Genomic DNA, 144,179 nt, shown 5'->3' with positions numbered 1-144,179 from the left:
GTGCTTTGCAATCTGCGATGCAGCAGAGCAGCAAACTGTTGCAGCTTGCAGTGTTTCTATCACAGAAATAGACTGCGGTCAAGCTCGCCGAACGCCACTCGCATCTCCGTGGTCAGAGCAGACGTTGTAACGTCGCTCGCCAAACAATGTGTGATTATTTAAATGAAATGAGCTGGTTTGACCATGGACATGCAAGAAATATGCACTGGTCCAGAACACAGGACCTTCTTCCTGTATTTACGTTCTTGCTCCCGCCCCGGACACATCCGACCATTTCTATAGGGACAGGGAAAAAGTCTACTTGTTTTGATTGTCTTCCGTCCAAGGACCATGTTCCTTCTAACTGTCCCTAAAGTCCATACTGATCTGGGAAAATGGGCGTTAGGATTCTTTCTCAAGGGAACATGTAAGTCTGTACCACACATGATAGCAAGCCATACTTGTTGAGATATTTCAGTCTGGACCAAAGTGGTGGACTGACCAACCAACAGACATTATCATTTAGAACCATGCCACCATGCCACTAGAGTGGCTGAAAACCAACCTGGAGTGTCTCTTTAAGGGCTCCGGCACACTGCCTTCTTTTGGCTCCCATGTTAACAGGTTAGAGCTTGCACACTGCATGCGTGACACGCATACACGCACGCATGCTAGAAATTGGACCGACTCCTATTTTTCAAGCATGTTGGAAGCGTTTCCAGGCAAAATAGAACACACAAAATATGTTTATATGTCATTTTGACACAAATACATTTAAAAAATGACATGACATTTGAAAGTCCCTAGGTTTTGACATAAATGCAGCTATAAATGTAATTTAAAATAATAATAAATAATTATCGATTTTCAAATATTGCACCTGTCAATACAGAGCGAAATATTCTGGAGCCTATTTTGCCGTCAATACTGCCGACGTTGTCTTTGCTGTAATCAAATCAGTATATAAACAAATGTACAAACCCAAAAATCTTGACAAAATACGCTATTATTTCATTTTATCAATGGGAAACGTACATGTGTACAGACGAGGCTAGCAGCAGCAGCAACAGCGTCGCGTCAGACATGTTTCTGGTGTGCAGACATAAAAAAAACGCCACGCGGCCGCCACGCAACTGACGCAACAGAAATGCCACACTCACGGCACGCTCACGTCACGCAGGCAGTGTGCAGGAGGCCTAAGGGTCAACATTAACCTCCAGAACAGCCTGACTGCTCCTTGTCATAGATTCTGAACTGTAATGAAGGGGATCAACACCATTCCAAAAGATATCCATCATTTTGTGTTTTGATGATGGTGATGGAGAAAGCTGATATAAATTGTGCTCTGAAATCTTAGAAGGCCATAGCATATGATTTACATCACTTTCATAGACTCATCAATTCATTCAGTGACTCCCCATGCCCTGCATTCAAGCATCCACATTCGTTATGTTTCTCACCTCGTTTTTTTCCCTTACATTCAATTTAATTGTCATTGCAGAGTGCAAGTGCAGGTACTGAGACATTTTGCACCATATTTAGACCAGTGAAAGGCTAAAATTCCTCCGCAATATTGTGAGGACCAAATAGCTCTACTACTTCAAGTTTTAGGACAGTTTAGCCATATTTAGACTCATGCATTTCCATTGCATTGAATTTGCATCAAGCTTGCAACACTTGAAATCCCACTGTCATCTTTCCTGCCTTTCTCGTAAACATACTGTTCTTTAAAAATAATAGTTTTGCTTTTAAAATACCTTTTTAAAATGCCCTCTCATCTCCCAAATTTCCCTTTGGTGGGAACACATACAGTGCACACACTCGTACATTCATTGTGGAGTGGTGATTGAAAGTTCTTTGTCCGAATGCTCACAGCTCTCTCAATGCTCTCAAATTTACCTTTTTTACAGGTCAAACACACACACACACACACACACACACACACACACACACACACACACACACACACACACACACGTTGTGACTGCTGAGAAGTTTGGCTGGTGTTTGGGGGATTTAATGGGAGGACGCTGGCATTTCAATAAAACACAGGGATGCTTTATGGCTCACCCTGAGCTCAGCTCGGTCACTTAGGAGCCTCGTCCACACTGGTTATTAATTCTCTCTCTCCCAGAATGTGTGTGTGTGCATGCCTTCTTGTCAACTCCCCTCCTCTCCTTAGCCATTTCGGTTTCTCTGGTACTCTTTTCTCCTCTTCCGCCTTCCTCTGTCTGAGATGAAGACATACGAGGACACTCCCCGGAGGTTGCAGTGTGGTCGCGGCAGCACAATAAAGAATCTGGAGGTCAAATGTACACAGAAATCCTTCACCCCTCTCCACAGCACTGTACACACACACACACACACACACACACACAAACACACACACAGGTCAAACGTACAACGCTAGAGTTGGTTACATAAACCAGATGGCCGTGGCTGGCATGAAGCAGCTCCGACATCTAAGAGCTCTGTGTGTCTTGTCTTTTGGGTGTGTGTGTGTGTGTGTGTGTGTGTGTGTTGTACCCTCTCTCCTAGCAAAAACCACCAGGGACCTTGTTTGTTGTCTGCACCCCACAAGGGAATCCCACCACACACACACACACACACGATGACACACAGACACACACGTTAGAGGATTCTGTTATAAACAATGTCTGTGTCTCAGTGCGTGATGGTGTGTGGGTTGAACTTTTCCACTTTTTATGTGTGTGTGTGTGTGTGTGTGTGTGTGTGTGTGTGTGTGTGTGTGTGTGTGTGTGTGTGTGTGTGTGTGTGTGTGTGTGTGTGTGTGTGTGTGTGTGTGTGAGTGTTGATGGGACCTGGTGGGCTAGCAGATCCAAACCTAGAACCTGACACTGACTGGCACCATATCAGCTGCCTTGTGTTCTTTTGTTTTGCATATTCTGATTTCTGTATGATGGTATTTATCTTATAGATAACCTATAGATGTATGGGCTCAACGGCTCACATAAGTGTCAATACGATTTTGAGCTTGTGAAATGATGTTAAGAAACACAAACTTTATAATGACGTAAAAAGCCTGTGAAAGAAAAATGGATATATAATATATTAAGAATGTCTAAACTAAATGTCTGCACTAATTATGTCAGTTGTCAGATTACACAAAGACTTTTGAGGACACAAGAGTGCAGATTGAGAGCAGAAAACTGTGAAACTCAAAGACTGAAAGTTTCCACATTGTGTTATACTTGCACACACATTGAGATGAATATGAATATGAATCAGAATCAGAAATACTTTAATAATCCCAGGGGGAAATTATTTTCGTTACCACTCCAGGTATACAAACAACAAATAAAAACAACATATATTATCAATACTTTAAAGTAGAGTACAGTACAGTAATAATATATAATGAATGTGAATCCTGCTTTCAATTGTAACAGTGGGCCAAAATCTATACCTGTAAGCTACATGTGTGCATTTCTAACTTCGCACTCCATCGCTGTATGAGATAACTTTTTTTTTCTATAAGCATAACAACGACAGCATTGCAGGTGGTATAGGTATTTTTTGTATTATATAATTTTTACCCGTCATTGTTACCTGTCCTAAAAATATGTTTCAACAATGCATTTTGCAGGAGAATTTTTTATATTAAAATCGTGAACTGTCCCCAAGCTTTTATTTTTTGGGCCATATTGCACAGCCCTAATTTGAGCTTGTTTGCATAACAGAAAAGTAATCACACACATGCAAAGATCATCTGTGTCTGCAAGCTGTCAATTGGCAAAATAAAAATAAAAAATTCATTGGCTGCCTCTGTATTATAAACATAAACTCCAATTGTGCCTAATTGCTTTCCGAGATGATTAAAATACAAACATCGTGAAAAGTCCATCTGGCAGACTTTCAAACAAAGATTTCAAAAAGTATGACCATCTAAACACATTATCACTCCCAGCCCTTCAAAAAGCAAAGCTTGGTCAGGTGCCCTTTGGCATTTTTTATTGACGCAAAAAGTCTCCATTAGCGTCATATTTAGACACGCTTGGCTTGGTCGGGACTCCAGGAGTCACTATTTGACGCTCTCTGGAGTCGCATCCAGTGCATACCTGCCAACATTTGGTTTGCAAAATCCGGCAGATTTGTGGCGGCGCAACTGGGAGACACACCTTGCCTAGGTACGATGCATGTAAATTGTTGCGCCCAACACTTTTGAAATTTACAGCTATGTTTCGATTTCTTTGCGGGAACACCGCCTTCACCTGCCATTTTTATCTGCTCACTTTCGGGTCTGAACTTTCCGCGAAGCTTGCGCAGAGATCAACTGTGCAACTGGGTTATAGGTTGCCAGGTTGAGGTGACAAACAGGTTGAAAATTGTATAGGCCTATGGTGTGTGGATTGTGTGAATAGGATGCATTTCACACAAGATCTGGCAACTGGTCAACATTAAGCAAACATATTGGTTTGATTATTTATAAAGGAGTTTGGGCCATGCAAATTACGGGAGTTTCCCGGGAGAAATAACAAACCGGGAGGGGTCTGGGAGATAGGGCTAAAAAACGGGAGAAAACGCAGGGAAAAACAGAAGAAGAAGAGTGGAACCAAGTGTTTAATGGTCTAATATTTTCAGCTGGACTTAGGCCGTTATATTGTCGAGTAGTTTCTTTATAATAAAACATAATATTTTATAAACTACATGTGTTGTGCGCAAGAATCTTCATTTGAAAAGTAACTAGTAACTAAAGCTGTAACAGATTAATGTAGTGGAGTAAAAAGTACAATATTTCTCTCTGAAATGTAGCGGAGTAGAAGTAGAAAGTGGCATGAAAAGAAAAGACTCAAGTAAAGTAAAAGTACCTCAAATTTGTACTTAAGTACAGTACTTGAGTAAATGTACTTAGTTGCATTCCACCACTGCTCGCATCTCGCCCATTGGCGTCAATTTTAGATGCGCTTGGTCGGGACTAGTGGCGTCACTTTTTGAAGCTCTGGATTGGGATGCACGTTTAAGTGACATAGGGTGCAAGAAAGGGACACTTAGGTTTAGGAAAAGATCGTTGGTGGGGTTATAAAATGTACGTCTCAATGACACAAGGGACAAGAACGGGACATGAACCCCGGTCTCCTGGGTGAAAGTCCTGTGTCGTTTCACCCATTCACCACCCCAACCAACCTCCTTATGCGGATTTTAGGTCTTTTCATACTTTTCATACTGGCTCTTAATACTACGTCATCTTACAGCGCCGCGGTCAAGCTGCTGCTCTGCCCGGTGCGTTCCATACACACGCTAAAGGGGGACTTTTTAGTCGTTATTTGATGCTGAGAGACACTGACCAAGAGCCAGTATTTTACAAGTTGGGAGAGAGAACATGTTGAACATTTAAACCAGGTCAAAAACACCAAAGCTCTTCAAAATAAGGTCTGCAGCGATTCCTAGAGTCGTCCGACTACTTTTTGAGTTAAGGTAATAACATCTTATCATGTCCAAAAGTCAAAAATATGACGTAGAATAATTTAACGCGTATAGAAGACTCTGTGTGTGTGTGAGTGTGTGTGTGTGTGTGTGTCTTTCACAGTTTAAAGAGCCATGCAGAGAATGTGCTGGTCCCAGTAGAGCTGGTTTTTACAACAGGGAGGACTTCCAAACCTAATATCCACAACACAGAGCCTCCTGCTGTAAAGGTGAGCCTTCATATGAAAATATACACTCTTCAATCATTTCTTTCATGAACATGATACAGCCCAGCCATAAGTTAAGGCAGCTGTATATCATATATACATGCGTCACAGCAGTGTAAATCTAGTGCAGGTTTATTTGGACACTATATTTGGACATTAAACTGAGGTCTGCTAACATGTTATATGGTGGGACAGAGAAGGGTGTCTGTAATGTCACTTTGTTTGGGAGGTCAAGTTAAACCTACTATATACAGCATTTACTGTGCTGTATCTGATCATCATATATAGAGACAAAGCACATTTAAGTCCCGCCCCCACCGAAAGGAGAAAAAAGCTCTCCGCTCTCTATTAACTTTGTATTGCATTGAGGTGGCTCTTCTTAAAGTCCATCTGCCAGCAAACAATAGAAAAATGCCTTAAAGGGATACGCCACCGTTTGTTGAAATAGGGCTTATCACGGTCTCCCCTAGCTGTAGATAGGTGGGCCAACGCATTTTTTGTGCATGCATTGTTTTAGTCCGGTGCAACACCGGCAGCGCCACCGCTAGTTAGCTTAGCGTAGTGAATGGAATCCTATGTTGCCGGTTAGCATGTTGTGAGTAAAAGTGAGCCAACAAAAGACAAAAAAACAACCTAATTACTTGCACTGAGACAAAAAATGCGTTGGCCCACCTATCTACAGCCAGGGTAGACCGTGATAAGCCCTATTTCAACAAACGGTGGCGTATTCCTTTAAAGCTACTGTGTGGTGATACGCACTACCAACAATGTAAAGAACCCTGAACTCAAGTTTTTATACGCTGCCAAACCGAAAAACTGAGCTGTTATGGAGACAAAAGTGGATAAAGACGTGAGGAATCAGGAGGGAGAATGGGCAGACTGTGGGATCCTGACTGACACTAAGCTAACGTTATGCCCAACGTTACAGTACGTGTAGCAAAATGTCACAAAGTCAAATATCCAAATGTCAGTTTTAGGCAAACTATATTTCTTTAAGTTAAAGAATGAACCTAGGGGTTAATAACACGTGTCCGAGTTCGACCATTCTCTGGGATATGTTTTCATGCTTAATCGAATGTGACCAGTTTCATCGCAAACCGCAAATTAGCTTATAACGCTTCGTCGTTCGACTGGTCGTGTCTGTTTTCCCAAGACGGCGCTGTCTTTCTAAACTATCTTTTTAATAAACTGTCTGTACACTTAGAAAGTTCTCAATGCTTCGGTTTACATGTAGGGATCTTCATTATGCTACAGTGGAAGTGTGGTGCTATTTTGAGCATTGTTAGTGGTATAGAAATAGCGATTTATTTTTACTTTAGCCGTGCCGCCTACGACTAGCGTTAAAAATTGCAATAAAATTGGTCACATTCGATTAGCATGAAAACATATCCCAGAGAACGGTCAAACTCGGACACGTGTTATTAACCCCTAGGTTCATTTTGCACCAGATTTGTCCTTTAAGCTAAAGCATTTTGACAGTATGCAACTTATGTTATACATAGTGGAATGTGGATAAATCAATTCAATTCATTTTTTTCTTTCTTTCCTTTTCTAATAACCTAATCAGAAAGCTATAATAATAATACATTCATTTTTTTATAGCGCTTTTCTAGACACTCAACGACGCTTTACAGTTATGGTTACAAACAGACAAAAGGTACATGACAGACAAGACAAGGTTACATGACGGAAAACGCATAGGTGCATGGACAGCACAGGCAAAGCAGGAGAGGTGGGCAATGAAAAGGATGGAAAAAACTGGGAAAGTCTGTTAACAAGAAAAAGCAAGTTTGAAGAAACAAGTTTTGAGGGCCTGTTTGAAGGATGGTAGGGTGCTTGACTGTTTGATGTGCGGTATTATGTTTGCAAGTGTCTTAGTTTGCTAATAAATAGCTAACATGAGCTTACTACTAAGTTGTCCTCTGTGGTAGACACAGCGTGCTAAAAAAATCCCTTGAGATGCTTACATCTGATGGTTTTAGCTAGCGACAGGCACTTTGTTAGCATTTCAGCTGTTAGTTGCATATTGTGGCAGCGATTGTCCGGTGGGCATGACTTTCAGACTATGACGCAATGTGCTCTGTCTCTATACTAAACAGTTACATCTCTGCCTTACTGGCACGGTGGTGACCACTGTGGTATGTGTATGTGTATGTGTGTGTGTGTGTGTGTGTGTGTGTTTGTGTGTGTGTGTGTGTGTACTAAAGACCCTGATGGGTGACAGCACTGTTCAGCATCGCAACTTAGCCGCTGGGTATGTGTGTGTGCAACCATGAATGTCAAAGATCTTTTACCCAACCCCCCTCCCCACCTCTACCCACCATCAGTACACCCACACACACACACACCCACACACAAACACACACGTATAAACACCAGCAAAGAAAAATGTCAGGGTGTCACGCTGACTGACAGCATCAAGGACGTCATCTCTTTTGACAGGTCAAAACACACACACACACACACACACATTTCTAACCATATAAAACAAGCATTAAATTAAGTATAGTTCATTTTTAATGTTGATGAAAATGGTCTGAGGTGTACACAAAAGTACAGTACAAGTACTAGTTGTAGCAGTGGTAGTGGCAATACTACTACATGTGGTAGTACCATTGTGTATACTACATTTAAATCAATCTTGTTGTCATATTAGAATTTGATTACATGTCTGTGATTAAATGGCCTGTACATTACACATTGATTTAATGCTTGTTATATGATTACATTTGATTCATATTATATTAGTAGAGCACTTGCAGATAAGAAATGGATAAGATTTCTGTGATTGAATCACTCAGAGCTTACACTTACATTACTTTTCTGTTTATTTTATATAGATTTTACATTATCATTATTAAGTTCACTGTTCAGAAAATCATTATTGGTCCAAAAATGAATACATTTCTTTACTAGTTTCCGTGTGACACTAAACCACAAATTGCCTCTTATGTATGAGAGAATTTAGCTCACTTTGGGCAAAAGTGCAGTAGTGGTATAGTCCGTCAATTGCAAAGTTGATGTTTGGATGCCATGCTCCTGCTGTCCACATGTCGAAGATGGGTTGGCCAGTGACTTGGATGGCAGCTCCATGAGTGTGTGTGTGTGTGGTATAACTGCAGTCCATTTGCCATTGAAAATGTATGGACCCTGCTCACTGTAGGTAAAAGCTTCAAAGGAGAGGTAATGCCATTGAACCAACACAGGGAAATAATCCATCAAAGACAAACACCATTATGTAAGGACAGTGGTGGAAGATGTTTTTACATCCTTTTTCTTAAGTGAAATTACCTCAATGTGAAAATAGTCCATTACAAGTGAAGGTGCTGCATTAAAAATAGTACTAGTATTCTAAATAAGCTCATCATGTGTTTTTTATGTCAAAATTATATTCAGAAAAGTATCTAGTAGGTATAGCTGTCTAATTAAAGTAAAATATCATAAAATGCATTAGTTACTCTCCAACACTGCATGGAGGAATCAGTAAATTAAAGTATTAATAGGAAACAAAATAAAAGGTTCTACGTGTTGAGTCTTAACATCAATAAACCATGGTAACAAGCAGATTGGTAAACTTCACAGTGCTTTTTTTTTTTATTGTGTGCGACCAAATCTAAAAATGTATGAAATCATGTCAGTAATTCTGCTGTTAAGCCTTACGGAGAAAAACAAAGCTGTTTCTTTTTACAGTGCAAATGCAGCTAAAAATGTCAGATAATGGAGGAGCGAAGGTCTGAAAATACCGTCTTAACACCGGGAGAGGAAGAGGGAGGGAACAATATGGCATCAACTCCAAGTAACACCACAACTAACAATACCACTGGCAGCGGTTAGAGGCTGCCAATAGTCTTGACCATTATCTCATTTGTGTATGGGAACCATTCCAAGCAATCACGATTCCTTAAAAAAATTAAATAACCAGAGTGCATCTTGCAGCTCAAGCTTTATAACAGGATTCCTTCAATAGAATTATTTATTGAAATAGCTTTTCATTAACTAATATGTTTCTTTCAGTCCGGTTTCACTTTCTGTCATGGCACTAATTAAGTAAAAACATCCGTACCAAACCAAACTTCTGTCCTCCAAATTCCACACTGCCACAGGACGGAGATGAGGCGCTTTTCATAATTGGAAGGATGGCTCTTAACAAGCATCTGGGTTCATTTTTCTTTTCCTCCACACGTTCACCTCGCCGTCTCCTCATCCCCGCCACTTGGGGGACGCTAATGTGTTAAATGCGAACAACAAAGACAGGATGTCTTGCTATTTTCTGCTTCCCCACTGTTTCCCACAGTGCTGAATTAGACGAAAGCAGCAGAAATTAGAGCGCCGAGGCCAGTTGTGATATTTGTTTTTTCACACTGCGGCATCAGGTAGACGTTAAAATAAAATAAAAAAAAGGAATAATCAAAAACAGCTCCCTCATTGGATTTGGGACTCATTTTGATTCGCTGATGGTGGCCAGCTAATCATTTGATCCTAGTAGAATAAGTGAAGTGTTTGTGTGTTTGTGTGCGATTCTGCCAGGAAAGTTAACAACCGCTGTAAATAGGCCAGGGCTTGGTGTCTTGATTTGTGCACAGTCGCTGCTATGTGAGTGAGTGTGTGTGTGTGTGTGTGTGTGTGTGTGTGTGTGTGTGTCCTCGCTGGCTGTTTCCCTATAAAAGCAATTTGCCCCATGCTTGGGCTAGGCAATGAGCAGATGCTACCATTGTAAATGATGATGCGAGGGGCCATAATAAAGAGTTGATAAACACAGAATTACTGCTGGGCCGTGGGCACGCAGAGGGGGGAGAGGATGCAGGAGAGGATGGAGGAGAGAGAGAGAAAGTGGGAGGAAAGGAGGGGTGAGGAGAGTAGGATAGGAAGAAAGAGAGAGAGACACACACACACACACACACACGCATAATGAGACAGCTAGAAAATGTAAACAGAGGTAGGCTCGTATAGTGGTGATATACAGTAGGTAGAGACTATCCTCCCCCTAAAAAAAACACTCCCACAGGTCGGTTGTTCAAGCAGCAATTACGACTCGTATGTAGTTCGTTTCGAGTGGCTCTCTAGTCTGGCTGGATCAAAGAAGGAAGTAATGTGACAACGTATAAGAGCGCCATGTTGATGGGTCAAACAAATGGCTGACTTTTACCCAGGAGAGCAGGGGCACGTTCCGAAACGGCGTGCGCCGTTTTGCTAGCCTGGATGCCAGCCGAACTTAGCCCCGTCCACAACATTTGAGGTCGGGAAGTTCTGTCTGGACTCGATCAGTTGTGGAGCAACTATGCTCGAGCCAGAGCTGTTCGGACCAATCAAATTGTCAGGGCGGGCTTTATACGATGATGGACAGATGATCAACAGTAACTGAAAATGCCGCCTCTGCCTTTGCTCTGTCGAAGCCTGCCTTTGACTCGCAGCTTCTGTGACGTCTGTCTCCGTTGCTCTGATTGGTTGTAGGTCTATCCAATTGAGTGCAGAGGCATTTTCTTTCCTGGTTCGGTTGAAACCCCCCCAATAATCCCAGCCCAATGGAGCAACACCAGACTCAGATTCTGACTAGAATCTGAGTACAACGACGTCAGGCTACCGTTTTGCTACAGTTCCGTGTTGAACGTGTTTCCTCAGAGCGTGGTGGAACAGTGTGAAGCGGCTTTGAGATGTGTTATCTCGTTTCGTGGGTGGGTCTCTCGTTTAATGGATGTTTTACAAGGTGATACCAAATGCTGTTTACACTTCATGAATATATTATTGCACGCTATATGGAGTTATTGCACATATCCTCATATACAGTATGAGAAATATGAATCCAGTTCCTGAAGCAGAAACAGTCAGATTTTCATTCTGCATCACCACTGTAAACTGAAAAAAAGAGCACATTTCGTTTGGGTCTGATAGTAATTAATTATTACATTATTGTTTATTGTGTAGCCTATGCTCGAAATGCAGTCAGACATACTTTTTTCACCACGGCGAAGCATACATTTTATGGGAAAAACATAGCATTTTTGGCTTTCAAAATGGTCAAATACCACATGGTTTTACATATTAGTACAAACTATTGGCTAACGGCAGATTGAATTCAAATGCTTTAGTATTGATATGCGTTATTGGTCTTAGAAATCCATATCTACTTCTTATCATCCCTGTACTTATTGTTTCTTGGCCGGGGGAGTGTTTTGATGCCACTGTACACCAAATGCCTTGTAAATGCTATGACCCCTGACTCATAAAGGAACTATGAGTGTGTGTGTGTGTGTGTGTGTGTGTGTGTGTGTGTGTGTGTGTGTGTGTGTGTGTGTGTGTGTGTGTGTGTGTGTGTGTATGAGTGTGCGATGTGGGCCCTTTGAAGAGCGTGTTAGCCATGTAGTGTATTTTTCTTCTTTGCCCCCCTCCAAACATCTCCCATTCCACCCCATGTTTGATGTTTCTTGGACATTTTTGTTCGACAAAAAAAAACAGCACACACACACACACACACTTTTGTGGACACACACATGCATTCTTGAAAACCTCCTTAGAGAGGAGAGAGGGGAAGATAGAGGGAAGGCGAGGGGAGGAAGAGAGAATGAAAGATGAGGACTGAGCGCCAATGCAAGGAAGATTAGGAGGGAGGGGGGGGAGAGAGAGAGAGAGAGAGAGAGAGAGAGAGAGAGAGAGAGAGGGAGAATGGCCTCCCTTCAGCAGCAACAGTGCTGGTGTCTCTTTCATGTCCTCCATGCTTGGATCTGAGGCTCTGTCTCCCAGCTGGGCCTGGTGTGCATGTGTGCAGCTAAGTGCTGGCTAATTTCCCCTCGGATCTCCCAGCCGTAGCCTCTGATTTCCCCCCAACCACCCCACCCCACCAACACCAACACCACAGACACCACTGCCCCCCCTCCCCGGTCTGTGTGAAGTGGGGATTGGCAGAGGATAGTTTGGGGGGCAGTGATGGCCAGCCAGGAAACAGATTCAATACAATGGTAACCTTCTATACAATACAGTATTCTGCTACCAGAAAGCATAAAATGAGAACACGCTCAACCACCAGCCTCCCTCTGGACCTTCTACAGTAAGAAATAAGAGCACTTGCTAACATTTGATATTTCTGGAAATTAGCCGATGCTTATGCTAGGTCTTTGTTGCCCAAGTTTCATTTATCATTGTGACAGGGAATTCAAATGTGAATGCTAAATATGTCAACTAAAATGAATAAAAATCCCACAAAGAAGGAGCTTGGGGCGCCTGGTTAGCTCACCTGGTGGAGCGTGTGCGCCCCATGTACAGAGGAGCGGTCCTTGACGCAGCGGCCGCGAGTATGAGTCCGACCTGCATACTTTTGCTGCATGTCATTCCCCCCGCTCCCTCCCCTCTCAAGACTTCTCAGCTTTCCTAACAAATAAAGGCCTAAAAAATGTCCAAAATAATTACATGAAAAAGGAGGAGCTAAATTTGACATTTCCCTTGCGTCTATCTAAGAATGTACACGCGGATATGTCATTGCATTGTTTGAACAGCAGATGGCGACAAAGTGCAGTTGCATTTTTTGGGGAGTTTTCGTGCCATTTTGGGGGGGGGTTTCAATTAACGCATGAAGCTTTGTTGTGGTGCTCAGTTCAAAGATTTCTCAATCCAGTCAGCTTCCTCTGTCAGTGCACATAAGAAGAGAGGCACAGTAATTGCTTTTTTGGTTTGTGACCCTAAATATCTCTGCATTATAAATAAACAAACTTCCAACCATAGCAACTCTCATCCAGAAGAACTTTTATGGAGTGCAAAAGTAGTGTGTATGCCACTTTGGGGGTTCAGGAGGTAGAGCGGGTCGCCCATTAACTCTCCTGTTGTCCTCGGGTCAAATTTGACCCATTTTCAGAAATTTGGGTTTCTCTCAACCAAATTGTCAAGAAAATAACGTGGATGGTTCCGTTAAACGCTCTTCACATGTAAAATAAATGCTCAGTTCATTACTTTCATTGAATTTGGGTGTTTGATTCAATTTTATAGCCTTTGAAGAAGAAAACTGATAAAAGAACGTTAAAAAAAGTGACAAAAAAGTCGGAAAAAAACAACAAAAATGTCAAAAAGCAGAGAAAACTATCCACAAAAACATAAAAAGTGATAAAGAACATCGGGAAAAGTGACAAAAACTTCGAAAAAAGTTACAACAACAAAGTGTCTTACGGTTTTAATTTTAAATTTGGACCCAGAAAAACAAAAAGTTGCATGGTCAACGAGAAGACAACACAAGGGTTAATTAATTGCAGAGTTGGTGGTCTGATCCCCACCATCCATGATTGTGAGCGTGTGCGTATAGGGTGAACGAGAAGCAAAACTGTAAACCGTCTGCTAAAGGAGAATATAAATGCAGACCATTTGCAATTTCATATTTCAGGATGCTACCTTCTGAAGACATGCTTGCTACGGAGCTGGGAAATACTGGCATGTATAGCACAGGGCCCCTTTGGGAATCCTGGCATTCTATTGGCGTTTGACTTTCAAAATGGGCCCTATGGCATGGGTGAATTAAAAACCTACTGATTGCAGGTCCCGCCAAGGAAACACTGCGAGCATATGGAAAATGTCCTTCCAAAAGCATATAAACCAGGGATTCACAGTTTTGACCCATTTTTTCAGAAACAAGAACATATTTTCTCTGTCTAGGGAGACAACAAACACATTTCATGTTACAATTATTGTAATTATTGACATTATAACTTCAGCAATTTGACTTTTGGACATATTTCATGAGTGCTGTGGCACAGTGTTATGACTGACTGCGTTCGGGTTACATCCTATCATGCAAACTGTCACATGAATTTGAATATTGAGACATTTTTAATAGGGAGCTTTGCATTACTTTCGGTTTGTCATGATGTATTCAAATACTATTTTCACAGTAATAGTAATAATATTACTAATAATGTAAGACTAACATCATTTTATACCTCTCAGGAGTGTGAAGGACTGGGAAGTGGAAGTTAACGCACACTCCATTCCGTTCCAGTCCGTCATGTTATTGGAGTGAAAGAAATATGAACATTCTGTTTCTATCATTCTCTTTGTGGTCAGACTTTGAATTTGATGTTTTAACAAGGTGGATATTATGCTTTACTAAATGGAAGCCACAATAAAGTTCATAATCAAAGTTTTTTTGTTTGTTTTACTTTTAATTTGAATAATTAGGTGCATGTTATATCAGAAACTTACGTTGGACACTTAAGTCCAGAAAATATCAGATACCTTAAGACTTTTAATTAAGTAATATTCTAAAAGGTGACTAACTTAGATTTACTCTCAAATATTGCTGTGTGTGTGTGTGTGTGTGTGTGTGTGTGTGTGTGTGTGTGTGTGTGTTTGTTTATTGCATGGTTGTGTTGTTCATATGTCCAATATGTATATTCTCGTATGCACGGCTAGGAGTGTAATTCATATAGATGGCCATATTTTCTTCTCCATTGGCATGTGCACATTAGTACACTCTCATGTAAATGTTACAGATTGCTTTATTCATTCTCCGCACATCAAACAGAAATAGCACTCAGTCCCTTTTGTGTGAAGATGACAAGGAGAGGAAGGAAAGACAAAGAGACAACAAACGAACGCTGCTCCTAGCCATGGCCGAGTTTTTGAAAGGAGCCTGAAAAAGGAGAACACGTTCCAATGGAAATGACAAAATGGCCGCCTTTCATCAACGCTTATTTCATCCTGGAAAAAGAAGTGATGAGACGTATGTCTAAATCTGCGCTCGCAGCGAGCCTTTTGATATGGCAGGAAATGTCCTGGGGTTGGATGATAGACAATGTGAACGCTGCGCTGTGAAATTATAATTTTGACTCTTCGGCTTGTTTGTTTTATTTTTATCTCTGTATTTTTTTAGTCAGAATACCATTTAAGGACATTTTTTTCACCCAAACAGGATAATGTGTGAAAAAAAAAAAGAAAGATGTTTTGCTCGACTGAAGTCACAATAGAGCATTTATGGGAAATATGGGAAGCAGGTTGAATGGTGAAATTAAACACAAAAATCTAATTGGCTGCAGTTACAGTAAGCAACTACTGACTACAAAGCCACAACATAAACAGGCAATTACTGCGTTATGCAAAACGGCTTCAACAACTTCTGAATGTGGAAACTAAAAATAGTTAGACAACAGATTTAGACAACATTAGAGAACAGATTTATACAACACACCAAGTGGTGGAAGTAGCTCAGCCCATAGGAGGTGGGTTGGGAACCAGAAGGTTGCTGGTACGGACCGAAGTACGAAGTGAGTAACTCTTGAGTAAGGCACCGAACCCCCCCCCCCAACTGCTTGGGCCGCCTATCCAGCAGTTTCAGCGCACCTCACGCTGACATCTCTCCATATGTGCATGTATAGGACCTGACCTCATGTGTGTATTTCTGTGTGTAGTTTGTTCTAACAACAGAGTAAACAAATTGTAATCCCCAGGGCGGGGGGGTCAATAAAACATGTATGAAATAGTATATAAAAAAAGTAAGACATTTGTCTTATATATAGGTTAGTACTATTCTTGCTGGCAGAATTTAGCACCATGATCAACTTATTTCCAGGATTTTGTATCATCATAGTCCCTATAAATGTAGAAATGCAGGAAATGGGATTCAAAAAATCTCAAACCAAAGTTACACGCTTACTTGTATGTAAAGTAAGTAACTGTATGGTGCATTAAAGGTGCAATATAAAACTAACTTTCTGTCATATTTGCTGAAACTGACCCTATGTTCCAGTAGAACTACATGAAGAAGGTAATTAAAAATCAGATGCACCAATCAGGGCCAGGGGGGTTGTCTAACTATGTGTCAATCACTGCTCATGCACACGCATTCATTCTCCCTTGTGGGGGGAGGGGCTTAGGACACAGTTTTGTGCTTTAGCGGAAAGGGGGGAGGGACTGAGAAGTTGTCGAAGTTCAAATTTTTTGGCAAAGTCCTGGATCTGCGCAATCCTACCTACGGCACCATTAAGGTCCTAGTCTTAGATACTAAACAGATATTTGTGTAGCAGGATTGTGTTTGTTCTATTTCTTATCCTGGTAATTAGTGGTGTAACAATATTATAGCACTAAAAACATGTGCAGCCCTACCATAAAGATGCTTACTTACTATGATTACTTTCTCAAAAATGTTCCATACAGCAGCTATAAGCAGTTGGTAAGCTTTGTGTGCGTTAATCATAGTGTTGATGATGTACTGCTTGCTTTAATGAAATATTGGATGCTAGTCTACCTGTCATGTTTGGTTTTATGCACACATGCACACAGTAATCAATTGCGCAACCAAAATAACTTGTCAGTCATAGTATTGCATCAGAGTATCTGGTTATTGCTCCCAAATGTGATAACAATGTAGTGAACACAGTGTACTGTACTACAGTATGTGTATGTGTCTTTGTTTGTGGCCGTACGTTGAGCTGTGCTTTTTGTTTTTAGGGGAAGAAGGATAAAGACCCTTAGTCCAATGGTCCACCGGTCCAATGATAGAATCACACACACACACACATACACACACACACACACACACACACACACACGCACAGGGTCCATTAGCAGGCTGGCCAGCTGTCAGTGAATTTGTGTTTTGTCTGCCTCTTCAGTTGCATCCAATCACCAAGCCTCGTTTAATGCAATTAAGAAAGACGTCAATACTTTGCTGTGATTGGTCGAGAAGAACAGCAAGAGAGGACAGAGAATGCATTCTACCTATAGAGACAGTAATTAGCACATACTGGTCATTAGTACACACACACACACACACGCACACCCACACAACCAAGGATGGGAAAGCAGCCATCTGAGCTTGTGTTTGCCTTTCAGTTAAGCTGATGTCCTGCAAATAAGTGGGGCATTCACACACATACATTTTAAATGTAGTCCCAGAAGTCACCCTGTGCAGCACTGGGTTTGTGTGTACGTGTGTGTTTGTGTGTGTGTGTGTTGTAGATTTATTAAAATTACTTCTAAACATGGCCCATCTCTTTGAGGGTCCCATGAAGAGGTCCTGCAGCGAGCCTTTAGATGAAAAATCAGAGCAGACCCTTCTCATGCCAAACACACACACACGCACACACGTGCCTTAAACCACCCCCTGCCACCCTAGCCATTTGTCATTCATTACGATCAAATTGCAGTTTTCTGCCAGGACAAATTGCTAAGCTATTCCATTCAAAGCTTGAAGAAGGCCTGAGACCTGAGAGAGGTTTATTTGGGGTATTTAAAAGCCCAAGCAGGGCTAGCTAATGTGGCTAACAGGCTCTGAATTATGTAGTGTGGGGTATGTGTTGAGGAAACAAAGCAGGGGATTTTTCTTTTGCATGCTTTATAATTTCCCCCATGATCAAATGATGTTGTGATGATTGTAAGGGCTCTTCCAACAGCTTGATAGTTTATAAAAGGCCAAGGTCCAAGGTACTTGTGAAATCCAGGAAGTCCATTGGAGTAACAGATAGATGCATGATTAGACTTTTTCAGATTCCCAAATACTTACAAAACAGTTTGTAATAAATAATACTCACAGACAGGAATTTACAACTCTGAAAAGTTAGTTTTTTCCCAGTTTTTTCCATCTTTTGTCTCAATGATCTTGAGTTAAACAGTAGAAATACATCATTCACGTTACACAAGAGAATTCTGCCAGGAATGTGAACTTGCATGTATCTGACTGGCCAATGGTGCTCTATTTGGTTGATGGTCCAGTTTTGAGTTTTGGGTCCTCTGGCTTTATACGTTAAAGCTATAGTGCGTAACTTTTTTTATATTAATGAACGTCTGTTACATTCAAGCTAGACCTGCTTTGCCCGACCTTCCTCATATATTTTTTGTTGACAACATGAAATAACATGTATTGCTGACAGAAAATGAAAAACCTTTTTTACAGTATATGTATTACACGTCTATCCATTGTCTATGTGTGCGTGTGTGTGTGTGTGTGTGTGTGTGTGTGTGTGTGTGCGTTGCAGGTGGGTGAGGGGGTGGTAATTAACAATGACATCTCCTGAGCCAGGTCTCGTCAGTGCTCTCTCTCTCTCTCTTTTCCTCACACATGCTATATTTATCTCTCCGCTCCATCCTCCTATCATAGTTATTATCACCTCATCTCTCTCTTTATTTACCTCACCCACTCATGCCACTATCTTGCGCCATCTCTTAATTTTCTGTTTTTTTTCCACTTAAATATGATTAGAAATAATAGATCAACAGACACTGCGCTACATGTTTCCATGCACAATAGCTTGCGCATAGAAATAGTTATTGTCTTGTTTAACTCCTCAGAGAGGGGGAGACCAAATGAGATTGATGGTTTAATCAGGTTGTCGAAAGCTTTTTAATTGGAAAATTATGTTATAGCACTAATGTGACAGTCAAAGGGTATACATATTTGATTGTATATGGTATATGTCTAAGTGTGCCAGGTTAATTAGCATTTTCCTCAGATTTTACAGTGATGGGAAGATTGCATCATTCCCATGTCACGCACAATCCCATGACAGGAGGAATAGTGCAAACGGTGAGTTCAGTGAGTGGCAGCTAACCACGGTTTTCATTGAATTAATCTGAGCATCAAAGCTTTAGTGCGTAACGTTTTGATTTTAATGAACGTCCGTTACATTCAAGCCATTACCAAATGAGTTGCTACAAAGCTAATTAAAGGTCCCATGGCATGAAAATTTCACTTTATGAGGAGTATCCTGCTCCGCCTTTGATAAAATGAAAGCTCAGATGGGCCAATCAGGAATCTTCCCTTCATGTCGTCATAAGGGTAAAGGTTACCTCCCCTTTCTCTGCTTTGCCCGCCACCCACAGCTGCCCAGAGAATTTGGCTCGCTCATGAGGAAATAGAGCTACAACCGTGGCCGCAAGCTGGTCTAAGCCACACCCCCACCCTCCACCTTGCCCCCCCTCTCTCCTCCTCAATAGCATTTAAAGCTACAGACACAGAAATGGCACATACTAAGGAAAGCTCATTGTGGGACTAGCTCGTAGTGCCTGTAATTCTGCACCAAGGCTGAATTTCGGGAAAGAGACTTCAGATGCAATATTAGGACCACTAAGGCCTATATGAAAGCATCCAAAAAGCAGCATGTCATAGGACCTTTAAGACCGTCAGCTCCACACAACTCTCTCTGTATTTCTCAGTATATGACTACGTTCAGAAGATTGTCCGGCGACTTTCGCGTGCAGAAACTTGAGTGAAGATAATTTCCTCTTCTGAAGAGTCCATCATGTTTTCATAATCCTCATCCTTGGCTACTAGCAACTGCAGGGAGGACGGGTGGGCGATAGTGTTGTTGTCATTACTTAGAATCCCTCATGGGGGCGGCAGAAACTACGCACTATAGCTTTAATTCGATGTAATTGGAAATATGTGCACCAGGGGCCATTCTAGGATCATTGCTTTAGGGGTGCCTGGCATCTTTTTAATGTAATTTTTTAAAACGTTATTCTACTGTGCTACCTGTGCATTTTAAAATCAATTTGAACCATCGTGGTAGGGGAAACACTGAATTATGTAACTAGAAAGACACCAACAATTCTGAGAAAACTTTAATGCAAGACGATTGTCATTGGTTTAAAGAAATTCCAATAACTCAGAGCACGTTTTTCTTCTATCCTAGAATGCTGTGTGGACTAGCCAGACCCTCCTTTGCAGCGCTGCGGAGGAAGGTCTGGCAATGGGAGACTATTGCTGACCTGACCTAATACGCCAGATGGTTTGTTACAAAGAACAATCTGAGAAGCCGTCAATGGAAAGTGTTTGGAAAAGGACAGGCACAGGATTTTTTGGGTTGCATGACTTTGCCTATGTTGACCGTGCATGCGGACCGTTAGCCGAGTGTATGTGCCGGCTACACCAGCTGCACACATGCCGTAGGATTGTGTGAGTCACACGCAAGACGGAGAGCTTTTGCTTTTTGGATTGTTGTTGTTTCTTCAGTTTTTTGGAGCCGGCACAGAGCTGTGAAAATGTACTGTCAGCTGTTATCAGAGGACGCAGGTGAGGGAATCAGAAATACAAACAGAAACTCTCAAAACCAAACTGCCAATACACTCATTCAGTCATCAGTCATTTCCTGTATATCGGTAGTTTAATTTAAAAGTAATAATGACACTGTGTAACACACCTCACGTAAAAAATATAAATAGAAGACTGTCTACTATGTTTACGCTTGTAGAAGGAAGCTGGAACGTCCGCCCCCCCCTCAAAACAATGGTAGGGGAAACACTGCAGGTGATTGGATGAAGCATGTGTCTATGCCACTGTTGTTTTGAACTAACAATCACAGCCAGACTTTAAAATGACCTATGAATCCAATCCCAAGCACTGCTCAAATAAATGATGAGGATGATGATGATGAACTACTACTACTCCTTCTACTGATAAGTGGAGCATACACACTGTAGAACTGGACTTTAAACAGTGATAATGGTAAAGCAACTCATGAAATTAAAGTTACTGTGTATTATTGACTCATGTACAAGGTAAACTGACAGATGGTGATGTCTTTGTTTTTAATCCATTTTGGCTTTCATATGAATGCATGATGGCATGGTAATAACAGCATTTCAATGGCTGATGCCTGTGTGTGTGTGTGTGTGTGTGTGTGTGTGTGTGTTGTGCGTGTGTGTTTGACCTTTAGTTCTGCTCAGTGGCCAGCAGAAGGCAGGGTTGTAGCATCCTTTGTAACTAGCACCCTCCCATTCACACACACACACACACACACACACACACACACACACACACACACACACACACACACACTGTCACACACACAGCCCTCCAATGCACAAGGCCCTAAGTGTATGTGGGTAAGAGGAAGGAAAGGGGGGGTACACGTGTGTGTGTGTGTGTGTGTGTGTGTGTGTGTGTGTGTGTGTGTGTGTGTGTGTGTGTGTGTGTGTGTGTGTGGGGGTGTGATGGGGAACATGATAACCTTGTCTTTGTGCAGGTCTAGGGGGTTGAGCAGAGTGGAGCATGAAGTTTCAGCCCTGCCAAATCCTGCTTTTTAACTGGCCTCAGAACACACACAAACACACACGCACATACACACACACACACACACACACACAATATGGCCCCAGACACTGAGAAGCATGCAGCCAGGTCCAAATTTGTGTATGGGCATTGGGCCAATATGTGTGTGTGTGTGTGTGTGTGTGTGTGTGTGTGTGTGTCTCCATGGAAAGCCAAGAAGGATAGGTACAGAGGTTACAGAGGTAAACAAAGATGAAGAAAAACTTTGAAAGAGGACGAGTACACGAGGTTGTTCAAAGGGTCAGTTTTTAAATTCCTTCAAAGATCGTAAAGGCATAACGGTCAATCAAGGCTAAGCTAAAACGAAGACAGAGAGAGCAAGAGGTAAAAGCAGGAGACAAAAGACAGTTGGAGTGTGTGTGAGACAGAGGCAAGAGTGATGAGGAAGGAGAGGGAAAAAAATAGGAGTCCGTAAAAGAGAAAAGTAAGTGAAAGAAACAAGTGGAGAGGAGGGGAATCTGCGATGTGTGAGCCAAAGAAAGAGAGTGTGGAAAGACAGAGAGAGTGTGTGTGACATAAAGAGGGAGGAGAGGAGACAAAAAGTAAACAGCGAGAAAGAGAGAGCAAGATCATGCAAGAAAAAGAGGGACGAATGTGAGAGGGTGTCAAAAGAGAGAAGTGAAGATGAGAGAGGTAAAGTGAGAGGCAAAAGTCAGAGGAAGAATATGTGTGTGTGTGTGAGATTGTGTGTTTAAGTGAAAATGAGAGAGCGTGGGCAATGCGAGTACAGTAAAGCTTCCCCCCCCAGCGCCCACCTGTCTAGCTGTAATGGGAGACAAATGTTGAAAGGCCTGGAAGTTCCATTCCTGGCTTCCAGCAGTCAGGAGAGTCCGAGCGAGAGATCCTGGACAAATAACTCGTGCTCTCCCCCGATTACATTTCCACTTCCTGCTCACTCCCACAGGCCTCAGGTCAGCTCATACTCAGGACTTCTTCTTGCATTGTCTGTGCAGATGAGTTTGCCTTTTTCCATTTACTATAAATTGAGGATGGGTGTGCAGTCGCAGAGCAGAAAAATACACTGCACTTGTACTTTGTCATGATGTTTTTGGGTCCCTTGTTGGTCCAACTTTTTTAGTCACATCCTGACACCTAATGAAATATTTGATTAACAAAATGTGTAATGTAAATGGACTGTTTTTATATAGTGCTTTTCTAGTCTTAACAACTACTCAAAGCGCTTTAACATAGTAAAGGAACCATTCACACACTGTGGCCGAGGCTGCCGTACAAGGTGCCACCTGCTCATCAGATAAACATTCACACACATTTACACTCCGATGCGCAGCATCAGGGGCAACTCAGGGTTCAGTGTCTTGCCCAAGGACACTTCGACATGGGACTGCAGGGCCAGGGATCGAACCGCCGACCTTCCGATTGGCAGACGACCTTCTACCACTGAGCCACAGCCGCCCCTGTGTGTATGTGCTCGTTGCAAAAAAGCTGTGTCAGTCATTGAGGAAGTGGTTAAAAGTTCTCCGGGTGACCTCTGAGGCACAGAAAGTTAAGCTTAAGTCATAAAAATAGTTTAGGCTTTTATGACATAGAGGTGCATTGTTTAAAGGTTGCGAGAACGGAAGAGGTAAGTTGCACCACACGGAAGCCCCGGCCTTGGCTTGTGTGTGTAAGATAACAGTTTCTGCCTAAGAAACAAGAAGACACCCGTGAGGATAGGATAAAAGCTTGAGGGAGAGAACAGATCGGAGCTCATAATTCGGAGGACAACTTGGTGGACCGGGCTCTGACTTAAAGTCTGTTGATAGGGAAACTTAGACTCTGTTTTTGTGAACCCACAATTGTGTTGTAACTTTTATGCTGGACTCAGTAAACTTTGCTTAACTGAGCTCTTCGTATGAGATTGATCTGTGTGTTCTGGTAAACTTAAGTCCAATGAAAGAAGGCAAGGGAATTAATAAATTGGAGTCAGATTTGACAGGCCTTAGGGCCTCATTTGGTCAAATTCTTTACAACAAACACGACGAAAACTTTAGTAATTTCCAAGGGGCAATTCATTTTTACAGTCTATCCCATCCATGACATAAAAAAGAACAAGTGTAACGACAACAATCAGCATCCACATCAACATCAACATGCCAGTGACAACAAGAGCATAGCTCAACGGTTTGTGTTCAGTAGCCCAATGGCTGAAGGAATGAAAGAATTCACATTAGTTTTCTGTGCATGAACACAACAGCGCCGACCTGACAGCATATCTAAAAATTCACTAAAAAGTGCATGGTCGGGTTGAGTTAATATTTTATCAGCTTTCTGAACCACTCGTTCCTTCCACAGAGAGCTGAGGTCTTTCTGCTGGACTCCGTGTGATCTTGGAGCAGACCTTAACAATGATAGACGGACAGTTTTTGTCCTTAAAGGTGCAGTAAGGCGGGTGTCCATACGTTGCGTTGTTTTTTACGGATGGGGTAGCGATAGCGATCTAGCATTGCATGCTAGTGGGCTTGCCACCAGTTTCTCTTTACTGACCATTGACGAGCACAGAGAACAGTCTCCACCCTCCTACAACCGCGATGGCAAGTGGGTCTGTCTGCTCCCGGATTTCAAAACCGACCATAAAGGCGGCTCGTTCGGAATACGATCTCGTATTTTACATTTTAAGCTAGAAATACTACCAGAATGCATTGCACGGCTGCTTCCATAGAGATGAATGGGAAGCGGGGAAATGACGCTGACAATAGACACACACCATAAGTGATTCTGCACAAAGATTGGTGATATTTGACCTCAACTGCCGAACAAATACAACAGAAGCTCCGCCCCCCAGATTCATAGACAGATCACTACTGGACTGCCAGCCGGCACATTCAAACGCTGCCCCCCTCCCCCCCCCCAAGTTTATTGGATTAACATCACTTACTGTACCTTTAACAGACAAACCATTAAACCAGCACACAGATGAAAAAAGTTAAATGACTATACAGCAGCTAACATGACTCACCGAAACTTGCGTAACTTCTTGGAGTCATAACTCATAACTCAAGTCTGAACACATGATAGACATATTTTTTTTTTTTATATTTGGTGTGACTTACACCTCTCTAATGTCAATCGCGGATAATTGTCCCAAAAGCCACTCAGCAAATCATAGAAAACACACAGCATTAGACTTTGAAAGCCCATGAATAAGAAGAAGCAGTAAGCAAATATCAATGGTTGTGCACAGTTTACAAAGGTCTGCAGAGTCAATTCAATGTGAATGCCGTAATTTCGTGAGATACCATACGAATTGTTGAGCATCAGTTACGTACGATACCATACAAACCCATTAATGAGAATGCGTTGCAAAGTTACATCCACCCCTTACACTCCCATTATAATCAATGAAACTGGCTACACCAGACACGAGAGCAGCGCGTAGTGGTGCATATGCTCAACGAAGATCTGCTCTACAAGCGTAAAAAAAGGACAGGGCTGACCCCGTTAAAACATACATTCCGCGAACGGTCCGCATACGTTACGCGTTCACGGTAGCCAAAGCATTAGAAATAAACCGTAAAATAACAGACTAAGTTCTGGCAGCTCATTACCTGGACTTTGTCGTGTAACTAAAAGCAGAAATTTTGTGTATAGCTACAGTTACAATACAGAACACGTTTACTGTACTCTCAGACAAAGTTGCTGATTTAGTAAATTTCTAAAACGAAGTCTTCAACCCTTGACGCTTTTTTTTTACACACTGACACTATGACGCTTTGTTTTGGTGCTATTGACTCTCACTAATTTGGTTAATAATTTAAGATAGTAAATAAACAGTATTGTATTGTGGACCATCTCAACAAACAACCAAAACCCACCATGTACAGTATGTGACAGATTACCCAGAGGGAAATTACAACATTTATATAGGCTTCAGTCCTTTCTTGCATTGACTTCCAGACTCATACTTCAAAAAATATTCCACCTATCATAGTGATGATAGCAACCCAGTTGTATCTAGTTTGAAGATAATGCTACTTGACTCAAGGTAATTCTTATATTTTTTTGCTGGGAGTTCTGTACCTCACCTTGTCTTGAACCGGGACACATCTGATCTGCTTTAAACTTTGTGAGACTGTCCTCAAATTATTTTTTATTACTAGTGCTGTTTCTGTTTCCCTGTAACCCCCCCCCCTCACCCCCCTGCTCTAAACCCACTGTCATTTGATCACGACATGCAAAAGAGACTGTCCCGCTGCAAACAATGAGACGGTCTTATGAGCAATTGAGTATTCAAAGCAGAAAAAAAACTGTCATAAAACTAGATATATTTATTTGATATGGAAATGTTTATACATATGCATTGCAGCTCATTAATTATTCATATTGTCTTGTTTCCCCCCCCCCCAACCCCCGCTCGTCTGTGATATACATTATGTATTCTCTTCTTCCGACAGATGCGTCTTTGAAACGGGAAGAAGAAAGAGGTAAAAAGAAAAAAAAAGGACGGATCAGTGGTGTCTCTCACTTTGACTACAAAAGAGTGAAAGAGGGAAAAACTTAATTATGTGGGCGAGTGACAGAAAATGTGAAGCACGACGACAGAGAGAGACACACAGAATGGGGACCTTTTTTTGCCCACCTCTGTTTCATGTCTGGTGTCGCTGAAAAACAAAGAAGGCATCTCTGTGGACCGCACTATCCATAACACACACACAAACACACACACACACACACACGCACACACGCACACTGACCCCAAATCTCATAAACAATGCTACCGTCCATCAGCTGTCATTTTTATTCAGTCTCTTACTCGCTCCATAATCACCAGCAGACAGTGTACTACCACCATGCTGCGACAGTGCCATAAGCATAGAAACAGGAAGTGAATGCCCTCATCATTCTCTCAATATTTTGATGTGGAAACCTGTGTTAAGAAAAATGAACTCTGTCTTGTAAGATGGTGTCACATGTAATGTGTATATATATATATATATATATATATATATGATATGAGACTAGATATTGTATTAGATTTTGAATATCGTAATATGGCATAAGTTGTCATTTTCTGAACTTACCAGACTGTTGTAACTGTTCTATTATTTGCCTTTACCCACTTAGTCATTATATCCACATTACTGATGATTATTTATCAAAAATTTCATTGTGTAAATATTTTGTGAAAGCACCAATAGTCAACACTAGAATATCGTTGTGTTATCGATATCGAGGTATTTGGTCAAAAATATCGTGATATTTGATTTTCTCCATATTGCCCAGCCCTAATATATATATATATTGTTTAAAGGGTAACCTTTAACCTATTTTCCTATGTTTTTGTGTCTAAGTGACTGATGGGAACAACAATCTTTGACATTGGTCCAGTATTAAGCAAGATCGCTGTTTACATCGTAAAACACACTTCATTCAAAGTCGACAGAAAAAAAAATAAAACTATGACAAGCTGTTTTCTTTCCACATTTCCGACCATCACAACTTTAGTTTTGGCTGAAATAAACACATAGTTTACAGATTTATATGAGAATGCTAAAAGTATTGTTTTTTTAAATGGAGTCTGGTGGATTTAGCACTAGCGACCTCAGAGCTGTTTCTGGTTAAACAGAAAGTTCTTAAAGAGGTTTTAAAAAGGTCTTATCTTTGTAGTGGTAATTTCCATAATGTTTTCAGACAATAATCTGAGCCTTTCAGTGGCAAAATAAAGCACGTTTAGTGGACCAAATTAACGATGCACATTTGCCCCATAGGGTTACATTGCAGCCCGGTCTGTGGCTGCTGGTTACAGCGTTCACGCTTAATACTGGACCAATTTCAAAGATTGCTTTTCCTATCAGTCACTTACCCACAAAAACATAGGGAAATAGGGTGCAGGTTGAAAAAACGGGAGTTACCCTTTAATGACCATTCCCAAATTGTTTCCCATACATTTACAGCTGATAAATGTCTGAAACATGTCCAGAAGTTTAATGACTTAATGTTTTTTACAATTCTATTAGGGGTCTGAACTGACAAAATGTATACTTTTAATGACCAACCAATACATTAACACTAATATGACTGATGACGTTGAGGATAGTGGACACATAGACACAAGAAGGAGGCCTATATACTGCTTCTACTTTGCGTAGTAAAACAGCGACAAACTTTATATCAGTTGTGTTCGGTGGAATGTAAGTACAGGACTTACAGTTTGGTGGTACTTGTACTTTACTTGAGTGTTTGTATTTCATGCAACTTTACATATATTCTTTACTACAATTCATAAAAAAAATATATATTTTTACTTCACTACATATATCTGAAAACTATAGTTACTAAATGTACTTGTATTAAAACATATTATTATCTTATCAAATACAACACACTGCTATAAATGTAACTACCCAACGGTGTAAACTAATTCAAACTGGCTTTACCTCAACTAACTACAACACTGCTGAGCAGAAGAACATATAACACCCAAATGACACGTTTTTCTGCTTAATGTACTTTTGCTCTTGATACTCAAAGTACATTTTGCTAGTTATACTTATGTAGCCTACTGTACTTGTAATGGAGCATTTTTAGATTGTGGCATTTCTACTTTTACTTAAAAAGAATCTGAATGCATCTTTCACACTTTGCTTTACCCTAAAAGGGTCTAATGTGTTTTCATTATCACAAAAAATAATGAAAATAGGGACCAATACTCCCATTAAAGGTGACCTATTATGCTCTCGTTTCTACTAGAATATGTTTACATGCTTACCTTTTTGAAAAACACTTCTCTCATACTGCCCATGGCTGCTGCACCTGTCTGAGACGCTTTGTTGGAGCACGGTCTCACTAAGCCCCCATATTTTTTTTTTCAAAGATGAAGGAAAGAGAGGAAAGGGAGGGGGGACTACATGTAGCAAAGCCACTGCGGTAAGGACCAGGTGACCTACCAGGGTGCCCCCCTGCTTTGATTGGTCAGTGTTCACTGGTAAAGGCTTATAAACTAAACACCACACAACCAGGCGTGTTCCAGCAGGAATTTGATCTGAAATTGGGGAGAAATTCACAACATCAGCGACCAAAATCATAGCTTGCGTTAGCATACAGCTAACGTTACGGTTACATTTAGCAGTGGACTGACTGTAACAGAGTTTAGCAGCACTGTGTACTAGAGGGCCGCATTGGGATTGGGTCCCACCGGGTCCCACGGGACCCAACGCAAATCTCGCGGGAGCAGGCGGTTGATCGGGATGTAGCCTAGCGACAGGATGGAGTCAATAAATGAATTTCCCTATTCTTTAACAGCGGTGCGTAAAACTGAGACAGACGGTGAAGGAAAGCAGCTGAGAGCCTCGGCTATCCTTATTGGTTCTATAAAACGCAACAAGATCACATCAACATGGTGTTTACAGCTGACACACACACACACACACAATACAAGACACACAAAACTTCTCTAGCAGCAGGCATGCACAGCTTTAAATTAAATATATTTTGGTCTGATGCAGATTATGCCATTTTTCATGTGGTTTATCATATTGTATTTTTTGCAAAGCAGTCTATTTTTATGTGCCGTGTGATGGTGCAAAGTTTTTGATACAACAAAGTTACTATTATTAATAGCCCATAAAATGACGTGTTTTCTCATTTTTGACGGGAGAACACACAAAATCAATGAATCTCTATTATTGTGTGGGTATAAATTGTCAGAGTTCTGCGTGTGCGGGCGGGAGTGGACATACACATTGCGGGAGCGGGCGGGAGTGTAACACACACGTTGCGGGTGCGGGAGGTCATGGTCAGAAATTCGGCGGGAGCGGGATGAAGAAAACAGTCCCGCGCAGGGCTCTACTGTGTACCGTGAAAAATCACTAATAAAGGCTTCTAAACCAAAAACTACACAACCCAACGCATTCTCACTCCCATCTCGTAAAATAACAACGCTTGGTCATGTGCCTTTGGCGTTGTTATTGACGCTAAAAATCTCCTTTAGCATCATATCTAAACACGCTTGGTCAGGACTATCGGCGTCACTTTTGACGGAGTTAGGTTTAGGGAGAGATCGTGGGTGGGCTTATATAAGGTACGTTTACGTGACACACGGGACAAGAACGGGACAGTTGGGTTTAGGAAAAGAAGAACGGGACAGTTGGGTCTAGGAAAGCGACAGTTGGGTTTAGGAAAAGTGTCACGCAGGAAGGTCCTGTGTTTTTTTAACCCATCCACCGACCAAACTCCCTGTGCGGAATTTCGGGCTTTTACACTACTCACTTCCGCTGTCGCTCTTAATACTACGTCACCTTCAAGCGCCGCGTAGCTGCTGCTCTGCCCGGTGGGTTCTACACACATGCTGTAGGATGCTTTTTGCAGCCACTGCCCAAGTATCTGTATTTTATGAGTTTGGAGTGAGAATGTTGATGTTCCAGTAGGAATGTGATCCAAAATTGAGAAGAAATTAACAACATATGCAACCAAGATTACAGCTTTCTCTGCTTAGCATGTAGCTACAGTTACACGCGTAGCAGTGGACTGACTGTAACAGAGATTGGCAGCACTTTGTACCGTGAAAAACCACTAACAAAGGCTTCTAATCCAAAAACTTTGTGATCTGAAATTGGGGATAAATTCACAACAAGAGTGACCAAGATCATAGCTTTCTCTGGGCGTTAGCATGTAGCTAATGTTACGGTTACATTTAGCAGTGGACTGACTGTGAGTTTAGCAGCCCTGCAGCCATTAAAAAAAAATCACGATTAAAGGTTTCTAAACCAAATACTAAACAACAGCAGGAATGTGATCGAAAATTTGTGCTCATTATTTACTAAATAAAAATAATCACAGCCTGTGACTCAATTTTCTCTGCTTGTCTGTTTAGATTTATTCTTTTTAAAAACTAATGTTTTTATAGCCCTTCATTTTTTGTCCTTCTGACCCTACACATTCTTGTTTCAGTCATACCCCTTGCAATAACTGTGATTGCTATCTTTGTATCATTTTTAGTCATTAATTAATTTTCACTTTCTTCTATTTGAACACACCTTTAGACATAGGGATTTTGCCACAGCTTAGACGATGGTTCGTGCATGTGTAGCTGAGATTAAGACATTTGCCTGCTCTCAAGATGTTGTCTTTTTAAGTCTTTTATTACTGTTATTGAGAGCAAAGGTCACTTTTCTTAAGAAACCAAACATTTAGGAATTTTGAATTCATGCAAAGCAGTGAGAAAACATCAACAGTAGGCCTATATCTTTTCACTTTGCATCTGTTAACACAGATCAATAACATTCAGTCAGTTTTCTCACATGCCTGCATTGCAATGTAAATTGTCAGTTAAGGCAGCTATTTTCTGCATAAATGCACCGTGCACTATCTCTGGCTGCGGTTTACTAGTTGAGGTCAGTATGGGGTTATGTGTGTGGGGGTTGTTTTGACTGGCCACTGTCTTTTGTATTTTTTTTTTTCTACATTTTTGATGTTAGGCTGCCATGCTGGTGTCATCAGGTCCCTTTGGGAAATGTTTTCAACATCAGTCACTGAGTGTGTGCGTGTGTGTGTACCAACAGCACAGTAATCTGTAGGCGGGTCATCATTCTTAATGCAGCCTGTGTCATCAGTTCCCGTGACAACAAGGGGAATGATGCGGCCGATACATATGAAACAGGGTGCCATGCATAAACATGGGGGCTGCAGGAGGAGGAGGGGGCGAGGGCAGCACGGTGGCGAGGTTATACTGGGGATGTGTGTGTGTGTGTGTGTGTGTGTGTGTGTGTGTGTGTGTGTGTGTGTGTGTGTGTGTGTGTGTGAGAGAGAGTGTGTGAGTGTGTGTCTATGTGAGAGAGAGCTACCCTTCCTTGGCCCTTTTTCTATTCCTGTTTATTATTCATGAGCCCCCCCTCAGCGTGCTGTAACTAGCCCCTCCCCCTGGTGTGTGTGTGTGTGTGTGTGTGTGTGTGTGTGTGTGTGTGTGTGTGTGATGGATGGATGGTGACAGCGTCAACGGATGGTAAATCAGGATTAAGATCAAACACAGCTCAACATCACACTCCGTCAGGTTTACTGGACACGTTCGGCCACACACACAGACACACAATCTCACACACACACAAACACACACACACACACACACACACACACACACACACACACTCAATACTGTTAAGGGTGCTTTCACACCTACCTCGTTTGGTCCAGACTTTTGGACTTTTCAGTTTGATCAGAACCAAAATGAAAAGTCCAAACAGCCAAAATTTGGTACGATGAAAAGTGGTAGTCTCGGCCCGGATGAAACTGGTCCACTTTCGGACCAAGGAAGTTCTGGCAGGCAATGATCGTGTTATAAGGGAAGCTCATCGGTTAGTGTGTACGTAGGCCAAAAGGTTTCTCGGTGCATGACTGTCCACGGCTCTTAAAATCCAGTAACAAGCACGGCTGTATTTAAGTGTACCGTCAGCGGTGGAAACGCAAAACAGATCTATTGTGTAGGTACATGTCTGTAAGGGTTAACTAGGGTTCTAAAGGTACTATGCCGAAAGTGTTTGATGGAATTGCACCGCAGACACTGATGGGTGATCCAACTTACCAATAATAGATGATAATGGGCTACTTAGCCAGCTAAGGTAGAGTAGGGCCCTACTGCTTCATATCTATGGTATTGATTGGCTGATAACAGCCATTTGATTGGCTGATTAAACCGGAATCCGCTGCCTGCAGAGGAGGATCTGAAGAAACTTTTCATTCTTTTTGGCAGTGTGTACACTATTATATTGTTAGGTACAGTTTCAGGTATTTATTAGTGAATCTAAAAGGGATGTTAAAGGATTAGTGTATGTTTAATAGTTGTCAGTCTACTTGCATTTTTTATCACAACGTGTTATTTGCTGGATTCTTTAATGTTATTTCGTCTCCACATCTCTGTAACTAAAATTACGTCTTAGTTTCTGAACGTTGTGTCTCAGTATCTATAGTTTGTGTGTGTGTGTGTGTGTGTGTGTGTGTGTGTGTGTGTGTGGCGCGCGTGTGTGTGTGTGTGGGTGTGTAAACATGCATTTGTAACAATGAGTACTCAGTATTTACAGGAGGTTGTACAGTAGAAACGGGACACTGGGTCTTTATTTGTTCACGGAAAGCACGCACACAAACACACACACACACACACACATTTACAGAGCAGAGGCAGTAAAGGCAGCTATGGCCTCCTCTCTCCACACACAGCATTCCAAAGGGAGATGTTTTCAATTCATTCATTATAGAGGAGGTCACACAGGGTCAAGTTCAATGCCAGGAAAAAAGAGCGGCTACGCTGAGGGGAGCGCCACCCACTCACCCACACACACACACACACACACACACACACACACACACACACACACACACACACACACACACACACACACACACATGCAAACACACACATGCGCACACATAAAGGCACACAATCCCATGCAGCGAGCACAGCACGAGTAGAATTACCGCCAGCAGAGCTTGGAACTTTGGGTAAATACACCAAAATTAGCCTCATTGTGTTGTTTGCATTTCAGCAGAAGAGAAAAAAAAAAGGATAAGTAAGGAGAGACGGTGGAAACAAAAGGATCAAAGCAAATGGATGGATGGCAGAGGTCGGGGTGGGGCAATGGTGGCGAGGGGAGACTAGCTGGGCAGTAAACATGTCCGGGTGGGGTGGGAGGTGTAATGATATCATTAGTATGCATCACAGCCTCTCTGTCTTACACACACACACACACACACACACACACAGGCACAAACACACACACACACTTGTCTCTCTCCCTTTCTGTCATTCTATCTCTTCTAGTCTTTTTTGAGAGTTGTAGACTTTATTCAGAGAAAGAGAATCTGGGAGTAGGAAGGGTGTTTGTGTGTGTGTGTGTGTGTGTGTGTGGGGGGGGGAGGGAGTGGGGGGGTGGGGATGTGTGTTACGGGCTGGATCTTGAGAAAATGCACATCAGCAAATGGACTGTTGTGTCCGATGTCAGTTACGTTGAGAAGGTAATCTGACCTGTTTGTGACGAACCTGAAAGAGAGAGAGAGAGAGAGAGGGTAAGTATAAAAAGTAAGAGAGAACTGAAATTTTCAGCAAAACATTGTCTACAGCTTAAACATGCCAAACGATGCCAACAACAGACAGAGAGCAAGGGGAGGGAGAGACGGGGGGACGGCGAGGAGGAGGAGCAGGGAAGAAGAGAAAGAAGGAGAGCCATCTCTGATGAGATCAGGGCCACACTTATGACCAATGAGAGAAGCCCATCTTGAGTAGCTTTACAGTGGCGTCCATACTTCAAACCTCCAGAAATGAGAACAGGCATGCAACTATCTAATGACCATTTCAGCATTATAAATTAAATCAGACTTTGTTTTGCATACAATACTGCTGTTGTTGACAGTGCACTGTTAAACCACTCTCAGCAGATTACTTCACTCTAGAACATTGTAAATGTAGATATAAGACAATGAAAGACTAAAGAGCTTTAGATTTATGCTACGTTTACGCTAGCCAGCTATTTTCATAAACGGATATTTCAACCTCTCCATTTTCAAAAATAACATTGTGCACAGCTGTCAGTTTTCAGAAAAGTGTTCGTTTAGATGTACCCATGTATATATGCCGTCAAGAGCACACCAACCCTGTAGTGGCAGTGTAACGAGAAGCTCAAGCCCACGTTAGCCAATCAGAATCTCGAAAATAGCAACGACAGCAACTAAAAAACTGTCAATAAATCATAATAAACCATCAGAATCCTAAATGCGCGTAAGTGTCACGTAGCGTAGATACGTACGTGATCGTTCGCCTGGCCATTGATAACGGACTCTCTCTCTCTCTCTCTCTTTCTATCTCCGATAGAAAGAGAGAGGATGAGTGTGTGAGAGTTTTAGACGGAGCCTCAACGATCGGTAATGTTATATGGTCAAGCGAGATAGAGAGAGACTGAAGAGAGGGAGCGCCAAGAGGTGTTGGAACAAAGTAGGGAATCAGAGAAATAAAATAAGTTTTCACCGATTCATCACTGGAAGTGTAACTTTACCAAGCATCTCACTATCACTAACGTTATCCACATTCATATTTGGACGCAACAAATCACATCGGTGTATCTGATATAACAGGCCAGAGGTGAGCTAAACAGATGACGACAGCGCTGCAATGTCAAAGTTATTAGTTATTAGACCAGTTGTTTGAAACGGCTTTGGCCGCTACAATGAAAGAGTTAAACTCTGCTTTTTATCTAAAAGAAGAACCGAAGACGGCGCTCCAATCGTTCCTTTGCAATAAGGACGTTTTTTGCTGTTTTGCCGATCAGATACAGAAAGAGTTTAATCTACCAGTTAGCTCCGCTGGTAGCTAAGAGTTTAATCTACCAGTTAGCTCCGCTGGTAGCTAAGAGTTTAATCTACCAGTTAGCTCTGCTGTTAGCTAAGAGTTTAATCTACCAGTTAGCTCCGCTGGTAGCTAAGCTTATGGGTACTCTCTGGATATGTCACCCCGTGTATTGTTGTGATTGGTCGTAGTGTTATCCAATTGCGTGCAGTTAGATTTTCAAATGCATGCTTTGAGTTGGGCCATTTTCATTGCCAGACCATTAATCTTTCAGATCTGGGTTTCCAGGCTAGCTCTTTCCATCGAAGCGTCGAATATTCGACTCTTCAGGGTCACTCATAATTTAAACAGCTCCAGGTGGAAAACAAAACTGCATCAGAAAACCTTCACCCTCCTATTGTTTTTTCACTGTCATCAGGCGGCTGGAAAGCCGTCTGGTGAAGCATCGAGTTTCTCGGCTCGGTCCAGTAATAACAGGTCAGCTGCCCTCTGCACAGACACAAATGGTCAGTTTGAGCAGCCAGCCGGCGGTCAACAGAACGGCCAGCGAGCGAGCAGCCACTCTGGTGCTCTCTGACAAACCATTATTGGTTTTAAGGCCTCGTTATGGTGACAAAGTGAACCACAGCTTTGCGGGGAAGCTTTTGGACGACTCCCAGCATGTATAGAAAAAGGGATTTCTGTTCTCTTGACATCTGTTATGAATCTCTTGACCACAGTTGCTTTCAAAGGCTGGCTACAGAAAAGGCTATTGAGAGGCTTGGTTGTGGCATTTTTGTGGTATTTAACAGTGGTGGAATGTAACTGAGTACATATACTCAATTATTGTACTTAAGTCAGTCCCTCCAGAAAAACGTGATTATGCGATCCCATAATTCAAGGCATAATCAGCAAAAGTCCGTATATTTATGCGGGGGCCGCATTTGTTCAACTACGCCGCACTTTCGCCGCAAAAAATTGCGGATTTCCGCGCAAAATATGTGGGGCTTGCATGATTTCATAATCCCCACATTTTTGTTGCAAAAAAGTCACATATATCTTAGTTGAAAGTTCAATAATGTTTAATGTTTTAACATTAACATTAACATGTTGTGATTTGTAGAGTCACAGCGTGTACAAAAAACAACGTAACATAAGACACAGCCTATAGTTCCCGGTATGTTTACGGTTAGAAGATGGCTGTGTCTCATGTTACGTTGTTTTTTGTACACTCTGTGACTCTACAAATTACAAATTACACAACATGTAAATAGGAACATGTTGGCGTTATTTTTTCACAATTTGGAGCAGTAGGATTACTGGAACCATTCACCTGCCTGTTCTGTTATGGGCTGATGCCGCTGGAGCCGTCAGACAGCGTTACAGCACGCACGGAGATGAGAAGGTTATGTATCGACTTGTCTAACTCTGGGGGTTACGGTGAATAAGCTAAATTCCCAATAAGTCGGCGTGTTCCTTTAAGTAACATTTTCAATGCAGGACTTTTACTTTGCGTAACAGAGTATTTTTACAGTGTGGTATTAATACTTCTGAATACTCCTTCCACCACTGGTTACTAGTTACTTTACAAATCAAGATTTTGTACACAAAACACATGTAGTTTATAAAAAACAATGCATTTTTTAAAATTAAACCCAACAACATAATGGCCTACAAGTCCAGCTGAAAAGATTAGACCATTAAACACTTAGTTCAGTAGAACTGTTTTAACCTTTTTGAGTTTCTAAAATGTGAGGGTATTTTTTAACTTATAATACTTTAAAACGCAACTCTCGCCAAAATGCAACCTAGGGTCTTTTTGTGAATGTACCCGAGTCAAACCTTCGTTTAAAAGCATAATTAGGGCGGAAACGCCACTTTTAAGATTTACTGTATTGACGTTTTTGGTCAAATGGCCTTTTGAATGGGAGTGCTATGGGCACTTCTATGATCGCATCAAAATCGCTATTTTTTTTCTTAACACTAAGAAGGCTGAACCCAGTCCCACTGCAGTTTGTGAAATGATCACGTTATTTAATTTATTGATTCGTAACGAAAATGTAAACTAATGTATTTCAATGGGAAGCATATGTCGTGGTCACAGCACCACTACGGTAGCGAGTAGTATAAAATGCCAAAAATCTGCGTAAGGAGGTTGGTTGGCGTGGTGGATGGGTCAAACAGCACAGGACTTTCACCCCGGAGACCGGGGATCGTGGCCCAAGTGTGGCGTTTTGTGTCCCCGTTGTTGTTTTCCTAATCACAACCGTCCCATTATTGTTGCGTGTCCCCCGCGGCCGTCTCCTGGGGTGTGACGTGTCCTTTCCCAGTTCATCTTTTCCTAAACCCAACCTCCGTGTAGATGGTTCCCATTTCGTGCTGGCCACCACGAAACCCCCCCCGAGATAAACGCGTTCTTGTACACGAATCAATAGATACAAAATAACGTGACAATTTCACGAACTGCCGTGAGACCGCGTTGGAAGGATCGACACAACATTACACTTTGCTCCAAGTATCACTAGGGACTCTACACATGAACTTGAGCTTTGAGAACATTGTTTGTCTACACAGAGTTTACTAAAAAGAAAGGTTTTGAACAACTAACTTTAGCTGTTGTTGTTTATGCTATCCGCCATCTTGTCAGTCAAAAAGAGTCGCTCTACGGTCAATCTTAAAAGTGGCGTTTCCGTCCTAAATATGCTTTTAAATGAAAGTTTGACTCGGGTACATTCACAAAAAGACCCTAGGTTGCATTTTGGCGAGAGTTACGCTTTAAGTACATTTTCCTGATGATACTTATATACTTTTACTTAAGTAACTTTGTCAATGCAGGACTTGAAAACTTGTAACTGAGTATATGTACAGTGTGGTATTAGTACTTTTACTTAAGTCAAGGATCTGAATATGTTTTCCACCGCTGTTATTTAAACATGGGAAGCAGGTTTCTATTAAAAGGTGAAAACACAATGGTTAAGCTTTGGAAAGTGCCCTAACAATAACCTGGGAAGGATTCACACATGAGTCCACGCACTGCTAAGGAGGGAGTCAAAATGTGCTTTACTCAGCCTCTGTGTGCTTTTCCACATAGTTAATGGTCCATTTCCCTGCTCACTGCTGCACCATCTTCATCAGAGACAGAAAAAAACAACAACCCGGGAGTAATTAAAATGTCTTAACTTGTAGCTTAATTACCAGCCAGCCACTGAATCTCTTTGTCAGTGCAACTCTTTTCTCCCGGTGCCCGCCTTTGCATAAAACAATAAAACCTCTGTTTAAAAAATTTAATTTGCTCTTTGTTAAGATTAGATTCTGCCTTTTCTTTTTCTTCTTTTCTTGTCTAAGTTGAAACGTTAAAATCAAATCAAAGAACAACGCCTCGCTTCTTTTTTTCTTCTTTTCCGACCACCCCCTCCCCGAGATTCCCCTACACCATAGCCATGGAATTGGGACTTTGGGGATGAAAGGAAACCATAATTTTGTGGCGGGATTAATTTTGGAAACATGAGCGATGCCAAATGAAAATCCCTGTCAAAACCTCGGCTGATTCTTTTCATCGCTGCAGATCCCTGAGAAATCTGTTCCCCCATGGCGTTTATGATTTGACAGTCCAGTGGTTTTGGACTTAGTTCCCCCCTGATACCTCTGACATGTTGACATTAAGTGGTTTCCGAGACAGGCAGCCCCCATATTTCAATCACCATTAAGCGGAGGATATTTGGCGTTTAGTTTGGATAGAAGCGGCGGTGACAAACAGACATTCAGATGCGACGATGGGCAAACAACTATAATTACATTAGAGGGTGAGCGGCAGCCATTTCCTGGGAGTGCGGGAAGGTAAATATAGTCCACATCTGACCCTAAGATCTATCCAAAAAACGCCGGACTGATTGGTTACAGGTGCCCTTGACGACTGTCCTTTTCTTCACTTCAGTCCTGTCAACTTTCTCAACACCTTTTTAACTTTGACATTAGTAGCGCATTGCCAGACCTTCCTCCACAGCGTTGCAGAAGAGGGTCTGGCTAGTCCACACAGCATTCAGGGATTGGCATTTCTTTAAATCAATCGCAATCGTCTTGGGTAGGGCTAAGCGCCGGAAAGAGCCACGGTGCCTCTGCAAAATAGTCTCGGGAAGGAACTTGTTTTGGTGCGACCACAAAAAGGGAACTTTAGATGATGTGAGCTGTGACAATGGTGCTGCAAATCTGCTATAGTTTCAAATTAATCTTCTGTAAAAATTGGCAAACCCCAAAAACCTCTGCAACTGCTTACGGGTGGAAGGGATGAGCCACTCGGCCACGGCCTGGCTCTTGGCAAGATCCGCCTTCAACTGACCCTTCTCCACCACGAACCCTAAGAAATTGACTGTGTTGAGTGTGTTCATTCATGTCTCTGGAAAATATCAAGATATCATCTACGTGGTGCCACACGTATTTCATTACTTTGTGGTAATGTCTGAAGTTCTACCATGAACTCTGTAACATTTTTTGTGGAAAAATGCCTTGGTTACCTTGTTTCAAGCCATTCTAGCGTGGTATAGAAAGCCTGCAGGAAGACTCGATTTCTGCCAGTTCTCATTAATATTCAACAAGCTAAGCTGTTTGAATCTGATTGGCTAACAGCTAGCCAATGAGAGCCTTGCTATCAGCATCCTTTACCCAGCCCAACTGGGCAAGCTCATGAATAGTAATGAGCTCAGGCAACACCACATCAGACTGACCAGCTTTTGTAATTGGCCTGATTTCTGATGATGACCAGAGAAATTATCTTTGTTATGGTTACCAGAGAGCTGGAGGGGCAGTCAGGTGAGTGACACGAGCGAGCAACCTTCCATCCAAGGCTACCACATTCTGGGGCTCAGGGAGAGGCTCTGTAAGCAAGTTAGCTCGACAATACAGTTCAGAGTCAATAAAGTTATCATCAGCTGCACAGTCGACAAAAACTTGGAGTGGTAACGAGTTAGTAGGGAATTTGAGCATACCTTGCAAACACAGTACACACAACCGTGACATTAGCCGCTTTCCGACTGGAGGGATTTTTGCAGTTCCTAGAACATAATATTCCTAGAACCCTTTTTTTCTCACGTTCCGACTGGACCAATTTGGGGTCCATAAGTTCCTCTGGCCGCAATTCCTGTAACTCTTTCAGCTCCTACTTCAGGGCAGGGTCTTTTCGCTATTCCCTTTTCAGCATAGGGACCTAGGTCAACGAGGGTCTGGTTTCCGGTACAGACGGACCAACAACGGGACAATTTTCGCCATCTTATTCATCACTAAATTCACTTCTGACAGCGTTTTAGGCGAGAAATTAACTGTTTAGATTTCCAATATAGGCATTCTTGCGAAAATTGATGCCAAATTGACAATTTGCTTCAAAGTTTTCGGAGTTGAGAAGCGCCATCAAGTGAGGCGACAGCCATCAGGCGACAGCCAGCAGGCTTTTATTTTGCCGTTGACGGTCCAATTGTTTAAATATCACAATACATCACAAGATTAACGGGAACCTGTGGTTAACTGTCTTTTCGGAGTTAAACTCCACAAGCATGGACACACACACACACACACACAGTCACACACACACACACACACACACACACACACACACACATGTTCACAGCGCAGCAGGCAGAGGTGGGGAAGAGAGAGATACCCATTTCTCTTCCGGAGACTTGTTTAAATTATGACAAATATGCTATATACATTAGATTTAGTATTTAGTTCATACTTTTTTTGGTGTATTTGTTTTCTGATTTGAATGCTATAAAGACCATTGCCGTGCTTGCATCACTCCCTTACCCCTCCTATAGTCCCTTTGGCCACTTGCCCAGTGCGAATGCAAATGGAAAAAACGGTTTTGGGGGAGAGTAGTTAGTAGATCTGCTTAGAAGTGGACTTTTCCTTTAACCCTTGTGTTTACTTAGGGTCAAATTGACCCGTTTTCAATTTTTGTTTTATATCAGAAAATATGAGACGTAGAAATAAGCGCTGACAATGTAAAGAAGAAACATTTTACAATTTAAAACGTTGGAAAAAGCAAAAACAAACTGTGAAAAAAAGGCGTCAAAAACGTCGTTTTTTTCAAGGCTGAAGGGAAGACAACACAAGGGATAACTACGTTCCTGTTACTACTTGGTCGGAAAGCGGCTATTATCACTATCAAGTCATTTATATGTCTTCTTTTTCAGCACAAACTGGGTTGTTTGAATGTCTGTTATTTTGAGGTCACATGAGAGTGTAAAAAATCCAAAGACCAAAAAGTACAAACTAAAATGGAACGTAGTTGAATGTTTTATTATTTAAACTATACAATATTTAAGTGTTAAGTGTTTATTGAATTCAAAAAAGTTGCCAAAAGCCCCAGGATGTCAGAGGGAGTCAGTAAAAAGTCTTAGAAAAGAAATATTATATAACTATATAAAGGATCCATACATGCATATTTTCATTGTCTTCACTTTCACTTGCATATAAAACATGTTTTGTTACTTGATGTAAAACACAATTTATTCATAATATTAGTTTTCAAAAGTGGCCACTTTGGTCCCCTGTTGGAGCACTAAAGGGAGGTGTGTTCAGATGCATTCTTGGCATATTGCTATCTGTCAGAGATGACACTCTGATTGGTTTATTGCATGTTACACCCAAAACACACCTATACTTAATTAAGAAGTACAACCCTTTTGAACCATGCGCCTGGCGCACGGACCTTTTTTTCTGCCGTTAAACTAGCAAAAGTGGATTTGTAAACGCCCTAAATGCACCTGCACCAGGCGCTTCATGCCTATATAAATAAATAAATAAATATATATATATATATATATATATATATATATATACCTTTATATCAGGTATTTTATGTATATTTATATAATTATGAAGTAAGTCCTTTTGGGATTGCTGCCATTGGCACAATTGTGAACGGTCTTAAGCAAAAAAAAAAGCCACATTTGCGATTTCCATCTTCTTAAATATGACATTTTTTTTCTTTTTTAAATTGCATATCTTTAGATTTGGACAGATTGTTGAACAAAAAAAAAATATGAAGATGTGACCTTACCTTTGATGGGCTTTTTCCCACTATTTTCTGACATATAATGTTTGTTGATTGATGATATCAATATCAAAATCAATATAGAATAAAATAAACTTTCTTCCAACTGAACAATTTTCATTCTACCTCCCTGCTCTTCCTTGCCTAAGCCCTGCACGGACACCCACAAATCACACCTTGCCCGTGTCGTTCCGTGTCCTCCTTCTTGTTTGTGTACGAGAGAGAATTAGCATGTTTCTCCCTGCATTCGTCCGCACACACACACTGACACACACACACACACAATGACACACACACACACACACACACATGCACCCACACAGAGGAAACCCAAACACAGCAAACCCACAGCAACTGGGAGTTTATGAATCTCATATCTTCCGGATATACCTGCGCACTACATGGCTTACTGCCTATCCACCTGAAATCCAACCAAACAAAGAAAAATATTCCCTCAGTGGAACTCGCTCTCTTACCGGAGGCTTTGCAACCACCAGCTGAGCTCCATTTTAAGCAAGCTTCCAATGTAGGAGCCCGTTTTCAATTTGAGACCTGGAGAAAACGGATCTCACAACTAGGCGTGCAAGCCATTGCTGTCAGAACTTTATGTGGTGGTTTAGCGGGGGCGACTGTGTGTGGATTCTCTTTATTATTTTTTTATTTCACCCCATGGGTCTTTGCTGTCTTGTCCAGCTGTGCTTTGCTGCCAGAAGACAGTTTTTCAGTGAGTTAAAGGTTTCTGCTGTGCGAGGGGGAAGAAAGTTCCATGCAGAAAACTTCCATGGAGAGTCAGAGCAGAGTTCCTCTGTTGGGCTGGGGGGGGTGAGACTGGAGGATGAAGGGTGAGGGCTGTGGAAGAGACAGGGAGAGTAAGGTCAGTCGACTGCTTACCAACTCCCGCAATGTCTGGCAAGTGGCATGCTTTCTGCAACATCAGAGCAGCGTTTTTCTCAAACGCTGTCGCCTTCGCCCTCCCTAAAACTGACATCATAAACACAGATTAAAGATTTGCCTGTCAAGGGTGCACACCGCCGGCGCCAGACAAGCCAACAACTTCCTTCTGATTTCCCTTTCATACCTTTTTACAAACTGCTGTGATACATTATGGATGATCTGGAAGGTCAGGACAAGATCACAAGCAGGAAAACCACTTCCCACAATGCACTCCATACGGCGGAGTGGTCCATGTCTTCCATTGCAAGACGCAAGTTTTCAACTGGACTTTTATTTGTTTTCCGCAACTTCTGACCATCGGTACAGTGTTGGTATGGTGAAGGGGGCTGTCCCTTTGAAATGATAAGTCGAGTCCTCCTTCACGGTGGGACTATCATTGAAGTCTTTGTTTGCCCATTGGTGGCTCAGAGGCATCTGTGAACTTGAGGGTCGGCGCGGAATAGGAATGACCATGTAAGCCACTTCGAGGTCACCTAATGAAGGAACATTTATTCATATATTTTCCTGGTTGTATTAGTTCGTGCAATATGCTTCCCTTTGAAGCCCAAGGTTGCAGGTTCATTTTTGAAGTAGTTTTCAATCATCCCTTGGCATTGAAGTTTCTTTTGTGTGTGTGTGTGTGTGTGCTCGGAATCTGGGATACACAGGGCTACAGGTCCTGTTCATCCTCGGAATATCTACATACGATGCATAGCCCATGAGATTTGATTTTTTTTTATTGCACTGTATGTCACAGAAGAGTGAGTTTTTTTTAAGGGATTCAAATACCCAGGCATACAGTACAGGAGACCGGTCTGAAACAAGCCCCACAGACTCAAAAAAGTGAATATTTAGGACAGGATGCATCTGTGCAAGTCTCGCTTTTTTCAATCCCTCGGGCGGCTACTGTTCGTCCAGACCTGCTGCGGCACAGTTGCCTCAAGCAATTTTCCCCCTCCATCATCACCTGTATTAAACACTCTCACACACACCCCATCCCGCTGCCATACCACCCTCCTCCTGCTACCTCGCCGCATCCCGGACCTATTTCCCCACATTTTCGAGGCTCTTCCTAGCTGGACCCCCCGGTCGGATTCACAGCGGGGACCCCTCCAGCCCATCAGAGAAGTAATTCACACTCTGCCTCATTTGAGTTATTTACTCTATTACCACCATGGATGGCCCAGTCCCCGTAGCTACCCACTGAGACCTGGAGCTCAGGCTGGGTACCGCAGGCTTCCAGCAGGACTGGCAATGCCCTCCAAAAGCCCCCCCCCCCACCTCCTATGTGGGGGGTTAGCGACTACATGAGTGTGGAGATTGCTCAACTGACTTGGAGTAGAGAGGTGTGGATGGTACATCGGTGTGTGTTCATGTGCATGCATGCATGGGTGTGTGTGTGTGTGTGTGTGTGTGTGTGTGTGTGTGTGTGTGTGTGTTGGTGTGTGTGTGTGTGTCAGGCACGTCCTCTCCCCATTGGTAGTCTTCAGTAAGTCATTATCACACCCAAAGCCTGGGCTTCTCTCAGATGACTTGATAGATTTACATGACTCCGTCTGGGGACCTGTGAAAAAGACAGGGTCCAGTACAGAGATGAGAGAGAAGGCCGCACCATCATCCACTCCAGAATAACAATAGGGACAGCACAGTCACATCTTAATAAAAATGCCCTTTTTTTGTGTGTGTGTGTGTGGGGGGGGCTACGGTGCTTCATACTTCACACAATAGGTCCAAGTCTCCCTTTCTCCAATTGTAGGATTGAAATAGTCCTTCTCATCAAAGATCCCCTCGAGCTCATGTGCCAGGGTATGAAATAAGTGATTTCGCCCATCTTCTTCGCCCCATTTCAATCTCAAATCATGTCATTTTCTTTCACGAATTACTATTCCGTATTATTCCGGCTTCCTGACTGTAATACATTGTCTTCAGTGGCTAACAGGGTCCCAGAGAAAGGCACACACAGCCAATTGATGAGACTGTTTGTGGTGCTATTACAGTTCTGTTGCAGATAGCAGGGGAGCTCCGAGATCTGGTTTGCTGGGTCGGTCAGCTTTTCATTTTTTTTTTTTTTATAATTCTGAGATACAAAGTCGTTTGCAGTCTTTGAGTTTAGTTTCCTTTGACCTTTGTCCAACTACAAGCTAGTCCAACATACACTTGATTTTTTACCCATCGACATAACTTTCAGATATGCATGCTGCTGGGACCACTTTCCACAGATACAAGATGGACATTCTAAGGCCAGAAGGTAACAACTTGCAGACTTCATTATTTCTATAAGATCACTTATTATCACGTATTATATTTGCAATCTTAAAAATCTATTTGACTGCCCCAGCTCCATCACACAGAGACATAAAACAAAGACAAGAGAATTTAAATATCCTATTCATAGATTTGTTGCACTTCTACAAGTTGGGAGACTTTTAGGGAGAGAAAGGAGAAAGCTCTGCGATATCCTTAATATTAGTTTGTAGCCCAGCTCCAAAAACACTAGAGCTACAAGAGACTTCAGATACAGTATTAGGGGACCACTAAGGTCTATATAAAAGATACTTCAGATACAGTATTAGGGGACCACTAAGGTCTATATAAAAGAGACTTCAGATACAGTATTAGGGGACCACTAAGGTCTATATAAAAGCATCCAAAGAGCACCATGTCATGGGACCTTTAAGTGTGTGTGTGTGTGTGTGTGTGTGTGTGTGTGTGTGTGTGTGTGTGTGTGTGTGTGTGTGTGACGTCGGCGACTGTTCGCTCAAAACAACAATGGCCGACATGATAGACAGAGCGTTCATCCAATCACCTGCCAGGTATATTTTTTGAAAGTGCCTGCCCTTTACCAAACAGTTTCCAGTGACGGCTTCTCCGATGGTTCTGTGTAACAAACCATCTGGCGCGTCAGGTTACTGGTAAATGCCAACGTCTTTTAAATTCTGACAACATTGTCAACACAGACTTTTATGGATTTTGTAGTCTTCAGGCCTGAGGTAATACGGATGATATTACCATCCAAGAAAACTTGACAAAGCTCTTTCAGAGCGACAGAAGACAATACACAACTGTTTTCACAGGCAACATAGTATGAGCCATTTCAGATTCACACATTTCAGAGTTGTGTTTTACGGGCCAGCATGACAGCCATTTTCATGTTACTCCATTTGGGATCAGCTGAAAAAAAACAACCTTTTGTTATGGTATTTGTATGTATGTGTGTGTATATGTGTGTGTGTGTGTTAGTGTGTGTCAGAACAGATCTGGAGTGTTACAATTGGTGTTTGCCCTCTTGTCTCTCCAACTCTCCTTGGTCGAGTTGCGGCAGCAGGTGTTGATGCTGCCTCTATTCAAAGTGTCGCTCACACCATTTAAAAAGTGAGGACACACTGGGCTGTTTTGCATATGTCGGGGGTTCTGGGGTCTCAGTGCACTTTAGTCCGTCTGGGTGGGATTTGATCATTGACGCATCAAATGGACTTCCTAACAGTTGCTTTTGCTCTTTTCTCTCTCTTTACCGGTGGCATTTTTGCATATTTACGTCTTGAAATTGCTCATATGGGACGTCTATCACATGTTTCTATTGTGTGTCACTTCTGAGCGCTTGGCCATCTTTTTTTCCCCTTCTGTTATTAGGCCCTATGTCACTATAGAGTTCAGTTCACGTCCGTGGTATACGGGAGTGAAATGTAGGGTACATCGTGTGTACACATAAATTAGCATTAACATTGTGGGTATTTTATAGTGGACTGTTTAGTGAATGAAATTAACCTCGGAGAATTGGAACACCACTACAAAATGGCGAACACACTATATAATGCACTATTTCCATGATAGGGAATGGTTTCGAACACAGCCCCCCCCACCAGAGGTGTAACCCACCCTTTTATACCTGCCGCCCTGCTGCCTCTCCCTCCCTTTCACAACTGGTTGAATACATTAAACCTCTCCCCTCACTATCTCTGCCACAAACTCTTATGGGACCACGTCTCATCCTTCCCTTCATTATCCATTCCTTCCGCTCCTCTTTTTTTTTTTATTTCTTCCCGCAGCTCCTCGTCATCTCTTCCCCTCCCTCCTTTCGTCTGTCGGTCTGTCTGGCACCTCGAGCGCTGCTAAGCCTTCAACCAGTGTCAAAACGTACGGAGCTGGAACAGTGGCTCTGCTGTGTTTAGGTGGAGGCAGTCACACTCGCACACTCACGCATGCACGCACACGCACACACACACACACACACACACACACACACACACACTCCTGCATAAGCAAATGTGCACAAATAAAACCATTTCCACTATAACTACACACTTGTTTATACACACAAGTACGCTCACACATACATACACACAATGCAAACACAAGTTCAGGTTTGCACTAGTACGATCTGTCTCACACACACAAACACACACACACACACACACACACACGCTCTGTATGTGGATAATAAACAGCAGAGCAGCAGAACATCAGTCACATGTGTTTGCATTATGGCATGGAGACAGATATGACACGAACCAACCCCTTGCTAACAATGCATTTACACACACACACACACACACACACACACACACACCAACTTTTGAAGGCTTTGACTTGTCTGTGTGTGTGTGTGTGTGTGTGTGTGTGTGTGTAATAATCCATTGGTTCTGTTCTGTGCTGATTCCAGGCACTAAGCCCTGCCACAATTATTCAAATCCAGGCTTTTAGTTGCAGCACACCTCTCTCCATGGGCCTATGAGCCGGTAATCTTGCCTTTGGCCCTGCATTTCAAATGGCCTTAACTCCCATAAGGAATGCATATGAAGAGGAGCCACTAGTGGCTTAATCCGCCCTGTTTAAGTTGCTGAAACGTACACCTGTCACGCCGTCTCGCGCCAGAGCTTGTGGCTACTGATAGCCGGGGCTGTAAATCCAAAAGGCATGTAGCTTTTTTTGAAGCCCTTCTTTAAAAATACATGATCATGTTGTTTTGGAGGGGAGGTCCTTCCACCATCTCATTTTTATATCTCTATTTCTTGCTTTTTTTTCTCCTTCTCTACATCTCTCTGTCTGGCTCACTTCATTTCTTTCACTCTCTTTCATTTAGCTGTTTGTACATGTGTCTCTCTAACACTGCTGTTGCCATGGTCTTCTTTTTGGTTGTACTTTCTAACAGAATACGATGAGTTCTTGACTGTTCGGTTAACATGTTTGACATGAATATAATATAGACACCATCAAACTATTTTATTCCCTCCATGTTGATAGGTATCCGTAGTCTTGACTACATGTACAACCCACATTTATATTAATGGTTAGACTAAATTAGATTCACTTTAATGTCAGATTACAACTTTCCAAACAAGTTTACAACAATCAGATATTACAAACACCTAGCTGCAGTTCAACATGCAGTGCTCACCCCTAAGATGATGGATATGTGAGGAGATATAGATTTGTGGGTTATATTTTTATTTATATAATGTAGTGTGACAGATAATCCTAACTCAAAGTCCACTACGTTTTTCCAGAGCTTTCAACAGCACCTTTTCTTTTAATAGCAATGCGCTTGCCGTTTACAGTGAGTGTGCAGACAGCAATCTTTCTTTTCAAAAGACAATAAATGACAGCAAAAACTTTGAAAATATGATTATTACTATTTTTTTATGTAAAGACACCAGACATGGTTTGAGGAAGCAAGAAAGAACATAAGGCCCCAGCTGCCTATTAGAGCTAAAAAGTGGCAGAATACTCCCTGCCCCCAGACACACAAGCACGCACGCACGCACACACACACACACACAGACACACACACACACACACATACACACACCCCAAGTCAGTGTCTGTGGTAGGGACAGCGATCAGCTCAGGACAGCTGCACAGCAGCCCCAGGTAAGACAGAAACTCCCGTCCTCTTACACAGGGGACCATCATGTACTCGACATCTGTCGACGCCAATATACACACACACACACACACACACACACACACACACACACACACACACACACAACACACACACGGACACACATGCAGTCTTTGAACTTTTTTTTCTTGGCTAACAACAAGCTTTTGTTTGAGCTGGCCACAAAATGCTTCAAGCAGACAACTTTGCAACTTGGTACAAATCTCCCAAACTCTCACAAGTGCTGATCAGAGCATGTGTTGCCCAGAGAAAGGGGAGTTCTCACTCACACAGTCAGCCTCCCAGCGCTCTTGAGCTGGCAATGCGTACGGCCCAGCGGCTGCTTGCTGCCAGGCTGTCTGGGCCTAGACTTTTACCCAGAAGAGGGGCACTGCCGATGCTCTACTCGTGGCCCAGGCCTGAAAGGAGGCCTTCGGAGGTTTGGTCCTGCTGGTGTGTGTGTGTGTATGTGTGAGTGTGTTTAGTATCGTATCGCTGTATGTGTTGGCACTGATGTGTTGGCCATCTGGTTATCTGGCCCCTCTTGGACCACACATAGCATTACAGTAGCGTTACAGCTGCCACAGCTATTTACAGGCCCACACACTCGCAGGGACACAGGCACATGCATACAGTGCGACCACAGCAGCCACCCATTTAGGCGCACACACACACACACACACACACACACACACACACACACACACACACACACACACAAATGCAAAGAGACACACCCATACACTGAGAAACATGCATACACAGGCAGAGGCAAACTTTACTCACTGAACACTAAGACATATGAAATAGGGACACAGAGGTTTCTAAATCCACTGCCACAAGCACACACACACACACGCACACACCCCTCACACACACACACACACACACACACACACACACACACACACACACACTAAAACACATGCACACAGAGGTCTACACACACCCAGATGCAGGCAGACTGAGACGCTCTCACCCTCTAACTCCGGTGCCCTACATTCAGCTCGCTTCATTGTCCATATTTTTATGTAATTTATGAATATGCGATGTGCTGTTTGTGCTGCTATGTGATCCATGGCCACCTAATGTTCTCAGCCACCTGCTCAGTGTTTGGAGTCGGGGTCTTAATGCAATGGTGTGGGCGACACCGGACAGACAGAGAGCAGAACAGCCAGTGACTCATCAGGCTTCAAAAAGTGATAAATAATTCAAATTAAAGGGCCCTTATGTAAGGTGAATGTGGCTAACGAGCAGTCGGCACATGTGATTTCTTTCATTCGTATCTAAAAAAAGCCTTCTTTGGTTGCACTTCATGGCTTTCTGCTACTGCATTTTTCCATTTTCTTTGTTACTTAAAAGTGATGCTTTGGTCTTTGTTTGGGGGTTGTTGGCAGTCAATGCAGCATTTTGTGTACAGTAAGAGTTGGTTTGGCACTAGACAACAGGGTGGATGTTGTATAACTATGGTGACTTTTGGCTGAGTCTAGAGTTCTAGAAACTGTATTGTTTTCCCTAGCTGCACTTGTTCTTTACCAGACTATTTGCAATAATGTATACTCACAGATCTTAAAGTGCACTTCCCTGGATGGAGGGCATCTAACCCAAAATGGGAAGAAGGATTCCTGTTCTATTTCTCTATTCAGATTTTTGAGATAAAAACTAATTTTCAAATGTTGTCATGTCATTTAGGGGTCGCAAATATCTTTCCACTTGTTTGTACTGCAAATTCCAAGAAACAAGTATGTGATATTTGTTTCTGTTTTTACCTGCATTGTTTATTCTAAGAAGCAATTATGATTAGGACATTACTAGTCTAGCGACGCTAAGCTCCGGACACAGCAACGCTAGCTCTGCAAAATAGTCTCGGGAAGGGAACTTGTTTTTGTGAAACATTTGCACACCGATTAAGAAAACGCCACATATAATATTAATTAATTAAATACACTGGTAAGAGCAAATGCTGTTCGTTTAATGTATCCAGCTAATTTAAATAGCTCACGTTACTGTATTGTGTAAACAGTTAAAGAAGAAATCCGGCGCAAAATGAACCTAGGCGTTAATAACACATGATTACCGAGTGGACCGTTCTCTGGGATTTGTTTTCATGCTAATCGAATGTGACCAGTTTTAGTCCAAACCGCTAATTAGCTTATAACGCTAGTCGTTGGGGCACGGGTAAAGTAAAAAGAAATCGCTATTTCTATACCTTTCTAACAAGGCTCAAAATAGCACCACACTTCCACGGTAGCATAATGAGGGTCGCTACATATAAACCAAAACATTGACAACTTTGTAAGTGTACAGACAGTTTATTAAAAAGATTATAAAGTTTATAAAGACAGTATCATTCACATATACAGGCAGGCACCATCTTGGGAAAACAATCGCGACCAGTCAAACGACGAACACCGTGTAACCAGTAACCAGTAACATAGCTTAAGCACCGATTTCTTTTTACTTTACCTGTGCCCTGAGGACTAGCGGTATAAGCTAATTGCGGTCGACTCTGTAATCATGTGTTATTAACCCCTAGGTTCATTTTTGCGCCGGATTTCTCCTTTAACTGTTAATTATTAAATTAGCTGGATACATTAAACATTAAACGACATTTGCTCTTAACAGTGTAACGTTACTTTGTCCACAGCAATCGGTCCCAAAACATCCCAGTTGGCTAGTAAATAACGTTAAGTTAAACATTCTTTGTCAATCTATATAGTATTCCCCGAAAGAACCAAGCCAAGATCCACATTTTCTTCAAAACTTGACATTTCCAGGGTGTAGCTTGCTAGCTCGAAAAAAGTTTTGCAAGGCGAGGGACATCCGGCGATTATCCTGGAAATGAATCGATCCAGACTAGGACATTATAGACCAATAAAATAAAGTGTTACTATAGAATAGATTAGATTTGTCAAATTTAATAGTAGGCAGGGTACAGAACAACTGCTAAGGATGTGACTGACAATGGAGGGGAGAATCAGAGTGTTACGGTTGTGTCGGCCTACGGAGACGTTTACAAGTATCTTTGGAGTAGTATAATTCCAGATTGAGTGTGATGTTGGGTGTATCTGCAAAAGAGAAGAAAACCCCGACACTGGCAAACTCAATATTAAAAGTAAAAAAAGCAAAATCATCAGAATGCATATACAGGACTCCGTTGAAAATGCTTTCCTTTCAATTTAACCGAAAGGTTTAAAATGTTTCACCAATGGAAAACATTACAATATTCAAAACATTTAACTTTATTTGGTTGGTTTTGGTTTCTTGTCATTGAAGTTAAGTTTTGAAAAGAAATACGGTTATTTATAATATGAAAGAAGTACTTTAAAAAAAAAAATATGATCAGGTTTAAATAAAATAAAATTTAAATTTACCCCAACATGGTTCAACACTTATTTTTGGTCATATTTGCAGGACCCTTTGTTCTAGAGGCATTCTTATAAATGTAATAGATAGGAGACATCCTCAAATAAGGGTAGATGTTTAATTGTACTTCTGTGTTATTTTTTCTTAGCCAGAGGACAACAGAAGAAAACTTTGGCTCATATTACCCCACTTTCCCCTACTGATCTTTGATGGCCTAGTCACCATGTCTTATGTTTCCATGGCTGTGTGACCACCATCTCCTCCATACTGTACCATGTGATTTGCTGTGAAGGTTGGAGGCGCAACATCTGCATTTTGCGATGATCCTACCATCAGGTGAGGATTTACAGAAGTAGCATTGCAGACAAGCCATTCCTATTTCAGCGGTTGCATTCCATTGTGCGACGGCACAGGTGTGTCGTATTATACATATACAGTATATTGCATTTTCCGCACACAGTTTTCACTAACAGAGAACAGAAAGTCAAATTACTTTAATAAAAGAGGTGGGATAGCTGATACTGGAAGTCCTTTTTCTAGTCGTGTTCAGTTACAGTCATCTGCCTGTCCAATAATATCCTTCAAATTAACATTATGATTGAGCTATCATCCAAGTGGCTGGATATTCTCTCTTCCCAGGGATGAATGTCCATTTGATTAGAGGAGATAAATGTACTGATCGGGGGGGATAATAGCCCGACCAAAAGAATCATCATACAATATGAAACGTCTCACGCTTCTCTTGACACACACTGGAAGCAAATGGTGTAAAGCCAAGGGCATATCAATTTTCAGCTATATCATAACCTTGCTTCTCAGTATTTTCCTTGCTCCATAGCTGTGTAATGTCTTCCAGTTCCATACACCTTGAACACTGGAAACATGCCAGATAGAAAGAGAGAGAGAGAGAGAGAGAGAGAGAGAGAGAGAGAGAGAGAGAGAGAGAGAGAAGAAACATAAGTGGCTTTGTCAAAATTAATGAATCTCAAAAGTTTCGAGGAAATGGTAGCAGGGTGGCCTTGTGGTTAGATAAACAGTCCAGTGAATGACATGTTCCACATTCAATACTTTAATTAAGTAATTAAAGTCAATCTGGAGTTGTACAAGTCTAAAGGCCCACTTTCAGCCTCTAGAAAAATCCCGGATGGAACAATAACATACTGACAATTTTGCTGTTCTTCTGGTCACACCAGAAAGTGGCAGAGTAAAATTAAACTGTGTCTTTAATGAAATAACTATATGTTGCCAGCAAGCTTGATGATGTAATGACTACTCACAGGGCTAGCCAACTGCTAACCCTCTAGCCAGCCAGGAAGATGCTACCTTGGTTATTCGCAATAGCTCTCCTAGCTAGCTAGCTTGCTAACTTCAAGATACAGGACAACATCTTCACATCATTTAAAGGTTCAGCGTGTGGGATTTACTCCCATCTAGCCGTGAGGTTGCAGATTGTAACCAACTGAAGCTCCTACCGTGTGCCAAGAACTACGTTGGTCGACGCAAAAGCTCAAATGGCCCTTTTAGCCAGTGTTTGGTTTGTCCATTCTGGGCTACTGTAAAAACGTAGCTATGCAACATGGCGGACTCCGTGGAAGAGGACCCACTCCGTGTGTAGATACAAATGGCTCATTCTACGGTAACGAAAACCCGATTAATGTAACACAATTAATATATATGGCTAGTTAAACACACTAGACCTTTAAAGCTACAGTGCCTTGCAAAGTATTCGGCCCCTTGAACGTTTCGACCTTTTGCCACATTTCAGGCCTCAAACATAAAGATATAAAACTGTAATTTTTTGTGAAGAATCAACAACAAGTGGGACACAATCATGAAGTGGAACGAAATTTATTGGATATTTCAAACCTTTTAAACAAATAAAAACTGAAATATTGGGCGCGCAAAAATTATTCAGCCCCCCTTAAGTTAATACTTTGTAGCGCCACCTTTTGCTGCGATTACAGCTGTAAGTCGCTTGGGGTATGTCTCTATCAGTTTTGCACATCGAGAGACTGGACATTTTTGCCCATTCCTCCTTGCAAAACAGCTCGAGCTCAGTGAGGTTGGATGGAGAGCATTTGTGAACAGCAGTTTTCAGTTCTTTCCACAGATTCTCGATTGGATTCAGGTCTGGACTTTGACTTGGCCATTCTAACACCTGGATATGTTTATTTGTGAACCATTCCATTGTAGATTTTGCTTTATGTTTTGGATCATTGTCTTGTTGGAAGACAAATCTCCGTCCCAGTCTCAGGTCTTTTGCAGACTCCATCAGGTTTTCTTTCAGAATGGTCCTGTATTTGGCTCCATCCATCTTCCCATCAATTTTAACCATCTTCCCTGTCCCTGCTGAAGAAAAGCAGGCCCAAACCATGATGCTGCCACCACCATGTTTGACAGTGGGGATGGTGTGTTCAGGGTGATGAGCTTTGTTGCTTTTACGCCAAACATAACGTTTTGCATTGCTGCCAAAAGTTCGATTTTGGTTTCATCTGACCACAGCACCTTCTTCCACATGTTTGGTGTGTCTCCCAGGTGGCTTTTGGCAAACTTTAAACGACACTTTTATGGATATCTTTAAGAAATGGCTTTCTTCTTGCCACTCTTCCATAAAGGCCAGATTTGTGCAGTATACAACGGATTGTTGTCCTATGGACAGAGTCTCCCACCTCAGCTGTAGATCTCTGCAGTTCATCCAGAGTGATCATGGGCCTCTTGGCTGCATCTCTGATCAGTCTTCTCATTGTATGAGCTGAAAGTTTAGAGGGACCCGGGTCGTCGTAGATTTGTAGTGGTCTGATACTCTTTCCATTTCAATATTATCGCTTACACAGTGCTCCTTGGGATGTTTAAAGCTTGGGAAATCTTTTTGTATCCAAATCCGGCTTTAAACTTCTCCACAACAGTATCTCGGACCTGCCTGGTGTGTTCCTTGTTCTTCATGATGCTCTCTGCGCTTTACACGGACCTCTGAGACTATCACAGAGCAGGTGCATTTATACGGAGACTTGATTACACACAGCTGGATTCTATTTATCATCATTAGTCATTTAGGTCAACATTGGATCATTCAGAGATCCTCACTGAACTTCTGGAGAGAGTTTGCTGCACTGAAAGTAAAGGGGCTGAATAATTTTGCACGCCCACTTTTTCAGTTTTTATTTGTTAAAAAGTTTGAAATAGCCAATGAATTTCGTTCCACTTCATAATTGGGACCCACTTGTTGTTGATTCTTCACAAAAATTACAGTTTTATATCTTTATGTTTGAGGCCTGAAATGTCGCAAAGGTCGGAAAAGTTCAAAGGGGCCAAATACTTTCGCAAGGCACTGTATATGTGTACCAATGACTCCTGTCCCACACATGTCTTGAAGTGTTCGTCTTGGGATCATGATTGGCTAGGTAAATGTCATGGCAATCTGCCCATGACATTTTTCCTTACAAGAACATTGGAAAAGATTTTTTCCAACCACCCCCAGCGTGAATGCAACTGGAGATCCTCCGGCAGGCCATTCCTGGCCATTCCTCGGTCAAACCTGAAAACCAAAGGTGACCCGGCCTTTCTTGTTCGGGCCCCTCAGTTATGGAATGACCTGCCGAGGGAGATCAGGGAAGCTAACACATTGGCTTCTTTTTTTTATTTAAAAAAAATAACAATTTTAGGCCTTTATTGACAGGACAGCTGAAGAAATGAAAGGGGAGAGAGAGGGGGGAATGACACGCAGCAAAGGGCCGCAGGTCAGAGTCGAACCCGGGCCTGCAGCGTCGAGGAGTAAACCTCTATATATGGGCCCCCGCTCTACCAACTGAGCTATCCGGGCGCCCCACATTGGCTTCTTTTAAGTCAGTTTTAAAAAAATCATTATTTTAGGTTTGCTTTTTATTGATTTTACTGCTGTTTGTATAATCATTTGTTTACTCATTGTCTTTTTTAATTGTATGTAAAGCACTTTTGAACTTTTTTTGAAAAGCTCTTTCATTATTAAAGATTATTAATAAAGGTATTATTATTATTGTTATAATAATAATAATAATAATTATTATTATTATTATTATTATTATTATTATTATTATTATTATTATTATTATTATGTATTTTTTGTACCAATACAGGATGCAGTGGCCCCTATTTTCACAAAAGTGCATTATAGCAATTTTTAACTGACTTGACAGGAAGAACATCTTTACATGCACACAGTTTTTCCCCAACGTTGCCCTAATGTAAATGTGACGTGCTATAGATTTTAGGTCATTATATATAACAATACATGTGCTGATCAACACAACTGAGTGTCAGCATAATCCCTCTAGAGCAATGACTACTGTAAAATGACTAAAATAAGCAAAGACTATGGTTACAGTTTTGTTTTTGTTTGCAAATTATCACCACCTTCTGCTTTTTTACAATTGGAGAGCCAGAAAGATTTGTGCATTTTACTCCTCCCCCACAGCCATCACGACACACACACACACACACACACACACACACACACACACACACACACACACACACACACACACACACAACGTCCCACTTCTATGTCCATACTATTATCCATTTTTCACGTCCAATTGCTCTGTTATGGTAATCGTCGAAGGCTTGCCATGGGCTGATTACTCACAGCTGACTTCAGAAGCTTCTCCCTCCTCTCTCCCGCCGTTCTCCTGCTGGCTCTTAATGCACTATTAACCCATTCCTGCTTATTAATTCCTTCCCAGTCATTGCGAGGCGTCCACTCCATGATATCTGTCATCATTCCATGCCTATTAGCTCCTCGGCCAACAGTTATTCCTAGCATGCCGCCACACTTTTTCATCCTTCCCTCCTCCCTCCCTCCCTCCCTCCCTCTCCTAACAGTCTGTTAAAGGAAGTGTAATTGCTGCGTGGGGGGGGCCCTCAGTAAGTATGAATTCAAGATACTGCCACTATGAGGCAGAGGTGCAATTGTAATTCCCGCCGCTCTTGTGTGATTACGGTGTCCACGATCCTTCATGGTACTTGCACTTTTGTATTGTGGCTGGCTACAATTGCAGTTGTTACAATTAGGAAACAGCTGTGATGATTTCTGCAAGGTTGTTGTTGTCGTTCAGTCATTTTCTGGACAGGGCTACTGTGGTGTTTATATCTAATTGTGGTGTGCCTACTGTCTGTGCTGTGTTAGGCTTTCAACTGTTTTATCCAAATGTGAATAAAATGGCAAGATTACATAATAATAAAATACGCATGGTTTTCCAAAGGAGTCTGCATAACTTGATCCACTGACGTTTTCATAACTTAGTGTTTTGGGTCAAACTGTTTTGATAAACATACCTCTGGTAACCAACGTTTCTAAAAGTCTTGTACAGGTCCAATTCTTTCCTTGGTGGACTACTGCTGTCATAAGTCTGTCTGTTTTGGCCTTTTCTGGACAGGGATTCTCTCGGAGTACTTTATGTTCCCCTGCTGTAAATCCTAATGGAGCGCTCTTGGATAAGGAACAGGAATATTCCTCACAGTGGATCTTGGCAGCTGACTCTGGAACCGCTGCTTGTGTCAGGCCCTGTGGTTTTGGACCGTCCCGAGACATATGGAGGAATGCTGGAATCACACAAAGCCCTTTAGCTTGCCCGGCTCAACCGCACGTCGTCTCCGGTTTCCTTACGACCACAATAAAGTGGAGCGGTAGCACTAAGTGTGGTCTTTTTGATGGAACTTCGACTGATTTTTATACAGGCTGGTCGCACATGACTCCGCAGCCGTCAATCAATCAAAAGCAGTGTTTGTTCTGCATTTTTTGACACACACGTTGGTCCCAAAGCAAACTCGACCACGAGTGGCCCAAAAGTGCCAAAGCAATGAAAAACTAAATTATAAAGACAGCTGTTACTGCAAATGATCTAAGACAATAACTACAGACTGGGTAGCAACCAAGACCTAATGGTTGTGTTGATATTATAGGATCGTGCAGTCTACTCAATCCAATTGTGGCTAAACCAAGAAAACACTGTAAGACGAAGATATATTTCAGATAAGTCCAATACAGCTTTCATTGGAAATGCTTATGACTTGGTTAAACATAAAGCTATGGTGGGCATTGGTGAAATCGCCTGATGTAAACTTTTCCTAAAGGTTGCTGTAACGGCTGGAAGGTACAGGAAACAGTAGCAGAAGCATTTGGGAGGGGTGCTAACATGGCTGGATTAATCCATTAGAGGGCCCAGGGGCAAAAGAATATGCTGTTGGGCACATTTTAGTCTCGCATTGCCAGATCTACCTCCACAGCACTGGGGGAGGAAGGTCTGGCTAGTCCGCACAGGACAGGAGGACGGATGGGAGAAAAACATGCTCTGTTTTATTGGCATTTCAATAAACCAATCACTATCGTCTTGGGCGGTGCTAAGCACCGGACACAATGATGGTGCCTCTGCAAAATAGACTCGGGAAGGAACTTGTTTTGGTGGAACATGTGGTCGTTTTAGTCATGCAACAGAAAACTCAGATTGGACAGATAGTCTAGCTAGCTGTCTGGATTTACCCTGCAGGGATCTGAGGAGCAGTTAACCATAGTCCTCAGAAATCAACCACAGTTTAGAATGCCAACACAAAGGAAGAGGAAGGTGATTGACATCCGGCCTAAAAAGAGGAACATCTGGCGGAATTTCCGGCGGCACCTGAGCAAATGTAAACGTTGTCGATATAGAATAGGCACATTTTGACCCCCCTACCTACTGCCTTCTGTGCTTTGCGTCCATTTTGACGACATGTAACACTATGCACAGTGCACATAGCAGACTGGACATAACATTGTAATTTTTGCTTGTTTTTCCTGTATGCCAAGCTCTTAAAGGCTTAAAAGGTCAAGAGCCTGCAACAACTTCATTCAGTAATCACTATACCAAGTGATTCCATCCATCAGTTCATCATCTCTCCTTGAAGCCATGCTAAATCTTTTTGGATTGAAAATTCACAGACACCCATGCCTTCACTGTAAACAACTCTGAGCCCTGGACTGACCCAGCACTTTGCTCGTGACTGTAGAGAGTTTTCAAAGAGTAAAGTGGATCTGCACTGTAATTGCTGACAGTATTTAAGCCCCCCCACACATTACAATGAGACCCAGCCTGCTCTGACACAGCTGAACACCATCCATTGTCCCCAGTCCCCACCTACCAGTTCCCTTTCCATCTAATTCAATACTAACCCTGACGATTTGGCATTCACACCAATTTGCCATTCACAACTCGGCTAATAACTCCGGCCTTTTATTGCATTAGCGATTCACCGCTCCGCCGTGGAAGTCATAGCCTACCTGTTCTCTCTACTAACGCGCTAGCCCCCTTTGATTTCCAGTTGCATATATCAACCTGCAATTACAGGACCTGGTCTGGAAACTGTCAAGCATGACTGCAGAGGTATTGGAGTTATTGCAATTACACTCAGGTAATTGAGCTGCCATGCATGAAGATGTTAAACGCTGTGTCTATAGTGGGAGTCCATGTCGCCACTGTCTCATTCCATTTTACTGCTTTTCTCAGCGCACCACACTGTGAAATGCTACTGTCTTTCTCCAATAAACCATTCTGAGATACTAATCTGCCAAACAGTGTGCGAGCTGATATTGTTCCTGCAATGAGTCACTACTTCATACATTGTAACAATGCATTATGCAAAGTTACTTTGCTCTTTAATCAGCTATGACAATAAAAAGTCAAATCAGCTCACAACTGAGGGATTCGTTTGTTTTGATGATGTGAAATGCATTGAGGATATTCTCATACAATGTCAGAAATGACTGAGGATGTACCTTTGAAATTCTGACCCGTAGTTTTCAGCTAAAACCTTCACACTGTTAAAGTTAGACTTGATGCATTTACAATGTGTTAAAGACTGTTAAACCCTTGAGCTCATATTATCATATATCAGTTACTTTACGTTTATGCTGTCACTTATATTACCTATATACTTTACTTACTGTTTTACAACCTTTTTACATCTCTGTATATATTCATATCTTTATAACTTCTCATAATGACATTTACAAAATCCCTGTTTACATTACAGTTGACTCATTTAGCAATTTCTGTCGAGCACAAATAACTTTTTACATTTTATGTTTTAGGTATTTTTTATATATAAGAATCCCATTTTCTACTTGCGTGACATGAAATATTGTTGGAGGGTGTGCTCTACGATTTTCATTGCCCACGACTGCTTCTGTGCATATGACAATAATAGTCTATATCAACGACGCTTTATTTCCGGGATTGCTCCGGTGCCGCCGAAAATTCCGCTGGATGTCCGTCACCTTATGCTTATTCTGTGGTGGGATTTTAAACCCAGTGCATCCTCAGATCTCTGCAGGGTAAATCCAGACAGCTAGCTAGATTATCTGTCCAAACTGAGTTTTCTGTTGCACGACTAAAACTACTTTTGAACGTACACACGTTCCACCAAAACAAGTTCCTTCCCGAGGCTATTTTGCAGCTGCACCGTGGCTCCGTCCGGGCGCCTAGCAGCCTACCAAGACTATTGTGATTGGTTTAAAGAAATGCCAATAAACCAGAGCACGTTTTTCTCCCAACCCAAAATGCTGTGTGGACTAGAGTCCGGATCGGGCCGAATTTTTCTGTCCGAGGCCGGCCCGTGTCCGACAGAGCCGTGTCCGAACCTGGCCCGAGCCCGACATGCATTAAGAAATTTGTGTCCGAGCCCGACATGAGCCCGACACAGTTAAAATCTCATTTGTTTTTCCTCATACTAATGACACATGTAGGCTACATTTGTGGAAAGCTTTTGTTAAGCAACTGTAGGAAGGCATTCGGAAATATCAACAGATGAGCGCATCAGCGCACACGGGGCAACAAGCGCACGTTAATAAGCTGTTAAAATGTTCAATGGGTTAACCTTTCCTGATCGCTTCGTTTCCGACCGTGATCAGAAAACCAGGAGAGACTGGTCACCTCCAGGGCCGACGTTATAACACGAATAACCACTAACTCTGCTCCGGTTGCATGATCTACAACACGCATGCTTCCTCTTTCTCTATCTCTCTTCTGCCCACTTACCTCACACACTCACACACACTCACACACACTCACACACACTCACACACACACACACACACACACACACACTGAGCTCTCTTAAAAGGAGCCGCAGCACCATTTTACAACAAATGCCTTATCGCGCTGATGTGACCGAGCCCGACCCGACCCTGACCATAATTTCTAAATATCCGTCCGAACACGGCCCGGCCCGTCGGGTACCGTTCCTTAGTGTGGACTAGCCAGACCCTCCTCCGCAGCACTGTGGAGGAAGGTCTGGCAATACGAGATGGCAGGTGTACACCTGAAAGTCTAAACCAAGGTTCATGTTTTTGTTGCATTGTATACATTTGATCCGGTTAGTTTTGGTTTCACATTGCAGTTAGGCAAGCGCACTAAATAACTCTACATGACATAACTACATCCTGTCGTCATCACATACCCGATACTTGTAACTGATTGGTTAGTAGACGGGCTTCCCCGTCCTCTCGTATCCTCTCTCTGCTGTCGGAGCTTTTCCAACTGACTGCTGCTCTCCCCGTACTGCCGTGGCTCTTTTTGTCTTGTTGCGTTGTTGAGAAGGAAGACACGGAACCTTTACTTGGGTTTTGAGGAGCTGCAGCATTTATTCAGAGACAAACTGAAACCTACAATGTACATTCACTCCATAAACCGCCAATGTATTCTCTGCTCCGATAGCCGACAGCTGTCTGCTCTAAGCGCTCAGTGGTGTTTTAAGCCCCCAACGTCGACTTCAAGGCAGCGCTGCAACCGTCGACTTCAAGGCACCTAACCCTAACCCTAACCATTGCCTAATCCAAGTGCCTTCCAGGCTTAAAACACCAAACGCCGCTCTAAGCGTGTTCACTGCCACACTCTCTTTCACTACGTACACACACTAAGCACTGAGCTGTTCCTTAAAGGAGCTATACGCTTCTCCTATAACACGACAATAGACTGCTAGAACTTCCTGTATTTGGTCCGAACCATCCAAAAAAATGCTTTCACACTACAAACAAACCGGACCATAGTGCAGTTTGATGCGGGCTGAGATTACCTCTTTTGATAGGACTGTGTAATTTTGGTTTTTCGATAAAACTGATGAGTCCGAAAGTCCGGAACCAATGAGGTAGGTGTGAAAGCCCCCCTTAACTACTGAAAATAGCACTATAAACATGCCCAGATTATCCATAAGGACACTTGGGCCGGTGCCCAGGGGTACCAACCATTCACAACCAGTGGGGGCACCACATGACACAAGCATTAACAATATTTTCCGTAAATTGTTATATTATTCACTTGAAATTGTTGAAAGACCATACATTACTCGTTTATGAACACTAATTTCACAATAATAATAATAATAATAATGAATTATAAATAAATCAATATTACATGACCACTATCACTCCCCTCACCAATCTGTCAGAGTTGAGTTGGTCCACAAGTACGTGCAAATGTATCATTTGGGTATTAGATATTCTTAGATCTAATACTGATAGTCTTTTGTCTAGTCTAATTTTCTGTACTTTTATTGTCGTTAGCTGTGATGCTAAAGCAGTTTTAGCTTTCCCATGATGCTTTTGAAAGTTTTTGACCAGAGGAGTTGCTTTCAGGGCCCGTGAAATAAAGTCGGAACCACAATGCTGTAATATATAGTATTGATTTTAGCTTTTTGAATTTGAAATTTTGAATTGAGACATTTGAATATAGTGCTCACTGCTCATATGCCTACATGTATGTAGTTGGACAAGTTAGTAAATTACATTTGAGAAATACCCTTGATATTTTTGCCAGGAGGACAGCAGGGTAAATGTGGTGGTGGTGGTGGTGGTGGTGGGGGGGGGGGAGGGGGGGGCACTTTGAGGTATAGTGCCCACATGTCTTAATACGGGCCTGACTATAAAACATGTAGTGACTCTACCCTATCTGCATATAAAGGGAAATTGGGAAAAAAACAAGCATAAACAACAAAGGGTCCAAAGGGTTAAACTGTAGGTGGATAGGGTTAATATGTTGGCCACCTGTTGAAAGCATCCACACAAATATTGCAGAACATATTTGGGGTTTCCTCACATGAACGTCCGACTTGTACTGTTCCACATGGACTTACATAGGAGCCCCAGTGTGAGGGTAGAAGTTGCTTAGCTCAGTACTTTCCCTGTGAGGCTTTCAATGCTGTAGTTTCTCTCCACTTCTCTCCCTTCCTCACACTCTCTCCGTCTCACTCGCTGTTAACTCCCCGCATGAACCTGGCTTTACCTCGTCGACACATCCCTTTTGCTATCTTTCTCTCTCTCTCTCTCTCTCTGTCTTTCCCTTCCTCTTTCCTCTTCTCCGTCCCCGTCTGTGTGCCTCTGTCGCTCAGTCTGTCTCTATGCACTGACCCTGTCCTCATTACCGTCACAACTCTGCAGCAGCTGGCTGCCTGAGTCACAGCCGCCATTGTCGATTCCTCGCTCGTCCCACTCTCACCCACTTAACGAAGTGAGGTGGAAAAAAGAGAGACAGAGATAGATAGATAGATAGATAGATAGATAGATAGATAGATAGATAGATAGATAGATAGATAGATAGGATACAGGTGGAGAGAAGAGGGCAGGAGCGAAAGAGAGGGAAGGTGAGAGAGTGGAAAGGAGGCAAAAGAAGAAAGTGGAAGTCACAGAAACTGGAGAGTTCTTCAAAGGTGTTAAATCACGATGTTGGTTTTAAATCAAAACATTTTGCCTTCACAGCAATATGAATCCATCTTTTTGGTATTCTCTACTGACACAACACAATAGTAATTGAACCGGTAGTCCAGCTTTTTTTTTCCTTTTTCTTTTTAAGATTTCTTTGGCTTTTATTTATAGGACAGACTAAGACAGGAAAGTGGGAGAGAGAAAGAGGGGGAATGACATGCAGCAAAGGGCCGCAGGTCGGAACTGAACCCGCGGCCTCTGCCACAAGGACTGAGCCTCTGTACATGGGAGCGCACGCTCTACCAGGTGATCTACCCGTGCACCCTAGGGTTACAATTTCAGTGAAATGTAATCCAGCAGTTCCTGTATGTATGCATTAAAAACAGCCATGCATTTATAATAAACAACTATAATAATATAATAAAAAATATTAATACAAGTGTATGTGTATGTGAAGGTAGAAGCTCTTCCTGAGCTTGGTTTTACAGTATATACCTTTTATATACCTTATATATATCGCTACATACACACACACACACACATATGTAAAATATGGTTCTTTACCTAAAATGTGTATGCATGTCACTTGTACGCATGGTGCAGCATTGCCGGGTGCTGAAAAGCCTCATGATGTCACAGTGAGGTCATCAGGGCAATCTCAATTTGGGCTTTGAGACTACAGTTTTGTACCCAAAAGTCTGCGTTACAAACTGCAGGTGGCGTTTACCGGCCAGTAGAACGCGGGGAATAATCGCCGCAGCCGACCTGTCGAGCGCCAGTGTGACGTCATGGGAGCGCCGTAACTGTTTATACTTTCGCGACACTAGTTGCAGTCTTCTCCTGAACAGAGGAGGCGCTAATGAGGACAGGCTACCGACTTTGCTATTTCTACGGACTTGAAGAAGAAGAAAAAGGGAAACAACGGCAGAACTGGCAGCAGCGTTGACGTCAATGCTTTGATTTGATTGGATGACTTACTTGGTCGGATCACGCCTTTCATTCACCATAGAAGAACTCATCTTAACCCAGTACGTTTACAAGAGAGACTTGCAGTCACTCTTAGAGTCCCTGGCATCCGGTTACCCTCGAGGTCGTCCGTGCTTCCTGTTTAAACTTTGTCGCGCGCCACTGAAGAAAATAGAGTGATGCGTGCCCTCTGGACGAGCGAGCTCTACGTCATTTTGACATCACATTGGCGCGCACCAGCTCGGCTACGGCGACTGTAAAACGGCCTTAAGGGTCCTTTAAAAACACGTATCGCGTTGCATTATGGGAAGTGTAGGAATCAGTGTTTTGGTAGCTTGACCAATACTGGAGGCTAAAAGTCAGTCAGTCAGTTTGCTGACTCAATTTTGACTATTCTGTTATCAAAATCTGTCTCTTGCAGACAGACACTAGATACAAAAAGCAGAGCTAATAAGACATAAGTATGACACGAAAAGCACAGGAGAGCACCATCACACCGTGCCAAAGCAAAGTTGTAACACACAGATACCGAGTGTTTGTAAGAGGTTATCAGTGGTAGCAACGACGTCTGAGCAGAGATGTGATTGGGTCACTTCTGGAAAGATCCACAGACATGTGAAGTCTGACTCCGCACCCTGTCGCTACTCTGGGAGAATAAAAAATCCTTTAAACTATGACAGAAAAAAATGATTGTACATTTAGGGGGTTTCGATCATACCGATAATACAATAATTGCTACGTGTACACCTGGCAACACTGCCTTAGTGCTATCTCTAACAGGCTTCCTTATGGCACCGAATCCAGATACAAAGCTCACGGAGCCATGGCGGTCGGGTAGAATCACCTTTATTAAGAGTGTCGGCTTGAGGCGCGCAGAAGAACAATGTAGATAGAGAAAGATAGTGAGCGAGCAGAGGAGATAAACTAGGTAAGGCTGCAGCGAAGGAGGGCGAGATAGGGACTGTGTGCTCTTGTCTGTGTGTGTGTGTCTGTGTGTGCGTGTGTGTGTCAGTGAGAGGGAGGAGGGGGGGGTCGAGCTTAGCCAATCCCGTGCGTGGCACTCTCATCTGAATTAAGCTGTGCAAAACAGGCCCCAGGGCTTGGTTGCTAAGCAGTGAGATGGGCTCGCCGATTTCCACAGAGACCTCAGTGGCGCAAGCCTCTCTGATGGCCTGAACCAGACACCCCATAATAATGAGCAGCGCCACCGCAACAATAGAGACCCCCAAATAACAGGGGTGCACGCCGCTCGTTTGCCGTAACGAGAGGGAATTATGCATGCTACGCGGGATAATTCCATTGTACTGCTTCACCCCATGTTGGGATACTGACAGTGACCTCCCAAATATGCCATATGGATCGTGTTATCTCAGTCTTTTAAGGCTCTTTATTTGTTTTTTTAACCAAAGACATATCCAGTGAAATGTTTCTCTATGTCAGTGCTGCGTAATCTACTCGACGAGGGATAACCAAGCTCAGTTCCTCTTCCTCTTTGTTTGCCTCTGTAGCTGAGGGGCGGGGGGGGGAGCTATTTGGTAATTTGTAGCCATAGAGACATGTTGGTAAACTTGGTAACCGTGGCAGCAGGGATTCTATTTGTTTCCCTGAGAGCTCTCGAGGTCCGCTCGTGAGGGCATTTTCCTGAGGTCTCGTTTTATTTATTTTTTTACTCTTCTTCTTCTTTCGAAGGCGGAGGGATTGCGGGGGTGACCTTTTGGATTTTTAGAGAGTGGAGAAAGCCAAACAAGCCAAAGTCTGTTAGTCTGTCAACAAACACTTAAAGGTCTCAGGAGAAGTTGGGAGCCTCCGGGGGCCAGGGAATGCTATTCATCTGGAGTGTAGGCAAGCACGGCCAAGGATGCTTCAACAGGGCACGTAAACAAGGACAAATGCCTAGCCATTCTCGTAATAACCTGGTACCAATATGCAGACGCTGGCTGGGGCACTGTATGGGACTGCATGTTAAAGGTTAAGTGAAACATATGAATAATTATGTGCCGTCTCACTGATTCCCTTGTTTGGAGGTCCAGAAACAATCGCAAATGTTAGCGGCGGCATTGTAGATGTAGATGCAATTGTAGATGCAATGGCAAAGTCAGACACTATCTTTTTACGTGTGTGTGTGTGTGTGTGTGTGTGTGTGTGTGTGTGTGTGTGTGTGTGTGTGTGTGTATGCATGCGTGAGAGATGAGATGACTGACAGGGTTGCCGTGACATTTTTGGTGTGATTATAATAGCTTTTTTTTTTTTCCCCCATCTGATTAATATAGATTTGGACGTTGCTGCCCGGAGGCAAACTAAAATGTCATAACTGAATCATGACTGGTATTATTTTTTTTTTGCATTGCTACAATTCATTTTTTGGTTTTCTGTTTTGGTTTTCTTGGAAGGCACTTTATTTATATTGGAGTATGTTATATTAAAGCTCCATTGTGTAATATTTTGAGTTGATTCTTTCACAAATATGTGCTCATTCATGTGTAATTACTTCCACCATCTAATCAAAGTATTCTCGTAAGCGTAGAATCTGCCATTCAGAATCATTCAGAATACATACGAGCGAGTCGCTCGAATGACGGCCGCCATGTTGCGCCTCCATCTTTAAAATACATTAGCCAAAGAGCCTTTCGCGCTTTTAAACTCAGTGGCACCGTGATGAATGCCAGGGAGGGGGAGAAGATAACGGAGTCGTCAATGAAATTAAAAAGAGAATTAAAATGACAACGTGACAAGCAACAAGACCAAAGTTAATATTGGAGTGGCTTTTCCAAGATGGAAAGATTTTAAAAAGGGACGCCGAAGTTGACTACTTTCTTCTCAAAAGTGCCTATTTGTGTTCATTCGAAGTTTTATAGTTGGCTAGTTAGTTATAGTTAAAAAGGATTGTCTACCTTGTAACATAAACGTAATCATATGTGTCGTGATTTCCCTGGCAGATAACTCACGTAATGGAGTTGTAACACAGGCTAGCTACAGCTGGAACAGCTGCGTGTAAACGATGGAGATGCTAAGAGCTCATTTCGGTTTCATTGACATGATTGTTCATACTGCTCAGAGAAATATATTAAAAGCCACAAACCTCCGTTGCTTCTCTACTACGCTGTAAACATTGTCTTACACTATTAATCTTGTACAATATACAGAATAACGATAGCACGGATACTTTACTAACATTAGCTTGCATATGTTTGGGAACCTGATAGCTGATGTTAGCAACGAAATGGTACCAAAATAACGTAAAACTATTATTACACTAGAAGGAACACTCACTGACGAGGGTTGTACTTCTTGGAATAATACGGCCACCTTAGGAGTTAAAACAGGCTCAGAATGGGGGGTTGCTAGAAAGTAATATTCAATTGGTTGTCATATACAATTTCACCGCTAGATGGGAGAAATTCGTATACAATGTAGCTTTAAAGATTACAGATTTTCACAGGAAATGTTCTTTAAAAAACACTTCTTTTACAGAGTTATTTCCATGGATTCATTCATGTATTCAGAGGCTTGTTGGTGATGCATTAGGAGGCACTTTTCCTGGCCTCTCATCATGCCTCTTCTGTTGTGCGCAGCTGCTTTTATACCTTTAAACATGACCATTAGCATAATACTGCATGGTGAAACCCTCACGAGAGCAAAGTTCGTGCTTTTAACCCTTGTGTTGTCTTCCATTCAACCATGCATCGTCCTCACGGGTCAAAACTCAAAAAATCCTTTTTTTTTTATGTTTAACACTTCTTTTTACTACCATGTATAAACACCACTAACACCGATTTATTACCAGTTTTACAATTATTTTTGGAATTCGTGGTCAATATACCTCATTTATAGGAAATTATACCTAATTCTTGAGTTAAGAAAGCAGAAATTAGGATAATCACAGAGGGGTCAATGTTCTGTTTCGAAACATTTCAATTTTTTCCTTTCAAATGCTTAAAAATGTAATAAAACAACAAATTTTTAACAAAATTCGATTGGAGTAGAGATCCTATTTTTTGTTGTTCTTGCGAAGTGCATTGTACGGAATCGTCCGTGTTATTTTTGGGCAATCAAATTTAGGCATAGTTAAAAAGAAACTGATACAGAAAGTTAGAAAACGGGTTAAATTTAACCCAAAGACAACACAAGGGTTAAAGTAAAAGTTTGTGATCTTCACCCGCACCTCTCGCCACATCTCCAAACAAAAGGAGCATGGTCCGGCAAGTACAGTGCTCTAACTTTGTTACTATTTACAGTCTACTATTTGCATTTACCAAATTGGAAGGGAAAAAAACAGTAGAAATGGGTGAAAAGCACATTTTAAATGACAGTGTTAGCGGTGGCCCGACGTGGCCAGGCAATTAGCTGCTGCCAGGGAAGGCGACTGTGGCGATTTTTCTTGCTTAACTCATTAGAGGGGTCTCCGGCAGTGTGCTCACTCATGTCAGGCCCGCATAATTACTTTAAAACAAGAGGGGAAAAAAATCAAAGTAGCCACTCTCTGGCATTGTTCGCTGCCCCCTCGTCTTGGAATTTAATTAGGCGTTCATTTTAATAAAAGCCCATTTGGGATGAAACGCGGCGTTAATAGTATTCTGGTCCCCTAAAGGCTGTCACGTCTTCATCTGTGGCTTAGATGGACACTGACAGGTGACATCATGGCTTTTTATAAGCTGATATGAAAGTGCTTTGATTAAGGTGGAGGAACAATAATGTACAAATTCAAATAGAGCTAAAATTCACTGGGCATAAAATATTAAAACAACGTTTAATCATTATGTGACTGAAGTGGATTTTAATAAATCAATGAGATTGTAGCTTTTAATTTAGTGTATTACTACTCTGGCATTGCCAGACCTATAGCTCCACAGCGCTGTGGGGTAAGGTCTGGCTACACCACACATACATTCTGGGATAAGAGAAAAAACACCGTTGTTTGCATTTCTTTAAACCAATCACAATCGTCTTGGGGCGGCGCTAAGCTCCGGACGCAGCGACGGTGGCTCTGCAAAATAGTCTGGGGAAGGAACTTGTTTTGGTGGAACATTTGCACCCCGCAAAAGACACATACAATATTAAATGAAGTTCATACAATACAGTAACATGAGCTATTTAAATTAGCTGGATACATGGTTAAACGTCAGTTGCTCTTACCAGGGTATCACCGTGTGTACTTCGTCCACAGCAATCCCACCAATCGGTCCCAAAACGTCCCAGTTAGAGAGGAAATGCCGTAAACATATTCTTTGTAAAGCTTGACAATCATTCCATGAAAGAACCAAGCAGGCCTGCCTTGTTGCACGATCCAAATATTCTTCAAAAAGCCATTTTCATTGTAGCTTGCTAGCTCGAAGTTTGGGTGTCAGCCCTATGTTCCCATAGCCCAATGGTCCCACATTTCTAAGATTTTTCTTAAAATTAGGCCCTATGTTCTCGAAATTTTCTTGTGCTCCTACATTTCTCTTCAATTTATGCCCTATACTCCCACAACATTTGTTAGGGTTAGGGGGATAAAAATCTGATACAAATTTATGAAAAAGGAAATGTGGGAACATAGGGCCTAATTTTGGAAAAAAATCTATGAAATGTGGGAACATATGGCCTAATTTTCAGTGAAAAACAAAATTCTTAGAAATGTGGGGACATAGAGCTGTGGGAAGATAGGGCTGTTGGAACATAGGCATGCTCCCGAAATTTGTTGTAGTTTCCCGAGGCCAACAGAGTTTGAGAATGGCAACACATAGAGAACAGATGTCAGGGATATCAGGCCATTATCCTGGAAATGTACTTCCATAGATCCAGACTAGTGTATTTCTGGCCCTAGTGGTTTGTACCATATGCACATCAGCATGGGTAAGACTTGAAAAATCCCCATGGAAACCGCATTTTTTTGTACAACATCTTTTTTTTAAAGTGCCATTTCTCACTGTTTGGACAGGGGGTATAATATTGTTTCCTGGTCTGACTGAAGTGTAATTTTTCAACATCTTGCTGCAGAACACTATACAGTGACCTCAGAATTGGGTCTTCAGTGGGTTATTAGGCCCTGGCCCTGTTTGTTTGTGCTCTTCAGGAGGTCCAGCATCAGTGACATGCCTTCCTCTTATTGCCTTTGCTGTGTCCTCACAGAGGCCCTTGCATCAACAAAACCCCGGCCACATGGAGTCTCACCGACCAATCAGGCCTCTTTTTCATTCACCGCCCTGGAATCTCTTATCTAATTGGTCACCGGTGAGTTGCCCTCTTCGGAATGCTGATGACCGCGGGATGGTCTAATTCCTGTGAACCTTTGTTGATCCGTGAGGAATTCCAAACATCTTCCATCTTAACTTCCCAACCTAATAATAAAGACACAGATGTGAATCGGGAGAGGCTGACCTCCATGTTGACCCATAGCCTTTTATTTTCCTGACTGTTGCAGCCAGGTAAACAATGGATGGGATTTCAATTGCCATCTTGGAAAGTAGGTTTGGGTGTTAAGACACAGGTTTGCTGTATCTTTGCTGGAGCAAATTGTTAGAAAATGTACTAAACCAGTAAGTTACAACCCCAGATTCAATGGTCTTTGAAATAACAATTCACCAAGCAATTCAATATTTGTTCTTGAAGATGGGACGAAAAAGCACCAGTAAGCTTTCATTTGGTGATTTGCAGGTCAAAAGACGCCTAGACTTCCGAGTTAAAACTGGACTAAATTTGTTTAAAGCTGCACTTATCAGTATTGTATTGATACAGTTTTTAACAATCACTTTAGCACTTATTTCAGAACCTTGACGTAATTTTTCAAAACTCTAGACACAAAACTCACAACCAATGATCAAAATACACATTTTTTCAAAACTCTAACACTCAATTGCTTGGAAAGAATACACATAAACCTAAGATCATTTGTTCATTTAACAAAGATCACCTGTTCAATAAGAAACAACTTAACATCAAAGTACTACTAATTCAAAGAGCAATTCACACATTGCATTTCAAATGATTTTCTATTCATTTCATTACAATCATCTAACTATCACTTGATACAACTGCTCAAAATGATAAGTAACTGTTGCATTACTCTTAATATATAGTTGTATGGAAACAGACAAACAATATTCCATGTTTAGATCATGAAAGTTTCAAGATAATGAGATTCATTGTCACCAACTAGCGTGGCGCATGAACCAATTAGACTACATTATCTATGGATGTAATATTTCATCATCATTCTTTACTGTAATGTATTACTGTTTATCAGACAATGTTTCTATGGTCCCATTTACCACCTTTGAGACTATTTACAGTATTGACAGTACTGCACTGTATGGATGCAGGCTCTTGGAATACCTTGTCCAATTCTGTCAACTCGTTACTGATGATTGAGATACATACTTTATATATATATATACACTGTATATATACATATACATATATACTCGTACCACATTGTTCGCCATGCCCAAAGGTTTTTTCCAAGATGTTTGGCTAATTGCAATGTAGATGAGAACCTGTGGCCAAATCCACAAGACAGAGTTGATGAAGATGTAGAAGTACAGTAATCACTTCTTTGTTTAGCTTTTTACAGTACAAGCAAGTTGAGGAACACATTTGATGTTTTACAGTACTACTGTCTTTTCTTTTCTATTTTGTAGCTAATTATTTTGCTTTGATTCAAATAAACCTATGTTGTGATCGTACTGTATTGTTTTTCATCAATACATTTCAGGTTTTGTTCAATGATTCCACTGTGTCTGTAGTATTCTCTCTACTACTGCAGTACTTTTACAGGGATGTATTTACATGTAGTACCACAATGAAACATGTATCACCTATTTTGTACTACAATATTTAATGATTGTACGAACGATGACACAGTGAAACTATGGGTAGCTTGTGTGTGGGTGATCTAAAGTAACGTTTCAATGGGATTTCACAATCAATTAGTTTTTTGAACCAATGATGGTGCAAGTGCGATATTTCTTTAAAGATATGAATGCACAATGCAATGTTTTGAACTTTGGACAGCCTGTGTTACAAGTGATGACCGTTTTGAGTTTTGTGTCTAGAGTTTTGAAAAATGACGTAAAGGTTCTGAAATTAGTAGCAAAGTGATTGTAAAAAATAATATAATAATATATTATTATTATATTAACAATGGGTCAAATGCAGAGATCTTCAACAGGGGTCTGCGACCCCTAGGGTAAGAGTCCTCATAGTCACTGCAAGAGGTCCACCCAATTATTGTCTAATACTTTTTTGAAAGTTTTTTCCCCCCAAAATTAAAATATGTCTGAAAATGTACATTAACAAGAATCCAACATATTATTAGCAAAGATAAATTGGCCTATTCGTAAAAAACAACAACCTCAACAACACTGATGATATGCGTACTGGCCTAAAGGTAAGGTAGCCACTGGAAACTACCTCTTCACCGTCCTGCAATCTGGCAGGCGCTACAGAGCACTCTATGCCCACACCAGTAGGCTAAGGAACAGTTTTTATCCACATGCTGTTGCACTGATGAACACACTCCACCTCCTCTGCCCCCCACCACCCCAACCTATGTGCTAGTGTAAACACATTAGTCACTGCAAACCATTTTTATGGGTACAAGTGCAATTTGCATATTTGAATATCATATGTAACTATCTATTTATTTAACTTATTTATGTATTTTAGTCTTTTTAGCTGTGGGCATCTCAGGTTTGTTCCAAACAATGTCTCGTATCTTTGTACAATGACAAATAAAGTATCTTATCTTATCTTTTGATAGCCATCCACAGATACAGTTAAGCTTAAAGATTCACTGTGCCTTCCACATATATGTTTTACAATAAAATGTGGTGATATATGAATATGTTAATAATTATAATATGAATAGCTTAGTATTCTATGCACAACAGGGTATGTGTATAGGCTTACGGCCACCCTACAAGTTATTGTAGGCCCAGTTTAATATGCAACTCAATTTTATACTTTATGTAGTATGGGGTCCCTGCTCCGTCTCTTTTTCAGGTTAGGGGTCCTTGGCCTTAAAAAAACGTTGAAGACTTCCTGGTGAATTGTTTTAAAGTTGATGTTAACAACATAATAAGAGCTAGCCTGGCTCTGCCCTCCTACGTACTTCCGCTCAAATTTAATTTTCCTTCAGTACACCGTCTGGGTTTGCGGTACATTCTTTTTTCGGACAAATCTTTGGTGGTCCAATCAGCGAACAGAGGGAGTGGCTGAGAACGATGACGTTGATGTCGTGCACTAGTTTGAGTTGTAGTTCCGTAATGGCGGCGGTGAAAGATGCGAGCGAAGCCATTCGATTTGTCGTGGCAACTCTGCCGAATATCCAGAAGTTAAAGCCCGAGCAAGAACAATCTTTGCTGAGTTGTGTTGGGGGCCATGATGTTGTGGCCCTCCTCCCCACGGGGTTCGGGAAAAGTTAGATTTTCCAGCTCACTCCGTTAGTGGTGAAGAAGTTGGCTAAGGCGAACGCTAGCGATGCTAAGCCGACGTCACAAACAAACATAAGCGATTGGTTATGGCAGATCCAGAGTACCCGCTTTCAAGGAAGTGTCTATTGACACTTGTCAATAGACCGTTTTCACAGCAGACATGTTGACATGTCATAGTAGGAAAAGCACAGGTGTATTCAAACCCATTAATGATGGCTACATTCCACTTAGGAGAGGTCCTGGTATTGTGCATGCTGACTCACTGAAATAGCTTACTGGGACACTTGATGGAACTGAGCCATCATTAAGGTTATCAATTTCAGCTGTGCTTTTCCTATGACAAGTCAAAATGTCTGCTGTGAGTGGCCAAACTCTCTGTATAAATTAAATGTATGAGAGTCTGGTAGGACCAGGCTAACTAAGAGCAGAAGTTTGAGGAGAAGAAAATAATTAAATCTGAGTCTTTGGCATGCAATAACCTGTACTGCCATCAGCAAACAGATCTTGGACTTATGCTTGGACTTTTGATTTAATCGAACTGACGTTGACCTACCCTGTTCTTTTGTTTGTTTGCCTGTGCCATTAACCTTTTTTTCTTTTTCTTTTCTTTTTTCCTGTTGTTTAATGCAATAAAAAGAGTATAAAATAAAGTTGATGTTAATGTCTCACCACTGTTATCAACCTTTTCCCAGCAGCAGCATGCAGTTTAACAAAAAGCTCTAATAAATGATAGCTGGATTCTCGTGCTATCACAAGATTTTACGACAATCCCAGGATCACATGTCACCCGAAGGTGTGTGTGACGACCGCGACTGTTCATGGACGTGATAGACAGATGGTTCATCCAATCACCTACCAGGTAGTTTTTTTGAAAGTGCCTGCCCTTTTCCAGACAGTTTCCAGTGAAGACTTCTCAGATGGTTCTGTGTAACAAACCATCTGGCGCGTCAGGTTATAGTACACTACCTGACCGGCACCAAACAAAAGACAGACACAGCTAATGACTAGCTGGTGAACCAGCCCGGTCTCATGGAAGTTCGTGTAAATGTGACGTTATTTGAATCTATTGATACGTGTTCACGGAGACAACACGAAAATGTGAAGTAATGTATTTCAATGGGAAGCATATTTCGTGGCCACAGAACAAAATTGTAGGGAGTAATATAAAAAGCCGAAAATCCGCGTAGGGAGGTTGGTCGGGGTGGTGGATGGGTCAAACAACACAGGACTTTCACCCGGGCGAGCTGGGATCGCGTCCCGTTTGCGGCGCTTTGTTTCCGGGGATGGCGTCCCTGCGGTGTGTGTTTTGTCCCGCGTGTTACTGTGGCGCATTCCCCGTTGTTTAAGGCCCCTTTCCCCGCGGCTATACGGCGCCCTTTCTCCGCGTTTAAGCGCCCTTCTCCGGGCGTTTAAGGCGCCTTTCCCCGGCGATTTAAGGCCCCTTTCCCGGCGTGTTGGCGCCCTTGTTGCGCTGTTTCTCCGGTGTTTAAGGCCTTTCCCGTAAGTTTTTCCTAAACCCAACCTCCGCCATCCCGTTATTGTGGGCCGCCCCAGCCGGCTTCGCCGGGCTTTCCGGGCGTCCTTTTCCGGCCTCGGGCCTTCCCCGAGAAAATAATGTGACATTTACACGTAAAAAATAACGTGACAGTTACACGTAAAAAACAAGAAAAACGTCTCCGTGAACACGTATCAATAGATTAAGAAAAACGTGGACATTTACACGAACTGCCGTGAGACCGGGTTGGGTGAACATAGTGGAGCATTTATTAAGTAAGTACAGTTTATCTATATAGCACTTATCAGAGACAGAGTCACAAAGTGCATCACAGGCCAAATAAATAATACAATAGAACCCATCAGTACCCTATAAAAATCACAATAACTCACAGTAAATCACAATGAACTAAAAAGGCATAAAATACATAGTAGCCAAATACAGTCGACAATGCGGATGATCGATGCCTGACTAAAAAGATGCATCTAAAGGAGAACTAATGCTTTTTTCAACCCGGACCCTGTTTTCCTATGTTTTTGTGTCTAAGTGACTGATGGGAACAACAATCTTTGACATTGGTCCGATATCAAGCAAGATAGCTGCAGTCGGCAGCGGTGAAACCAGCTACAATGTAAGTTAATTGGGCAATTGTGCCTAAAAAAAAAATGTTCCTTTTTCATACATTTTTATCAGATTGTATCCCCCTTTCTCCCAATTTGGTAGCCAATAACACCCAACCTATTATCCAGTTCCAATGGACTACAGATGGAATGTAACACTAACCGTAACCTAGGGCCTAATTTTAAGAAAAATCTTAGAAATGTGGGAACATTGGGCTGTCGGACCATTGGGCTGTAGGAACATAGTTTAGCACTAGCGACCTCAGAGCTGAACAGAAAACCCTTAAATAGGTTTCAAAAAGGCCTATCTCTGTAGGAATCATTTACATAATATCAGAAACTTGTAATAATAATCTAAGCCTTCAGTGGCAAAATAAAGCACTTTTAGTGGACCAAATTGACGATGCTCATTTGCCCCATAGGGTTACGTTGCAGCCCGTCTGTGGCTGCCGGTTACAGCGTTCACACATACTACTGGACACATTTCAAAGATTGTTGCTCCTATCAGTCACTTACAAACAAAAACATGAGAAAATAGGGTCCAGGTTAAAAAAACAAAAAGCAGTAGTTACCCTTTAAGCTGTTTTTTAATTAAAATATTAAAAGAGGCCTTCACTCTCATTCTCACTCTTTTAGTTGCTAAACGGATACATAATTTCCTCAGGAGTCAGTGGAGATCAAATCAGTACTAAAAGAGGAGGGAATACTGGACTTACACTTGTTTGGTGGCCAGAAACCGACTCAAACTGAATGCTAATGATGCTGCGTTGCTACTGGATGTATCAATGGGCAACTGTTTGCTAGCCCTGTGTTTATTGGTCTTAGTGACTGCACAAGGGTCTACACAAGCACAAAATCCCCTTCTTTCAATACTCTCCCATCAGAGTATGTGTGTGCTTGTGAACATAGGCACACACACATAGTGAACACAAGGAGGGAGGCGTACAATGAGAGTACCTTCGATCAATTCTGCTATATAAAAGAAGAGTAAAGGCCAGCACATATACTGTTCATGGCCTCAATTTATAGGGCATGAATGTGAACATTCTGCAAATAAATCATCATTTGTAATGTCACAGTTGAGTATTTGCAAAAAAAAAATACATTTGATTTGTTTCCATGATGTGTTATTTCTGGCCGTGGTACATTGTTTATACGTGTAATAGACTTGAAAGAGTGATTGAAAATGCAGACAGACAGAATGAGATTTAAGGTGGTCCAAAGTCAACAGAAAACAGAGGAGCAGACTTTGCAGCTAGAACCAGACTCAATGTTATAATGATTTACTGATGTGTTGAAATCCTATGAAATGGGCACTTGAACTTTAGGACAACTGTTGTTAATGGAAAACAGTGGTTCAGGTTACCTCATGCTTTACAAATGTGTGCAACTAAAAAGTCCAACCATTAACAACTCACATAATATCAAACAAGTCTTCCTTTTCTGTTTGTTTTATCAAATCAAACTCTTTGTCCACATTTAACAGCCAATTGTTTCCCACTTAGGCTGTGCCATCTGACAGGAAAACCCAGGACTGAATGAAGTCTTCCACAAAATATGAAATGCAATCTGGTGGAGCAAATGCAGAAAAAGTGGTGTGTCCTGTATTGTATGTAGGAATAAAGTTAAGGTGTAAAGGTGTGAAGTGACTTTCATGCAAGAAACTGGAGTTTGTGTCCTGGCACAAACCTACAATTAACATTTTTGTTTTTATTGGCCGTAACCTAACCTTAACCAAGTACTTTAGTTGCAAACCCCTGACCATATGTTGTTTTTAATTTTTATTATTTTAATTTGCCGTAGACCCTAAAAATACGGTACTTGCCATACACAGATACTGTCTAAAAGCGAGAAGCGAGCAATGGACAAAAGCTTGGGTTTTTGCTATTGTCGATATCAACGTTCTTGCATAGCATTGGGGGTTTCAAAAATATGGGTCTAATGAAAGTAGAATTTAAGGTGCAAATGAAGTAAATGCACAATGAAGTCAGTTCATGCTTCCAGCTTTGTGGGAAGCCAGTGGGGGATCATGTTCTTATCACTGCACTGTCACTGTCGTCTTTCTACACCCTCTCGCCACCAAGAGACAGCGGGGCTGGGAAAACCATTGGCCATTACGAAGGCGGAATACATGTAGATGATGCTTCATTCACTTGGGGTGATTTGTTTTTTAAGGTATGAACGGTAGAGGCGTAGAAATGCGCTTGCAAGAAAGGGCACCTGTAAAGAATGCTGCCTTGAGACTTTTTGTATTCTAAAATCTTAAGGATTGTGACTTTAATGTGATGCAGATGAGGCCGTTTAATTCGTTATTGACTGAATAATTGTTATATTGTGTTCAGGAGGCGCTCAACCTGAGTAGATTGTGATATGTTTCATTTACCTCGGAGCTCGGAAGTCGAAGCTGGGAATGACGTCGCTCCAGGTTAGCCATTGTTAGCAATACCATTTGATAAAAACGCATTACGCTGTTTTTTGTGTGCATACAAACAGCGTTAACAACGTGTCCACAGATAGAAGTTGGACGGGACTGTGCGTACGACTGATTTAGTGAGACACAAATAAGACAGAAGTGCTGATAAACCGTACGTTACTACAGCTTTCACGACTGTTGATGCACGGAGCAGCCATGTTGGATTTTAAGCTCGGGGTAGTCCGAGTTCCCAACTCAATTATCCGAGTTCAGGTGGGGTGTGTTTCCGACTTTGACCATTAGAAACTGGATCAGATACCAACATATGTACTTTATTTCATTGCCACCCTGGCTTACGGTACGATGGCAAGTTTCACTACAACGTGAAAGAAGACGAGTGTGCATAAGCAACATTTTTGTCACGGATATCCACTCCGAATTAGTGACAGGGGGAGACAGAGGGAAGGGAGGGCAGAGAGAGAGTGAGAGAGAGAGAGAGAGAGAGAAGGTGAGTGCAGGGAGGCTGAGGGGGAGTGAAAAGCTAATTAAAAAGATAAGTGACCAGCAGTCACGGCCTGTCAGGGTGCAGAGCCGGTGCTGGAGTTAACCCGCTTTGTGCTGGATGGCAGCGGCTGACAGGCTCGACCGAGGCTTTGTATGGCCTCACCTGTGATGGAGGCGCTCTCTGTTCGCAGGTGAAGGGCTACACAGGCTGGGGTGGCACTAATAGAAGGACACACACACACACACACACACACAAACACGCTTCTTCACCTTCCTCTTTCACACTGCCTCGGTACATCTCTCCCTCCTCTCTCGGTTTCTTCCTCTTTCTCTTCCCAGCCTCTTGTGACAGATCCAGGCGGTGGGTGGTGGCGCTGGCACATTGTTTCCTCCTCTCTCTCTCTCTCTCTCTCTCTCTCTTGCCTCTCTCGTTCTCCCTCTCCCTAACATGCGCACACAGATAGATATACACCCACACATGGGGTTATAATTAATACTTCTCCCATATCCATATTTCATACTGTTTGCTTAGAAAAAAAGCCAAGGCTGGGGAGGGTTGAGAGAGAGAGAGGGAGGGAAGGATGCTAAAAAAGATCTCTAAGATTAATTAACGGTGGGAAGAGGGGAAGGAAAGGGATGCGTCCCAGGAAAGCAGCAAGCTCTGCACAATGCGGCACACTTCATTTGAATAACGGAGCGGTGTGTTTTTCTTCTGTGTGTGTGTGTGTGTGTGTGTGTCACCGCGACACCACTCTACCTGAAATGAAGGATAACTAGCCCACTGGATTAGAAAACGCACCATCTATCCTCCGCGTAGCCCCCCCTTCTCCCCATTATTTGTATTCAAGGTTTTTTGAAATGACATTGCAATCTGATGATGCACCAGCCCATTATATTGTCTAGCAGGACAAATACCCCGCCGTTTTTCTGTGTAGAACTAACACAATTTTTCCATGTCAGGGTGTGTTTGTATGCGCGTGCGGGGGGGGTGCATGGTGCTAATATTCAGGCGGTCCGGGGATGGAGGCGAGGCCCCGGGAATGCTGTCATTAATCCTGGAGGAGGGCCGTCGTGCACCCGGATTATTAGAGAAATAAATTTGCATGCTGCATATGAGCCAGGTGAAAAGCACTGAAGGCGCAAATTATATTTCCCTGACAGGCTGAGTGGGAGAACGGAGGCTGCCACCGTATCACACACACACACACACACACACACACACACACATCCTCATATGCATTGACATTCCTGCTGCTATACACAGTCACTCAGGAGAGCTGTACATATTCACAGATACAGGACACACTCAGGGATTATACATGTACGAACATATTACGAAAAAGCATATGTTGGGATGCACTGTGTGCACTTTATTTCCTATTCAGAGAGGAATGCACACACACTCTGTCTCTCACTCACACATATACACACACACACACACACACACACACACACACACACACATTTACAAAATATAGCACTTAGTTTGTGTATAAGTATAGACAAACCCCTAAGGAAAGAATGCCAAATGTGGATATACTGTACATTCGCATTCCTTTCATGTGTGTAAACCTCCGTTTTTTACGGTGTGTGTGTGTGTGTGTGTGTGTGTTCTGCGGGGTCCTCTGGCTCTGGGCTGTCCTCTCACCCTGCCTGTAATGGTCCATGCAGGCCCAGCCTAATGGGGTGGACACTGGTGTCAACTTCATTACTTTACACCTCCCGCCAAGATGAAAAGTCTCTCCCTCCGCTCACACTTTGGCCACGCTTCGTTAGCGTTCTCAGCCCCTTTTTGCCTTTCTCTAACCTCAAAAGCAAACGTGAAAACCTTTCCAGAAATGTATTGATGACATAGTTTTGTTTGAGGGAGAAGAGAGGGTGCGGGCGGGGTGCAGACTTAATGTAATCACCGCTAAAGAGGCTACTCTGTGTGCGGATGGGCCTGGCTGTTACTGAAGCCACCGAAAGTCAGACTTGTGTTTATTCATACGCCATTTTAGAATGAGTCACGGGCTGCTTTTTCTGCCAGGCAGCACAGTCGTGAAAATGTGGCTCCAAAGTCCAAGTACTGCATTTACAGGGGTTTGATCAAAATTTCGAGCACTAAACACCTAAATTCTTGCATATCGCTAATATTCATTTTGTATTTATTCAACACACCTGTAGGCATGATTCACTCTTCACTACTCATTTGTGTCTTTGGTTTGGGAAAGTAACCTTTCTCTCTCTGTGCATGTGGCACACATCAATGATACCTTCATTCATTTTAATTCACTTATAAACCACTGGACTGCAATAGCTCATGTGTTGCAGCAAGACTTTTGCTCATGTTCAAAACTGTATGCACATTCAAAATATAACTTATCCCATCTGTGGTTTCTGAGATTTGGAGATTAACGTCTGTAGTCATATTACGCGACTAAGGTTGTAATTTAAAGGTACACTGTGTAGTGTTTTAAGTATTTTATTAGCTAAAATCAATGTCTTCATTCATAAATATGTTGTCATTGGTGTAAAATGACGTCTGCCAATGATCTGACTTATCCTCGTAAGCGAAGAATTTCTTATCTGTATTTACATTGGACGGGCAAGTCCAAGGAAAACTGTAATCGCTGAGAGGGACATAAAGCACTAGCCTACCTGTCTAGCTAATCCACAACGCGTTTTCGTTCAGAGCCAGGGCCACGTGACTGAAACCAGCTGAAACAGAAGGAGATCAGCGTGAGGCGCTTGTCACCGGCCTGGCAAATTTGAAAGCCTGCACTGCACTTTAGTTCATAATGGAGGATCAGACTTATGCCGAGCCACAGGAGAAGGAATCCTCGTCGACCAAAAAGTGAAAATCGGAAGACATGCTGTCATAGCTTCTCGGTACATAACGGCTACCATAGTTGCAACATGCATTTGAAAAAGCCAGGCGCTAGAGAGCATTATTCGTTTGAATGCAAAATACTATTTCACCGCTAGATGGGAGAAATTCCTACACAGTTTACCTTTAATGAGAATAAAATCATAATATTTAAAGAAAGGTAAGGGAGGCGGCTGTACACTGCTCTTCCTCGGAGGTGGAAAACCGAAACCTTTCGTACAATATTATATGAGAATGCGTTGACCCACCCAATCAGAAGTTAGCCATTTTTATTCCATCGGCTGAAGACATTTTCTTAACTTTAAATTGGTTGGGCAAGACACAGGTTTGGGTGTGATGAGCACACCCATGCCACCCCCGGTTGATGCTACTAGCTTAGTGCAGGACTCTGACATGAATGATGGTTAGCAATAAGTTCAAGTCCACTTTAGTTTGCAGTCCCCAAGCATTTTCTGCTGGACAGTGGTGGAAGAAGTATTCAGACCCTTTAACTCAAGTAAAAAACTAATGCCACACTGTAAAAATACTCTGTTACAAGGTCCTGCATAAAAAATGTTACTTAAGTAAAAGTATGTGAATATCATCGAAGGAATCGTTCTGTCGATCAACTAAGTGTTTAATGGTCTAATCATTCCAGCTGGACTTGTAGGCCGTTATATTGTTGAGTAGTTTAATTTATAATAAAACACCGCATTTTATAAACTACATGTGTTTTGTGTGCAAAAATCTTAACTTGTACAGTAACTAGCGACTAATGCTGTCAGATGAATGAAGGGGAGTAAAAAGTCCAATATTTCTCTCTGAAATGGAGTAGAAGTACAAAGTGCCATGAAAAGAAAAGACTCAAGTAAAGTACAAGTACCTCAACATTTGTACTAAAGTACAGTACTTGAGTAAATGTACATAGTTACATTCCACCACTGCTGCTGGAACTCAGGTAGGACTAGTCCAAAGAAAACCTTCATCTGCTTTATGTAAAGCAGTACTAGTTTAACTACAGTACAAACACATCTCTTACAGATAGAGACACATGGAGTAATATGTCCACTGCAGCGTCTTTGTCCCTCATCTTTCATCTCTTGGCCTGCGCCTATAGGCAGAGAGTGAGCAGCAGGCGGTGTAATTCTGTTCTAAAGCCCCTAGTTAGGCATGCATATATTCCTATTATAGTCAGCGCTGCCGGAACAAGACAACAGAGAGCAAACAGAATGACCTTGAAATATTTATCCCCAGCCTTGCTTTGGAGAATTAAGTTTGGTGTCAGGGGCAACTCACAGCTATCCACATCCACTTTGTGTGGAAGCATGCATGCCCATACACACTCGTGCACAAACACACACACACACACTCACGTCCTCCTTTAGCGGGTAATGTAGACTGAGACAAACGGCTCATGTACCATCTTGCAGTGTTGAATATTAAAGGCGGTCAGGGAGGCTAGGCTTTGATTGGGACAATAAAGGCTGATGAACAGGATCTTAGAGCATGGGAGAGGAGAGAGATAGTGTGTGTGTGTGTGTGTGTGTGTGTGTGTGTGTGTGTGTGTGTGTGTGTGTGTGTGTGTGTGTGTATCACAGTGCAAGGGATACAGCCAAAACCCTGAAGTGGAAGCCAGGAGCTGCCCGGCCCAGAATTCTGTGTGTATGTGTGTGTGTGTGTGTGTGTGTGTGTGTGTGTGTGTGTGTGTGTGTGTGTGTGTGTGTGTGTGTGTGCACGTGTGTGTGTGTGTGTGCAGAGAGGGAGGGAGGGTGAAGAAGGGTAAAAGTGACCCAATCTGAGCAAATGTGGGTCAAAATGATGATAAGAACGGGGTAAATGTGTGTACACTTTAATTGCGCTGCTGTTCTGTTCATGTTTTTCCCTCATGCCATCAGTTCGTATCTTACATTAACATCGCGATGGACGAGACCGTCATGAAAAATGTTAGCCAAAACTATCGAGCATGTCAGCAAACACCTGAATTCATGCTATTTCCATATCCAGCAGACACAGAGCAACTTTAGCATTAATTTGGAGTCGTGTTTCTGGCCTTCTGACAAATTTATTTCACTCTCATTTTAGCTGCAAAATGCTCCACTGGTCGCTAACTTTGTCTGTGTGCTGTAGCATACAATTGGTTTGTGAGAGCTTTTAAGCTCAAAACAGCTGCCTGCTGGAGTTTGCGGGCCAGAAACCAAAACAATAATGATACGTTTTTACAATAATAATAATAATAACAACAATAGGTTTATTTAATAAAGTATCTTTTACAGAACAAAGTCACAAAGTGCTTCACAAGAGTAAAATAGTGAAAAATAAGACCAAAAAACAGTAAAAAGAACAAGCAATAAAAACGTAAATATCGTAACATGTGGGAGCCTTTTTCGGGGGAGGACAGTCTCGGTGTGCAAGAACTTTGTTTTTTGTTTGAGAGAGTTTAAGGGTCAGTTCAACAGGATCCTGCCAACCCCTTTACCAATCCTTTCATTGACTGCCATCAGATCGACACTACAGTAGTCTATATCCACGACATTCCACTTCCGGAATTGCGGAAATTCCGCAGGCTCATGCTCTTTTCGGTCGGATGTCCCACATCTTCCGCTTTCTTTTTTGTTGGAATTTTAAACTGCGGTGGATTTGTGAGGACTATGGTTAACTGCTCCTCAGATCTCTGCAGGGTAAATCCAGACAGCTAGCTAGACTATCTGTCCAATCTGAGTTTTCTGTTGCACGACCAAAACTACTTTTGAATGTACACACGTTCCACCAAAACAAGTTCCTTCCAGAGGCTATTTTGCAGAGGCACCGTGGCTCTGTCGGGTGCTTGGCGCTGCCCAAGATGATTGTGATTGCTTTAAAGAAATGCCAGTAAAGCAGAACATGTTTCTCTCCCAACCCGCAATGCTGTGGCCATTGGCACGGAAAAACATATTTAAAAAATTCATCATCCCCACTGCCATCACCACACTGAAGAGCCATACACAGACAGCATCAAACAGCTCCATTCAGGCCTCTTCTTGCACTGTTTTTGCATTTTGCACTCATGACAGACAATAAAGTTTTTCTCATCTTATCTAACGAAACATGGTTTGAACTGACAGTCTTCATTAGTTAACAATTGTTTGGTTTTTTTATGACTAAAGTATGTGCACTGTCCAAAATATAAATTTGGCTTTCCACTTCCCATAGAAGCATCTATTTCTACCAATTTAGTTTGATGCTTCTATTGTTCCTTCTCTTCAGCCAGAGAACCAAACACAACTTTTTGTGATTTATCCGGAGATATTCTAGCTAATGATCCATCACAGAATATCTGAAGGGACTACTGTATGGGAGACATGATTGAGCCTTGGCCAAAAGCCTCTTTGTTGTACTACTTATGTAATTGTCATGTTCGTAGGGAATTTTTATTGAAACAATAACAAAGCACATGTCCACAAATTAGCTTCACTTTCTCCCATTCAACTTCTCATTGTCTGCAATGCCTGCGAGGGCTTAGAATAATGGATGATTGGATGGGAGAAAGGAAAAGCAATGGGCTGTGTGTGTGTGTATGTGTGTGTGTGTGTGTGTGTGTGTGTGTGTGTGAAGGGGAAAGCATGTTGGCAGTGTGGTAAAGAAAAGCCTGCTGTATTGTTGGAGCACAGTGGAAGGATGCCTGCCAGTTTCTACGCCACCGGGACTCTCTGACCTGCGCTTGTGTCTGTGTGTGTGTGTGTGTGTGTGGGTTTTTTTTCCACTGCGTGTGTGCAACCGAAACACAACAACAGGAAAACCTCCGCCTGGTCCTGCTTGCGTTCAAACGTATGTGTGCGTTTGCTTTCCTACTGTGTGTGACGCTGCGTGCGTGCGCTGCTGCCCTGTATTCAATGTGGGGTAGGTGTGCAACTGCGTGTTGTGTGTGTTTGTGTGTGAGTGTGTGTGTGTGTGTATATATGTGTGTGTGTGTGCGTGTGTGTGTGTGTGTTTGTATGTGTATGTGTGTGGGAGGCGAGCAGCTGAAGACGCTGCTTGCCTCATATTCAACGTGATCTGCAGCCTCACCTCTGTCATTATATTTAGCATACGATCCAGCTCCGTGTTTCATTATGCATTCCAATCATGTGCTCCGCAGTGTGAATCTTACATCTCAATTAGCCTCTCTGTTCTGGACATAAAATGCACTGTTTGCCGGGAAGAAATGTAAGCGCAAACTTGCAATTGAAGTGCACATGGATGACACATCCTAATCTACTTCAATGCAGATACAGTAAAGAGGTGGACGATACATTTGTGCGCGGATCATTACCTCACTTTCGGACAAATGCACACGTATGTCGGTAGATGATCAATTATCCTTTGCATTACACCTTTAGGAATTTCTAGAAGAATTCAAACAAAAGTCAAACTTTCCACGCAGATAATCTTCATGTATGTGCAGGTTCCACTGTCTACACTTTATTAGATCATTTGTATCGTAGCGCTCTGCGATTCATATCATGATTTTGCACGTCCTGTCTCATCATGTACAGATTACTGTATGTGATTATATAAAAATGAAATGGTGCATTACTTTTCCTACGTATAGGTACGAACAATGCATGACTGGATTCCACTGGTTAAAAGTGAGAAAGTCAGTCCCGTCACTGTGTAGTCTGTTGGGGCAGTGAACAGCAGCAGAGGATTGACATCTTGCTCAAGGGCACTTTGACAGGAGTTGTTCAAGGAGGGAACAGCTTTACTTAGTCACACTCTCAGCTTAAAATGCTGCCCACATCATGTCAACATAATCTTGGATCCTTGCCCAGGCAGTTTTCCTTAATTTCATATTACCATATCTGCTATACAGGGCCATAGGAACCTGTGAAATGGAATCCTAGATTTACATACACACACAAACATACCCACACATGTAGGCCCTGCTTTCGCCTGTCATTGCCTGGACAAACTGGGGGGAGTGTGATTGCGATGCATCATTTTCACACAAATGTCACACACAAGTGCATTATCTCTGACTGGACCCTCAGGCTTCCATACCGACCGCTGACCCCTGGCAGACCAGGTTAATCAATCGCAGACTGACACGTCACTCCAAAATTTATCAGGATTCAAGGATAATACCAGAGAATCGGTAGCATTTGGGGCTTCTGTACGTCGAACATTTTTCATTTAGATAGACATTTTCTTTATTCCTATAAGTCTCAAAGACCTGCACAGCAATGATTTCTGACCGCTTTACTCTCTGACTCCATCTAAAGTTGTGTTCAGCCATTTTTTTGCGACTCAAAATATTCGCCCTAACAGCTAATAATATCTAATAACGGCACAGACATAACTCCAAGCCTATGGCATATACCAATCCAAGAAAAGAAGTCCAATGGTTCTATTTAAGGCCCTGTTTACACGACAAAGCTCGCGGGTGAAAACTAAAAAATATTTTATCAGATGTGCCTTTCGTTTACACGGCGCTGGGCTGTAAGATGATGCAGTATTAAGAGCGACAACGGTAGCGAATAGTATTAAAGAAGGAAAATTCTCGTAAAGATGCCAACAACAGAGGACTTTCACCCAGGAGACCGGGGTTCGTGTCCCGTTCTTGTCCTACGTGTCACTGAAACGTTCATTTTATAGCCCCACCCACAATCTTTTCCCAAACCCAAAAACTGTCCAGTTCTTGTGCCGCATGTCATTTTTTAAATTAATCGGTACCGACCCAGAGCGTCAAAAACTGACACCAAGAGTCCCGACCAAGTGCAAATTTGTCGAAAGCCCCACTGCGTCTGACTGATACTCCAAAGGAGATTTTTTGCATTGGTAACAAATGCCAAACGCACCTGACCAAGCGTCGCTTTTTGACACGCTGGGAGTGAGAATGTGTTGCCCAACCTGGATTGCTCGATCCTCTTTACACCCAACAGCTGGAAAGAGCAAGTCTGCTACCTAATTATAATTCTAACCATTGCACTCCAGTTATTTAGCTTCATTTAGTATTGACAGAGTGGGAGCTTCAGATTGCCCAGTCTCCTCTAAGAAGTCTAGTAATCCTTGTAGCAAATTTGAGAAGAAAATCTACTTCAATTATATTAATGACTTTTTCGCCATGGTATTGCATTACTATAGGAATATTAAATTAATACCAGAATAAAAAAAAGATCACTAACACAGTTCCACAATCCCGATTACTATAGAAATATTATTGAGATGCTATTGGAGAAATCACATCAGGAATAATGAGGTTATTATGCTGTATACTCACTACTGAGATCCACAGGTGCATGATAAGTACATGTTGGAATATTCTATGAATAGTGATTCTTTTTCAGTGATTAGATGGATTTCACTTTTTAGACTGAATAAGAGACTGGCTATCCTGGGTAGAATGACTGATCAGTTATTGATTTGCAATGCCTGCATGCCAAAATCTACAAAAGCATATGTGTGGATACCAGTGCTGCAGTACTCGAGTACAGTACCTTTTTTCTACTGTCTCAGATGGATCTTGGACTCATTGGTATTTGCATTCAGACTTGTCTCGGCCTTGGCCATTGTTCTCGCCATATATTCTAATTGGTCTCGACCGAGTCCAGCAATATAGGCTTTTTTTCTACAGGAACGTCCTCCTTTAAAACAAAACCATTGATGAAGTGTGCTTGTTCAGGTATTGGTTTAATTCAAAAATCCATCTAGAGCGGGCATTGACATTGGTCAACTGGTATGTGCCCGGCTGCGTCACACACCTTTTATCTGTCTCGTTCTTGACTGTTTCTCATATGGGCTTGGTCTTGAATCAGTCTCAACTAGTCCAGGTCTTGGATTTGTCTTGGCCTTGACAAAGGTGGTCGGAGTACAGCCCTGGTGGATAACGAGAGAGAGAGAGAGAGAGAGAGAGAGAGAGAGAGAGAGAGAGAGAGAGACTCTCTTGTGTTTTCCTTGGGCCAGTGGATGCACAAGCACAACAGGACATCGTGAAAATGTAATCTTCTCGTCAGTTTTCTGTCTGGTTGGGAACATCTCGCATTTATGTGACCAAAGTTCATGCAGTTTCGCACATGCAGTTTGGTGAAAGATATCAGAATCATGAACTGAGAGCATATTAATGACCCAAAAAAGTAAGATTGACTGCTTTTACTCGACTCTACAGTAATTGGCATGGATATTTTGCAAACGTTAGTGTTGGTGAGACAACTGCTGCAGAACTAATTTATTAATTACAAAAACTCAGCAAAATGGAACTCATGCAGCTTGTTTGATGTCCAAGATCAGTCTTCTTAGGGAGTGTTGAAAGAAGAAAACAGGTTATTGAATCTTGGCTATGATGCCCCCCCTGATGGCCAGTACACTGGCCACATCGAGCAGTGCAGGGGTGGAGCCAGACATTTCAAACAGCTCAGTACAAACCTAGTGCGGTCCAGGGCCATGCTCCCCTGGGTTGATCTTTTTCCCATTTATGGCAGCTCTATGCACTATACTTCAATAGATTTCAGATAATACAATTTCTAAATATCTGTACATAATTTGGGAAAAACATAATAGTTGCAAAGAATCATCCTTTAGAGCCTACGTCCTATTTTTTTGTATCGAATTGTACTCCAACTATCTTCATCATTCTGAAACCAGAACACAACAACTGTTAAGATGACACATTTTCACTCAGTCCGTAGGGAGTTGGGTTGGGAACCGGAGGGTCGCCGGTTCAAGTCCCAGTATGGACCAAAGTACAGAGTGTGGATTGGTAGCTGGAGAGATGCCAGTTCACCTCCTGGGCACTGCCAGGTGCTCTTGAGCAAGGTACCGTACCCCCCCCCCCAACCGCTCAGGGTGCTGGTCCAGCACTGGCAGCCCACTCACTCTGACATCTCTCCATTTGTGAATGAATAGGTCCTGAGCATGTGTGTGTATTTCAGGCCTGTGCATAGTGATTTCAAAAAACAGAGTGTAAATTGTAATTTCCTTACTGGGAATTATTGACTATTGACTGGGGATCAATAAACAATATAAATTATTATTATTATTAATAGTCAAAAATTTTGGAGTAGAGTCCACACAATTACTGGCCATATTTCCCCAGTAATAGAACTTTTGCCACATTGATTTGCTGGTCCAGTCAGAGAGACTGAGGGTAAAAGACACAAGTTTAAGTTATCTTAAAACCCAAGAAGATTCAAGATTTCTGAGAAAACATTAAAGGCTGGAGCCCAAGAAGCCAGACCCCCCGCTCTGCCCCTGGCGCAATTTTGCATTGATGCAGATAGTATACCTGAACAACCCCAATTTATGCCTCTAGAGTACTATCATTATATTGGAGTTGGAGCGAAACATAATCATACATTTTTGTTGTTGGTGTTTTTGTTTTTCTGAAGAAGTTTTTTCTCGAAGAAGTAGGACTAGGGTTGTAGCCAGGGTTTAGAAATTAGCGTGGTCTAGAATATTTTCTTTTAATGAAGCTTATTTACTGCATTTCTGAGGAGTAAAATTCATACCAAATTGACACTTTCAAACACACCCCAAGCTCACACCTGTTAACATGTTCACCCGCTTCTCAGGCAGTGTGGCCCGGTCTCTCCCGTACCATGGCAGTTCGTGATATGGTCACGTTATTGAATCTATTGAGTCATGGACAGGACACGATAATGTCGTTTTTTTCGTGTGGTGATTAAAGCAATGTATTTCAATGGGAAGCATATTTCGTGATCACAGAACGATGACGGTAGCGAGTAGTATTGATCAGGTGAAAGTCTGCGCAGGGAGGTTGGTCGGGGTGGTGGATGGGTCAAACAACACAGGACTTTCACCCCGGAGACCGGGGATTGTGTCCCGCGTGTTGCAGTTCCTTCCCTCGTTATTCTCTTCCTAACCACAACCGTCCCGCTGTTGTCGGCGTGTCCCGCGTGTGACGGTTCCTTTCCCCATTCTTCTTTTCCTAACCACAACTGTCCCGTTGTTGTGGCATTTCATTTGTGCCCATGCACCCGGGGATCGCGTACCGTGAGTGGCGGCCAGTCCCGTTGTTGTGGCCAGAGTGTGGTGTTTCGTTTCCCCCACTGTTGTGTGCCCCTGCGCCTGGGGATGCGCCCGGGGATCGCGTCCCACATGTGGCGGTCCGTCCTGTTGTTGTGGTCGGCGTGTGGCGCCTCATTTCCCCGTTGTTGCGTCCCTCAGAGCAGGTTCGAAAAGCATGACCTGTACACGTTCAAAATTCGTGGCGTGTACACGAAATAAACATCAAAATCGTGACCTGTAAACGTATCAATAAATCAAAATAACGTGACTATTTCATGACCTGGCGTGAGACAGTTTTACGTCACTCCTATGCAGAGAGACAGTGGGGGTTTTGGAAAATAATTACCAAGGTCTGCACCTAATATTTGGGTCAATGCGTTTCAGGTGCTTATAGAAAAACATAACCATTGCTGTTGCATATACACATGGTTTGCTGCCCATGTGTTACCTTTAAAAGAAAGCGTAACATCTACTACTTTGCACTATTTTATGTAACAGGGTCCACTTGGATGTTCAAAAAGAAGCGCTTGAATCAAATGACAAGACATGCTTCGTAAAGTCAAGTGCATTACATTTATATAGCCCAAAATCCCTAATCACAACTTTACCTCAAGGGGCTTTATAATCTGTACAGATGCACTCTTAGCATTCGACTCTCGATTTCGGTGAGGAAACGTTTAAGGAGAGGCTACAACTCACAAACTTATAAGTTGGAGGTTCTAAGGAGCAAATCAAGGCAGCAGCGCATGTCTCCATTGGCCCTCCCAAGCCTTTGGCTAGTGTTGTTCACTGACCTGTCATATTAAGCCTGGCTCGCCTTCACCAACAGGGCTGGACAGCTGACACTAGTGCTCCCCTCCCCTTCTCTTCCTAATGTGTTGTGATAAGGAGCTTATGTGAGGTTTCCCCGGCAAAATTACCCCCTCGAGCTATTCTAGCAGTCTGGCGTATGTGGGCGTACAATTTGCGACCACTTTCATGGAAAGGTGATGCTGGCAAGCAGAGACTTTGACCACAAGGGGGGGGGGGGTAATTTTAACATGTTAACCCGGGCTAAAGACAAAGCTAGGAGAGGCCAAAGCCTGAGGACATGACAGTAGTGATTTCCATTGTTTTTCTGACACGGGACATGTAGTAGCCTGGCATGTAGCAGCAGGGATCAGCTGTCCTCTGTATTTTTTTATTGTAGGAGAGCTTTCCAGTAGATAATATTGAACAGGCGTTTGATGAGATGAATACAGTTATTGATTTGAAATTGGGTGCATGCCTTTCTAAACCCAAAAAAATGACCAAAAGCAGATGCATGGATGCAGAGAAGAGCTTTCTCTCCTGATTCCAAGTCCATCGGACACAATAAGAGGAAATTCTAGCATCCTAATCTTTGACAGCATTTCAGCAGAAATCAGTTCCACATGTGAGCTGTGGGGCTAATGCAGTGTTTACATCGACTGATTTTGATGGCTTTCTCCTTTGTCTATAGGTTCTCAGCAACTGGCTTCTACATGGGTGTGTGTGTGTGTGTGTGTGTGTGTGTGTGTGTGTCTTGATGCAGAGCCCACATGTGTATGATGCTGACATGTGCGTGTCAGTCCCCTGAGCTGAGACTGATAGATGTCGATAGCTAACCTGTAAATGACAGGCACAGAGGGAGTGTGTTTAGCAGTTTGGCTGGATCTTAAAAAGGTCACACACACACTCACACACACACACACACACAAACACATACAAAAAAAAAAAAAAACAAAAATACCTTTGGCATACATTGGGCTTAAAACATGCTGGAGCTTGCTGGAGCTTTGTACAGTTTTCTAGGTAGTGTTTTTTTTTTTCAGTGTTGCCGTTACTTCTAACACGAGTGTATCATTCAAATTGCCCTAATAATGTCCCTTTACAAAGGTAAACACAAATCATCATGCATTTCTGCTGTCAAAATTGCTGGTGTCACGGGAAAGCTTTGTACCTGAAATTTTGGTGATTTGACAACAATTGAGGGGATTAGATGGTTGGTTCACTGCTTGAGAAATGTGTGACTCCTGGGGTATATGGAAGCCTTTCAAAACCCACAGGATGAACACATAAATGCATTCTACAAAATAAATTAGAATAGACTCAGGTTGCATATTTAGTAAGGCTTTAGGTAGTAACACAGCAGTAGTACTCAGCCAGATATCACTACTTGATTTTGTCTAACTTTTTGGTGCAAACAGTGCAACATTCTCATAAAATAAAGTCAACATTTCATATCCAATACTTTGTTTTGTGACCAAATACCTACAAAGTTAATGAATTCCCATCATTCTCCGCTGTGCTTTGTTTTTAGTGCTTGTTATCAAGTGTTAGCAGAGCCGCTAGCATGGCTGTAGACTCTTAGTCTTGTTTCAAGGCATCCTCCAAACTAGATGATGATAAAGGTTTGTCATTGCTTTCCAAAAAGACTCATGTGAGTATGTTCTGATGTGATAGCTCTTTGGTTAAGGTTTGGTTAACTTTTGGCAACAAATACTACATGGTTGAGGTAAGGTGAAATAACGTGATCATTAAAGGTGTGCACGATCTCGTTTTACGAGAGATCTCGCGAGATTAAAACGTGACGAGATTTCCGTCGGGTGAAAAGTTGTCCGTGAGGCGATGTGATGTCAGCGTGATGGAGCGTGGAATTACTATTGAAGATCCCCTGACACTTTTAAATCATTTGTGTGGCAACATTTTGGTTTTCCTGCGGAAATAATAAACGGCCAAAGAGTGACAGACAAGACGAACACAATATGTAAACATTGTAAAGAAAAATGCAGCGGCTATCACGAAGCACTATGCAAAACTTACATTACAGCACCACCACAGCTCTCTACTAACTACTGCTAGGGTGACCACCCGTCCGCGTATGGCGTCCGCATCTGGCGTTTGAAGCCCAATTCATGTCACGCCAAAATCAATGCTTGCTCAAAAAAAAGTTGGTCGCTCTATATCCCCCGGGCCCAAGGCAGCCAAGGAACATTACTTGACAGTTCAGCACGCTACTGTTGCCACACAAACCCCTCAGTTGAACTGCTTACTAGGTTGTTGTCAACGTTTTTTGTTGTTGTCATGACAGCGCACGCAGCGCACGCGATGCATACCAGACACACTGGGAAGGAACTTTTAGATGCGGCGCTTTCCAATTCGAAAATTGAGAAAGAGACTGAGTCTGACTCTGAGGCACCGCCATCAATTAAAAGAGAAGGTGTGGGTACAAGAAAGACTGGGAAAATGAATATTTGTGGCTGAAAGGTGTTGAGGGCAGAGGTTAAATTGGGCCGGAGCGCACCGGAGCGCAGCTCCCCTCCTCAGGTCCACAACACACCCTGCTGGAGCTCAGCTCCGTCTCCTTCAGCATCAAACATTTTGCCGGGGTTCAGCCCCGAATGTTTTGTGTGAACCACCCCAAATGTATTTTGAAAAGTTGACTGACAAATGAGAAACCGGACGTCGCTTAATGTCCATTCTCGCTGTAAAAGCTGCGCAGCTTCAGGTTTAGGGATGCGCTCTGCTGTGGACATGCTGCGACGACAGATGTGTGCGTTGGCTCCGTGTGGTTTCTGCCAGAAGTTTCGGGTTTCCCCTCCGATGTTTAGCGAACTGGCTACGGCCCGCCCCTAAACGTCTCAAATGGGGCTCTGTGTTTCAGACGGGGCTCTGTGTCTGTCAGGAGGTCTGAGAATCTACCGTATCAGCAGAGCAATCACGTAATGCACAGCAGACTACGGTTCAGGTAGCCTATAGATTATTTTCTAAAATATAGTGACTTTATTCTCGTAATAGCCTATATTATAACTTTATTTTTTCACAAAATATCCGACTCCTTCAAATCTCAGAGCGCACAGATGGGATGAGTTATATTTTGAATGTGCACAAAGTTTTGGACATGAGCAGAAATCTTGCTCAATCATCTGAAATATTACAATCAAGAGGTTTATTAATAAATTAAATGAATAATGTATCACTGAGGTGAATAATTGTCATATGCACATTTAAGGAGGTTACTTCCCCAACAAAAGATGCAAAAAATGGAAGAATAAATGATGCCTAAGCTACATGTGTGCTGACTCAGATATAATTAGAAAAGTCAATCTAAAGGAGAATAAATAGATGAAAGCAATACAGAATTCCTGACAGCCTTACTGCAATATTTTCCATTATGTTGTTATATTTGGATTGTAGCCTAATGTTTTCCTTTACATAAAGATAAAGGTAGAAATAGGTGCATAAAAATTCACCAAAATGCAGAAAATGAAGTGTTTAATGCTAAAAAAAATTCTGGGGGAGGACCCACAGACCCCCACATCATAAGTCACCAAACAAATCTGGAAGCAAAACCTTGGCCTTTGGGTTGCCAGGCCAGTTATTATGCAACCCTACCGTACACATTAAAACTGGAAAAAGAGCCCATTTGGTGTAAAAACACATTAAGTCATTTTACTGCCCGTGGGGTTGGGGCACCGCCGCGTCAAGCAGTGTCCCACATTGTCCCTCAGAAACATACCCCTTGTCCCCCCTTGGGCTTATTAGCAGGTGGTCACCCTAACTACTGCACCCGCAACGAAAACATTAAAAGGGCAAACAACTCTAAAAGCCTTTGCATCTCTGCCACCGGTAAGTGCAAGAGCCACGGCAATAACGAGGGACATAGGCGTTTTCATTGCAGCTGATATGAGGCCATTTTCTGTGGTGGAAAAAAACATTTTGCAGTGTTTGCACGTCCTTTACTGCATATAATTCATTAAAATAGTTTAAAAAAAAGTTAAATAACATTCATCATTAATAGTTGATTTCAAAATGCACCTAAATTGTTTTGCATTTTGTGATTTTTCAGTTGAATAAAAAAACTATTTTCCATTCATATATTTCATCATTGAGGATTTCTTTAAATTTTTTTTTAAATCTCGTCCCGTCTCGTTCCGTGAACCCAATCTCGTGATGTGTCTCGTCTCGTGGAGTAAGTGTCTCGTCACACCCCTAGTGATCATGGTTAAAAGGCACTAAAGTCAACAGTTTGTACGGGTGACATAGTTGACATAGTTAGCTAGTTAGTGACTAGCTGGTCAGGCTGTTCTCATGAACTGCTCGTACATATTGCTACGCAAAGTAGTGCACTGTAATTTGTATGTATTCCACGTATTTATTACTGTCAGCCCCGACATTCCGTATAGGGTGGAGGTTGCGGAGGACGGGTCCCAAAATACAGGACACTCAGCGGTGTTTGTGTCCTTAAAGTACTGATAATATAAAAAAATATATATAAGAAGACTTCCAGAAGTACTTCTGAAGGGGGCCAGTGTTTTAACTGAAACCAGAAACTTTTTTTGTAGTGTTTTGCTGTCATTTTGTTGCCTAAACTTAACCGTCCCGTAGGCCTAACAGTGGCTGTAATTGGTGAGAATAATTTGAGCTGGTGAACATTGTGGAGCTTTTAGCAGCTTAGGAGTTGGTAGAGACCAACAACAGAGCTAAAAGAGAGTGAATATTCGACTTACAGTCACCAGATGGCCAGAAACACACTCTAAATTAATAATTGTGTTGCTCCATAACTGCTGGATGCTGGATGTTACAAATCCCCCCCCCCCATAATCTAAACTGGCCATTGCAACCCCCCCAAAAATCCTTTTATAATTTCCTTTACTTAAATAAAGACATTTGCACCATGAGTTGATGCAGAAAAGGCACTAATTGTTGCAGAAAAATTCACCAGAATGCAGAAAATTAAGTGTTTGATGTTCACAATTTCAATTTTGCTCAAAATTTGAGATCTCAACCTCCCCAATATTGAACCCAAAGTTACATCCCTCTGTGTAATAAATGAATGTATAAGCAACTGTTTGTCGACAAGTCTACTTAAAATGTGATATGTCAATATTGTGTTGACGACTCACTGACCCCAAGCAGGTTAACTGATTTTGAACACAGAAAAGTGCTGTTATATCTAGTGAGGGATCATGCCCAGTTCAGGCTCTAGTACTAGCAACTCTATACTGGTTGGTCTGGGTTGCTAAAATATGTATAGAGGCGTGGCATGTTATACTTCCCTGGATAAATAAATAAATGATTAAAAAAATATAAAAAGAGGCAGCTGGAATCTACTGTAGTGAATGTAAGAATATTCCGGCTATGGGTGAACCAGGGACGTTGGAACTATATTGTGGGAGGGGGGTGCTGTAAATATATGGGTCTGTAGTTGGGGGCAGAGGGGTTTAGCGGGGTGCATGCCCCCCCTGGAGAAATTACACTCATCTTAATCATTGTATATTTTAATGAGTTTGCAGTGGGGATGCATCAAATCCAGATTTCGAATACCGAATCCACTGGTTAAGATTCTGCCGAATCCGAAACTGAATACCGAATCCTACTCCCATCCTCAGTCCATTAACACAGTAAACACATTAATGAAGTAAACGACGTCCACAGCCTCTAAAATAGTTAAATGTAAGAACTTAATGTTGAATTCCCACACTTTTTTCACATCGTAGGAAAGCACATCGCTATCGCCAGATGAGTGACAATTTTGGTTGGCAAATTTTCGCTAACCAGTGTATGATGAAGGCATGTTGGGTGGGTGATATTAGAAAGCTAACGTTAGCTAACAAGCAGCAGCCGGAGAGGCTCTGTCTGGTTAACACAAGTTTTTAGCTGTGACTGTCCTTCCTTTGCTGTGTGTGGATTCCTTCATGCGCGGCTCGTATTCTTTTGGATGTTTCATGCGCAGGTGTTTTGGCAGCGGCAGTGTTGTGTGTTGTTTGGGGTCCTTGCCGCAGCGGGACAGGTCGGCATTGCGGGTTGGGCTTGTGGCTCAGCTTGGATCGCCTTGTCTTGGCTTTGGTGTAGCTTCGCGTGAATTGCAAAGCGTAGGGTTCGGTTCGGTGGAAAAAAATTCTAAGGTTCGGCAGATACCGAACCCCGTCAAAAAGCCCAATATTCGGCCGATTCCAAATCCGAATCCTGGATTCGGTGCATCCCTTGTTTGCATATGCCTGATTGTCATTGTAGTGTAGTGAATTAATGTAAAGACGATTTAGGCTTTGTGTGTTTGAGCCCTTATTTATTATTTGTTTATTGAGTCCTTCAATGTAAGGTTTATCAAGACATGCCACTGATGGTTAATGGAGGCTTTTATATTACTAGAAACATAGATGAACTCATAAATTAAGCTACTGCAGGGAGTTCTATGATTTTGACAACATTGCCTGTTTTGCAGTGCGTCTTTACGGAGCCCCGGAACAATCACAGATAGAGAAATTATTTTTGCGTGGCTTCGAGTTATTATTTTGTGTCATGCTGTAGCCTATATGGAAAATGCAGCATTTCCAGAGGACTTGTTAATGCTTACTGCGCTATCATCAAGTTGCTGCCAACGGTGTCTTCTGGCGTTTTACGAAGTAGCCCGTGTAATGAGGACGTTCCCTGTCTGTGCAGCCAATGCAATTCTTAAAGTGTTTTGTCATCAGATCTTTTAGTAATCAAAACACTGAAGAGGATTCTCCGCTCTTTGCTCGGCAGGACACGCAGCGTCTCAGCTGAGAACGGGACTGGTACAGACAGACAGGATCGGTTCTCGTCACTCACAGTGGTGTGAAGCGGGAGCTATAGTGGTTGTAAAATGTTCACTATAGTGGTTGTAAAATGTTCACTATAGTGGTTGTAAAATGTTCATGCATGGTGAATCGCAACTTGTTCATCAAATGTATTTTATTAGAATCAAAAATGAATGCAATCAAGCAGCGGCTAGACTTAAATGAGGCTGTTTGGCCGGCTAACACTAATGGAAAGCTCTGCTCATATTGGTCATGTAAACTTAACAAAACCATTTATATTAATAAAAATAATAAAAATGCATGTGCACATGTCGAGACAATCTGACAATCACATCATTAGGCTATGGAATCTTGAATATGTTATTTATGTTGTCAGAAATGAAAGTCATTTCTTTATGAAGAAAAAATTGTTTAGTGCTGTCGATACGCACCCTTACTTCCAACATCTATGGGGTGAACAAAATGGGGTGAACAAAATGTCACTTATTAGTAGGGTTGGGTATTCTATTTTTTTCTTCCGATACCAGAGCTAAAGCAATACTTTTAAAACGGTGCTGGTGCCTAAACGGTGCCTGAACCGATTCTTTTAAAGAAAGTCAAAAAAATAAATAAAAGAAGAGCACAAAACGGCAGTTGCCGATATTAAAGAGCTTGTTTATACAGTCCTTCCAGAAAAACGCGGAGTTTTTTTTGTGATTGTTGCGGGCAAAAATCCTTGATTATGCGGCACGTTTTCTTAAAAAATGCGATGGAATATGCAGGATATTTATGCAATTTTATGCGATGAAATTGCAGGAACTGTGGATTCCCCCAACACCTTGCTTTTTTTAAACTTAATTTCCAAAAATAGTTTACAGATATTCAGTCATTGCAATAAGTAAACAAATAAGATACAAAAATATATACAAATAATATAATATTAAAGTAAAAATAAAAGTAATAGTCTAAACAGAGGGAAATAAAAGAGACAGACTTTTAAAAATCGTTAATAATATAGACAGTAGGAGCACTTAAACAAAGAGATTTGAGTAGACATCAGATATTAATATAGGTTTCTTATTGGATACCAACTTAAGAGACTCAAAGTACATGTCAAATTCAACCTCCAACACCTGCTTTTCAATGATGTTCACGTTGCGCAATTACGTCACTTCATAACGTTCCCATGGTAACAGGGGAAAATGGCTGCTCTTGTGTGAAGTGAACACAACAGTTTTTTCAACTTTCTGCTAAGATATATGTGACTTTTTTGCAACGAAAATGCGGGGATTATGAAATAATGCATGCACTGCATATTTTGCGCGGAAATCGGCAATTTATGTGGCGAAAGTGCGGCATATTTGAAAAAATGCGGCCCCCGCATGAGACTTTATGAGACTTTGGCTGATTATACATTGACTTATGCGATTGCATAATCGCGTTTTTCTGGAGGGACTGTTTATTGCTAACTTATAACAATAACTTATTTCACCAGTAAATTCCTGTTAAAAGAACAAAAACAAACACCAGATTGAAAATGGGTATTTTACAATAACTATGAACGCACCACGAGGCTTAGGCTACCAGTTTCAAGTGAACGCACCGTCTTGTGTTGTTTTTCCAACAACGGCAGCTGCAGACTGTTTAACGTCACGGTGTTGGAATCGCGTACTGTGAAATACAGTCACACTTGACATTGTTTAACGTGTTGGATTCACGTAGGGTACAGATTTGATCATTGGCAAATTATCAAAGATGTTTTATCAATATTAATAAAGTTATGAATATGGTTATTAATAACTTTATCAAATCGACAATCAAAACGGGGCACCACCCTGCTAGTCAGGGACCAATAATCAAACTGTGGAACAGTCTCATTTCTGTAAAGGAAGGGGTGATGTATGTTGGTGACAGATGCATTAGTAATATATGTATTCACATCTTTTTCAGCTTTGCAACTTGTCCTGCTCCCAGCACTGAACAGGGGAAAGGGTAAAAGCTCATTCCACAGAGCCAACACAGATAAATGATTTTATGAAATCAATATGAACTCATGTCAAATGATTACAGTGGAGAACAGTATAGAAGCCCTATATATGCTTCTGGCATCATCCAAATAAACACACTTCACCTTATAAACTTCACTGGTACTACATTTTTCTCTTGGTCTTCTTTTGCCTCTGTTTTCTTCTCTCTGTATCTCCCTCTCTCCCTTTACCATTCTCGCTCCATCTGTCTGGTGCCAGGGCCTGAGCTTGGTGGAAGAAAAACAGAAAAAAAAGAAAGGGTGAGAAAAAGAGGGAGAGAGAGAGAGAGAGGGAGATTGTATTTCCATTCCACGTTGGATCATTGGAGTGGAGTCTAAAACCACAGAGTGCGCTGGCACTGGACAAAGAGGCTGCATTCAATAAATATGTGGACTAAGCTCTCCTATTCAGACCCCGCAGTATTGAATTCCTTATTTAGGTCATTTATACTGGGCAAAATTGATACAGTATGCAGCTCAAATCTACAGCACCATTTTTTTTTTCTTCTCTCTGTCTTCTAAATAAAAAAAAAGAGATGAAAGGGAAGCCAGTGTGTGTGGGTGTGCAAGAACCGCTGCGAGTGAAGGAGTAGCAAAAAAGATTTTTTTTTTCCTTCTTTTCCATGTATGACTGCAAAAGTGTGTTTTGTCGTGAATGACAAAGACAAAAAGAGAGGCAAGAAATTAGACAGGGGACATGAAAAGCAAAAACAAATTGAATAAAAGAGATTGCGAAAGTCAGCGGGTTGAGAGACAAAGTGTGTGTTTGTGTGTATGTGTGTGGGAGAGAGAGAGAGAGAGGTGGTATTTTGATATTTTATTGGAGTCTCAATGAGGTCTGCACTAGACAATACTCTCCTGCCTCCTCGTTTAGCCTGATCTTAATTGGCCATTAGATTGAAAAATAGCCTACACCTCCTCTCCTCTCCTCCTCTTCTCCTCTGCAGCTTCTGAGCTGATTAGACCTTTGATTTACTAATAAACACAAAGAAACAGATTAGCGGTGGGGCTAAGGCGGCATCAGACGTGCCTGACTTTGTTTAGAAATAGGAAAATACCAGCCAAGGCCTCAGCTCGCACTCAAACCTCTTTGATCTTAGTTGAAAGTATTCTGTTTTTAATTTAAAGATGCCTTAACACTTAAGACGATTCTGATAAAAACAGCTGTGGGAGTCAACCCTATGTTCCCTCAACCCTATGTTCCCTCAGCCTTCTGTTCCCTCAGCCCTGTGTTCCCTCAGCCTTGTGTTCCCTCAGCCCTATGTTCCCTCAGCCTTCTGTTCCCCCAACCCTATGTTCCCTCAGACCTCTGTTCCCTCAGCCCTGTGTTCCCTCAGCCTTGTGTTCCCTCAGCCTTCAGTTCCCTCAGACTAATGTTCCCTCAGCTCTATGTACCCTCAACCCTATGTTCCCTCAGCCCTGTGTTGCCTTAGCCTTGTGTTCCCTCAGCCTTTGTACCCTCAGCCCTATGTTCCCTCAGCCCTATGTTCCCTCAGAGCTGTGCTACCTCAGCTCTTACCTTAACCCCTAAACAGACCGGGGAGGGGTTATGTGGGCTGGGAATTGTAATATAAATGAGGGAACATAGGGCTGACGGAACATAGGGCCTAATTTTGATGTGGGGGGAATTTAATAGAAATGAGGGAACGTAGAGTTGAGGGAACACAGGGCTTAATTTGGGTGCAGGGGGAATCCTAGAGGGAACATAGGGCTGAGGGAATAAAGCCTAATTTTGATGCAGGGGAAATGTAATTGAGGAAGATGATGATGACGACGATGATGACTAAGCGGTTTATATGTTCTGCAATGCATTGTTCAGCTTAACTTTTTTTGTGTGGGTGATTCCATCAGTATAGCCTGCTGTCCCTGTTGGTCTGCCTCTGTAGGATACCAGACCTGGATTCCTTCTCAAATTCAGGGATTTAGATTTTATTTTGTCACTTAGGCCCCACATTTTTTATTAAAACCGATTTGCTGCTAATATGGATATATTTTGATAAATATCTAGATTTTTTTTTATTCTTGGAAAACTAAATGCACATCAAGAATTTTCAGAAAGTCTAGCTGCATGACTGTGGCTGAGGCTGAGGGAATTCCCTTTTGGAATATATGGATAAACTGGTCTTCACATCTACTGGAAACTCATCTGATTTTATATTTGAATGTTCTACTTTTTCTATCCAAGGTTTCTCGGCACTGTGAATTATCCACAATATAACAAAATCAAACTATATTTTGGAACATACCACACCACACAGCAGTAAGTTACGTTCCCTGATGCCAAGCCATCCCAGCTTAGATTGACCTGGTGTTTTTTGTTTGTTTTTGTCGCCCTTATCTTCCCGAGCTGCAGACGACTACACTTTGCGCCTGCTCTATCTTTTCTGTAAAACTCACACTGGGCTCTTATGATAAATAAGACATTACCCACAATGAGAGGAACTCAATCAGTGCTTGTGTTGGCTGAGAGTGAAAAAGACAGGGATAATTACTCACTAAATAGGCAATCATCGAGGTGGCGCCCACACAATCAAGCCTGCATGTGTATGTTGGGGCGCTTCCACAGAAATGCCGGCCAAACGTCTCGGAAAATGAAGAACAAGAGCAATAAAATATAGGCGAGCGGCGGACCCATTAAGCTAATGCTGCAGCCCAGGTCACAGGTAGGGTTCGGATGTGGTCATTAAAGGGCCTTATTTCAAACTGAAATCACATGTCTACTGGAAAGTGAAAAGAGACAATCCTATGTCATGAGTAATGGAAGAACAGTGAGCGCTCTCACATCATTTATTCCGAGCAGAAATTGAGTTTAGGCTATAGCTATTCCCTGTTGGTATTTGTTTTAACTTTCTTCTGACAGCTACTGTAAATTAGTTTACTTTTGTGGTTTTGAAGGGATTTCTTTGAAGCATAAACTTGACTCATGGTCAGATTAGCTACTAAACAAAAAAAAAAGAAGAGAGGTGGAAAGACATCCAGCTCAAGAGCAAGTACTGTGCAAAGTTACTGACTCTTTATAATGTTGTTGAGTTTTGCTGTAGCTAAAAAAGGCTAGCAAAGCATCTCAACACTAACCAGGCAACACAAAAATATATTACTATAGTTTTAAAATGATCTTGTTCAATATATTCTGGTGTTTTAATTTGAATAAAAATGTATAATTACAATGTATTGTTTGTGTAATTTGTAATGCCATAGTTAGTACAAAATGTAGTACTTAAGGCTGCACTTTTCAGTGTTTTTTTATCTTAATCGGTCACATCACTGTGTAATGTGATGAGGACATTTTAGCATCATTTAGCTCACTGTTTTGGATTTTTGGCTCAGAACTGTAGTGATTTGGTTCAGTGTTATTTCCAGTCACAACAGGCAGCTGTTTTGAACACAAAAAGCTCTGATTAACCCATCAACCAATTAACTGGTCTGCTGGAAAACACAGTGAAAAATTGAACAGCTAAAGAGCTAGATATGTTTTCCAGGAGTTGTTGGAGACCAAAAACAGAGCTAAAAATAGATTGAATATTGGACTTTATCATGTTGCCATCAAACAGGACTCCAAATGAACGCTCACGTTGCTTTGCGTCTGCTGGATGTGTGAACAGACAAGTACCAAGATTTCCACAACAACTTTAGTTTTAGTTGTTAATTGTGTATGTTATACAATGTTACACTTAAACTAAAACATCAAGTAATTATGTCTGATTTAAAATTGTGAAACATGCCTACATTTTTATAAAATATGAAATAAAAACCTGATTGACGTATTTACTTGACATCTTTGAAATACAAAATTATTTGTCAAGTCAAGTAGATTTTATTTATATAGCCCAATATCGCAAATTTGCTTCAAGGGGATTTACAATCTGTTCAGCATACAACACCCTCCATCCTCAGAACCCTGATTTCGATAAGGAAAACTTTTAACAAGGAAACAATGGAAGAAAAGTTAGGAAGTGTTGTGTCTACAGAATAGACCAACTTAATGGAATTACCAGGATGCAGCGTTGTAGTGGAGTCGCCAACTGTCGAGTCTGGGTCAAGGCTCAAGTCCCGAGTGTTCGAGTCTGAGTCCAAGTCCGAGTCATCAAAGAAATATCCGAGTCGAGTCACCAATACCCGAATTTGAACATGAGTTGAGTCATGAGTCCAGAGAATAGCGTCTCGAGTGGGACTGAAGTCCGAGTCCAGGGCTTGAGTACTCCATCATGCCTATTACACATACAGTAAAAAACTTCATCCAACTTCCGAGTCCTATTTCATAAATGCTCGAGTCCGATTATATAAATCTTTGAGTACGAGTCCAAGTCATTAGTGCACGAGTCCAAGTCAAGTCACAAGTCCAGAGAATAGCGAATCGAGTCGGACTGGAGCCCGAGTCCAGGACTCAAGTACTCCATAACTGCCGGGATGACAAGATTTTAGATACACATAAACATTAGGATTGTCTGATTGTTTGAGCTGACCAAAATGAAAGCAACTGTATTCCTAATTCTCCTGTTTTGTCAGTAAATTTATCGTACCTCCCTGTTTTCTGATGTGCTCCCGTTTCAGTTTGCTGTTGATGCCGTTTGCTGTTAATGCAAACTCAGTACTTCCTTCATGTTTACCTGTTGCCTTGATAAATTCAGGATGATTTATAACAGATGTTTCTCATTAAAAGCTTTCCAGCGGCTCACAGGGCATAATCTATTCCTTTGGTAGGCTTTTAATGTGAAACATCTGCAGAAAGTGATCTGATCGAAAGAAGAAAAGAAGAAAAAAAAAAGGCAAAGTACATCTGATTGGAATTAATGAAAAAAGCTTTTCTGTTAAAAAGAGAAACTAGGGGCAGCAGGGTGGTGAGTACGACATGGATTTGTTGTTGTACGGATTGACTTTGTGCTAATGAAAGGTACATTATGTTGAATTCACCTTTTTACGCATCAGCTTTTGAAAATGTAATTCACGGTAGACTATATGCATTTGTAGTTAGTATTATAATTACCAAATATTGATAACTTTGGCCAATTTTGGCAGCGCTAAAACATATGAGTTCTACAAACTTTGGAAGAAACCAATATACATAAGAAACCTTGCTTACAGTAAAAATTCAGGATACAACAAGTCCATCCAATGGACCAACTACAAATGGGCCGTAATTACTTTGACTAAAATACAAATCTATCAAATACAGGCTCAATATCTGCCTTGAACAGATATTTAAGTGCATCAAATTGAATGACAGTATCTGAACGGAAATTTGCATACTGTAATATACATTATTACTTAGCAATTATTAATTGGCATCTCGCCGGAGAAGGCAAGCTCCCCAGTGTGAGCGGTGGTGGATGTAGCTAATTTAAGCCTCTGAGAGACTCATCAAATTTGGCATGAACTTATAATTCACTAAATGGTTATTGATTTCACTGAAGCTGTATCAGCAACAAAATACCTTTCGGTTCGCAGTGACAATGCCAATAAAGTTTTCATTTGGTCCTCCGAGCTGCTGACACAGAACAAATCCTCAGTTCAAAGGTTTACACGCTCATCTGTATGTTAGGTTGGCAAAAAAGAAAGGAAGAATGAAATCATATTTTTCTTCATTCGTATGAATCATGCTTTGGAAAACTTGCTTCCAGCTGATAGAGAGCATTTACATACCGAGATAAAGTTTTCCATACGGCAAGAATGATATGCTATTTATGCATTTTCTAGGCCGTTTCCCCCCACTTTCCCTATTTATGTTTGTTATTATGAGACATGCTGTCAAATTTTCTGGAATGATTTGATGTAGCCCTCGGCAAGTACATTTGTGGCGCACCACATACCGTATCTTTCTGTGTGTGTGCGTGTCGGTGTCGGTGTGTGTGTGTGTGTGTTTGTGTGTGTGTGTGTGTGCTGGCTATAAAGTAGCATCCTAGTTTAGCTTGTCTCATATGTTGTTAAACAGGTGATTAGTTTCACAAGGCGACACCTTTTAAACTTTAATGACTGGCAAACCTTGGGGTTTATATAGAGCACCAATGTGGCAAATATAACTCAAAAGTGTATGGGTGCATTTGTGTGTGTGTGTGTGTGTGTGTGTGTGTGTGTGTGTGTGTGTGTGTGTGTGTGTGTGTGTGTGTGTGTGTGTGGATGAGTGCTGTGTAGCTGTGCTCGAATCTACCCACAGAAGTATACAGCATACCGAATAGAGACCTTGCTGTGGACTTGTATGAATGCACGTTTCAAAAACAATTTGGACATGTCAAAAATAACCAACCTTATCTAAACATATGGAGTGAAACACACAACATACATTTGAATAAGGCTCTGTTCCAAGGCTGAAATTTTAATTTCGTTTTAATTGAGGTTTTCTTACTTCAGGAACAGAACCCCAAAGTTCTAGTTTCACTTCTGCTCTCTATTGGTGGTCAGCATACACACCTTTAGGTCCGTTTTATTAATTAGACAGAATATATTGACTATAGCTCTTGACAACGTTTATTTAAAAAAATCATGAAATGTGCAGTTAGTGTCAGATCTGAGTATTGAAACACCCTTGGTTGGCAGTTAGCCTCATCATGTGTTAAAGAGCTACTAACTTACTTAGGCCTATATCATTAAAATGATTTGACATTTACCCACCCAATCCATCTGGGTAAATAGTGTATGTATATACCTGCGTGTGTGTGCAAAAGCTAAGTGTGCATGCGTGTGTGTGTGTGTGTGTGTGTGTGTGTGTGTGTGTGTGTGTTTAAGTGCACTACAGCCATTATTGAGGAGATCCTTCCTGAGAAAAAAAGGCCAGACCTTGGAATGGTTTAATCAATAGAGGAATGTTCTCCGTAATGAAGTGTGTCAGCTTCTTAACGGGACTAAAACCTTCATCAAGTCAATGAGAAGGGGCGAGTTAAACCTGAGGCCCATTTGAATAATCACGCCGCCTTATTGACTGGCAAGCAAGTCGAGGCGAATGCCAAACACTGGCGTGGTCAATCACACACACAAACAGACAGACACGAAGGCAAACATTAGAACTAACACCTCAACAAACACACACCAAGGCAAGTGAATAAGACGTCAGGTACATGATGCAACAATCAGGCTACAGATAAAGAGATACAAAACATGGATGATGTAGTGTGGATGACATACATTTAGGAACATTATGAATACATTTGGCCCAGTGGGTTTGCAACTATATGTTACTTTAGACTGTGTAGATTGTTTGGTAACACTTTACTTGAGGGTATCTACATAAGAGTGACGTGACACTGTCATGAACACAGTCATGACACATGAACCCTAACCCTAACCCTAACTACCCCTAACCCTAAATCTAACCCTAACCCTAACTACCATGACAAAAACCAAACGACACTTACTAAAAGAAGCGTTATGTCATGCACGTTTTTGACTTGTTTATAATGTTTATGACACGTTCATGACAGTGTCCAACCCGGTCTCACGGCAGTTCGTGAAATGGTCACGTTATTTAATGTAATGATTCGTGAACAGGACACGATCATGTCGTTTTTTTTCGTGTTGTGACCACGAATTTTGATGTAATGTATTTAAATGGGAAGCATCTTACGGTAGGGAGTAGTATGAAAAGCCGAAAATCCGCGTAGTGAGGTTGGCCGGGGTGGTGGATGGGTCAAACAACACAGGACTTTCACCCCGGAGACCGGGGATCACGTCCCGCTTTTAATTTCCCCGTTGTTGACGGTTGACGCTTCCTTTCCCCTCTCTTCTTTCCCTAAACATAACCGTCCCGTTGTTGTCGCGTGTCCCCCAGAGACCGTACACATGCTTCCCATTCCGTGCTGAGCACCCAGAGGTCATGTCCCGGCATGTGACTTGTCCTTCCCCCATTCAAAAAAACCGACATAATCGTGTCCGGTACACAAAGCAAACGTGACCATTTCACGAACTGCCGTGGGACCGTGTTCCAGTGTCATGTCACTCTTACGTAGATACCTTCAAGTAAGCCACACCAGAGAGTGCCACGGGGGCCTCGTTCAGTGATAGAGTGAGTAGTTGCGGTTCATGCAACACATCTAATATGATCACTCCCTCCACTTTGGATTCATTCCATTTCTGTTATCCCCCCCTCCCACCCCCCATTCCATCAAAGGTCAGCACAGTCAAGACAGTTTGTGTGTCAAAGTTTATCAAAGTGAACATCTAATCCCAAAGAACAACACAAACTCCCCCCCCAAACAAGCAAACTGGCTTGATCACGGTGAATCCATGGAAATTTGTTGATTTTAGTTTTTAAATCTTGCTAATGAGTACTGTTATGATACCGGTCCAGGTCTTTCACACAACCTGCCCGCTCAGGAGCAAACCTCCAACATGGCTGCCAGAGAGGGTGTTATGTGACACGAATAAGCTTTAATCCAGTACTGTACGTTCCCATAAACAAACATACACCAAAGCTTTTGAACAGCAGACGATAACACCAACTGATCTGCATATGAAAACGGCGTAATACATAAGCCCTCACTTTCTCAGCATGCAGCGTGCACACACACACACACACACACACACACACACACACACACACACACACACACACACACACACACACACACACACACACACGCACACACACACACTTTCTCTTATCCACACATCCAGAAAAGCTGGTCATCACTCCCTCTGGCTTCACTCATCTTTCACCAGCCTCCCTCTCTCCTCTCTCTGTCTTTCATTGATCTCTCTCTCATTGGACTCATCACTCTGCATTCTCTGCAGACAAAGAGCAACCGCAGGATGACAATCACATTAGAGCGCACAATCTATTTATGGTTTTGCCTCATATTTCAACTCCATTCTCTCTCCCTCACACACCACACACACACACACACACACACACACACACACACACACACACACACACACACACACACACACACACACACACACACACACACGTACACTCCTTCCCTCTCTCTCTCTTTTCTCCAGTACTCTGTGATAATATAAACACAGGGATTTTAGTGGTAATGAGTTTTTAATGAAAAATGAATTATTTACAGTGGCTGGAGGACAGAAGATAAAAATGAGAGAAGTGCAGGTGATATCAAAGCTGTGAAAATAACGCTATGCCAATGCAGCACACTTCATTAGAGTTTACTTTAGATACACAGATTACATGTAGATTACAATGGATACAATGTGATAAATAAAACACATTTTTAATTGATATTTAACCGATGTTTGGTTGGTTTCGTTGGCAGGTACTTATAAAGACAAGAGGAGGTTACTGATTGCCTTTGACGGTTTCACAATGTAGTGTACAGCCTTCCACAGGAGACATCACAGGTTACAGTGTGATAAAAGGTGCCAGCTGGTTAAACACCTGTCTATCTGAAGTGGCTAGATTGTTGGCTGGCAGTTGTTTTAGAATTCAACGCATTTTCGTACGATATCGTACACACTCCGATACAGTTTTACAAAAGTAGGCGACCGCCGGCTGGTTACGTCACGCCGGTTACAGAGCTCTGTGAGATGTTGCCGAATCAGAGGCACTTGGTAGTTGACTTTACCCGACAATAGGTCACTGGTAGGCGGCTACAGAGCCCCGTGATATGTTGCAGTTGGTAGTTGAGTTTACCCGACAATAGGCAGTGTTTCCCACAGGTTGAGAATTTACTTGTTAACACATCAAATTAGACAATGCACAGGCAATTTAGTGATATCCCTGCAGTTGTGGTCTTGACCGGTCTTGAAAAAAAACAAAAAACAGAGTCCTCCTCATCTGAGAGCGAGACAAGGCCGAGTAAATGAAATCAAGATTCAGAGACGAGATCGGTCTTGAGACCAAGACCGATTTTGAGTACTACAACACTGCTTTCACATAAAAACTTAAAAACATCAAATGATTTACTCTTTTATTTCCGTAACGTATTCCATGTCTTTCATTGTTCTCTGCACTAGTGCGTGTGTGTGTGTGTGCCTGTGTGGATGCAGGTATGTAATAGGGGGACTATCAATTCCCTGCAGAAATGCCATGCGATGATGGTAATGGTAGGAGCAGAGAGTAATGAAGGAATTGATCTCCACTCTGCAGTAAGCGCTTGACATTTCAACCAAAGCCTAAAGCACCTAACCTCCCCCCCCCCCGCTTAAATACCTCTCTCCCCTTTTCTCTTACTTTCTCCCTTTGACTCGTTAACACTTAAGTTCGCTCCACTTTTCCTCCACGGAGTCAACTCTCCCCACACTTTGGCTCGCTGTCGTCTCGAACTTTAATCGCTTTCTGTCCCTCTCTCTCCGTCTGCCTTTATTGTGATAATTTCTTTCTCTCAGGCTCTCTCAACCTGTCACACTTTCAGGCACACTCCCTTCTTTCTTTCTCTCGCTCTCTCTCTCTCTCCATCTTTTTCTATTTCTCATTCAGTCACAAACAGAGATGTACACAGACACAAGCACACACACACAAAGCCACACTGACACACACACACACACACACACACTCCAAGCCACTGGTCCCATGGGTCAGCCCATATTAGCTTACTTGTTAATACTTGGACGGCTCGGGATCAATACTTAATCAACAAGTAATGGGATTCCTCAGTCATCCCATATGATCTTTCAATAAAGACTTGAATCTGTCTCACCCAGACCTCCCCCACCAGCACACCTCCCTCCCTAACGGGGCATCACCGTAGACGGGGGAGGGAGGGTGAGAGTGTGAGAGTGAGAGACTCTGTTCTGTCTTGTTCTCACCAAGCAGGTGGAAGAGGAGCTGGAGGGAAACTATAGCCTAGAAATCTAGACGCACCCTAGCGGCAGCAAATGTAATTTGCAGCCAGGGTCAGTCTAGCAACTCTACGTTGGCTTGAAGCTGGAAAAAACAAATTCTGGTCGGGCCAATCACATTGTGTATAGAGTCGGTGGGCGGGCTTAACATAATGACGGCAGAGTTGCGACGGTTCCGCGTTAATTCCCTGCTACTTGACAACAAAGAAGATGGCTGCTGCTGGCGAACAGCGGTCTTTCGAATCGGCTTTGGCCGCGACTCTGGAAGACTTGGAGTTCAGCTTTTCTTTGAGAAAAGAACAAAGAACGGCACTGAAGTCATCCTTAAAAAAGGTAGATGTGTTCCGAGTTTTGCCGACCCGATACGGCAAAGGTTTAATCCATCAACTAGCGTTGCTCTGGTTGGCTATGAGTAGGGCTGGGCATCGTTTTGATTTGAACAATTCTGATTCCAATTCCGATCCTTCCTTTCGATTCCGGTTCTTATCAATTCTCGATTCCGATTCTTTGAGGGGTGGAGTTGAAACGGGTCACATGCCTATTTTCACAAATAAGAGTAAAGTTTTATTTTGATTCAATGGTCGTTTGCAGTTTTACAGGGCTTTTTCAATGTAAAATAAAGCCACACTAGAGTGCTGCTTACTGTGCTCCAAGGCTGCAACACAACAAGCGACTGGCCGCTTCGGAAACCAAAACTTGCACATATTAAATTGGGAAGCGATGATTAGATTTGAAACCAAATCCTCTAAATGATTCCAAACGATTCCAATAAAGAAACAATTCTACCGGAATCGTAATTGTTTTTAAACGATTCCAAGTAGGAATTGGTTCTCGATGCCCAATCCTAGCTATGAGTGCAGAGGGAATTTGAAGGACAACCGTTTATCCCGCCCCTCGGATTGAGCCGTGCCAATGGTGAGTTCCCAGACCCAACATCTGGATGTGGGTCTGGCTTGTCAGGCTAGGCAAACTACACACTTGTTTGAGAACTTGTTTTGGTGGAACATTTGCGCCCTGCTAAAGAAAACGCCACATAAAACATTAAATGAAGTTAACTGTTCACACAATATAGTAACGTGAGCTATTTAAATTATCTGATACATGGATAAACATCATTTGCGATTACCAGGGTATCACCGTGTGTACTTCATCCACAGCAATCCCACCAATCGGTCCCAAAACGTCCCAGTTAGAGAGGATATGCCGTAAAACATATTCTTTGTAAATCTTTACAATCTTTCACTGAAAGAACCAAGCAGGCCTGCCTTGTTGCACGATCCAAATTGTCTTTAAAATTTACCATTTTCAGCTTGTAGCTTGCTAGCTCAAAGTTTGTTGTTTTTTCTCTGAAGAGAACGGAGTTTGACAACGGCAACACACATCGCCGGATTATGCTGGAAATGAACTGTCGTTGATCCAGACTACAAGGCTTCCTTAAATTACTGTTCCTTGTCACTTCACTTTTCAACACATTCTCACTTCCATCGCGTCAAAAGGCAACGCTTGGTCAGGTGCCCTTTGGCGTATTTTATTGACGCAAAAAGTCTCCTTTAGCGTCATATTTAGACACGCTTGGTCGGGACTTTTGGCGTCATTTTTTGACGCTCTGGGTCGGGACGTACGTTTAACTGACATGCGGCACAAGAAAGGGACAGTTAGGTTTAGGAAAAGATCGTGGGTGGGGTTACAAAATGTAAGTTTCAGTGACACAGAACGGGACAAGAACGGGACATTTTCGCTGTCCTTCAGTACGTCGTCTGGGTTTGCAGTATATTCACGGGTTTTCTCCAGCAAAATCTTTACCGGTCCAATCAGCGAACAGAGGGAGTGGCTGAGAACGATGACGTTGAGGACGTGCGCTAGTTTGAGTTGTAGTTCCGTAATTGCGGTGGAGAAAGATGCGAGCGAAGCCATTCGGTCCATTGTGGCAACGCTGCCGAATATCATCAGCATGTTGATGATGTTGTGGCCCTCCTCCCCACGGGGATCGGGAAAAAGTTAGATTTTCCAGCTCGCTCTGTTAGTGGTGGAGGAGTTGGCTAAGGCTAACGCTAGCGATGCTAAGCCGACATCACGACCAAACGTTAGCGATTGGTTATGGCAGATCCAGAGTGGCTCTGGGAAGATCCAATAGTTTTAAACTTCAACAGAGAACCTGCCTTCAAGGAAGTTAACGCTTCTCAGTGGCCAGACTCTCTGTACAAATGAAATGGACCAGAGTCTGGTAGGACCAGGCTACTACTCCCTACCGTTGTCTCTCTAAATACCACAACATCTTACAGCACCGAGCTGCCGCTCTGCCCGGTACGTTCCACACACACGCTAAAGGGTGATTTTTGCCTCGGTATCTGACGATGAGGGCCACTGTCCAAGCGTCAATATTTTACGAGTTGGGAGAGAGAACGGGTTGCACTTTTACATGGTGACATAACAACCTCTTAACCCCTGACCTTTGACCTCTCTTATTCTATCTGCCTGTAATGTTTTAGGGGATGATCCAGGAATGTTTTCTAAGTTCTTTTCACCGTAAGTTGCTCTGCTTAAGCACGTCAGCTAAATGCCTGGGGAAAAAAATAAAGAAGTAAAATGTAAATGCACCTTACAAAAAGCTGTGTCGCCGTATTAAGTTGAGCAGCCTCCGACATGGGTGCAGTGTGATAAATCCCTGCAGAGTCGCATGCTAAACAGCTTCAACCTGGCTGCAGCCAGCCAGCTCCCTGTAAACAGGCTTTGTGTCACCATTGTCATATCTCTGCGCCATTAATATACATGAGAGTTTGAGGCCTTTAAGATGCTTCAGAGAGAGAGAGAGAGAGAGAGAGAGAGAAGAGAGAAAGAGAGAGCTGGCAGCCTCTCTCTCCTCTTTGTTACTATGTCTCTTCCTCTATCCCTTCTCTCCCCTCTCTCCTTTTCCACCCTCTTTCTCTCCCCAGATTTATTTGGCACCTTAACTCAGCTCTTACTATCTCGCTCTTTCTTTGCACCTTCTCACTAGTTGTACACCTCTACTGTTTTTTTTTGTGTCATTTTTCTGTTGTTTTTGTTCATTTTCTTTTCTTCTTTACCATTTTGGCTAACAATGTGTCTTTCTGCCTCAATCAAATCAATCAGATCACTTCTTTTCAGGTCCCTACTCTCCTCTCCCAACTTCCTTTGGTCTTGTTTTCTTCCTCTTACGCTGAATCCAAGTGTTTTAACATCTAAGGTTTACTGCATGTACCCATGAAGTCCATACGCTATTTTTGTCTTTTGCTGTGTGTGCTTTTGAAAGGTGCTGTGTAAATAAACATGTTGTTATTATTATTATTTTATTAAATTGATTTTTATTATAGTGTAGAGGGCTGTTCAAATCCACAAGCCAACACATGGGTCCTAAATGCACTTTCTGAACTTCAACTCAAAGCGTGACATCTGATCCTTTTTGCTTTTAAATGTTGTACAGTTGATTTGTAAATAACAAGTACTACTAATAAAAAAAATATTATTATATTGAAGGATGCTTAGTAGCTTGTTGATAACTTGGGACTTCATTTCCAAGAGTTTAGACCTACTTGTGAGTTGAAAACCAATGCCGTGCCAGCAGGATAGAAAGTGTGTATATATTTAAAATATATTTCTTATTCTTCAAATATAATTTATATATACAGTGAGGCTTAATATTGATACAAAATGAGTTTGGTTCTGTGTAGGGATGTAACGATGCAATGTGAAAAAAAATCTATATAAATATGTAAAGATTATAATCTGCTGAGATAACAACAATTAATTGTGATGCAATTTTTAAACGTGCTGGCCTAAACACAATTAGAATGACATCTAAATACTCAAATGTGTTGCTGTAATTCATTTGGAAGGATTCCAGCAACGGGACGTCCAACAGTCTGCAGCTAAAGACACAGAATAGACTAGATGCACCATTGCCAGAGTTTTTCTGTGATTGTTGCGGGCAAAAATCCTTGATTATGCGGCCCGTTTTCTTAAAAAATGTGATGGAATATGCGGGATATTTATGCAATTTTATGCAATGAATTTGCGGGAACTTGCAAAAACTGTGGTTTGATGAAAAAGAGAAAAAAAAGTGAATCCCCCAACACCCTGCTTTTCTTGTGTGAAGTAAACGCAACATATTTCAACTTTCTGCTAAGATATGTGACTTTTTTTGCAATGAAAATGCGGGGATTATGAAATCATGCAAGTATTTTGCGCGGAAATCGGCAATTTCTGAGGGGAAGGTGAGGCTTATTTCAAAAAATGCAGCCCCCGCGTAAATATGCGTACTTTGGCTGATCATGCATTGAATTATGCGATCGCATAATCACGTTTTTCTGGAGGGACTGACAGACGGGACTTACCCTTATCTTCCACTGGACGTGTCTGCGCTGCATTCCGGAGGCGCCGCGTGCCCTGCGAGCAATCTCAGCCATTCAAGTCAACGCTTACTATTCCACCAGCCGTGTCACGGGGCATCCCAGAAGCGTCCGTGTAGCATCTCTCCGCTCCGCTCCGCTAAAGATACGTGCCAGGTAGTGAAAGAAACAGCGAGAGCATCCAGTCAGTTTATCAAAAGACACCCCCCCCAATATTGTTTAAGTCTCCTCTACAACACCACGGACAACAAGAGATTCATCTTGGAGGTGAAAAAACATAATAAGACATCACAGATCTTTTTCATGAGGACAACGCCAGAAAATAGAAGGCATGGAGTTTAATTACAGGAGAGCTTGGAGTGGAGGGTAGATACTAGCTTAGTAAACACATGGTTGTTCCGTAAAGTACTTGTAGAGACAATAAAATCTGTGAGTCGGGCAGCAAGACGCTCCGCATCTCCCGGTGTGGTATGGCGTGTGGTATGCCACGCGGCAGAGGACGGAACGCAGCCTGGAACGCAACAGAGACGTGGCCCAGTGGAAAATATTGTCCTAAACCGAACTGTCCCATTCTCGTGCCAACACACGTCAAAAAGTGACGCCAATAGTCTCGAGCAAGTGCGTTTAAATATGACGCCAAAGGGCTAGGCGCGAGTCCCGAGAGCTTCAAATAGTGACGCCAATAGTCCCGACCCAGAGCGTCTAAATATGAAGCCAAAGGAGACTTTTAGCGTCAATAACAAAAACCAAAGGCACCTGACCATGCGTCGCTTTTTGACACGATGGGAGTGAGAATGTGTTGGCAGGCCTCACGCAGGTCACATGACCCGCGTCCACCAGAGCCCAATTTGCAGGGTGGATGTTTGGAGTCCTTCCTATTCTCCTCCTTTTCTCTCCTTTTGTCATTTTTCCCCTTCTCTTCTCCTTTTTTTCCTCTTCTACTTTTATCTATCCTCTTCTCTCCTCTCCTTGTTTCCTCTCCTCACTCTTTTTCTCATCTGATCTCCTCTTCTCGTTTCTCTTTGTAGTTTCCTGTGTTCTCTCTGCTCTTTCTCTGCATTTTCCACTTCATCCTCTCCTCCTTTCCCCTCCTTTCGTCATTTTTCCTCCTCTCTCCTCGTCTTTTTCCCCCTCCCATCTCATTTCCTTCCCTCGCTGCTTCTGTCCACTCCTCTTCTCCTTTTATCTCTACTCTTCTCCTATCCTCTCCTCTTTACTTTCCTTTCCTCTCTCCTCTCTTTTCTCGTTCTCTCTGCTCTCTCACCTAAATCTTGCTCTTTCTCCATGTATCCTTTTGATGTTTTTTTCCATTTCTTCTCCACCCTCCCCTTAGAATAACCCGTGTTTTGCCCCATTTTATTCATCATGATCTTGTTTTTTATTTTTTTTTAACTTGATTTCTGGTTCTTCCCTTTCTGCCGATGCCTCTACACACGTGAGCAGCTTCTTTCTCTTTTCTCTCCAATCTTTTTTTTTTTACTCACACACCAACTCCGATCCGTCATGTACCACCACCTCCTCTCTCTCTCTCTCTCTCTCTCTCTCTCGCTCTCTCTCTCTCTCTCTCTCTCTCTCGCCACTGTTTCTTCTTCTTTATTCAACTGCTGCTTGCTCTAAAATGTCTCAAAGTGCTGGAACCTGTGGGCATATTTATGTGTGTGTACAATATATATATACAGTATATATTGGTGAGTTTGTGTGCGTGCAGAGAACACAGACAGAGAATCCATTTTCACTGTGGACGCCCACTGTGGCTCGTCTGTGTCGCAGATGCATAAATGCATAAATATGTGTGTGGCTGCATTTGTTTACAATGACTCCTACCGGTACACTACACTGTGTTACATAACACGGAATAATGTGGGAAAGAGATACTCTTTATCACTTCATCTACTGCTCTCTCTCTCTCTCTCTCTCTCTCTCTCTCTCTCTCTCTCTCTCTCTCTCTCTCACCCTGTCAGTGATTTATACAGGGTGTGTTTCCCTCTCCTTATCTCTCCTCGCTCCCTCTCTTTCTCTCCTGCCTTCTTTCTATCAGTTGCCTGTCGACACTGTGGCCGCATTCACTTCCTGTGTGTATGTATGCTGATTCAGGAAGTGTGTGTGTGGGTGCATATAGGAAGCATGGTCAGGTGCAGAAGTGTTGGAGGCGGGCTGCTGTTCTGCCAGTGGTTTCCTATGCCGACGTCGCTGTTTCAAACTAGTTTTGTGTCAGTATGATGTATGGGACCTTTGTGACCTTACCTGTGATCATTCTGTCACGATCCCTCCTTTTCACTGATTTACAGTCACCAACAATGGTAACGGACGTGTACACTAATGCACAAACACACACATACGAACACATTGTGACTGTTTGGATGCAGTTAAAGATTCACATGCAGTATTTGTTTTTGACGCAGTAAAACATATTAGTATTCACATGCGGCTCTCTAACATTATTTTTCATTGCAACAATGTAGTTTCCCTTGGGCTCCAATTCATTTTCAGCATAGAAAAATGAATATACATATTACTTTATGACTGGAAACAGCTGAGGAGTTCCATTGCTGTTTCCTCTGCTGGTTTGTGGAGTGTTCTCCCACTACAATGTGTGTGTGTGTGTGTGTGTGTGTGTGTGTGTGTGTGTGTGTGTGTGTGTGTGTTCCCACCATGAAATAATATCTCCAATGGATGTTGCAGAGGCATTTGCGTTTCTCTGATTGAATCATTTTATTAGCCAACTATCCATAAAGAGGTGTATACATCAGAAAAAAAAAAATTGTCTTTTATGTAGATTGAATTAAAAAAATAATACATTTCTTAAATTATTCCTAGAAATATTCCTTGTATTCTTTCCCTTGCTTTTGAGTATTGTAAATATTCTGTCAATATGTATAAAAAAATATGGAGGATCACTGGACTAGTTGAAAATTTGGCTAAATGTTAACTTACATCTTAACTAAAAGTCATTTTACTAGCTTTGCTATTCATTTCTAATGTAGGCTATATTTTGATTATCTTACCAATAATTAAAAAGCTAATTTAATGGGGTATCTGAGTCATATTGATAATAAAACACAAGGATAAATACATAGGCAACAGTGAACACATTCTCTAAGCACAGGGGAAAATAATTTTAATAAAAAAGACAACATGTTTCATAATCTTTTTTTCAACACACCCTTTCAGCTAATGGATATTAGGTTTATTCATGAAATCTAGTGGTTTACTCCAAATGTGGAAGACCTGAAAACACTGACCAATCAGAGCAGACTGGGCATTTTCGAGAGGGGGTCTTAGAGAGAGAGACAGGTGCTAAAACGGAGCGTCCATCCATCCATCCATCTTCGTCCACTTATCCGGGGTCGGGTCGTGGGGGCAGCAGCTCCAGCAGGGGACCCCAAACTTCCCTTTCACAAGCCACATTAACCAGCTCCGACTAGGGGATCCCGTGGCGTTCCCAGGCCAGGCTGGAGAAATAATCCCTCCACCTAGGCGTGGGTCTTCCCCAAGGCCTCCTCCCAGCTGGACGTGCCTGGAACACCTCCCAAGGGAGGCGCCCAGGGGGCATCCTTACCAGATGCCCAAACCACCTCAACTGGCTCCTTTCGACGCAAAGGAGTAGCGGCTCTACTCCTCACGGATGACTGAGTTTCTCACCCTATCTCTAAGGGAGATGCCAGCCACCCTCCTGAGGAAACCCATTTCAGCCGCTTGTACCCTGGATCTCGTTCTTTCGGTCATGACCCAGCCAGGAACGAAAACTGACCGGTAAATCGAGAGCTTTGCCTTTTGGCTCATACATACACAGATTGGATGGCCCTGAGGGGGACCCCCTCACCCCATACTGCCGCAGCACCTCCCACAGTATCTCCCAGGGGACCCGGTGATACGCCTTCTCCAGATCCACAAAACACATGTAGACCGGATGGGCATACTCCCAGGCTCCCTCCAGGATCCTCGCGAGAGTGAAGAGATGGTCTGTTGTTCCACAACCAGGACGGAATCTGCATTGTTCCTCGGCCAAACCCTCCTTTCCAGCACCTTGGAGTAGACATTACCAGGGAGGCTGAGAAATGTGATACCCCTGTAATTGGCACACACCCTCTGGTCCCCCTTTTTGAACAAGGGAACCACCACCCCGGTCTGCCACTCCTTTGGCACTGTCCCAAACTTCTACGCAATGTTGAAGAAGCGTGCCATCCAAGACAGCCCCTCCACACCCAGAGCCTTGAGCATTTCTGGACGGATCTCATCAATCCCCGGGGCTTTGCCACTGTGGAGTTGTTTGACTACCTCAGCGACTTCGACTAGGGAAATTGACGACAATCCCCCATCATCCTCCAGCTCTGCCTCTAAAATAGAGGGCGTATTAGTCGGATTCAGGAGTTCCTGAAAGGGCTCCTTTCACCGCCCTATTAACTCCTCAGTTGAGGTCAACAGCGGTCCATCCTTACTGTACACAGCTTGGATGGTTCCCCATTTCCCCCTGTGAGGTGGCAAATGGTTTTCCAGAAGCACCTTGGTGCCGACCGAAAGTCCTTCTCCATTTCTTCTCCGAACTTCTCCCACACCCGCTGCTTTGCCTCTTTCACAGCAGAGGCTGCAGACTTCGGGCCCTTCGGTACCTTGCAACTGCCTCCACAGTCCTCTGGGATAACATATCCCGAAAAGACTCCTTCAGTCGGACGGTGAGGCACCTAAGACTCTAAGACCACGCCCCCCCGCCACAGTTTCAGCAATGGAAACTTTGAACATTGTGCACTTGGGTTCAATGCCCCCAGTCTCCACAGGGATGCACGAAAGCTCCGCCGGAGGTGTGAGTTGAAAGTCTGTCCGACAGGGACCTCCTCCAGATGCTCCCAATTTACCCGCATTACCCATTTGGGCTTACCAGGTCTGTCCAGAGTCTTCCTCCACCCCTGATCCAACTCACCACCAGATGGTGATCGGTTGACAGCTCCGCCCTTCTCTTCACTTTCGAGTGTCCAAAACCATACGGCCTCAGATCAGATGATACAATTATAAAATTGATCATTGACCTTTGCGCCTTGGGTGCTCTGGTACCAAGTACGCTTATGAGCATCCCTATGTTTGAACATGGTGTTCATTATAAACAATCCATGACTAGCACAGAAGTCCAACAACGAACAACCACTCGGGTTTAGATCAGAAAACTGAGCGATTCAGACACCAAGGTAGGTGAATACAGGTATATTCAGACAAGAATAATGTTCACATATTTTGGTATCAGGTACGTACGTATAAAATAAACTGAAAATGTTTTTAAGGTTACAATAGAGAGGTTTACATAACATCATTATTTTGTTTCATGTCCAGGCAAGTTTACTGTGGGCTGTAAAATAATATTCCGGTAACCAGGTAGAAGTAGATGGGGAAGGTAGAAGGAAAGTACATGAAACAACAAAAAAGTGAAATACAACGCTTCATCATCATCATACATTTGCTTTTAATTATTAGCAGGGTCACATGGAATCTGCAGACGCAGATTGCGCAGAATATTTCACAAAACTTTCCGCAGAATTTTCCACAGATCTTAAACAAATTAAAAAGATTTAAATAGAACTCAGAATAGAAGAGAAGATAAGGTACCACATAGCCACCCAAAGCAGAAAAACTACAAACAGTATGCTAAATTCCACAGATTTTCATTCTAGATCAACGCTGAAAACTGTAAAAAAAAAAAAAGAATATCAGCAAATTCCTTTTAAGTCTGCTTATTAGTTATTGAAATGCAATGTATTGAAAGTTTGGAAGTGGATTTCCCTTTGAAACTGTTAAAATGGACAGTTTTGCAATGTTTTTTCAAATTGTAATACCCTGTAATCAATCCTCCAGGCAGTCTGCTAGAGTGGTTATCAGTTTATGATCCACGTCTCTAACCCTCCACTCCTCCGTCACTCTGTGTTTGTATCATTGTCCTGTATCAGTGCAGTGTGCTGCGCTGTGTGTGTCTACCATCTGTTGTAATCAGCCATGAATATTGCAAAGGCCCCGACACTTTAAACGGCTTCTACACCCTATGGATGTCGACATGCATGGGAGAAGTCATGTGTGCCAGGCAGAGATGCACTCTGTGTGCGTTTGCAGTTGGCCCATTGATTTATAATTAACGCCGGGGTTACTGCTCCGGCACACACACAGCTGGCCTGCTCTCTGGGGTCACAGCAGTGTGTGTGTGTGTGTGTGGTTTTTTTTGTTTGTGCAGAAAGTTATTTCAGTGTCCGAGAAGGAAGTATTGTGCACAAGTTAAAATGAACGTGTGCAATACTGATGCTTAGTCAGTGGCTCTCAGCGTCAGATACAGACACAAAAAAGCACCCTTTCGCGTCTGTATGGAAGGCACCGGGCAGAGCAGCAGCTCGACCGTGGCACTGTAAGATGATGTATTAAAGTGTAAACCTGAAATTTTTCAACCTGGACCCTATTTTCCTATGTTTTTGTGTCTAAGTGACCGATGGGAACAAGAATCTTTGACATTGGTCCAGTATTAAGCGAGAACGCTGCAGTTGGCAGCGGCGAAACAAGCTACAATGTAAGTTAATAGGGCAATTGTCCAGCTTGTATTTACCTTCACAAAAGTGCTCATTTTGCCACTGACAGGCTCAGATTATTATTCTAAGTGTCTGACAACATGTACATGTATATGCATGTATGTGCATGTTTGTGCGCGTGCGTGTGAGTGTACATATTTTGCCTGTGCTCAGAAATTGAGCATATGCTCCTTTTTTAACATCTCTTGAGTGTTTGTGTGCATACACGAGATGTATGAGGCTGGAGTAACCATGGTAACCCTTTTAAAGATTCCTGCAGACCGCAGACACTTCAGCAGTCCCATCAAATGTATTGATTACAGTGCCCATGTGAATTATATGGACACACACGCACACACGCACACACACACACACACACACACACACACACACACACACACACACACACACACACACACACATACACACCACTAGGTTGTACTCTTGCAACTTGCTACCTCCATGAAAACTAGACACAGCTAATTATTTGATGCATGGATGTGTCGGTATAATTGCTTCTAAATATTTCTTGCACTCATTTATTGGTATTACATGACAGTCTACCGTGTTTATATTAACACACAGGAATGAATAACAGCAGAACTTGCCAAGGCCTTGCAGTGCTTCACTTTTCTTTTCTTTCAACTTCTTCAGCCTGGTTTAGACAAGAGACGGTGTTATTGAACACACCATTTGCAGATCTTCAAATTTTTCTAATCAACTGACATGAATGTGCTGTATTGATGCTGCGGATGAAAACAGTGGCTCTATTCAAAAGGTTTGCCCCTGAGTACATTCATGACAATTTAGTCTTGTTGGTTCCACATTCTGATCACACTAACTTCAGGATTAAAGAATTAAACTTTTGTGTGACTGAATTTGATAGTTGTTTAAGGTTGTTCTATGAACTTGAGCATGCCCTGAATAAAGAGACACAGTTATTGTTCCATAGATTGAGTATTGCACTTCTATGAAGTTCATTCAACTCTGTCTTATAGAACTTACATTCCTTTGTAACTACGTTGTTTTCCCAGTTACATACATGCCTGGCAACCTTTTTTTTGGAGTAAATGGAGCGCATTTATTTTTTGTATGTACCACACCAGAGTTATAGCGATAGACACTAGAGTTTGCATCGCGAGTGCCATTTGTGGTTAGTTTTAGACAGTTTTAGATAAAAACTCTCAGTTATATTACAGTTTAGTTTTTACTACTGGCTCGAATGTGAAATTAGCCAAATCCCCAGGAACATGTGGGGTCATCACATATACACATACTCTCCGTCATATTACAACTGCCACTCCCCACTCTGTTGCAGTGTTTTTTACACTCAATGGTGTTTTAAGCCCCCAACGTCTCCTTCCAGGCAGCGCTGCAACCGTTGACTTCAATACACCCTAAATACACCTTCAGGAGAACAGGAACTTCCGAGAGTTGGGAGAGCACTGCACAATAACACATTGTGGGTATCCTGTACTGCCTGCTTAATTTTCTCAGCAATTGAGTGTTAATTAAATGCTTTTATGTAATTCATCAAGGTCTCCCGAACGTTCTTCACATATGTGAAATGAGTTGTGCTGCTCCTGAGTTTTTCCTTAACACCCGCTTTCCAAGTTTTTGTGATGTTGACAAAATGTGAACTGGAAGAAAAAAACTTTATTCTGACCACTTGTTTGTTTGCAGAGCGCCACCCAATGGTTCCACTTGACTTACCAATAAGCACTAGTTAGCTACGGCTCTGGTATGATAAATGTTTCTTGAATTATGTCACTCGACCCGTCTTACCAAAAATGGTTAAATTTGTGTGTGAGCATAACGGCCAATCCACACAGAGAGTGTTTTTAGAAGTGCTTTCGGCGTCCATCACTAGTGCCTCTCATGGAACAGATACCCTTCCTCTTTATTAAATGTATCAATTTACACTGACATGTAAGCGTAAAAAAAAAACTTAAGTAAGCCTATTTACATGTTGCCCTGTGTTGCCCAGGATCAGAAAGCAGCTGGTGAAATTGGCCGTGAAGTTGAGCTGATTAGTAAGCGTAATGCTCTCGGAGTGGCTAAGGCACACCGGCTGCTGACACTGGAGGCACATCAGGCACGTGAAACCATGGACTTTGCTCTTGCAAAAATTGTAGAGGAGTCATGGGAGATGGCTCTAGTCTACAGGTGCTTTATGGACTCGGAGAAGGCTTATGATCGTAGATATCTTGTTGGGAGGGCGGGCGTTTTGGACATACAGGGCTTGGAAACTTCACAAGTGAGCTTAAGGTGGAGCATGGGTTTGATTGAAGGAGCAGTGCAGTGTTGGCGGCAATGCAGGCACCAATATCTTACTGTCATGGTCAAGAGAGAGCTAAGCATGAAGGCGAAGCTCTTCATTTACCAGTTGCCAACCCTAACCTGTCGTGGTGAGCTTTGGGTGAATTACTTTATTGTGCAAGATGGGTGGGCTGTAGCCTGGAAATCCAGACCCAAATCCGAAAGATTAAGGGTCTGGCACTGAGTAATGAAAATGGTCCAACTCGAAGGGCGGCACCAAGCATGCATTTGAAAATCTCACTGCACGAAATTGGTTAACACTACGACCAATCACAACAATACACGGGGTGACGTATCCAGCCCCATACGCTTAGCTACCAGCAGAGCTAACTGGTAGATTAAACTATTAGCTACCAGCAGAGCTAACGGGTAGATTAAACTATTAGCTACCAGCAGAGCTAACTGGTAGATTAAACTCTTAGCTACCAGCGGTGCTAACTGGTAGATTAAACTCTTAGCTACCAGCGGAGCTAACTGGTAGATTAAACTCTTGCCGTATCCTGTCGACAAAACAGCAGAAATGTCCTTCTTGCAAAGGAACGATTGGAGTGCTGTCTTCTGTTCCTGTTTTAGATAAAAAGTCTAACGAGTCTAACTTGTTCATTGTAGCGGCCAAAGCCGTTTCAAACGACTGGTGTTCATCCGTAGCCATCCTGCAATGTTTACTAATGACTTCAACGTCGTAGCGTTGTCGTCATCTGTTTAGCTCGCCTCTGGCCCGCCTATATCAGATACACCGATGTGATTGGTGCAGCTTGGCTACAAGGGCATAGTTAATGAGCATCTTTACTGAATGCCAGAGTGACTCGCTGAGCAAATTCAAATGGTGCTCTCACGAGAACTCTGGATTTCCAGGGTAGGTGGGCTAAGAGACGGGGCGAGGACTGCAGATATCTGGAAGAAGTTTGGAGTAATACTGTTGTTCCTTTGTGTTGAAATAAACCAGTTTAGGTGTTTCGGACATCTGATCAGGACGCCTCTTTTACGCCAGCGAATACCTAAGTACTCCCCAGGAGAAGCTGGAGAAAGTAGTTAGGAACCAGGGTGACCTTCGCTACTTTTATTAACCTGCTTCCACCACGACCTGGACCTTCATAAGTGACAGAAAATAGATGGACAGAAGGATGGACCAACTGTTTGTGGATAGATCGATGAACATGTACATCCTGTTAAAATGAATTTGATGTTAGGGTCTCAGAGGAATTATAATGGAGTAGACGTTTGCTTCACATAAGTGAAAAACTGTTTGTCTTTGAATTTAATTTACTCGTCTTGCATGTACAATGTCTTGTGTGGCTGTCACTATTCCTTTGGGACTATGGGTTTGGTAAGAGTTTGGTTACGGTAAGGACTGGGGAAGGTTAAAGTGTGAGAGTGAAGACTTTGAAACCGATATAATTAATGGAAGGTGTACAAATACATGTTTGTGTGTCGTCAGCTCCTACAGAGTGCGTGAACTGTGTTTGGTGACATCAAAACAACCCTATTGTACCCTCTCTAATGCTCAACTAGACACACACACACACACACACACACAGAAGCCCAGCATGACCACTTAATCCTCCTCAGTCCCCACTCTCCACACCACATTGCTCTGCACTCACTGTTTGCCCTCACTGCCTCTTCTCTGCCCCACTTCTTTTACCCTCCCCTCCTAATCTCTCTCTTACTCTCTCCCTCATTTTTTTTTACTTCTACCTCCTCCACTTTCTTTGACCTGTCATCTCACCATCTGATCTCATTTGCTACTTCTTATAAGGTCATCTCTCCACTCTCCACTGCTGTATTTTCTTGCAGAGCGAGGGCAGCAAGAGGCCCTTTCTCTTTGATTCATCTCTCCATCGGGAGGTGAAGAGCCCGGGTGTGTGAGGTGACACACTGGATTAGGGGGTTGCATTCAGTTTAGACGCAAGGTCATCCACGGGGGTCCTTGGGGGCCGCTTTGTGGGCTGTCGCACACTGATCTGTCATGGCCAGCCAAAACACATTCAGTCAAGGGCCCTTTTGATCCACCCCAATATTCTCCACAGGCAACACACTCATGCACACCACAAATGCATGTACAAGCACATTCATGCAAACGTTTTAATAGGGTCAGCTGGAGTTCTGCAAGACAATTCTAGGACACCATCAGACAGTGTAACACTTGTATTCCTCTGACAAAGTACTTTCAAAACTCACAAGAGAAAGACTCTTTGAGACTCCTGGAGCTCCTGTGTACAGACAAGCATTTCGTTAAAGCGACTGCATCTAGCAGAATCAGCAAGACCACAGGCACATGTGTTCATGACAGGATTTATATAAAGAGGTGTAAAAAAAGTTCTTCAACAATTTGCACACAGCAAAGTGCAGATCATAGTGTGTTTCAGTGCAAGTCAGGTTGACGATGAAGGCAAGATAGCCCAAAAAATAGTTGCAAGTCCAACGTCTTTTGATTTTGAGAAAGAGATGGCCACAAAACTAAACAATTAAGAAGGCAAAGAGTTTAATAAATAGCAAATCTATGGATGCCACGAACAATTGACTCTACCTAAATGTGAGCTTAAAGGGCAATCCACAATAGAGGTCTTCATCATGATCTGTGTTTTATTTAGCCTATGTATGCACTTAGAGTGAAACACTTCACACTTGTCTTCTAGCAACCCAGAAGACCTGTTTTTGTGCACGTTCCTGGAGCTCTGTCTCATGGTTCAGTTGTCGATATAGACTACTCCACAGTGACTTCAAGAGACAAGTCAATGCAATGCAGCCCTCTCTGTTCACAGAGTTCTTCCCTTCTGAAATCCCACAAAGCCTCTAGTTTCTATGGCATGAACATCATAACTATACCTGCAATGGTGTCTTCCTCCTTCTCCCCCTCTCCCCCTCTCCCCCAACCGGTCGAGCTGGCCGCTCACCAAGAGCCAGGGTCTGCCTGAGGTTTCTGCCTGTTAAACGGAAGTTATTCCTCGCCAATGCATGCTCTTGGAATTGTTGGGTTTCTGTAAATTATAGTGTGGTTTAGACTTAATCTAAAGTAAAAATCTCTGTAAGTGGCCCGCGATAACTTCTGTTACGATTTGACACTACAAATAAAATCGAATTGAAACATCTAGGAGCAAAATAAAATGCTCTGCCACGAAGCGGTAGCCCACACCAGCGCCCTGGGAATGTAACTGCTTTGCTCAACTCACTGAGCTATACCTCAGTTATACCGCCAGCTGTGGCCTTTTTGATCTAACTTCCTCTTCATAGCCCCCTGTGTTCTTTTCACGTCACCTATTCTTTTCAGTGCCGAATCCAATTTTAAAAGATACAGACAGTACATTTAGAGTGCATCTGAAAGCCTTCGCCTTTTCCCTCAATCCCTCAACATATATCCCTCCTCTTAGTTATTTAAAAAATGAACTGGGTCTATATTTAGAAAATCAGAAGTTTACTTACAGTACATTGACGTGTAAGTGTGTGGACTTATGCAGTTGTGTGTTTATTTATGCTCTATGTAGGCATAGTCATGTGTGTCAAATATGATTATTTGGCCATTCGTGCCAATACTGTTAACCCTTTCTCCTGCCCTGCTTCCAGTTTCATGCCCCAAATGGGGCTTTCACAGTTTCTGTGATATGTCCAGACTGTAGGACATGTCGTAGTACTACCTGGTAACCCAAACAATCCCGCCTGACGTGCCGTGTGTTCATGCCGCGTGTTTAAGCTCCCATGATGAGTTCAGAAAAAGTGCTGACAGACATGTTTCCTGACTCTGCAATTGCTCGCAAATACACATCAGGGAGAACCAAGACTACACAAGTACATTTGACATTTTTGTATATTTTGGATTGCTACGTATGTATGTGTTGTATTCATTTGTGGTGGCGGGGATGTTGCGAGTAGGCCATTCTAACCGCTACCTCAGAAAACCTCCCTCTTCCTCACAGACCGATGTTGGCAGGTATGATTTGGCATGCAACTTTTCAAATCGGACTGTTTTTTAGCCTCCTGGTAGATGCAATTCGTGTGAGTGTAAATCAGTGCCAATGTGTGTACAGAGATGTGTGTGTTAGTATGGTTCTATTTTTCTATATTTCTAAACACACAGAGAAGCTTGGTATCTTCCCCACACAATAACACACGCGACTTTGTGCATGTGTGTTCACATGGCGTGTTTTTTAAGCTTGCCCACGTGCACTTGTGTCCGTGTGTGCTCATGAATATGTGTGAGCATGTGTGCGTGTGGCTTGTGGCTTAAAAGGGCCCTGGCGTACTTAAAGGTGCATTACAGGTCTCAGGCTAATCCACAGTGATAGCTAAAGTGCTCTGTGTCGACCGCAGGAGACTCTGTGTGTGTGTGTGTGTGTGTGTGTGTGTGTGTGTGTGTGTGTGTGTGTGTGTGTGTGTTTGAGGGCCTGTTTTTTTTTGTGGGGGGGCAGCACAGAGAAGACATCATACACATTATTCAGCATAAATGTTGTATTGGGCCACGATTCTCCCGGTCTCTCACATGTACAAAGCATGGAGAGATGGAGGCGAAGAAAAAGGGGGCGAGAGTTCACGGTGGGACGGAGCAAGGGAGGAAGAGATGGAGAAAGGCTGGAGAGGAAAGAGGAAGGGATTACGATAATTGGAAGAGTAGAAGTAAGGAAGTAAGAGGAAAAACTAAATAAGCGAGGGGAAAATTTGGAAACAGGTCGCAGCAACAGAGATGGAGGTGGAGTCAGAGATGGAGTGTGTATAGAGGAGTAGATCTACATGCCTAACCATCTCTCCTGCATTTATTATATAGACTCTCCTGCTTGTTTTCCTCCCTTCTCCTCCTTTCAGCTCCAATTTATTTTGATGTACTGTGTGTCTTAAGTGCCTATGGTAAATACTGAGGGTGTGTGTGTGTGTGTGTGTGTGTGTGTGTGTGTGCGTGTGTGTGTGCGTGTGTGTGTGTGCATGCAAGTGCATTTCTGCACAGATGACGTGTGTATGTATTGTATACTTGCTTATGACTATGCGATGTTTACAGTTTGTGCTTGTGTACCACTCAGGGTATTTGTGTGTAGATTGTAGATTGTGTGTTGGCATGTCTCTATAAGGATAGGCCTACTGTGTGTGTGTGTGTGTGTGTGTGTGTGTGTGTGTGTACATTGTGTATCTTTGTTTATGTTACTCTATATAGATGCAGGATACACACTTGCTGGGCTGGATCCTCCCATCTCTTTGACTCCAGAATTTTTGGCACGTTGCAATATTTTATCAATGTATTTCTTTGTGGCATGAAGCCTATCATACACACACTCCTATCAACACTCTTGAAAAAAATAAAAATAAAAAAGATATACTGTAGATTTTAGACACACAATTTTAAACTTTGTGAGTCAGGTAAAACATTTAAGAAGAATACATCAAACCTTGAGTGTAGGGCTGGGTGATTCGGCAAAAGATGTTATCATGATAATTGCTTTCATATCATTCAATATATGGCAGAGTTTCCCATACATTGATATATTTTTGGCGGCCCGCCACACAATCAATGTTGACCGCCATACTGCTGTATATGCTCTCTCTCTCTCTCTCTCTCTCTCTCTCTCTCTCTCTCTCTGTCTCTCTCTCACACACACACACAAACACACACAAACACAACAGACCCGACTGTGAATAGCTCCTCCGTGCATATTCATTAATGCCAATGATTATTCTACACACTCCAATACAGTAATGTAGGTGGCGGTATGAGCCTTAAACTTTGTTTGCGATCCGCTAATTAAGGCACAGAAGAAGAAGTTTTATTTATTTATTTATTTTTTTTCACATTGATCTTTTTCCCCACAGAGCAGACGGCTGGAGTCCATCCCGATGTTCACATCAGCTGTTTGCAGGTGTGTGTGCACTATGTGGCCTTGTGGCCACTTTGGTTGGCTGCTGTGCACTTTTTTTTTTTTTTTTACAAAACTGTTGCAAAACATTTTTCAAACTTCTTCTGTATGGGTTAAGCAGCGTTCACGTGTTCTGTGACCATATGTTGTGTCCATATGCTTTTCTTTGTTGTCACAATATAATCCCTCTGCTTTTGCTGCAGCCTTTTTCTTAATATTTAAACACTTTCTGCATCACTCACATTCATTTCCCCTCACTATTTCCAATGGAATTTGATCCTGCATGCAGTATTGTAGCTGCGTTCTCTGTTGCCTGATGATCGTTTAAGGGTTATGCCATTATGCAAATGTTTATTAATAATCAAAAGCATGAGGTGAACATACAGTATCTATTGAGAAGTAATTGGAATTTATCGACAGACACAGTAAGGAATAATCTTTTCTTATGTGGAAACATACTGACAAATTTACATTTCATGAATACAAATTTGTATGTCTGTACAGCATGTATGCATGTACTGCAAATGTTAATGCACTCAGATTAAGTGCAGTATGCATATAATGGTCTATGTAAAGACGCATATCAGAACATATAGAGATACTGTGTGTGTGTGTGTGTGTGTGTGTGTGTGTGTGTGTGTGTGTGTGTGGTTGCGTGTGTTTTGCAGGGACTGGGCTGTAGAGGTTAGCCCGGGCTGCAGCGGTGGTGGAGACCTATTTTAATTCTTAACTAGATGTCCATGATTTATTAATCTGTGTTTGAAATAACAATTACCGTGTCAGAAGGGATCAGGCCAAAGCCTTAATTGCGATGGAAAACACACTTAATATAGAACTTGTCCCAACCAAATCACACGCGTGGCATCCCCCAACGGGCCCCGAGAAGACGTCTCTCTTTCTGCATCCGTGACTGTGCATTATACAGTGTGGATGGAAATCTGAGCGTGAATGTCAATGCTGTTCCTGCATCAACGTGTGTGATTATATGTTTCCATATATGTGCATTATTTAGCAACAGTCTCATCCATGCGTATATATATATATATGCAAGGTTTATATGCCATGTTGCGTTACCCTGCACTGCTTCTACTATTAGTTCTATCTGTACTTCTATTATCTTTATTGGTACTATAATTGCCACTGTTCATCATTCCAACTGCTATAATTATTATGATTCATATTTCTGTATATCTGTATCAGTGTCTCTGTTTCCCAACTGGCAGCGGCAGATGGCCGTCCACCAAGTTTTCTCTGTTGCACAAAATCAATGGTGGAAGAATTATTCAGATCCTTTACTTAAGTAAAAGTACTAATACCAAACTGTAAAAATACTCTGTTACAAGTAAAAGTCCTGCGTTGAAAATGTTACTTAAGTAAAGGTACGTAACTATCGTCAGGAAAATGTACTTGAAGAATTAAAAAGTTAAAGTACTCAATGCAGAAAAATTATCACATTTTAGAAACTGTGTTTAATCGGCTAAAGATTTCAGCTGGACATGTAGGCTGTTATATTGTTGGGTGGTTTAATTTATAATAAAACATCAGATTTTATACACTACGTGTGTTTTGTGTGAAAACATCTTAGTTCGTAAAGTAACTAATGCTGTAGTGGAGTAAAAAGTACAATATTTCTCTCTGAAATGTAGCGGAGTACAAGTAGGAAGTGGCACCTCAAAGTTGTACTTAAGTACAGTACTTGAGTAAATGTACTTAGTTACATTCCACCACTGCACAAAATGCATGCTCTTTTGGGTAATCGGGGTAAATTGGGGCCTTTCTAGCAGCTGCTGCGTCGAGGACTAAGCCTCTGCCAGGTGAGCTACCCAGGCGCCCTGATAACATGTATGCTGTTTTTAATGGAAAGCACTTTGGGTTCACGTGTAATGAAAGGTGATATACAAATAAAATTGACATTGACATTTCACCCAACAATATACCCGTTGCTCGAATCTTCGTTTCATGGCGGGTTGCAACCAATAAAATGACCTAAACCATAATCGCAATTCATTTCGGCAAATAACGTTTCCATCAGCGTTTATCGCATGGGGGGAAATCCGATGTGTCGATATTCATGAAATTGAAATCGAATTGTACATTTTTCATTTGATATTACTTAATTTGCATAAAAAAGCGTGGATGCTAACATGGCTGCTGGTTGTCGAGCTCACAGTGTAAATCGTCTGCAATTTTTTTCTTCTTCACATTCTTATTGGGATTGTTTGATTTTGATTTTGTATCTCGCAGCAATTATTTCTCAGGACACACCCAACAATTGCAGGCAGGTACATTACACCCAGCATGACGCAGAGTAAAAACGGGAACACACACTGAGAGAGTCCCGATCGGGGATGTAAAGCAAACTGCAGTCTTCCATGAAAATCTTCACGTCCTTTAATTACTGTGTGCTGAAATTAATATGATTAATATCCCGTCCCGCAAAACAAAATTATCCTCACACTCAATGCAACGCCACTTGAATGAGAAACTGTCATTTGGTTAGCATTCATCTCGGTTGAGGATTACCCACTATCACTTAGCGGGCCCTTAAACAACTATTTCCTTGTACGGCCTTAGTGCATGGTTGCTAATGGCATCTGTAATGAGGCTGACCCGTAGGCCTCGTCTAATTTAAAGAGCCTGTTAAGTGACTCAAGTGATTGTAAAGGTAATCTTTAAAAGCCACGTTAAAGCTTGAAGAAAGTTGGGGGGAGGCGTGTGGGAGTGCTTTTTAAAGAGTCGGAGAAGAGAAGCTGCACTGAGACTTTTCAATGACTTCAGTATGATGTATCAGAGGTTTGTATTATCCATATTCTGTCAAAGAGGGCGCGGAGAGGAACGCTTCCACAACAAAAAGGAAGTGTGTGTGTGTGTGTGTCTGCTTGCTTTTCTGTCACTTGCTCATACACACACACACACACACACACACACACACACACACACACACACACACTCAGAAACACTCAAATATCCCCTTTCCCTATTCTCATAACTCTCTTTTCTGCCTCTCCTCTGTCTGTGTTTCTGAAGGAATTCTCCATCCATCTAATTCCCCTCCTGGTTCTTTTATATTGCGGCTGGGCCCCGCTCGTATTCCATGTCAAAGGCTTTCTCTTTTATTGAACATCAAATCCTCTGTGTCTCGCCTGGCGCTCTCTTCCCGCTGCTCGGCACCATGCATATTCAGGAGCCGGCTGCCGCGCTATAAGGCCGGCTAGCCCCTCCGAAAATCCGCGATTGTGGGCATTAGCGTTGCAATAACACTACATGAATAGCCGGCATGCTCTATATTTAGGTGTTAAGTCGACCGTGCTATAGCCAAGATTGAGGCTGCTGCATGGAAGTGTGTGGGGGAGAAGCAGACGTTCTTCTTTCTGGTGATATACTCTCTGTCGCTTCTTTTTTTTTTTTTTACTATTCTCTCTCTATCTGTTTCAGAGGGCTTTTTCTCTCGGATCTGGAGGCGGCACTTGGTGTCCAAAAGTTCCAGCAAAGCTCGAGATGTTTTTGCTTGTGAGGAGCTGCCTCACTGATTTGAGCTTAACTGCTGGCTTGAAGGGAGAAAAAAAAGAAGCAAGACCTGACTACTGAACTGGGCTCTAAAAAATCTAAATAAAAGCCACAGACACACAGATAATATAAGCATAAAAGGAGTCGGTTGCTTCTCTGCAACTTGTTTAACCTTTAGTCCAGCTTCCTGTTTCGTATGTTACTCTTACATCGGAGACATCTTGTAGTGCCATTTTATCATCATTATTATGAATCATAATGCATGCACTCCTCTGCTGGCTCCTTGCACACATGAATGGCATGCAACTGTTTGACTTAGACAGCTCTTTGAGATCAAACTTCTGATACTCTAAAGAGTCAAAATACTTTTCACACTCATAAAAGTGTATTCATTGTTCCGTTATTGTTGTTACATGGAAAAAATGCCTGCCCAAATTCAATAGTGTGGCCCCCCCAAAATGTGAATGAATTTATTTTGCTGTTGGCATTAGTCTTCAGGTAGTCTCGCATTGCAAGACCTTCCTTCACAGTGCTGTGCATTCCGGATTGGGAGACAAACGGCATTTCTATAACCAATCACAATCGTCTTGGGTTGTGCTAAGTGCCAGACGGAGCGTGTGCACATTCAAAAGTTGTGTGTGTGTGTGTGTGTGTGTGTGTGTCATATAGTGTCATAACAGAAGGATGTAAGGAAGACAGAACATTTCAATGTATCTAAGGAAGAAAGGAGAAGAAGCTATAGGGACCTTAGATATAAAGGTATTAGGAGGAGAGGAAAAAACCAAGGAGGAAAGGAAAGAGGTGAAGATGGAAGAAAGTAAGCAACAATGGTAAAAAGTGGTGGGAGGGAAGAAAAAAGAAGACACACACACACACACACACACACACAGAATTTGCAACCACCCACAAAACAAGCACAATCATTAATTATATGACATGTTTGGATTTAGGATGTAGCATATGTGTGTGTGTGTGCGCGTGTGCGTGCGTGTGTGCGTGCGTGTGAGTGTGAGTGTGCGTGTGCGTGTGTGTGTGTGTGTGCATGACGAGGGACAGGTGCGTCCGATGTTTTTTTTTTGTATCGTGTCTTTTTGATGATTGCTGGAGGGTGACCTTACAGATGTTTTGTGTTGTTTCATGTGGTTCTGTCGACTGTTTGTAGCATGTGATGCAAGACAAAGTTCCATGTGAGCGGACAGCAAAGTTGTATCTTACCTTATCAAGAAAGTGTAAAAAGAATTAATGAATAATGGCCCAATGTGGGGCAGAAAAAGCAAAAACAGAATCAGTGAATGAAGTTGGAGAAACGTGCTGAGGAGGGTTAGGAAAGATGGAAGGAAAGATGGCTGAGTGGATGGATGGATGGATGGATGGATGGATGGGGAAAGTACGAAAATGAGGCAGGAAAGGAGGGTAGGAAGAAGGGGAAGAAGGAGAGGAGAAAGAGAGCAGAGAAGGTCAGAGAAAGGGACACAGGGAAAGAAATATAAAATAGAGCCATGGGGTGTGTTCAGGATGTCTGCTTATTTTAGTGCCTTTTTGGAGTTCAAACTGCATCTACGCTAAATCTCTCTCCATCCTGTGTGTGTGTGTCGTGATGTTGTGACGGCATCCAGCAACCTGGCATGCCTTTTTAATTCTACTGAGTAAATAATGCATCCACTAGAGTCCATAATTTATGTAAGTGGACATGCAATCAGTTCAGATTAACGTGCACAAAGCCCCCATGTGTGTGTGTGTGTGTGCGTGTGCGTGTGCATAGGGCAGAGGGATAGCTTCAACATGACGGGCCGTTGACTTTCTGTAGCTCTTTCCCATTTTGTCTCTCTTGCCTCCTCTCTCTCTTTCTCCTGCTTTTTCCTCAAGTTAAATCTGCAATATTTTCACAAAATAAAAGCCCATTGTATTATTCTCTTTTTATGTTTGGTCTTAAGGAATGTATATGGTTTGATCAATTCAAATTCTGTTTTCAATTAGTAAAAAAAAAAATATATATATATATGTAAAAATAGAAAATTATTAAAGAGTTAATGTCCAAAGGTCAATATTTCCTTTAGGATAACTACCCAATAGTCTCTGCTCTTACTAGTTAACAGAACATTGAGATAATTTGTAACCATCACTGACAGTAGCAGTGTTGCATACCTTTCATATATGCACCCTACAATCTGCAATTGTGGGTAACACTTCATTTGAAGGGGTGTGCAAGACTGACATGACACCCTCATAACTATAACATGACATGACACCTGTAAATTATGACACTTTTAATGCTAAGTTAGGAATTATTTGAAATGAATGTGTTATGACAACTTGACAATAACAAAGACAACACAACCTGTCGTAAATATGTCATGACAGGCCTAATTTACCAAACTTTAAAAAACTATTTTGTTTATAAAGGAGTTTTTCCTCGCCACTGTCGCACTAAATGCTTGCTCTTGGGGGAATTACTGGAATTGTTGGGTCTTTGTAAATTATAGAGTGTGGTCTAGACCTACTCTATCTGTAAAGTGTCCTGAGATAACTCTTGTTATGATTTGATGCTATAAATAAAATTCAATTGAATTAAATCATTTAGCTTCATGTGTTAACATTAAAACAAACAAGTCAAGTGGTTGGTTCTTACATTGGCTGTCAGGAGACCGTTATAACTGTGTCATGAATACTATCCTTGACCTCAAGTAAAGTGGAACCATTTGGATAACGTTACTTGTTGCTAAAGTAACCGTTAACTGTAGGCTAATTAGCTGTCTTTGAACTGCACTAAATGACACTTAATAACAACAACAATAAACATGCAAAAAGACTCCTTCATGTTCGTGACAGGTGTAATGTCATATGTATGACGGTGCCATGTCAGTCTTATGCACACCCCTTCAAATAAAGTGTAACCCAATGGTGGTTTTGCACTTTGGCTTACCGTCTTGTCCAGCCAGGGAGTCTTGTGGGGGGGAATGCGGGAGTATGGTAACCTGACTCCGCCAGATGGATTACTTCGCATTTGCTCGGCATGGAAAACTGGAGCTCGCAAGATCAGGACGGTCTCACGAGGCTAGGAGTATGGAGCACTGGGCCCTTAAATGCGAGCCATCCAGCCTTTATAAATCTGGAGTGAAAGCTCTGGCCGTATTCTAGTCAGTAAATCAAATACAGTTTCAGTGGGTGTTGGGCTCTGCTCTGTGTTGAGTTCTCCCTTGTCACCGATTCAGTTTGTGATTTTAATGTCCAGTTTCAGGACTTCAGAGCTGCTTCTCTACTCTTTGCAGAAAATGTGGTTCTGTCTGAGGCCATGGTTCTCTGATGGAAAATAGTGGATTGCTTCCTCCGGGATGGGTGTGAGTTGCTGGCCCAAGTGAAGGAGTTTAAGTAGTAGTGGTGAGGGTAAAATGGAGGGTGAGATTAACAGGTGGTTGGGTGGCCAACAAGTCCCAGTGGTGCCTCTACTTCCTCCGCAAAACGGGGCACCAGTGAGACCATTCTGTCCAGCTCACTGTGTGGTACGGGAGTTGCAGTGCTTCTTCCAACCTCAAGCGCATAGTGAGGGCTACTGGACGGATTGATGGTTTCCCAATCCCCTCACTCCTGGACGTTTACGGAACCCGCCTCGCCAGCAGAGCAACCATTGTGCGTGACCCCAGCCTCCTGCCATCAGGGAGGAAGTACTGGAGCCTCTGAGCTTGTTCTAACAGACTGGCAAACAGCTTCATTCCCCAGGCTGTAAGGAAACCCTACACCATGAAGATGGTGTAGGGTTATCTTCTTTTTTGTATATATTACCTATCTTTTATACTTGTTGTACCTGTACTTTTTGCACCATGGGTTGGAGAGAAACGTATTTTCGATTCCTCTGTATGTCTGGCACATGTTGCAGAAATTGACAATAGAGTTGACTTGACTTGTGCTGAAGAGGGAGATGAGCTGGAAGATAAACGCTTACAATTTACTAGTCAATCTACACTCCAACCCTGAGCTTTGGGTATTGACTAAATAAATTCGCTTGCGGATACCATAGCTCCTTTGAGTCAAAAGGAGCCAGTTGAGTGAGCCAGCAAACCTATACTATTGGATTTATGGCAAATGGAATCACAAACCGTACAAACCCTGTAACACGTTGTTGTAAACCCTCCTTGTGTGTTGCTATGGTGATCCAAGTAACGTGCAAATAAAGTTGGCAAAAGGATTTGAAGTATCATTGTGACATTATTAAGGAATAGTTGATTATGTTATTTATTGGCTGATGCGGTTGTAAATAGTTAACTTTTCAGGTGGTGACCTTTGACCCTTTTGCAGCCGAAAAGTTTGACTGGAGTAAAATATGAGTAAAAGTTCGAGGAGATGTTTGTTGTTGCATTATATCAGTTTTTGCATGTGTCATGTATTGGTTATGATGCTGCCGTAAAGCCATATTGGCGGTCAGATACTTCATAAACCTAAGTGCACTGAGACTATTCTAGGCAAACCGTTTATTTGAGCCACCGTAAATCTGAAATGCAACTATTTACATCAAATGATTGTTCATTCATAAATAGCTCTAGTTATTCTGAAAAAGAAAATGTGCATTTACTACATATTTAAAGCTAACTAGAGACTCTTAGAGGCTGAGGCTGATTAAATGGAAGGTTGTATCTGACTCCTAATTTCAGTGGGAGATATTGCCTTTTGATGACATGATCAAGGCGAGACTGATCACCTGACCCAGTCATTTCGAAGGTTATCCAAACGTGAGCTTCAGCAAAACAAGACCACATAGAAAGCCAGCCAAGGCTGTCCCTATGAGCAGTCCATCCAACTTCCCTGGCTATCACACTTCAAATCACTGAACCAGTTCCAAACCAGGACCAACTGCTCTCCGTCCTCCATGTCCAGTCTTATTTTTTTTTTTTTTACTTTTTATTGTTATTTTGACAATATCGAAACAGACAAAACAGAGGCCATCAGACAGGGTCATCACAGGTAAGGTAGAATGCTCGACATCATACATAACACTGAAGTGAAATCAAGCTCTATACCGACTATTGATCTGATCTCTGTTACTCCACGTCCAGTCTTAGGCTATGTATGACGGAAACGATCTGAAGAGAAAACGCAAAAGTGGCGTTGCGTGCTCACTTTTTATTCCGCGTTTAGACGAGAGTTTTGGGGGGGCAATCTGCATGCATATGGTGACGCAAAAGTGTGTGAAATTCGATGTAGTATGCACGCCAGGCAGCTAGGTGGCACTGCCACACAACATCACCAAGTCAGCGCGCCTCCGTAGAACCTTCCTTCTACTTCTCTCCTTAGTAGCGCGAAACCAAAACATGTCGAAGCGAACAACAAAAGCTTGCCTGGAAAGACGAGGAGGTGGCGTTGCATGTTTGTCTGATGATGACCGGCACAGTTGACCGTGATAAGCCACAGCACAGCACCCACGGGAGCACTACCAATACCCTGAGCCTCGCGGCCCTTCAGCCGCTGCTTGAGAGCGAGAGGCAGCGGGCAGAGGAGGCTGGAGCAGACCCTCCTCTGCCCCCTGGCCTCTGCCACTCGCTCTCTCTCTCTCTCTCTCTCTCTCTCTCTCTCTCTCTCTCGTCATCCGCAACGTTGTCGCCTGGCTCAAATGAATAGCCTATACATATCATCATCGAACTATAACAACCTTATCCACATTTTCGAAATCATTTAAATATTGAGCCATTACATTGAAATTATTTTAGATAACAGAAGCCTATAATTTCTGTAGCCTACTCTATAACAACAGACTACCTGGACGCCTTTTTCTCGTCTCTCTCCACACCTCTGTCTTCAGACTTTTGCGTTTTTACCCTTTAGATGGTAACGCGACGGTGGAGCGTTTTTAAGATTTCCACTCTGGAGGGTGGTTTCACTTTTTTGCGTTTTTAAGCCCCAAAAACGCCGTCGCCGTATAAACGAAAGGCACATCCGATAAAATATTTTTCCGTTTTCACCCACGAGCGTCATCGTGTAAACAGGGCCTTACTCTGAACACCAGCTCCAACCGCTTCACTCCCACCATCTCCCATTTCAGGGCTATTCTAGAGATAGCACTCCGCCGAGCATTTGATTTAATCCAGACCAAATGCTAATAGGGCTGTTTGGTTGCTGGCCATCTGCCTGGGCTGCCGGTCAACTATGGCAAGCTGTGCCGAGCTGTGTGGTGCTGGGCCTCTCTGCCAAAGACTGAGCTGCCCAGAGACCACTTCATAACCAGAGGACACTTCACGGCCAATCGTCCACACTTTCTAGGAACAGACTCCACGATGGCTAATATGATCAAATTGATCTTTTCATGATTTTGGAGGCAGCTAGTCCATCTCCCACTCTCACACCATTTAAATACACATCAGAAATGGACACAAAATGGAGTATTTGGATTTGGACACAACTACAGTTAGCTCTGAACATTTATTTATCCAAGAAAAATCAACTGAGCTTTTCTTACTCATCTACTCATAGGCCACCACACAACTGTAGGTGTGCATGTTTGGCCACTGAACAGTTCCGCTAGGGTCCAATGCCATGCTCTAGTAGCAAGTGTTAGCAATATGTGATGCTGAGGATGTTAAAATAAAAAATAAAAACGTAAATATTTTAAGTACCATTCTGAGGTACTTGCACGTAACTTGAGTATTTCCATTGTATAACCCTTTACACTCCTCCTCACATTTCAGAGGGGAACGTTGCGCTTTAACTCTTACGCTACGTTTTTTTTACAGCTGTGGTTAGTAGTCACTTACCATAATTAAGAATTAAAAAAAAGTCCAATGAGCATATCAAATATGTTTTGTTACACAACTACCCAACAAACTACCCAATAGTTCATTAATAAAAGCTCAAATAAAATCCATCTCAACTACATTAAAATGTTGTCTACAATAAGAAATTGCGTTGTGAATGCTGGACGTTGAAAAGCTGACCCTAGACCGAATGGCTGGCTGTAGAAGAAGGTGAAGTGGGAATGGGTTTAATTAGTATGAATGTCAATGACAAGTTGAGTTATACCGATGCTGTATAGAAGGTGTGGAATGGACTTTCACATTGAAAGTATGTGAACGCGTATTGAAAGCGTGTGCGTCAAGCCGCACTAATTAGCTCATCTCAATCAGCTCTGTCTCTCCAGCTGCAATCAGAGGTTGCCATGGTGATGGCAACTTGTAAGTGACTCCTGGGTCAGACAGTTAATTTAACAGAGATTAAGTTGAGATGCACCTCTCATACTCCTGCTTCCCAGTCAAAAAACGGTAACTCCTATCACTTTTATTTTATACAGTCAGAGATAGGGCACGCTTCTCAACGCAGTACGTGAAATTTGTCTGTGTAGTGTCAGAAATCTGAGAATGGGAGCAGTTTAGAAAACTGGCACTGTCTGCTTTCCTGGTCTGGTCACAGTTACAGTAACCTGGGGGTCTATGCGGCAGTTATTTGGAGTTTCTGTCACTCTCAGGCTCACAGAGCCAAATGTGTAAGTCTGTTTGCTTCCAAAGCTATATTGTAGGAAAGAGCACACATTTTTTTCCACATTTTGACTTAAAACGATGTATGAAGACTGAAAATTGTGGGGATGAGAGCAAGTTTGAAATATTTTCCAGAATATTTTAAATGGCCGGGATGTCACACACTCTAGCTCTGAACATTCCACCCAAAAGGTCTGCGCATCTCGGCTAGCAAGTTAACCTACCATGGTCTGGGTGAATACTCGATTCTGATTGGCTGCAGGGTGTCCATAAAAAAGTGGTGTGGGACACCTACTAAAGGAGTTTTGGTGAAACTGACCGTTAACTGTTCTAAATGAATGTGCTACATTAAAACAAAAAGGAAATGTGGATCTGTTATTTCCAACTCGTCCTCTGAACACCACAGGATGACGCTAACACACAAGCTGCAAGAAATAAGTTATACTGCCCCCCTGGACTGACTTTGTTTCACAGCGAATAACGTTATCTGTGACCGACAGTAACATCGCAGATAAAATTGTTCGTAAAAGTCGTTAGATTGTCTTGGCGACAATGACATTGCTGGATAGCTAACTTGTCTTGTTGTTCAACATACTGTCGAATTATTTTTACTGATTGCCAACTGTACACAATGTTATTGACTTTGGATCTCGCTAGCATAGCGTTAGCTTTCTGGCTCGTAGCTGAGCGGACTATAAATATCTCCCGTTGCTAAGGGAGGAAAGTCGTATCTAAGGTCCTTCCTATTTCCTGGAGGAGTGAACGTTTGCATTGCATAAGAACCTTATAGGATGGGAATGATTGTTCAAAGTATTAGTCAAACCGTCAGGCGTAACCAGGGAAACTTGGAAATTTTGATTGTAAAACTAATTAAAAAATAAACTTATGTTCTAAGAATATGTTATTTGGCAAGTGACCATGGTATAAGCGGGTTAATGCCCTTCGAGGTGTCCATTGTCAGGTATTAATGGACTTCGTCTGCGCGTCGGACGGTTCACGCCTCGCCGTCGTCCATTAATACCTGACAATGGACACCTCTTCGGGCATTAAGCCTTACATGTTTCTATTTTGTATCTGGTATATATACAATGCAACTTTAAAAAAAAAAAAAAAAAAAAGGGGCGATCCGGCACGGAGTGGTTTGAGTGTGGGCAATGAACAAGTCTGTGAGCGGCAAGTGGAAATTCTCACCATTCCACTCCGCTCACATGCATCTGATTCCCACTAGATGTTACTTTTTGTCAAAGTTATTTCAACACCTGCTCTGTACTCACAAAGTAAGAAAAGTATGAATTGACATCCAAAGTGACCCTAGCATTTTGATATACCCTAGATGTCCATGCATCTTCTACCTTCATGAAACCCCACACACCTGTGAAAGTGGGAGCTGGCCAACACATAACTGGGCACTCAGTCTGACACATTGACCCTCAAGTCTGTCAATAATATCTTTTTTTCCCCCAACTAACCTTGTGGTACAGGCTACGGCTACAGTACTGCCAACCACTCCACAATGCTGTGCTCCAAAAAAAAGTGTCTGTTTTGGACTGAAAATAGATCTCCAACTGCTCTTGTTTCATTCAATATGCAGAACACCCAGTGCGTCTTCAGAGAGATGGAGAGCTGTGCATCTTTTGTGCTTGTTTTGTTGGGTGGGTCTAGGGTAAGGAGAGCTGGATGCAATTCACTTTTGTGTATTTCATTCTTTTGTGTATTTACTTTTTTTTTTTTTTTCTGCGCTCCATCTCTCAACCTTGTCCTCATTATCCCTTCTCCTCCAGCATAATGGTACAGGGGGTTGTTATACTTCTTCAGCCTAGGAACCAAATTTAGAAAATCCAGTCTTACTCCAAGACTTGGTGTAATGACTACTAGTACTTCCCGCACAAACTAGTATTCATGGCACTCAGGGACTCAGAAATAGGCTCCTTAGCCATTTCAGGTCCCGACCTATGATATAGTTGAAGAAAAACTTGCTTAAAGATACATGAAAATGTGGGCATGTAGATGTGTTTGTATGTTCTCTGTGTGCGTGTTCCAACGTAGGCTCTCCCTGCATAAATGTGTGGGTGGGGGGCTCCGACACTGACATTGTATGGGGTCATCCTCCAGCACAAACAGCAGCATTAATTGCTCTGAAGAAAAATCTAAGCGAGGACGTCATTAACTAAGACCAGGCTTGCATTTATAATTGATATGTAAGGGTGCCCTTGCAGGCCCTCGCAGCCATATTGCTGGAGGCCTTCCTGTATGAAGATACCTCGGCGTTGCTCTGACGCCCACTCCAGCTCTGGTGACCTCTGACCCCGGAGAGGCTGAGGGTTGCAAACACAGGTGTGAAGCAGGGATTGAAGCTCGAACATGTTCTACATATCGGCTAGGTCAGGCAGAAGGTATTATTTCCTCTTCTCAATTGTCTTGTTTTTAATTTGATTGCTTATTCTGCTAATTAAGAGACACACGGTTCAACCTTTGAATGTTAACTAGCTGCTCTTTGACTGCAATATGAATTTTTATAGGAAACCTCTCACTCATTATGATTATTGCATTCTTTCATACCGCCGAGGTAAAGACGTTTTTTTTTCTTCCACTTGATCACCTTATGGCTCTTTGCATACCTGCAATACAAGCCTATAACCAGTGTTGTAGTACTTGAGATTGGTCTTGGGACCGGTCTTAAGACTGCTGCCGGTGTCGGGTAAAGAAGACTCAGAAGCTTTGGCTGTCGGGCACTGGTGTTGGTCTTGGTCTTGGTCTTGGTCTTGGTCTTGGTCTTGGTCTTGGCCTTGGTCTTGAC

Source organism: Perca fluviatilis, chromosome 19, assembly GCF_010015445.1.
Source record: "Perca fluviatilis chromosome 19, GENO_Pfluv_1.0, whole genome shotgun sequence".
NCBI lineage: Eukaryota > Metazoa > Chordata > Actinopteri > Perciformes > Percidae > Perca > Perca fluviatilis.
The sequence above is the reverse complement of the archived record's forward strand: the minus strand, read 5'-3'. Positions refer to the sequence as shown.